Here is a 144,179-nt window from a genome sequence, read left to right as displayed (position 1 = left end):
CCAAGAATGAGTCATTAGCGCCTCAAATATTCCTGTGGGGTACCTGCCAACCTGCTTAAGCCTCTGTCCTGACTGCATTGAACTCTGTTTCCTTTCTTCCTCAGATACTTGTCGAACTCTTTCACTGGCCTCTCACTCTTGAAAAACAAAGCATAAAATGAAATGAAAACAAACCCCGCTCCATGTTATTCCACGTGCAGTTAAACCCTCTACACTGAGTTTAAGTTCAAACCTTCACACGTTTATGGTCTCTGGTCATTTGTTCAACAAATGTTATTGTGTGTCTGCCGGTGGCAGGGATGGAGCTCGATAAAAGCGATGAGGACACAATTTCAGCCAGTGTGACGTCTGTGGGTCAGCGGGGGAAACAAATAAATAAACAGGAAATCACAGCCCAGAGTGAAAATGCAAGCATAGGACTAAGCACTGGGTGGGGGTGGCGGGCAGAGGCTGGGGGTGGGGGGAGGGGCACCCAACCCAGCTGAAAAGATGGGAAGAAGGGAATCCCGGAAAGAAGCAGTCTCAGGTGAGAAGGCTAGAGGAGAGACAGGTGCCGACACACAGTGTAAGCAGGTGTGTGTCCCCAAGACCCCAGCGTCACCACCCCATTTGTCTCCCCACGACATGCGCGGCCTCTTCCTTACATATTGACAGCTCCCAGTTAGTTTTTCCAACTTTTCCCGCTTGAAACCTCAAAAGAACCAACAAGAGAAAACACAGCACCTCATCTTTTGAGCTTTAACTCCTTGGAAAGACCTGGGCTTTCAGGACATCCCACACCCTGTGTCATCCCCCTTCCCCTGACATTCTCCTCTTTCCCTAACACTAGGTCGAGTGGCAGTGAACATAATATGCATTATGCGAAAGCAACTTGAAGGCTCTAACACGTGATCAAAGTGCTGGGTATGAATCATCATGATTAATAATAGGATGTTTTGCACAGAGGAAAGAGCAGAGTCTGAGATCCCAGAAATCTTGGGTCTAGTTCCTTCCTCTGACTCCATGACCCTGAGTAAATTCTAAATGTCTATGCGGTGGATCTTGGTATTTTCCTCTATCTTGCACTCCATATTCTTAGACAAATGCTCATCCTGGAGCACACGCGCACGCACGCACACACACACACACACACACACAGATGTATATGCATGGATAGGTGATACAAATATACAAATATGGGGAGGGGATATGTTTAAAATTTTTTAATATAAATGTAGGTATCTGGGTGATCACTATACTATTCTTTTAATTTTTATGAATGTTTGAAACTTTCATAACAAAAATTTTAGGAAATAAAATTCCTACCTTCCAACCGTCTTCCATCTGTGACCTGTGACTTTCCCTCTATTCAGGGCACACTCTGGTTACTTTTTAAAAGAGCATTCATATGTTACTCTAATTGTGACATAAAGATTTTGGGTCTTTAAAAAAATGCTTATTTATTTATTTTTGAGAGAGAGAGAGGCAGAAAGGGAGACAGAGAAACCCAAGCAGGCTCCATGCTGTCAACACAGAGACTGATGTGGGGCTCAAACTCAAGAACCATGAGACCATGACCTGAGCTGAAATCAAGAGTCGGATGCTTAACCGACTGAGCCACCCAGGCGCCCCAAGATTTTGTGTCTTCTTTAAAGGATTTCAGCACAAGCAAGTAAGAGACAATTGGAGGGCCAGGGAGGCTGTCTTCTCAGAGCCCCATAAAGCATATCGTGGAGGCTCTGTCTGCCCGTCTATACCCATGCTTGCACGACACAGTGTCCCTCTTTAAGCCACATGTCTCAAGTGGGTTCTGTCTTAAACTGGCTGCTGTTCTGAGTCCCATTACCTCTCTAGACCACAGCCTGCTCATTCGTGAAATGAGGCCACCGCACCAGTAGGTGCTGGACTAGCTCCTCTGGGCTGCACACTAAGCATGTGGACTCCTGGGCTCCCCTCCCCGCGCCGGCAGACGTGGTTAACAACATGCAAAACACTGGACTGGATGCCCTCTAGGACCCTCCTGAGCAATAATCCACGGGAGTTTATAACACAGCATGGGTTGTGTCCTCACAAGACAGCCTCTCTCCCAGGCTTCCCCCACTTCCCCACTCACACCCCTCCATCATTCACAGCGCGAGCTGGACCCTATCACCCCAAAGAGAATGGCTCTCCTGACTCTGCCGGCCTGTGAGCCTAAAGCAAGACAATGCAAAATATAGTGGGGTCAAGGCAGATATTCCACAATCCAGAAGCACTTTCTTTCTGCTCGGCCTTTGAAATAAACCAAAATTGCTCATCTTTTCCCTGTTACATTAAACTATATTTTACAGGCCACACTGCCTTAACTATGGTTTCAGAGGTATTTTCTTGTTATTCAGAGCTCTCTTTTTTTAATGTATTTTTTTTTGAGAAAAGCTTTATAAAAGCATATTTCAGTCTAAAAATATAAATACTTTCCTTTAGGAAGTCACCGCTCCCTTCCCCTCACATATTTGAGGAAATACTGCAGATATAACTGTAATGATGTTAAAAAGGAAACCTGACCACAAAACAAATTCCCTTCCAGTGTTTTCATGGGAGGCCAATAACAGCTGATGCCCAAAGTGATGGGAGCTGGGTGGGGGCCCCTTTCCCCTCAATGTCATACACCACCTTCCGTTTTCTGTGGGCCGAATGTTAAATCAATCTAAGCGAGAGTCAACAAAGGTCCTTTTCATCCGGGGACATACAAAACTGCAGGGCCCGGTCCTGAAGGTTCAAGTCTCTGAGACCTTCCATCGGCTGAGTGAACTACAGGAATTCATTTAATAATCCTGTGGAATGATCCTTCTTCGTGGAAGATGGAAGCACAGAGCACCACCTGACCAGCTTCTGCGCTGACCCCTCATTCTTCCCCAGCTCTTCTCTTGCCCCGACTTGTCTGGATTATGTGATTATCACAAGACCAGCACACCGGGGGACCCTTGATGGAGCCCTGACTGTTTTCTCTTTTCTTCGGCACATTTCAAAGAACTGACAAAAGCAATTGAGGAAAGATTTCTTTCGGATTCAGTGTTGCTCAGGCCGCAGGTACACACACCTTGCTCCATCAACGGCATTAAGCAAGCGCAACAAAGAGCAACAGTGCCCGCTAAATGCACGCTATTAGCAGCTGAGCTGGCATGCAAAAATAAAAGTCATAATATCGCTCAGATTTATGTCCAGCTGGAGAGGATTATCAATAAATGCAACAATAAATTATAGGACAAAACAGTATGAACGCAATAAACGGCCACAATCTGTGATATCACCTGAAAGCACTGTGCAGTTTGAGTGCCTGGGGAAGGCTTCATGCAGAATAAACAGAACAGAGGAACAATTACTGCCATGGGTTTTGACTGCGAACTGCCCTGGTACCTATGAGCTATAGGACAAATGCTTGGAGCTGTAGGGCAAAATACTTAAGCTATTTCTGCCTTAGTTTCCTCATCTGTAAAATAGAGATAATACAAGCACTTTTATCAGAAGGTTGTAATAAGGAATACACACGTACAAACACACCCATAGGGATGTGTATATAGATACAGATATAGGTATATAGATATAGGTATATGCGTGTATTTATTTCTTAGTCTATTTTCACACTAGAATGTAAACTGCATAACAATGGGAAATATTGATTGTTTGCTGCTACGGTGACTGTCCTGTATCAACTTAGCTAAACTGAAACTACATTTCCAGCATTCTCTTCCCTGCATATTCTTGGCTTAGGGCTGGTCACAAGAGAAATTTGCACGATCACTTGGAAGTCAGAAGTGAAGCCTCTGCCATATTGTTATGCTCTGAAGGTCAGTGCAGGGCCCCGGCAGTGTGCTGGCTGGCACGCGTGGTCACGGATCTGCTGGCTCGCCCAGGCTGGTGCTCCTCTCCTTCCCACCACATCTCTTTCTTCGGCTTCTCTGAGTCCTGGGCCAGGCATGCGCACATCTCCATGGTGAAGACCACCAGCTCCTCCTACAGGTTCCCTGTGTTATCAGGGTTACAGGCAGTGACTGATAGACGGGTTCTGGTTTCTTCTCATGGGTCACGATCTGCTCTTGCTGATCCCGCTTCACATCTAGCTTTCCTTCCCCACGAGTCGGTCTAGGTAACTTATAAGGACTTCGGGACCATCACCAGACGGAGGGGCGACAGCCTTGCACAGAGTCCCCAAGCAGCTTCCACAACTGTGTAAGCTCTGATTCCTAAAATAATCCCATTATTCTGCATCACTTACAGCGATCTGGCTTTTCTGACTGAGCCTGGACTTGGCAACTGTTGTCAGAGGATGTTCTCTGAACCAGTTCTAGACTATCTGAAATTGGTTCTCTGACCTTATTCAACTGAAAGGCACTAATGACCAGGACCATTAGTAATAATTGGTAATGGTGGTCTGTGAGATGCACAGCAAAAGTTACTTTAATGGTTACTGGCAATCAAATGTCTCTAGCAAACAAAGCTTTGGGTGATGAAGTAGTTTGTTCCATAAAAAACTTCGTATATATAATGGGGTTGTTTAGTTGCATTCTGGAGAACTTGGGGGGGAAATGACACGCTCAGGGCTTTAAATTCCTAACTCAAGTTCTGACTAAGGGACAACAAATCTATGCTTTTTTTCCCCAAAGTCGAACCTTTTTCCTGTAGCTATGGGGCCAAGGTTTCTGAAAACCAAACCTAAAGTCCAATCCAATTGAATTTCCAACTTTACAAGATCTCTTTTGCTAAAGTTAAGGCAATAATTAGAAAGGAGGAGGAGCCTAAAAACTGGGAAGGGGAGATATAGGAAATCAACACAGCTAGGGACCTTGAGTCCCCAAGTTCTGCCGAGTCTTCTTTGCCAGTAGAAGAAATTCTTTCTCCTATGTCTGAGGAAGTTTTCATCCTTGTGCTTGAAGATCCTGACGCAGTCTCTTCTGAGGCCATACACAAGAGACTGGTGACCTTCCTCAGGGTGAACTTATTCATTCTAGACCAGATTCAAATTCCAGCAGGCCCCAACAGGTACAACATAGGACCTATGCCATACACACCAGAAGAACTGCAAGATTTTACCACTTTATATCAATAGGAACTTTGAGGGCATGCTTGTGAACCCAGTAAACATGTTGGAGCATAGTGGAAGGAATACAATGTTGAATTGGGTTTTCGAACTTGTTTATGGAAATATATAATAATGTATGTTAACATAATATAAATTGAAACAGAGATTCAGTGTGTTCTTGATTCAATGTGTTAGCCAAGTGGCAGGTAGTGGCTCTAACACTTTCCTTATTTGGTTGACTGAAACCTGGTAACTTGGTTACCTGGACCCACAGATATGACACTAATACTTTAATGAGATAGCACAGAAAGTGTCTGCTACTGGGTGAAAAGAAAATGGAAAATGGCAGTACCGACTTCAAATATATTCCGTCTTTAGGAATGAATGAAAAGGAAAGGGTTACTTTGTGATTCACGTCTAAGAGATTCAGCCCTTGTGAAGTTCATCTCTGTTTTTTACACTAATCCCAAGTGGGAACATCATGGGTCATTTTCTTCCCCAGCCTTGTGTACCATTGCGATCCGCAAATATTCTTGCCTGCTAAATAAAGTCTGGGCGATGTGGTTAATTTTAATGAGAGATTCTAATTAAACCATTTAGCCATGCAAGCACAAAAACCTTCCTCTCTTTCCAGCTGTTCCTTCTCCTGTGGAATCCGTCCCTTTGGTTGAATCTAGCGAGCTCTCTCTCCAGTTGAGGGGACTATTGAGTCCACCAGTTCTGTGACTTTTCAGTTACAACCCCAAATTTCCTATCTTGGCATGTTAGGGAAGTTGGAACGTCTTCATTTGTATTGTGGCTTTAATTAATATGGCTGGGGCCAGAATCCAACAGCCCACATGAGGCAGCACTAGATAAGGTGGAAAAGGGAGACGCCCGGATACAGTGCCAGCTCCGGGGTGCTCAGCATTCTCCCTGCTCCGGTCCCCAGAAACACCCCAGTCCTGGAAAGTTTCAGCAGAAAGCACCCTCATGAATCTAAGGAACAACATTAGCTGCCTGAATTTTTCTTCTTTTAAACAGATTCAATCCCCAAATGCTCTTTGTTTTTTGTTTTTTTTTATTTTATTTTTTTATTTTATTTATTTATTTTTTAATTTTTTTTTCAACATTTTATTTTATTTTTGGGACAGAGAGAGACAGAGCATGAACGGGGGAGGGGCAGAGAGAGAGGGAGACACAGAATCGGAAACAGGCTCCAGGCTCTGAGCCATCAGCCCAGAGCCCGACGCGGGGCTCGAACTCACGGACCGCGAGATCGCGACCTGGCTGAAGTCGGACGCTTAACCGACTGCGCCACCCAGGCGCCCCCCCCCACCAAATGCTCTTTGTACTCTTTGCTTCTTACTTTGAAAAAAAAAAATACACACTCTCTCTTTTTGAAAACTCTTTCTTATATAAAGACCTCAGCCCTTGAAAGGAATTTTTGCAAAAGAGAACAATTATGTAATGGCCTCTTAGGGATCTAATTCTCAAGATGTGACCTAAATGAATGATTTTTTAAAACTCCAGGTGTAAGTAGGAAGAGGAAAAGTGTTCTGAAAATCATCGCCCACTGTTGAGATCACGTATAACATCCATCACTTATGCTCTTTGAAATTATTCAAGGGGCAAGACTGGTCTCTTCCACTGAACTTATGTGGAACTTGCCAATTTAATTTAATTGTAGTATCTTTTAATGTGTAATTTTAATTTTTATTTAGAAAATGGTATCCTTTATCTCACCAATATCACTGGGAGAGTTGGGCTTTCACAGTATAAGGAATTAACTCAACACCTATTACTTATTCAAAATATGTAATCAAAAATCTAAGGTTTGGTTATATGCCATGCCATGTAACCCCAACATATTGGAATTTCAATTTATAAAATTATTAAATTCAGAAAAATGTATTGCAGTTTTATGTTTTCTCAGTTGTAAGATAAGAAAAATAATACTGGCTGCTGTTACCACTGGCCTAAGAGCCTGAATACGAGTATTGCAAGCACAACTTGCTAATAATTGCTACATAATCCAGCACCGATTTTTTAAGTTTATTTATTTTTGAGAGACAGAGAGGTAGAGCATGAGCCGGGGAGGGGCAGAGAGAGAGGCAGACACAGTATCCGAAGCAGGCTCCGGTCTCCAAGCTGTCAGCACAGAGCCCGTCATGGGGCATGAACCCACGGACCATGAGATCACGACCTGAGCTGAAGTCGGATGCTTAACTGGCTCGGCCACCCAGGTGCCCCAATCCAGCACTGATTTATACCGCTGTAGCAATTTTATGCTAGATTTTCCAGGATCAAAGCAGGGATGTAGTCATTCTGTAGAGATGACCATATGCGAGTGCCAACTTAAACAATTCTGCTTATCAGAATTTGCAACCCGAGACATCCCATTAAAACAAATACAAAACATCCAAAGAATGTGTATGTACCAGCGTGAGTGGGTGTGTGTATGATATAGATACATGTATCACATGTATACATATATATGTACATACACATATGTGTGTGCACGTGCGTGTGTATGATATATACATATATAACATGTATATACATATACATGTGTGTATGATATGTATACATGTAACAACTTCAGAGGTGCTGCCTTCATTTTCTTCCATAAGCATGACAATATTTACTTTATAGCAAATCTTACCGTGTAAGATAATAATTTTTCATCTACTTGAACAAGTCAAAAATTTTTAAGATCCACACTGATGAACTTCCCCCCAAATGTTTCTAATTTGATGGCAAGATTCATTAAATGTAAAGATCAGAAGGCTCTTATAAAATATCCAGCTCTTCTCACTTCTAAACATTTTCTATAATTTTTAGAAATTTTTTAATGTAGAATTTCAAGGCTATTTCTTTTCTTCCTGGATTTCTCCACAATGGCAGCTACATTTAGACTTTTTAAAAATAAGTATTATTAAATCAAGAAGTTCTTGGCCTTGGTTAATTGTTAAGCATTCCGATGCCCCAAAGTATGTAAGGGTCCCCATAAATCTTATTTCAATGACATCTCATGAACTATTTCTTCTTACTTTTGCTGTTGATTGGTGATTTCTGAGACATCTAATCAAATCCTAAGTAGGGTTGCCAGCTAAGATACAGGATATCCAGTTAAATGTGAATTTCAAATAAATAATGAAAATGTTTTTAGTATAAATATGTCCCAAATACTGCATAGCATATACTTATGCTAAATTTATTTTCATAGTTTATCTGAAATTCAAATTTAACTTACTTTATACTTTTTAAAACAGCTTTATTAAGATATTCATGTACCATGAAATGTCACCATTTTAATTATACAAGGCAATAGATTTTAGTATACCACAGAGTTGTGCAGCCATTATTACAACCTAATTTTAAAACATTTTATCACCCTAAAAAGAAACCCTGTAGCCATTATCAGTCACTCCCCATCCCCAGGGTCCCCTTATTCTGCAGCCCTAGATGACCACTAATTTACTTTCTGTCTTTGCAGATTTGACCATTCTGGACATTTGACCTATATGGACTCATGCAATATGTAGTCTTCTGTGACTGGCTTCTTCACTTAGCCTGATTTCAAGGTCCATTCACATTGTAGCATATGTCAGTGCATCTGTGTTTTTATTTCTACATCTGGCAACGCTAATCAAAAGGCAATATGAAATAGAACCATTTTGCCTAATATAAGGTTAAAAAAAAAAAAACTGTTCTTTACTACCAGACTCTGATCCAAACTGATCCCTGGAGCTATTCTATCAAATTCTCACATCTCCTTCGGATTCCTAGAATTTGCCACTCTGGATTTGGAGACCAGGGATCAGAACTATGCTTAAGGTGACAGGATAGGGGGTGGTGAAGCTGGCAGGGGTCAGAGGCACAGGATGGAGAAGGAGCTGGTGCTCCAGTTGGTGGTAAAAGGGTCTGAGCCAGTCATGCCCCAAGTACGAGGGCGGTCAGAGCTGAGTGTCTGCCTTCCACACCTTGGGGCCTTTGATGATGCTTTCTGTCCTTCTTTCCTTTTAGCTCTCCCCTCGATGTAGGCCATCACCAGATTTTCCCTCTGTGAGACGTCAAGAGGAAGGATAAATAACACAGGGGGTTAACCCTCACACTGAAATTTGGGTTAGCCCCACCGCCAGTGACAGCGGTCTTGGGGTGGAAGGAGGGAAATGATTTGAAAACAGTCCTACTGCACAAGTCTGAAGGGTCTGATTTCCTATCTGCCGACATTGCTCTCTCCCCACGTCCCAGATCCCAGCCCCAGCCCTGACTCCTACCACCGCTCCCTCTCCAGTTGTGATAGCTCCCCAAAAGGATGTGGCGGTTTAGCATACAAGGCCCTGCCTTTGACCCTGACAGTCCATTGTGCTCATGGCCTCGAGAACTCTGGTCTATGCACAGTAAACCACGGCTCCGGGAGTTTCCCATTTAGGACTATGGAGGAGGAAGCATTAAAACTTCACCAAACAATTTAGCCAAATGATTACTTTGTTCTTTCTTTGTGTAACATTGCTTTTTGCCTTCCTCAGAATTAGATAATTTCATTTTCCTAGTTTAGACAGATCTCAGAAGAAGTTGTGTGACTTTGCTCCTGAGGGTGAGTGAGGGGACCTTGTCTCCTCAGGGACTTGAGCAGTAAGCCCAACCCGCCCTCTGCCTTGCGTGACAGGATGCTCTGTGCATGCCTGACGGAATCCAGGACGGTGCCCCACGCCCTCCACTTGTAAAATATGTATTTCAAACTTGATGTATCTTTCAGCTTAAGCCTTCATCAAAGCTGTAGCCAGCATCAAGAACTCCCCCAGAGGGCCTCACTCGAACGCTTCTGTCTCCCACAGAGAAAGGAACCTGCTCTCACCCCAAAGTACATGCTCAGCTGGCAGAGTGAATTCTTATCACATTAAAAGAAAAAAAAAACCCACTAACCATCACTTTCCAGAAACTCTTGCAAAAAGGTCAACTTTAAGGCAATGTTTATCAAATGCATTTCAAGGAATCCAGGGTTTAGCTAACTTGTTCCCAAACTTTAGTTTCCTAAGGTGTTCTTTCTTTCTTTCTTTTTCTTTCTTTCTTTCTTTCTTTCTTTCTTTCTTTCTTTCTTTCTTTCTTTTTTCTTTTCTTTTCTTTTCTTTTCTTTTCTTTTCTTTTCTTTTCTTTTCTTTTCTTTTCTTTTCTTTTCTTTTAAGTTTGTAATGCACTTCAAATTCCAAATATTTATGGTTCCCTGAGAGCAGGCTGTCGTACTTTGCAGCCTGGCGGCCCTGAGGCAGCATTCTTGCCTGGCAGGATTCTAGAGGCAGAGAAAAGAATGATAAATAGAATCCACTGTGGGTGAGTTGGGTCGAAAGGGAGTGATGTTCCTTTTGCGCCGTGGGAGACAGATCTGTGAGCCAGGCTGTTCCTCGGAGCTGCACAACCAGAGATGCCCGTGGCCTTCAGAAAGGTGCTGCTATCCAGCTCTTGGCTCTACCCGGCCACTGCACCCCTCAGTTCCTTCTCCCCCCTGACCAACTCAGTGAAGAGAATACTAGCATTTCACAGGTTAGATTTCCTCATGCCCACTGACAATAGCTAAACACAGTGAGACTAAGTGCATACTGCATGTGCGGAAATGAAATCAAACTACCCTAAGAGTGAGAAACGTGTAAGAAACAAAACACAAAGCCACTGAATGATCCAGGAGACTTACTTTCTATCCCTGGGCCCAGTAACTTCCGAACATATTTCCCTCAAGAGACCTCTTGCAAGGCACAAATTATAGTTGTTTCATCAATGTATCCATCAGTCATTACACATTGAGCACGCCTACAGTATGTAAGGCATTGTGAAATCGTTACCTAAATTAAAAGTACTGAATACATTTCTCGCACTGCACGTGATCAGCTCATTAGCTCAAAATAAAAATTCTAATTTAAAAAAATTACTGAATTCTAAGATTTCAAGGACACTTGTGCCCTCATAAGTAAAGAATGAACTCTCATGGCAAAAATTCTCCAGGAAGATAATGGCTCACTAATATCTCCTATTTGGTATAATGCTATGTCTTGGGTGGCTCAATGAACCAAAGAGATAAGATCATTTCAGCTGTGTATCATTTGCTGGGCAGGTCTTTTGAGAGAGTAAATCTTTGACGTGGAATCATTGGGAGGACTCCCCTCATAGCATCCTAGTACTACACTATACTTCTATAGTATCTCTGTGTGTATATATGTATATATATATGCATACGCACCTACCCACCCCCATATAAATATGTATATACACATATACATATATCCTTTGTCCAGCTCTTAACTAAAATTAATCCATCTAATTTACCTCTAGAGTTCCTCTAGCTTGAATATTCCAGGATTCCGCATTGCATTAGTTATGTACCTCAACCCTGAGGAAACAGAACATAGGACAGGCCTATGCTTTTAGAAATGAGAAGGTCTGGAGCACTGGGTGTTGCCTATAGGAGCGAGTTCCAGTGGGGGACCTGCGGCAGAGAAAGGGCTATCAGACAGGCAGAGGAATCAGACAGGAGCTGCAAAGGCAGCAAAGTCAAACGTGGCCATGTTTTACCCAGAGCCAGGCCTATACCTGCAAAATTGGATTTAATGCAGAGTGTCTAAAAATACGCTCAATGAAAACAGTCTGCTGATTCTCTTCTCAGAAGAGACTACTGCAAGACACAATGGGGTCAGTATTTGAGCCTTCATTTTAATGCTTAGAAGAATCTGCATTTACGCAGTCAATTTTCTCCTACCCGGGAGTTAAACTTCTGACTTCTTTGTTGAATCCTCGCAGAAAGGGGCCAGAGGTTAATGGACTTGGGAATCCAAGGCCCAGTGATACAAGAACTGTGCATTCCATCATCACTTGAACCTCTACACATTATCAGACTGAATAAATACAGTAACACCTCACTCATCTACAACCCAACTATACAGCAAATGCATAAGGGGGAACCAGGAAAGCAGACAAGGGCTTGTGATGGAGTAGAGATTACAGGCATTGGAAAACAATGCTTGGGGTAGAGACAGAGGGACAATCAGTCAGACAAACAGACAGAGAACTGTGCAGCCATTCCTACTAAACCACAAAGCAGGCAGCCCACATTTTGTAGAGTATTTTGGAGGGAAGCAAAGTTTTCTAAAGAAATCCATTAATGAAACTTGTATGCTTCAAGACTGCTTTGAACAAGTGCACTGAGCCATGGTTAGTGATACAAGCATTAAAAAAAAGGGGAGGGGCAACAACACAGAAGAGAAGAGCCAGACACAAGGACAATGCAAAGAGGGCAGGTGCCCTAGATGGCTGGGACAGGGTCTCTGCCCTTAGCTGTGAGGACAAAATGTTAGCAGCTGACCCTAATTACAAGGAATAGGCAAGCAATATCAATACCTACAACTGTTTATATTCCTGTCTAAATGGGCTATAATATTGTCTCATTGATTTCAAGCTTTCTCAACAAGTTCCAAGTTAGTAAACCTTTAGATTCCTGGCTTATTTTTGGGAATGCTGCAAACAACACTTGCATTCAGTATAACCTATTCTGTTCAAGGGAAGCCCCTCAGCCTGTTATTGAGACTGCTTAAGGCTAAATTCTACAGTTACAGCAAACTTGGGAGTTCTGGCTTTCTAACTCACAGAAATTAGAAATGACAGAGGCTTTATTTACCCACACACAAACGCTAACATCAGCAAGAAGTGACAGGTAATAACAAATAAAGGGAAAGGAAAGAGATAAACTCTCTAGTGCCAACCCAACTACCAGAGAGCATAGCAGACTTCAAACCCCATCATAGACCTTGTGACACACATTTGATGGTCTAAATCTACCAAATAAAAAAAAAAGGCACAATTGCAATCAGTACATCTGATTTTAAAATGTGGAAAAGTAAGCAAGGGAGTTTGAAAATATTTTGTCCAAAGGGGATGAAGAAAAATAGAAACTTGCCTATCTACATAAAGTTGTCAAGAGATGTGGACAGTTGAGGTCTATCCTGGGTTGAATAGTGTCTCCCCAAAATTCTTGTCCACCCAGAATCTGTAAATATGACTTTATTTTGAAAGAGTGTATTTGCAGATGTAATCAAGCTAATATGAGGTCCCATTGGATTTGGGTAGGCCCTAATCCAACGACTGCTATCCTCAGAAAAAGAAAGAACTTGGAATAGACACACGAGGGAAGAGGGCCATGTGACAACAAAGGCTGAGATTGCAATAATGCCACGAGCCAAGGAGCACCAAGAAGTGCCAACAGACACCAGGAGCTGGAAGGGGCAAGAAAGGATCCTCCCCTAGAGCTCTCAGAAAGAGGATGGCTCTGCCAGCACCTGAATTGCTGAGTTCTAGTCTCCAGAGCTGTGAGACTTCTGTTGTTTAAAGCCACCCAGTTTGTGGTACTTAGTTTTGGCAGCCCTCGGTAACTCATTCAAGGTCCTGTTCTGCCTGGTTCATTCAGTCAATTTAGACAGTTGCTGTTGAAATCAATACATGCGGTTTGTTGAGAGATTACCATTTTGCAGACACCATGCTAAGCATTTTGCATGGGTCAACTCATCTAATCTTTACAATGACCCTCGGAGGTGGTTTGAATGTTGTGAAGAAAGCTAGTGAATGTTGCAATAAGAAGTTGGACGGGGTACCCGGGTGGCTCAGTTGGTAAAGCGTCCGACTTTGGCTCAGGTCATGATCTCACAGTCCCTGAGTTCAAGCCCTGCGTCGGGCTCTGTGCTGACAGCTCAGAGCCTGGAGCCTGCTTTGGATTCTGTGTCTCCCTCTCTCTCTGCTCCTCCCCTGCTTGCACTCTATACCTCTCTCTCTCTCTCTCTACAGTAAATAAACATTTTTTAAAAATTAAAAAAAAAGTTGGACTCAGGCGTATTGGTTCCAGAATCATGCTCTACTGCACATATGATGCACTTTGGAGCTTAAATCAACCAAATCTGTTGTTTTCACAGAGTAAATTATCCAGATAATTCACTCAGCTTCATTTTGGATGATTAGGATATTTTTACTGGACATGAAATTCTAAGTTGGCAATCTTTTTCTCCCTTAAACACTATAAAGATATTTTTCCATTGTCTTCTCCCTCCACTGTTCCTGATCATTGTTCTTCTAGATGTGAAGTGCCTTTTTTCTTTGGCTGCTTATCTTTTGGTTTTTAGCAGTTTGTTGATGATTTACCCAATGATAGTTTTCTTTGAATTTATCCTGCTTGGGATATGCTGAGCTTCTCGGGTCTATAGGTTGAAATACTTTTTAATCAAATTTGGAAGTTTGGGGCCATTATTGTTTTTCACATGACTGTTCTGCCATATTTTCTCTCTCTCCTCTTCTTCTAGGACCCCATGTTAGATATTGTCCCACGATCATTGAGGCTCTATGTTTTTTAAGTCTTTTTATTCTATTTGCTTCAGCTTGAATGATTTCTATCCATCTGTCTTTAAATTCACTGATTCTTTCTTCTGCTGTTAAGTGTATCAAATCAATGTTTTATATCAGGAGATCTGTTTGGCTCCTGGAGATCTATTTGGCTCTTTTTCAAAATATCCTTGCAGGCACTAGAATATAACCACCAGAAGGGTAGGGCATTTTAGTGCACTTAGTGCCCTGCTTTATCCCTGTTCCCTAGAACTGGAATGATATTTGTTCGTAGACAAATACACGCCTTCATCTCCCTGGCTGGAGCTAATGAGATAACGAATAAACAGCTGACTTAGTAAAGACTATTTGGGGAACAAATGAGAGCTGACAGGTTCTTCTTTTCCTTCTAATGTTTGATGATCTTAAAGTCTGCTGATTCTTCTTCTCATGAAAAGCTATATGTAGGACAGTTGTGGGGTGCCCTGGGTGACTCAGTTATGTGTCCAACTCTTGATTTTGCCTCAGGTCATCATCTCATGATTTGAAAGTTCAAGCCGCATGTTGGGCTCTGTGCTCACAGTGCAGAGCCTGCTTGAGATTCTCCATCTCCCTCTTTCTCTGCCCCATGTGCATGCCCTCTCTCTCTCTCTCTCTCTCTCTCTCTCAAAAATAAATAAATAAACTCAAAAAAAAAAAAAAAAAAGGACAGTTATTGATTGCCTTAGTTTGGATTCCAAAGAAGCAGACCCTGAGAATCCCGAGAAAAGTATTCAAGTGTGAGTTGTTTATTTTGGAAAGGATCCCAGGAACATCTGTGGGTAACTTGGAAACTGAGAAACAAAAAGAATGGCAGCCAATAAAAGGTGTATTACGAAGCACATCTCTTTGTGGACAACTGGAGGTTAAGGCCAGTGGAGAGTTCTGGGACTCAGTGGAGGGTTAGCCCACCTTAGGGGCAAGGGAACTTTGATCTTAGTACACCATTTCCATCAGTCACTGACTGAGGATTGGTGGGGTTGGGGTGAGGGGTTGATTATGTACTTTTAGTCTGCTATACTAACATTTCTGACGAGACAGGCTCTGTAGCCAAAGAAAGACCTCAGGCATCAGAAATCCCACAGGGTGATTACCATCATAAACTGTAAGGAGGCATGGGTGGGACACCTTCATCAGGAACTACACTGATAAAATTGTTTACTTTCAGAATATATATATCTAATAAGACAAATATTTAATACAATGCTAGGCTCACAGAAATATTACCCTGGAGTAGTAGATAAATCAGATTCTAGAGTCAACCCAACTTGGGCTCAATTATAATCTCTTCTATTTACCTGCTTTGTGACCCTGAAAAAAAATCACTTAACTTCCCTCATTTATAAAAGGGTCTAAAGCATAAGATTGATATGGAGAATAAATAAGATTGTATCTGACACACAGTCAGCACTAGAAAAGAAGAAATTTACATCTTTTTCCTCCTCCTGGATTTAAGCCAAAACAGTAAATTGTGAAATTTCAGGCATCAGTGAACCAGGAAGAATCTGAATGGAGAGGACGAGGAAAAGAGAAAACAACGTTCTGGTATTCCTGAGTTACAATATGGAGGAGACACCTCTTCCCTTCTTCCCAGTTTGGAGCTTGGGAGCCCACAAGAGTGCAATACAACTGATAGAAATGGAGAAGCTGGAGAGAGAAGTTGTTTCACTGTGAGGACGACTAAGGAAGCAATTCACTCAAGTGTTTGAACATTTAGTCCAGGAGAGGTCAGAGATTTGAATGTTATCCTGGATTTTGACAACCTACTAACTCAACCCTAGCATTTTTAGCAAATGTATGCACACTTCAATGTGGATCACTTGATTTTTTTTTACTTAAAACAATTTTTTTTAATGTTTATTTATTCTTGAGATAGAGACAGAGCGTGAACAAGGGAGGGGCAGAGAGAGAGGGAGACACAGAATCCGAAACAGGCTCCAGGCTCTGAGCTGTCAGCACAGAGCCCAATGCAGGGCTCGAACCTACAAACTGTTAGATCATGACCTGAGCCAAAATTGGACCCCCAACCGACTGAGCCACCCAGGCGTCCCCGGATCACTTGATTTTAAAAATTACTTCTTGGGGCACCTGGGTGGTTCAGTCAGTTGAGCGGCTGACTTTGGCTCAGGTCATGATCTCGTGGTCTGTGAGTTCGAGCCCCGCATAGGGCTCTGGGCTGACAGCTCAGAGCCTGGAGCCTGCTTTGGATTCTGTGTCTCCCTCTCTCTCTGCCCCTCTCTGGATTCTGTGTCTCCCTCTCTCTCTCTGCCCCTCTCCGGATTCTGTGTCTCCCTCTCTCTCTCTGCCCCTCTCCCTCACTCATGCTCGATCTCTGTCAAAAATAAACATTTAAAAAAAATTACTTCTTTATTTTGAGAGAGACAGAACTTGAGTGGGGGAGGGGTAGAGAAAGAGGGAGAGACAGAATCCCAAGCACTTGTGCAAGGTCAGCATGCAGAGCGCGATGCGGGGCTTGAACTCACGAAACCGTGAGATCATGACCTGAATCGAAATCAAGAGTTGGTCACCTAGGCAACTGAGCCACCCCGGCATCCCTTGATCACTCAACTTGAGTTAGAAAACACTGTCTGGAGTTTTCACTCCACGGGACACGGGACATAGAAACACAACTTGGTGAGAGGCAAAAGGATTGCTGCAAAGGGAAACAGGGTCAGTCGGCCTGTGTTGGCTGAATTACACAAATTTCACAGGCCCATCTGTCTATGGTGTCTGATAAGACTTTTCATTCTCATGTGTTGACAAAAACCATTGGCATCACTAATGCACATTACCCTATGTTCCAGTCAGTACCAAATTTCTATGGAGCTGGAAATGAAAATGAAGGGCACAGCTGGAATCATTTGGGTTCTGGTTTCTCCTCTTAAATGCTTCAAGACGTTGTTGTGTTGGGACTGGGAAGCTTCCAGGAATCACATGGTGTGGCTTGTGATTTCAGTTGTCATTCAGACGGGCCAATTTTTGAATGAATGACTAGAATGATAGCAGGCAAATGATAAAAGGGCAGGGGTCAGGGGGAGGGAGGTGTTCTCAAGTATAGGTATAAAAGTCAGAAAGAAGGAGAAGGAGGAGGAAGAGGAGAAGGGGAGGAAGAAAGGTCAAGAAAATAAAAAAGAACAGGAAAAAGAAATCTGAAGTACTGGGAGATAAACATTTCCAAAGAGTAAGTCTATAGTTTACCTATATATATGCAATAAATATTCACCAGTCCCTTCTAATGTGTCGAGGATGGTTCTAGGAGCTGGAGACAGAGCAGTGAATCAAACATGCCTTTCTGGCACTTACACGCTAGTGGTCCTGCTGGAAGGCCCATTTAGGAAGGTGTGGCAAGGCTGAAGCTACTACGTCCTGTTTAGTTAAAACTTTGAATGTCTTCAGGTCCCTTGGCATCATCCCTTAGGTCAGAAATCTGAATCCAGATCTGCCTCTGACAATCTAAAAGTCAAGATACAGCAGAGTGCCTGCTATGAGAATTCTCCCCGGCCACATAGGATTGGAAGTTGGGAAAGAGAACCGACTCAGTGAGTAGGTTGCCAAGCAACCAATCAGAGTCACCAAGTCCTCAGACGTCTTCTGGGTAAGAGAAAAGCATCATGGTTTTAATTACAGTGGTGGCTCATCTCCTTCTTCCTTGAGTAGCCATGGGACAGGAGCAGATGTTTATCATACACAGGGCAGAATCTCTCCACATGGAATCCACATGGGGCTTCCACTTGGCATACTGGTATCGCATTCCAAGGCATTCCTTTGAAAGGCAGAATTTGCCCCAGAAATTTTGTAACAATTATCTAGAAACCTGACACAATGTCAGTAGCTGGCAACGAGCAGACATCTGATATACTACCTTCTTGACCCAAAACATTTCTGAGGGAATAGGGCTGCGAATAGGCAGCTAGGTACACACGAATATGCATCGATAGTTCCAAGACAACTAACAATCACATGCAGAAACCTGCATCCCTACACGGCAATAAGACCAAGAGGATCTAGGGGAGGGGTAGTGAGTAAGCATGAGATTGTAATTTGGGGAAAATGGGTTCTCACCCGGCTCTGCCAACTAGCCATGTGATCTTGGGCAAGTCACTTCAATTCTAGCCAGAATCTGATCCCCTCTCGCCAGTTCCATTGCTACTACTCTCTCCAGCCACTGGGACCATTGCAACGTCTGCTTCTTAGTCTTATCTTCACATCCCAATGGTCTAGAATCAACACAGCAGCCAGAACAATCCTGCAGAAGCTCTCAGATCTTGTCACTCTTTTGCTCCATCTCCCCAGTGGTTCCTGTCTCGTTCAGAGGAAAAGCCAAGTCCGTGCAATGACCTGGAAGGTTCTACGAGATCAGACATCTCCTACTCCTAATCTCATCTCCTACTACTCAAGCCCTTGTTTGCCCTGCTCCCCACGCTATTTTGACTTTGTTTTTGAACCTTTAGTGTGCTCCTGCTGCAGAATATTGGAATTAGCTCTTCCCTCCCCTCCCCTCCCCTCCCCTCCCCTCCCCTCCCCTCCTCTCCTCTGTTCTCTTCTCTTCTCTGTGCCTGGAACACTGTCTCTCCAACTAGCTCACTTCCAACCTCCTCTTCTACCTCAAGTCTGCTTAAATGTTCCTTTCTCAGTGAGGCCCTCTATAACTTCCTATTTAAAACTGAAGCCCCACCCTAGCTCCTCAATCACTTACTCTGCTTTTTTCTTTTTCTAGAGCATTTATCATCTTCTAAAACACTTTATAATTTAGTTATCGATGACGTTTATAGTTTATTATCTGCACTCCTATTAAGACCCATGAGGGCAGAAATCTTGGTATATTTCATTCACTGATGTACCTGAACTGGCCTAAAGGAGCCCCTGACACATAGTTAGTGTTCAGTAAATATCTGTTGAATGGATGAATGAGCAACTCAGAGTACAATAAAAATATTCACAATCTCTAGTCACAGGCAGTTAGGACTGTAGGCTGAGATGATCAGAAATATCCAGCAGATCTCTTCTTTGTTGTCTTCCAAGGGATGGTAAGGAATATCTGAGTAGATACAGTACCATGTCAACTTCCAGGGAAGTTGCCCTTTAGGCAAAGAGCACTTGTTTCTTGTGATTCTCCTACCAGCTTGCTCCACCAAGTTCCTGCCTGTCCCCATGGGATTTGCACCGGACTGAGAGACAAATGAATGACAAGACTGCTGTTAATCGCACAGAACCGAAACAGAAAGGGAGATCCTCCCTCTTACACACAGTTCAGAGACATTCATCTCTGCCATGCCCCTTGGATTGAACGGAATCCAGCAACTGGTTGTGCAAAAGACAGGATCCGCTAGTAATTGGCCAAACAGCTTTTCTTAGCATTGGCTGAATCAAGAATGTGCCCTTAAACATTAAATTCTCTTAAGGTCCAGGATCTCTGCCAAATCTTGTTACAATAGAAAAAGGCAAGTCAAATCCTGACCAATTCATGGCATTAGGTTAAATTCCTTCTAGGTAGCACACTCCACAGTGTTTTGTTTTGTTTTGGTTTGGTTTTTGAGGTGGGGGAGAGGCAGAGGGAGAGGGAGAGAGAGAATCCCAAGCAGGCTCCATGCCCCATCAGAGCCTGATGCAGAGCTCTATCTCATGACAGTGAGGTCATGACCTGAGCTGAAATCAAGAGTGAGACACTTAACCGACTGAGCCACCCAGGTGCTCCTACAGTGTTGTGACCAGTGTTAGCCCACCATATTCACGCAGGGTAGAGCATAATGAGGGGGAATAAAACAATCTCTTCCAATGAGGCACTTTTTCCCCCAGAGACAACAGGTAGCAAAATGAAAAAATGGGGGAGCCTGGGTGGCTCCGTCGGTTAAGCATCTGACTTCGGCTCAGGTCATGATCTCATGGTTCATGGGTTTGAGCCCCGTGTTGGACTCTGTGCCGACAGCTCATAGCCTGGAGCCTGCTTCTCTCTGTGCCTCCCTCTCTCTCTGCCCCTCCCCTGCTCGTGCTCCGTCTCTCATTCACTCTCTCTCTGTCAAAAATGAATAAACGTTAAAAAATTAAAAAAAAAAAAGAAATCACTAAGAATCTAGCTGCCTTTTTATATTAAAAATATTTTAATAAAAAAATCAAATACACACTGAAGTGCCTAGGCGCCCAAGGTCCAACTTCAGTGATTGGTTCAAAGCCAATCTCATTTCACTTACCACTAACCAAGAACCTCAGATTATTTTGAAGCAAATGATTTTATTTTATCTACATATCATTTTATTTCATCCACAGTGTCATTGTCGTGTCTAAAATAGCTGACATCTCCTTTTACATTATCTAATTAGCCTTCAATGTTCATATTTTGCTAATTGCTTCAAAAATGCATTTTTATAGGTTCATACACTGCAGTTGAGGTTTCTCAAGTATCTTTCAGTGTATAAGTTCCTTCTTTCCCTACCACTTGCTCTGTTCTTTAAATTCCATTTGTTGGAGGAGCTGTTGTCCCCCCAAACCACCTATAGTGTGGATTTTGCTGCTTCGTTATAGTGTCACTTAATACTTCACCATATTTTCTGAAAATTGGTAGTTACATCTAGAAGCACTATCAGAATCAGAATCAAGTTTTGAGCAAAATTACTTCAGCGAACTGTGTATTTCTATCAGGAGGCATATAGTGTCAAGTTGTTTCTCTTTTTTGAGATGTCACAAGCTATTGATAATCATTACCAAGAGTCATTACTAGCTGGAATGCTCCCATAGGAAAAATTATTCTATCAACTATGTGGTTACCCTAAAGCACAATTCATTTAGGCATGGCAAAACAAACACTTACATTTTTTTTGGTCAGTTTTCAAAATAAGATGGTTCTCAGGGCACCTGGTGGCTCAGTCAGTTAAGCGTCTGCTCTTGGGTTTCAGCTCAGGTCATGATCTCACATTTTGCGGGATTGAGCCCCACGTTAGTGTTAACGTGGAGCCTGCTTGGGATTTTCTCTTTCTCTCTCTCTCTCTCTGCCCCTCCCCACCCTCTGTCTCAACAAATAAACTTTAAAGAACAAAAAACAAAATAAGGTGGTTCTTTAACATCTTCCAACATGGCCTATAAGTTTGTTTGTTTCTTTTATTTGAGTGCCATTGTGAATTTATAGATCCATTGGGAGCCTCTTCTGGTTGGCCCCCAGGTCATTTTGGCATGACTCTAGCAATATTTGGTTATTCCCTGATTTCTGGCATGACAAAATGTTCTGAACTCATCTTTACATACCTTGATTTCAGAAAAGGAATCAGCAATTTCTACAAAGATTAGCTCCCTTAATTGCATTCTTAGCAGGAAATATACATTAAAAAAATTCTGTCTGATCAGTAAATAAATCGTTGTTCAACTTCAAAAAGTAATAGGTGTGGACCTATCACTTTGTGGGATGAAGTTCCTGAAGGCAGCGAGCTAGACTTCCAGGGTGTGCTGGTGGAGAGAACTTTCTCCCTCCTGACCAAATCAATAAGGCAGCTGGCCTCAGTTTTGGATTCTCTCTCTTCTCTGTATCCAGTTCAGTAACTTGAGTAACAAGCAATTGGTTGTTAACTTTGGTACTTCATCTGCATATTTGTTCTTAGTAATGTACAAAGACAGCGCAGCTGACACACTTCTGGGCATCTAAGTCACCTCCTGGCCATTTATGGCTGCATCCAACTCCCTCTGGAGCCCCATACTAGGCACTGGAGAAGAAAGAGGTGAAAAACAAAGAGCTTCTGTCCAGTCGGGAGGCAGAATGCATCCTTTAAAAAGTCACAAGATGCACAATATGTATAGGAAATGCTAGAGGGCTCTGGAGGGCGATGGAAGGACCGTGAAGGCTGTGGAGGAGGGCGAGGTGCAGCTGAGCCTTGAAGGGTCCCTGTGGCAGAGACGATGCTCTATCACACCATTTCTACTTCCTGGGCACCCAGGGAGATGGCATTTCCTTACTTCCTCTGGCCACTGGAAGGTGTGAGTGAACATTCCAGGCTTAGCCTTGAAGAAGGAAATAACGACCCCTCAAAAATGTATCTTTTTGTCTTTACCTTGCTAGTCTCCCTCCCTTCATGCTCTTCCCCACGGGGCCCCTCTAGCCAGGCCTGTGCCTCTGGGCAGGATGCTTCTCAGGGGGGTGTCTGCAGTCACAGCTCACAAGCAGACATGTCTGTGCCTCCGAGTTGAGTAGAATGTTCCTCATCTCGGACACCTAACAATTCTTTCACCCAAAGGGAATTGCAGCGTTACATTTAGACGTGTAGAACCTTTCACCTTCTCCCAAAATCAAATGGCCAAAGATCCACCTACTACTCCTGGGAGACTTTCTCAAATAGGAAGAGAGAGCTGTGAGTGGGGATATAAACGGCTTAATCACATCCTCATCCTAGAATATTACTCAGCCTTCACACACCTTACCTCCAGGGTGACTGTCATGGGTCACATAGGAACAAGGTCACGCCAGGATCCGGCCACTGACTCTCTTCCCTCTGGTGGCTGTGATACTTTCCTTTTAAAAATAACATTTATCATTTATTCTCGTTAGAAAAAAACACATCTGCTGAAAACACAACAGAATGATAAAACAAAGACAATTAAAATCACCTATAATCCAGTAACTCCAAACTATAGTTTGATGTGTATACTTCCGGTCGTTTGGAACCCCCTGGGTATGTGTGGGCCGTGTCGGTTTTGTCCTCTCAGACAGGATCCTATCGCACGTGGTTTTGTAGCTTGCTTTCTTCCTCAACGATATCGAGTGACGGCTTTCCCGTGCTCTCGAGTATTTCTCTACGACCAGATCGATATATCCGGAAGACAGGTGGTTTCACCAGGGAGGAGGGCCCTTGTCACAAAGAAGGACTGTCCAGGCTCGGGCCGCGCTGGGGTGGGCGCCCAGATCTGCCAAACCCGACAGACAGGACAGGAAGGAGAAAGGAGGCCCCGGGGGGGGGGGGGGGGGGGGGGAGTAACACCGCCAGGCACCAGCCTCGCAGACGCTCTCCCTTCTGGAAGCGCAAATCCCAGAAGCACCTCCCTGCGTCTGCCAGGAGGCCTCGCAACCGGCTTGCGGCTCTCCCGCCCTTGCCTCCCTTTCAGATACTGGACGCTGTGCTCTCGCTTTTCTTCAGTTGGGCTTCTGAGACAGGTGGGGCGAGGGGGCGTGCGGTGAGGGGCGGGATTAACACCCGGGGTGGATTGTAGGGGTGGGGGGTGGTATAAATCAGACGTGTCCTCTCTCTTTCCGGCCCGTGCTGCTCCCGGAGAGGAAAGGTCGACTTAACACGGCTTCACCTCCTAGGTGGCCTTTGCAAAGTCTCCAGAAGGCATTTTGTGTTATGCTTCAGAAACGCAGCGGGGGCCTCTCCGGGAACTGCGGGCCGTGCAGCTTGTTGGCAGTGGCTGCGCCGTCTCTCAGAAAGAGGCAGGCGTGCACCGGCGGCGGGAACGCGAGCGTCTCGGCAGCCTGGGGCTGCGATGGCCACACCTGGTCCGCGCGTGCGCGGCGGGCATGGGCGCGTGCGCGGCGGGCATGGGCGCGTGCGCGGCGGGCATGGGCGCGTGCGCGGCGGGCATGGGCGCGTGCGCGGCGGGCATGGGCGCGTGCGCGGCGGGCATGGGCGCGCGCGCGGCGGGCATGGGCGCGTGCGCGGCGGGGACACGTGCACGTGCGCGTGCGCGGCGGGGCGGGGCGGGGCGGGGTGGGGGAGGGTCGCTGAACCCCGAGACCAGAGCGACTGCATGCGCCGCGCTGAGACGCCCTCCACCTGCAGCGATTCGGCTGCTCACGTCCGCTAAGCGCGTGGAAACCTCTATTGGCCACAGCCTGTCTGTTAGAACAGAAAGGTTCATTGTCCTGAAGTCACCCAGCCTGTCTGACCACTTTGGAAGTTTCTTTATGCTCCGCGGGAACTTGGAGGCAGTTGTCCCACCGGCCACTGGATTATTGACGCATGAGCTTTACCCAGCAAACCTCTCTCGGAAGGGGCGACCCTGGTTTAATTTTCCACGAGGCAGGGAAAGCAACGCTTGAGAAGAAAAGTTCTGCTCTCCCAGCGCGCTCGAACTTTAAGAACAGTAAACACTCCACTACTTGACCGGGTGGGGGGAGGGGTGGTGGTTATTGACCTGAAATTACAATTTTGTGGGAAGTGGTTGTAAGCAAGTGTGCATGGACAGGAGTGTCCTCGGACCACACTTTCTTCAGACTTCTGTATGCACCGACTTGGCCTGCCCTTGGGCTTCTCTCTGACTTTGGAGAATCCTGTTTGAGCAAGAATCCTGCTAAATCAGTTTAGGGGGATCCCCGATCCCCAGCCTTAGTATCTGATCCCCCTGGGCTGCCTTCAGCAAAAATTCTGTGGACGGGGCGTCTGGGTGGCTCAATCGGTTAAGGGTCCCACTCGGTTTCAACTCAAGTCATGATCTCACAGTAGGTGAGTTTGTGCCCCATGTGTGACAGTGCAGTCTGCTTAGGATTCTCTCTCCCTCTGTCTCTGTCTGCTCCTCCCCTGCTCATGCTCTCTCTCAAAATAAACTTAAAAAAAAAAATTCTGTGGAGTTGGTCTAGCAAGAATCCCCCAACCCCTTCTTGGTGATTTTCCATCCACTGACCCCCCACCCTATGCCTTGCCTGTACATCCCCATTTGTCCGTTTTACAATTGAGTCCAACCTCTCTTCCCTACAAAACCCCATTGTAGGAGCCCCTCTTGAATAAAGAAAGGCTGCCTGTCTCTAACATGTCCTGAATAATTTTTTTAGTAGGTTTCTAATGGTGTATGCATGCATGTGTGGGTGTGTGTGGTAAAAGATCCATCATGTAATGATTACATCTTTAAACAATTAGTATAAAATACATTCATTAAACAATTTCATTTTGCTTCCATGTCAAGCTCATGTGCTTTTCCAAGGTAATAATTTAGAACATCATATAATACTGATTTTAAGTGCATAGTTGAAAAAGGTTCACAGGAGTGAAAGTCTGGTATCAGTATCAGTTTGAAGAAGTGATCTCATTGCTTTTATCCGTACAGCTGAAGATTCCTTGCAAGCTTTATTTTTTAAAGCAGAAGCATTGCACGGGTGAACATAGGCACAAATATCCCTCTTGAGTTGATGAAGCCAGATGGAGGGTGCTGGGTCTCTTTTAAAGAAGGTGAAAGCTGCTACCAAAAATGTCATAAAGCCATCACACCAGCCTGACATTCTGGTCCTCCAGGTCCTCCAGCTTTTCATTTACATGATTACTTCATAAGAATAGGGCCAAAAGGAGGAGGGCAAACCAAAACAAAAACCAAAGCTCTTGCATAACATTAGAGATTTCGTGAAGGCACCAACTTACCACTCTGAATATTATAAAGAGAGAATTAAGTTTTTAAAAATTCTCTCTTACGTTTTAGGGTAATTAAAAAGACTTAGTCGATGTGGGGAAAAAATACAGAATAATCTCAGCCAGCAGGAATAAAGTGTAGGATAGCATTTAAAATTTTCTTTCTGCAACTTCTGGTTCAGATAATTGCCATTAATGGATGTTTCGCTGACAGCGTGTACTAAAAGTTTGAGGCTGTCATCCTCTAAGCCCACTGATCAATCTCAGCGTCACCAAAAGTGAGGCAACCAGACATGGTGGCAATAGGATGTGCAGCATATCATCTGAGATATTCTTACAAAAAAAAGGGAGGGGGGTGGGAAACAAGGCAGGAAGGGACTCAGGCAAGCTTTGGACTCTAACCCTCAGACCACAGGAAATACAGGAGATAGAGCAACAGGTTAAATGACACCCTGGGGAAGCAATCAGCCAACACCAAAAGGTGAAATATTTTCTAAGCCAACCGACCCCATTTCTTCCACACCTCCCTTTGACGTAAGGGATAAAAAGGGGGTGCTGTTCTATGTTATATGACACTGAACAAAAACAAAACAAAACAAAACAAAAAAACAAGACTTAAGAAACGTAATATAATGGAAGACCTTGTTAGGATACTGGTGAAACTATAGAAAGACTACTCGGTCAATCCTTGTTAGGATCCAAACCAGCTATAAAAAGACTACTTGGTTAATCAGGGAAAACTGAATACACATTGTGTATTAGACAATCTCAGGGAATTATTGGTAATTTTTTAGAGTAATGATGCATTGTGGTTTTATTTTTAAAAGGCCTTTTATGGGTGAAATTAAGAGGCTGAGACTAAATAGTACATGGCAAAGTACTGATAGCTGCTGAAGATGAGCACAAGCATGGAAGGGTGTTACAGCGTCTACTTTCGTGTATGTTTGGAAATTCTTATGATTAAAAAAAAAAAAGGAAATACAGGGATAGCCATCAGAAGTGGAGAAAATAGTGTCCACGCGATCTGAGTACCTGCTGGTCATCAACACCTCTGAGAAATGAGCTATCACAGAGCTCCTCCTGTCTTGTCTTTAAATAATTCCATATTTCATCTTGAATATAGAGCTGTTTATTTCTTCCAGTTAAATTTGCCATTTCAGATTCAGTCCTTTGAGGAGAAAACGGTTGTTGATGATCATCCAAGAGCAAACATTTCTCAAACTACAGGTCTTCAATCTGATGAGCGTGACAAAGCCAAAAAAGACCAGCGTCATCCCCAAATCCTTGAATTTCAACAGAAAAAGCCCCGCTCTCCAGTAGCAGTGGTGGTGACGGTGACAAAGCTTCATTCTTTCAGTTTTAAGTGAGTTTCATGGCCCTTCTTTCTCTTATCACTGAATATGAACCCCCTGGATAGGAAAACAGCACTAGCTTACCTGATGGCCAACAAGTCTATGCTAAAAGCACCTGGCACGCCATCATGCTGGCAGGAATGGGTGCCAGCCAGCACATCCTTCATCCCCTGGAAGGCTCTCTATGGATTTGTCGATTTTACAAACTTTTATATGTCCTTCCAAACCCACTCACACGTTATCTGTACAAGGGTAATGGAAATGCATTCCCATACAAGAAAGACATAATGATTTTCTTGCAAATATGAAAACAAAGCTGATGTTGCTCCTGGAGGAAGCCCTTGCCTCACCGAAGCTCCCTCATTCCTGCCCTGTGCTCACCTCCACTGTGGCTCCCTTCTACCTTGTATTTTTATTCTTTCCTTAATCGTGGATATTTTCAGACACATCCCAAAATAGAGTGAGATGAACCCCCAGGCACCCTTTGGCCCACCGTTAACAATTATCAGAACTTTTCAAAATCTTATCTTATCCATTCCTTTCAGACCAGTTTCTTTTAATTTTCTTACACCCCCCCCCCCCCCGCGCCCCCCGGAGCATTTTAAAACAAATCACAGCCATCCCAGTAGTTTCCCAGTCTCCTCCCCACTGCTGCATTTTTTACCTCGTAGTGGAATTTGTGTGCATGACATTTTCCCCTGTTGCTCTTCAGGAGGAGGGGGTCCTTTATGGCTTTGGCAGCGGCATGGAAACTGGCCCACGGTAGGTGCTCAGGAAACACTTGGAATTGAACGTGCGATTAAGGGCAGCAGCTTTATTGCCGGAGACTTAAGAATTCAGAACACAGGTCTTCGCTCACAGAATGCACGACGCCTCGGTCATCAAAAACATCCTCAGCCAAACACTCAGTATTTAGGACTCGGCACCGGCAGCCTCAGGACGGTGGGTGCGTGGGGCGCCTGGACTTGAATCCCTGCCCTTGGCTGCTTGCGGTGGATGTCACTGGGAACGACAGAAGGTGGGTTCCAAAGATGGCTGCAGAATCTCCTGTCCCCCACGTTTCCCCCTCCAGAGGTGGAGTTTATGTTCCCTCCTCTTGAACCCGGGTGGGCCGGTGGCCACAGTGGAAGTGATGTCGTGTGGTATCCAAGGTGAGGTCACAAAAGGCGATGCGGTTTCCTCTAGGGCACACGCGCTGGAGCTCCGCGCGGTCCTGCAAACCGTCCGTGGCTGGCAGACGGCTGGGAAGGCGGAGACTCAATGAGCACAGATTCCCGGCCGGCCCGGGCCGGGCCACTTCAGAATCCAGATCCATTCGCTGCCGTTCTAACTCCAGTTACTGTGGGACCACGACGGCCTTACAGTGGGAACTGCACAGCCCGCCCCTCCTGAATTCCTCACCCCCCGTAACCATGAAAGATAATCACTGTTGTTTAAAACCACTAGAAGCGCCCGGGTGGCTCGACTGGTTGAGTGTCCCACTTCGGCTCAGGTAATGATCTCACAGTTGATGAGTTCGAGCCCCGAGTCGGGCTCTGTACTGACAGCTCGGAGCCTGAAGCCTGCTTCAGATTCTGTGTTTCCCTCTGTCTCTGCCCCTCCCCTGCTCGTGGGTTCACTCTCCTCTCTCTCTCAAAACTAAACAAAAAAATAACAAAAATTAGGCTTTAAAAACACAAAAACAAAAAAAACCCTTAACTATTGCAGTGGCCTGTTTTGAAGAGAAAACCAGACCACCGGTCTCTATGCCTCAGTTTCCACTTCTCCAAAATGTTTCCTACACAGTAAGCTATTAGGAGTATTAACTGTAAGAACATCACTGGCACATTATAGCACTCAAGAAATGTTGGCGATCATCATTTGGGAAACATACATCATTTAGAAATCTTGACCAACCTAATAAAGATAGTATTCGCAAGTTTCTATTTGCCACGCCTGCTGATACCTTTGCTATAAGACTTTGAATAAGACTTGTTACTACATAAATGAAAAATCAACTTCAAGGTTGCTAGGAGTTCTTTCGGCAATTGAAGAGAAAACAGAATTTTTTAAAAAGATGCTTTGACTGTGCTTCTACTTCCCTGTGTGGGAAAACATGCTTGAGAAAGCAGAAACAGTAAGCTGAGTGGAAGAAAGTTTCTCACAAATACGATCTTTGAAGAAAACCTAAAAACACGGGATTTTGTACTCATGTAGCGAATTTTATGGAGCTCTTTAGTACGTGTGTCTGAGAATGGCAGTGTCTGCTAAAGTAAAAGGGAGATATTTTTTGGAGCTCACCAAAGGACAGCATGAGTATCACTTGTTAAAAATATTTCCAGGGGCGCCTGGGTGGCGCAGTCGGTTAAGCGTCCGACTTCAGCCAGGTCACGATCTCGCGGTCTGTGAGTTCGAGCCCCGCGTCGGGCTCTGGGCTGATGGCTCAGAGCCTGGAGCCTGTTTCTGATTCTGTGTCTCCCTCTCTCTCTGCCCCTCCCCCGTTCATGCTCTGTCTCTCTCTGTCCCAAAAATAAATAAACGTTGAAAAAAAAAAATAAAAAAAAAATATTTCCAAACAAATCCGTATGTGTAAAAAAAAAAAAAAAAGAGGTATTTGAAATGCTAGGATAATAAAATAAAATGTAAGCTTGTTTTCTTATATATCTTCATGCACAGGATCGATGATTTTTTTTACTTAGCATCCATTCATAACACTTTAGTTGGAGAGGACTTACGGCAAGAAAAAAAGAGAGGGGAACAGGAGAGAGTACACATCTCCATCTGGTGTCACGAAGTCATTTAACAACCTCTAATCACTAATGTTGCACATACCTGCTTCTTGAAGATTATAGTCACTACTATTTATTCACTGTACCATTAAGTAATACAACTCCTAAGTAGTTTCTACTCTAGGAGTTGGGACACTTTAGGTGCCTTTTCTGGGGTTTTAGCTCAAGAGGGGGAGCTTCAGAAAGGTATTACCTGGGACCGCATAGCCCACACCATTGAAAGGGTGAGCCTGACTTTTCCACTTACAAGGGGCCCTTCTCTCATTACAGTGCCAATGTAGAAATCACAACTCAGAATTCTTAACAGCTATTATTAGGGGCAGTATCTCGACTGGAAGACAAGATATTTTTGGGATGGAGATATAACCTGGGCCATGAAAGACATGACTGAATTAAAACTAAAGAATCCCTCCTTCGAGTAACATGAAAAACATTTTTAAAAATCTACTCTAAGAGTCAAGCTCCATAAAATCATTTAAAGAATTTGAGGATAAGGAACCTAAGATTTTCTGAGGAAAACTGAGTTTAAATTGCAAACTGAACTTTTAGGATCATAAAATACGGGTTTAGGCAACCTGAGAATTGAAAGGGGCGCCTGGGTGACTCAGTTGGTTAAGCATCCAACTTAGGCTCAGGTCATGATCTCATGGTTTGTGAGTTCAGGCCCCACATCTGGTTCTGTGCTGACAGCTCAGAGCCTGGAGCCTGCTACGGATTCTGTGTCTCCCTCTTTCTCTGCCCCTCCCCTGCTTGTGCTCTGTCTCTCTCTCAAAAATAAATAAAAACATTAAAACAAATTTTTTTAATTAAAAAAATTTGAATTTTTCCTCCCCAAGACATTATCATCTCATCTTCCTCGTGACATTTGACATTGATCATCTCATCTCTAGTAGTGCTCGCCATCATGACATAGGAGTCAATGGGGCACCTGGGTGGCTGAGTCGGTTGAGCGTCCAACTTCAGCTCAGGTCATGATCTCGCGGTCCGTGAGTTCGAGCCCCGCGTCAGGCTCTGTGCTGACAGCTCAGAGTCTGGAGCCTGCTCCGGATTCTGTGTCTCCCTCTTTCTCTCTCCCCTCCCCCGTTCATGCTCTGTCTCTCTCTGTCTCAAAAATAAACATTAAAAAAAATTAAAAAAAAAAAAAAGAGTCAAAGTTCCATGGATACCTCCCCCAAAATATAATTCTTTAATTAAAAATGTATACCCCTGAATTGGTGGAGAGCAATACTGAGAACCAAACAGTACCCAGTAAAAAACAGAAAGTAAGAGATTTCCACGCACACAGATGATTGTGGCTGATGGCACGGAGGCAGGAAGGGAAAGACCGTGAGGTCCCCTTTGACCCTTGTAACCTAAGTTAATCAGCAGCTCTGGAAATACTGCGGCAGTTTTGATTCTGGGGCCTGGGGAAGCTGCTGATCTCATGTATTTTTGAGTAGAAAATAAGAAAACAGGAGCACTCCTGGTCTGGGAGAACTCCTGGCTGGGGAAGGGTTACTCTATTGCCAGCTCCAAGGAAGATGAGGGGAGGCGCGGGGCTGTGCGTCTGGTGCGTTTGCAGGAGCACAGAGTTGCACACATCACGCTCACAATAACGTTAACCGTTTTTACGGGAGTGCCGGTGATTCATTTGTTCTAACACCTACTTCGTGTTTGACGACAGCAGTGTTAACACGTGAGATCTTTATTACATAAGCTCTGCATCAGACCGTCTTCAAATTCAAAGGAAACTGTGAATGGTTCAAGCTGAATGGTTCAAGCTGCAGGTTATGTCCCATTAGTGGGTCATGAAGTACAGGATATATAGTACAAGAGTATATAGAATATATTGTTCCATGGCGTTTTTGCTCACGGTTTTAGACACTTACATATGTTATATATATGTACACACATATATGCTCATGTATGTAGAACTGAACTACATAAACATCAACAAATTCTGATAACATGAGCCCTCCAGGAGGTGCATGAATATCATCTACAGTCTTCTAATAATAATAATAATAATAACAACAATGATAATAATATGATAGATGCCACTGGTTGAGCACTCCTGTGCGTCAGCTACTGTTTCCAAGCTCTTCTCATGCAGTAATTGTTACTCTCCTCCTAAGCTTAGGAGATCGGTAGTACCACCGCCTACATCTTACAGATAAGAACACCAAAACACACAGAGGGTAAGTAACTTGGAACAGACCTCACAAGCAAGCAGCAGAACCAGGATCTGACCCCGGACAACCTGACTGTCGAGACGAGCTCCCTGTGGCCTCTATCTGAAAAGCCAAGACCGCAGGGAACTCATGTCCTCCTAAGACCACCAATCCCAATGTCCGGTCTCCTGGAAGGTTAGCAGAGTCAGTTCGGGAATGCAGAGCTCCTAATTTCCAATCCTACGCTCTCCCTAGACCTCAGGCAGCAGTATTCTTAGTAAAAGATGCTTTGTGAAGTTGAAATCAAACAGGCTCAAAATAAATAAAAGATACAGACGAGCATACTTGAAAGAGAAGAGAACATATTTATTTACATCACTACTTCCTTTTTACAACTCCTACACTTTTAAATAATAAAATTTTCCAGGAAATCTGGTATGTTTTAAATTAAGATATTTTAACAGAAGAAAATTTCCACAATATGATTTTTATTTACATGAATTTCCAAGAGTTTTAAATTGTTCCTTTTGAAACGGCCCAATATAACTAAAGCTCTCATTTAGACCTTGTATCTTTTTCAAAAACAGTTTGCTTAAGAAATTCAGCTTATAGTCACATCCTTATAGTTTAGATCCTGACAGACAAAAATCTTGTTAACACACTTAGAAACACAAACCTGTTTCATAACTGATCCACATTTGGGCTACAAGCTCAACCTATTTCACATGTTTTGGTGCCAAGCAAAGATTTTTTTTTTTTTTTAGACAGCTTTTAAATTGCTTTGATTAAAACTTTCTGGAAGTTTTCTGGATCAGTCATACAGCTGCTTATGAGTTTAAATGTATGTATTCTCAGCACATAGCCAGTCGGTGAGGATGGGCTTATCTCCAGTTCAGTCAACTCTCAAAGTGACTCACGGGGATTCAGAACTTTGCTGGGACAGATACTAGGTAGGGCATTTTCCTCTCCTTGGCCACTCGTATTTGGGATGCTTACGTTTCCTCCAATATTGCACATGCAAATCACGTACTTTTAAGAGAACTTACTATTCATAAAATGGCTTCTTACAATAACAATGGTCTGACATCCTTCCATGTCGCACTGAGAGATTTCAAATATTTATTAGTGAAACTAGAAGAGAGGATAGATTTTCCTAATATTTTAAGCATGAGTTCCTCCGAACAGTTGGTATAACATCCATCAAAAAATAGAAAAGATTAACTTTACCATGATCAAAGATATAGTTCACAACGAAAAACATACAGTTCTGGACACCTTCTCTGTAAGAACGGCCGACGGCCAGTCTTGAGCATCATGCCGCAGCAATAGAGGCATCATCCATGAGTCGACCCTGTGGCTTGAAAGTGGGAAAACAAAACAGGTTTACAACACAGTAACAACAAAAGCTCTATGAATTGAAAAGATTCTGAAATTCTTGGAACTGTGTCCCAAAAACAGAATAAAGTGTACAAGTATCAGAATCACATTGTTTTTCTCCTTCTCCCACCCCAGTCTCTCTGCACTTGAACCTGGGGATGGCCGACTGCAAGCCTAGGTGCTCCCCCCTCGTTCCCTCCGACACCACAGACGTCACCCGCTGGCCACACACGTCCGCCTGCCAAATCCGCCGCAGGCACTGTTTCTCTTCACCTTGTTTTCCAGCAGCTACTCTATCACCGGGAGTGGGTGAGAGGGAACCTAGTTACCATTCCCGCTTAAGTGATAGCTTTATTCTCTCTCGCTCAGGGCCCTCCTGCACCTCAAGCTTTACGCAGGCGACAAACCTGAGCTGATAGACAAGTTCTTGGGGATTCAAGGTCTCCCAGTCTCCTGTCTGAGAAAGAGCAATCCGCGATGAACTACGGTGTCTAACAATGAATAGTGCAAGGATAGAAGCAGTAGATGAAAACAAAAATTTCCCCTTCCCCAAGGTCACTGGAAAAACTTAAACCATCACATGAGCAGAGTAAAGGCTAAGCAGGAAGAAAAGGTACTGTAACTGTACTTAGGGTATCAAACTTCTGACAGGTAAGCAACACCTCAGGGTGTCATCAAGTAACTGACAAAATGAAACTTTTTTTTAAAATTTTTTATTATTATTTTTTTTTTCTTTCTTCTTTTTTTTTTTTTTTTAATTTTTTTTTTCAACGTTTTTTATTTATTTTTGGGACAGAGAGAGACAGAGCATGAACGGGGGAGGGGCAGAGAGAGAGGGAGACACAGAATCCGAAACAGGCTCCAGGCTCCGAGCCATCAGCCCAGAGCCCGACGCGGGGCTCGAACTCACGGACCGCGAGATCATGACCTGGCTGAAGTCGGACGCTCAACCGACTGCGCCACCCAGGCGCCCCCAAAATGAAACTTTTTTAAAAAAAATGCTTATTTGTTTTGAGAGAGAGAGAGAGAGAATGAGCAGACTCCACACTGTCAGCACAGAGCTTAATTTGGGGCTTGAACTCACAAACTGTGAGATCGTGACCTGAGCCGAAATCAAGAGTCAGACGCTTAACCGACTGAGCCACCCAGGTGCCCCCAAAATGAAATTCTTGCAAATAATTTGATCAAGCAGATGTATGTCAGCAGACCTTTGTGGTAATGCACGACAGAGATGGCATTCAAGACGTGAAACAGAACAGTGTGACAACATCATCACCAAAAGCCATTTACTATGCTTTATGCAGAATGATCCCCAGGGGACTCCCTGAGGTAAGGAAGGGAGCACTCCTGCCTTCAGTTTTGTTGCTGTGCGTCTTATGCACGTATGTGTGTGTGTACGTGTGCATGTGTGTGCGTATATGTACGTGTGTGCTTGTATAAGTCAGGCCTCTGACATCTGAGGCAGGAACGGAAGGAATGAAAGCATAGGTGCTGGTCTTTTATACGTCATGTCATCTTTAGTACTGACAGAGGATGTTCAGTTTTAGAAAAAGAATAATGGCTCAACGTGGCTAAATCCTTATGAAACACAGCTTTACAAACAGAAACAGAAGACAAGAACGTCATGCAGTGAGAAGACTGGAATGTACTTTTCAAAGGAAGAAAAATATTCATCCAGCTTCGAAGGAGGGAAGCGCCGTCCAACGGAACTTTCTGTGATGATGGAAATGCTCTGTGTCAGTGCTGTCCAACGTGGTAGCCACCAGAACGCTGACTTCCTGAGCACTTCAAGGGGGGCTGGTGCAACTACTTTTTAAAGTAAATTAAATTATAATTAATTTTAATTTAAATCTTGACAGGGCACACGTGGCCAGTGGCTGTCATACTGGAACAGCACGGCGCTCAAGTTTAGCAAAGATGTGAAGGGATGTACAGCGCGAGTAAGACTGTTCGCTAAGTGGGAAAAGGGAAACCCTTAGTCACTGTCCTTAGTGTGACAAGTAAAACAACTGTAGTTCTGACTCTCCCCGATAAAGGAGCTGGCTCTGAGGATCCCAGCCAACTTTTTTGGCAGTAGTCAAGCTACTAGAAGGTAGTACGTGGATTTAGAAAAAAGAGCATGGCAGTTCAAAAGGGCACGTTAGTTACCTTCAACCTTGCAAATGTTTATTGTTCTGGAACCTTTCCTTAGACTAAAGCACTACCCAGAGGAGGTTTACTGTGGAAGAAAATGAGAAGACTGAACCAGCAGGAGCTGGGACTGGGTGGGGTGTAGGGAGCCCCACAGGGAAAGGAATGGAGGAGATTAACTGATGGACCTGAAATCCTGATTCCTCAAATCAATCCACTCTCACACCTCAAACAGGCTGTGTTTGTGCACCTCTGTCTCACACTAATTAAGCTGCACTTCTGAGTTTGGGAACAGCAGACCTCAGGAGGTCAACGGCGAAAAGGACATCAGAGGCCATCACTTCCCCAGTGCTCCCCACCCGTCATGAGATTTTTTTCCCCGCGAGGTGACCTCAGACATGACAGGGAGGAAGAGCAACAGACATAGCTTCAGAATGTGAATGGGCAGAGATGTTAAAAAAGCCACTGCTATTGGGGGGGTGGGGAGGGCAGGGGGTGAACAGGAAACCTCTGTACTTTCCACTCAATTTTACTCTGAACTTAAAACTGCTCAAAAAAAAAATAATAATAAAGTCTCTTAAAAAGCTACTTTTTTTAAACACAGGAGATCTAGAATTATGAGATTTTTCTTTTATAGTTTAAAAGTATGGTGCTTAGGGCACGCCCGGATGGCTCAGTCGGTTAAGCGTCCAATTTCAGCTCAGGTCATGATCTCGCGGTTCATGGGTTTGAGCCCCGCATCGGGCTCTGTGCTGACAACTCAGAGCCTGGAGCCTGCTTTAGATTCTCTGTATGTCTCTCTCTCTCCAAAATAAATAAGCATTAAAAAAAAGGTTTTTTTTTTAAAATCAAAGTATGGTGCTTGGAAACATTAATAAGTTCTTTTTTTGCAAATGTAAATAAGAAGTAGTGTAAGTCTGGAAAGATAAAAGCTAGGAAGATTATGAAGGCTACATTAAAACAGAGTAATGTAAAATGTACCCAATCCCAGATTATATAAAGAAGGAACAGTTCCTCCAAACTTTTATATCTGAGTGACTGAGGAAACCACAACCACCTGGAGGGAAGCCTTAATTTTAGGCATCGAGAACGGCTTCACTGGAGGTGAGCACTGTGCTAAACAAACCACCTGTGTGGCCCGATTCACTCCTTCCCACACTGACCACGACCATCCTACACGTTCCTTTACTGCAGGAACCTGGAAATGGTACTAGTGTAAAAAAAATCAAAACATTAAACCAGACTACAGTTTCCAACACAGGACCATTTTCAGAAAAGACCCCAATCCAGTATTACATAGAGAGTCAGGAAAGCTCAAGGGTCATATTTAGAAAGTTAATCCATTTTGATTAAAAATTAGTTATAAACTAACCACAACTTAAAAATATGCTTTACTTATAAGCCAAAGGAAAAAACCTGTCTAAGGATACTGTAAAGGTAAATCATTTTTACCTGAGGGAATAAAAACCTTGGAAATTAGATTCTGTAAAATAATAGCAACTTTACAGAAATGAAAAGCAATACTGCCAAATTCATATGATACACGTCAAAACTATCAGTTAGTCATGGGGCGCCTGGGTGGCTCAGTCGGTTAAGCGCCCGACTTCGGCTCAGGTCATGATCTCGTGGTCTGTGAGTTCGAGCCCCGCGTCAGGCTCTGTGCTGTCAGCTCAGAGCCTGGAGCCTGTTTCAGATTCTGTGTCTCCCTCTCTCTCTGACCCTCCCCCGTTCATGCTCTGTCTCTCTCTGTCTCAAAAATAAATACACGTTAAAAAACAAAACAAAACAAAACAAAACTATCAGTCTCAAAATATCGTTGAGAAGCTTACATGAAAAGCCACCTTTGGTTTGTGTTCCAGACAGGAGATTTAAAAGTCCTAAGACCTACCTTTACAAAAATACTGGTAGGTATAAAACGCCTGAGCAGCTGATTTGTGAAGTGAGGAAATCTAAGCAGGTTGACGTGGAGAGATGGCAGTTGTTGGTATCCGGCCATTAGAGGATAGAAATTATATAACATTTCCTGTTCGGTGCCGGGGAGGATACGCAGTCGAATCTACATCATAACAAATGGTAGAGAAAGATAATCAGCATATACACTTACAGCATCTTCATGGTATCACCCCTTAGTTATTTAGAAATCACTGGACACCCACATCTTTCTGGTGAAATGTGTTGTCTCTCCTATTCCACTTTCCAGACAGATGCTACTAATAGGGCTGAATTAGGATGAGACTAGGACCACACACACAATAAATATGCAAAAAATACGTGCGTGATCATCTCAGCTTCTACAGTTTCTACCAAGATCTAAATGGCAATTTGGGGGCGCCTGGGTGGCGCAGTCGGTTAAGCGTCCGACTTCAGCCAGGTCACGATCTCGCGGTCCGTGAGTTCGAGCCCCGCGTCGGGCTCTGGGCCAATGGCTCAGAGCCTGGAGCCTGTTTCCGACTCTGTGTCTCCCTCTCTCTCTGCCCCTCCCCCGTTCATGCTCTGTCTCTCTCTGTCCCAAAAATAAATAAACGTTGAAAAAAAAAAATTTTTTAAAAAAATAAATAAATAAATGGCAATTTGTACCAGCTTAAAAAGGGGAACGCTAGATGGACTGACATTTTCTATGTCTCGGCCATGTAGATTTTATAGTCACTTATGCCATGAGATAATTTGTAGGAAAGTATCTTTGTAAATACTATGTCAACAGAAGGCAAGCTAGTTGTTTCTGATGTTTTCGGGATTTTATCTTTGTAGTGAGGTAAATACTATCGGGAAAAAAAGATGTTTGGAAAATTTTAGTGATACTTTAGAAAAGATCACAAAGGTAAGATTTTGGTATCATGCATTATTTATTTGTAAGTCAGTATGTGAAAAGGATCAGGACACTCAAGAAAAGCTTACGCATTTGCAAATGAGTACATACGTTATATACGTGTCAAAGATAACGTGTGTGTACCCAACACAGAACAGCTAATACGACATGTACTGTATGTTATAAACTTAAATTAGTGTATGGACTTACAGTCTACTTCGTATAGAATTCTATTTTTTTTTAATGTTTTTATTTCTTTTTGAGAGACAGAGCACGAGCGGGGTAGGGGCAGAGAGAGGGAGACACAGAATCTGAAGCAGGCTCCAGGCTCTGAGCCTTCAGTACAGAGCCCAAGGCCGGGCTCGAACTCAAGGATCTGAGCCAAAGTCAGACGCTTAACCGACTGAGCCACCCAGGCACCCCAAGAATTCTATTTTACATTTCACAACAAACCTAGCACCCAGAATATGCACAGCAAAAATGACTAGTCAAGGTAGACACTTCTAAGTATTATGACGTGTTTGTTCCTCTAATTATGCCCTTGTTAACAAAAAGTATTTACTGACTCTTGAGGGGCGTCTATTATCAACTTTGACAGAAAACAGTATTCTCATGGAAACTGGCTTTGCCTGAAAGTGTATGTTCCACTCAAAAAATGTGGAATCCACCTCTGGTTTGAATGGGTGAATCAAAACACCTGAATAATTTATTTTTATGTGTAAATATAAAATTATGTCTAAATGCACCAAAGATAAGTAAATTCTATGCAAGGTTAAAAATCTCTAAAAAATTTCACTGATAGTTCAGAAGAGAATCGGGCTTTTTTTTTTAATTTTTTTTTAAATTTTAATTTTAATAGGACCCATGCCCAGTGTGGGCTTGAACTCATGACCCCAAGATTAAGTATCACATGCTTTACAAACTGAGCCTGCCAGGCGCCCCAGAGAATCAGGTTTTTAATATGGGTAGTCAGGTTTCTAGGCCTCAAGTTAAAAGACAAACACAGACACACAGACACACACACAGTGGTAATAAAAGGGAAATCTAAAATTTTCAGAAAGTCTATTATACTCTGAGGATTTGTGCATTCTCGTTTTACAGAAAGAAAGAACTTATATGTATGATCTCTGTGTGAAAAGGGTTGTCCACTTAATCCGCTGCTACACAAATTGTACTTAATATTTAAAGGTGATGAAAAATTTCCTATTATCAAAATAACAGGGACCATAATCAGCCTTATCAGTTCATTTGTAAAAACTAAGTACATAGCTCTCCATTTCCTGGCCACACCTCTGTGTCTACACAAGCAGCCCAATGCGATAGGCCCTATACCTGTTTAAGTCCAGAGAACATGAAGGCATCACTGGGCTCCACAGAAATCTCCACGTCTTGAACTAAGTTAGTCTTGTTCTGTAGGTGATACTTGACAGGTAAGGATTCTCTGACACGCCCAAACGATGGCAGATCTGCAGAGAAAGACAACACATTTCTCTTGGTTAAAGAAAACAGTGTACCATTTATGAGTTCTTCTTGTAAATGAATCTCATTCTGTAGACATGAGGTTATTTAAATTAGTGCTAATACTGCACTCTTGCTAAAGAAGCACATTCTTGGACTGGACAACAGCCATGGGACTGTGATAAAACAGGCTAAACAGAATCAAGTCTCCTTCTAAAGCTGAATGACTTAGAAAGGGTCTTGGCTGTCAGGAACTGAATTATACTTTAGGAATAATTTTTTGAATCTATAAAACATGTCCCTAACTATCCATCATGGTTCAAGAAGAATAACAGGCATCATGTGCCTCTTGATGAGAGCACATACCATTAACTATGAAGTATTCTTGCCAAAAACTTGAACCTGAATCTGATCAAGACAACAGATGTAACCACCAACTTACAGGGACACTTAAAAATGATACAATGCAATCAGCAAAACCCAGACTGTGGGACGCTCTACAGGACAACTAACTCCATTTCTTCAATAAATAGCAAGGAAGAGGTGGGGGGTGGGGTGAAGGAGGTGAGGGAGTGGGGAGGGAGTCTGCCCGCCCAGAGATTTCAAAAGTATGAGACATCCACCAGCTGCAGTGATGAGACCTTAAAACAATAAAGAACATTCAAAGTCAACTAGGGAAACTGCGACACTGGAATTTGGCAATTAATATTAAGGAATTATTGCTAATTTTTAAGGTGATGACAATAGAATTGTGATGATGTTTAGAAAAATAGCCACTAATACAGAAATACTGATAGATGAAATAATATCTGGGATTTGCTTTAAAATAAGGCAGGAGGAAGAGCTTGAGGTAGATGAAACAAGGCTGATCATAATCTACTTCTGTAAACGTTGGGCATTTTTTGTAATAAAAGTAGTTTTAAATCTTAGAAGCTAAAATAAGTATTCTCGGGGCGCCTGGGTGGCGCAGTCGGTTAAGCGTCCGACTTCAGCCAGGTCACGATCTCGCGGTCCGGGAGTTCGAGCCCCGCGTCGGGCTCTGGGCTAATGGCTCAGAGCCTGGAGCCTGTTTCCGATTCTGTGTCTCCCTCTCTCTCTGCCCCTCCCCCATTCATGCTCTGTCTCTCTCTGTCCCAAAAATAAATAAAAACGTTGAAAAAAAATTAAAAAAAAATAAAAATAAAAAAATAAGTATTCTCACTGGATTCTTTTTACCAAGTACAAGTTAGTGCCGTTACCTGCATTCACATGGAGGGGAATGTTTTCTACGATCACGTGTGGCAGAGTGATGGCAGTACTGATGACAGGGACGTTTCCCACGGCGGAGGTCCTGTGACAGAAAAGGGAATCTTTCAAATCCACATTTTACGTGAAACGTGGAATCAAAAACAGGCCACGTGTATACTCACCAACTTGTTTCAAAGGAAACAGAAAGGGCTTAAACATCTCCTAAAACTTTATTCCTGGAAGTGGTTTAGTGAAGAAAAGGCTTTTAGAATCCCGTTTGGGTTCTGAATGTTTCCAATGAATCGATGGTATAACCCAGGGCTGCTGTTTGGTCCAGGGGCCAGAATGTGAATCAGCCATACCATGAAACCCACCATTTAACACAGGGCGTGGTAGCAGAGCGCTCAGCGTGGGTGGGAGCGTGCGGACTGACCTTATGACACAGACCTTCTCCCCCTGTGGCCAGTTCGAGGCCAAGCACCAGACCACTTCCAAGTGCACCGTCCTAGCTACACCCAAAGTACAGAATAGAAACCAAAGAACAAAAAGTATTTTACTACCAATAAAAAAGCAGCATTCTGACATCATGGAGATAAAGTAAGTAGCATTATGAAACTGTCAAATATCTTCCCCTGTGTCACAGTTAGGACGGGAACCACAGGGCGGCTGGCTGACTCCCGAGAACTGGCCTTAGGGAGAGTCTGGATCAAGATGTGGAACAGCTGACACTGGGTGCAAATTATTACACCACAAAAGCCCCAGGCGAACACATCTAACCCCTCTTCATTAGTAGGTCTTTATGGTATTACAGTAACGTGATGGGATGAGTAAGCAGTGCCTTCAAATTCCTATTTTAATTCCTGTAAACATAAATTAAACTAAACTTCGATGTGGTAAATTCAGAAGTGGGAGAAAGAAAGATCTTAGCTTTTTAAAAAAAATAAGTCCATGATTTTTCCTTTCTCGTTTTTCATGTCTCATTCGCAGTTTTTAAATTTATGAAAAAATTGAGCCAAGAAATTCACACATGAAATATCACATATCTACCTCCCAGCCTAAGAAAACATCACAATATAGTTGAACCTCCCCACGTGCCCCTTCCTGCTTGCACCTGTGCCCTAGAAGTACTAACTTGGGAGTCATCATTGCTACGTATTTCTTTATACTTTTCGAAATTATGAAGGTAGCCCTAAGAAATGTGCAGTGTTTTACATGTTTCCCAATATTACATACATGCAATTTGTTCATATTTTCAACATTTGCAGTTGCTTTGTTCCCTTAATACTAATGGTTAACAGGAGCAGCTCTGGTTCATCGATTTTCACTGATACATAGCATTCCGTTCTATGACCATGCCATAGTTTGTCCATTTTCCTGTTGATGGATATTTAGTTCGTAACTTTTTACTACTATAATCAGAGGTGCTATGAACATTCTTACATATATCTTTGTGTACTTGTTTGAGACCTTTTCTATGAGGGATATAGATATCTTCAGTTTCACCTAGCCCTGCTGAATGGATTTCCAAAGTAACTGTTCTATTTTATACTCTACCTTTTTTGACAAACTTTGCATTGTTAACCCCTTTTATTTTTCCAAATTAGTGGCAGCACATTTTCTCCCTATGTTTCCTGGCCATCTGGCCTCTTCTGTTTCTCTTAACACCGCATACTCAAGATTTTGCTCAACTTTCTGTTAGGAGACTTGGTTTTCTTATGATTCGTGTAAGTTCTGATATGAATTCTAATGCTTTCTCAGTTTTCCATGTTGTAAATAGCTTTTCCCAATTTGTATTTTTATAGGTATTTTTTAATGAACTAAGAAGCTTAATTTTAACAAATCAAATTCATCAAGTTTAGAGGCTTACACTTTTTATGTCTTATTTAAAGAAACTCTTCCCTATTCCAAAGTCATAAAACAATTCTCTTATTTTCTGCTAAAAGTAGTAACGTTTTGCTTTTCACAATTAGAATTTTAATATGCCTGGAATTAATTTTTATACACAGTGTAGAGATATAAGGATACCCAATTGTTTACCACCAATTACCAGATCTCCACTGATTTGCAATGCTACCTCCCTAAAACATAATTTTCATATGTGTGGATCTATTTCTAGACTCTCTCTTCTGTTCCACTGGCCTATTTACATATTCCCATTCCAATACCACAGCAATGACTGGTGTAGCTTTACCTTAAGTCTGGGAATTTAGAAGAGCCAAGTATCCTTGCTTATTAGTTTTTCTTCTGAAGTATCTTGACTATTTCTGAGTTTTTGCCTTTCCATATAAGCTTTAAAATCAACAGTATCAAGCACCACAAAAACAAACTAAAACAAGCTATTGAGATCCTGAAGCAAACTGCAGTGACTTACAGAACAAACAATATCAGATCTTATCCAAATCCTACCCAAGACAATTTTGTGTATGTCCCATGTAGGGACTTCCTTTAATGTTTTAAAGTTTTATAATTTTCTCCGTAATGGCAATACCCATTTTCTATTTGATATATTCTTACTTACAATTGTTGTTATCATCTAAATGATACCTGTTTTACAAGTATATTGCCTGGAGGTTTATTACTGATATATAGAAAGCCAACTGATTTTTGTATATTGATGTTATATCCAGCAACCTTGCTGGAACTCCTATAATGGAAATAATTTGTTGATTCCCTTGGGTTTTCTATGTAGACAATCCTATTGAATGCAAATAAGAACAGTTTCTCTTAATGTTTTTAATGGTCCTGTCATGAGAATTCGCTTGGTTAAAATTTCATCAGTATACAGGTCACAAATTGTGACAAATACAAATAAAAGTTTAATTATCCTTTTTAATCTTTGTGTTCTTGACAAACATTTAGTGATAGCATGTGACTTCTAGTCTTCTCTCCAGGACTGACAGAAGCTTTCAAGTATTAAATGACAATGACAAATAATAAAGGCAGTAGACTAGGACAGAGAAGGAATAAGAGATAGGGCTGATTCACCTCTTCCAGGAGATAATATAATGACCAGTTGCTACTCCACCTTCAACATTTCCAACAGATGGGCACCGAAGACAAAAGCATTCACTAGCACTCTCTCCAGTCTGTAAGACAACTATAAGGAATAATCTTTATAATCCTATGCAACGATTTCCTCTATGAAAGGAGAGTTTTACCTTTAAGTAATATAACAAAAAAAGAATATCAGTTATACATTACTTGTAGAGACTTAAAAACTAAGGCTCAGAGATGTTAAATGACTTTTTCAAGGTCACAAAGTCCCTATCCAGTGTTTTTTCTAATACATCAATATTCCATTATAATAAAACTCAGCAAAGCAGCTGTAGGTCTGTGACAAGATCCTATAGGAACTAATGACAGGGCAAAGTCTGGAGTTGGAATAATACCATTTGGTGATTATTTTTCTTTCTACAAATTATTTCATGTCTCTAAAGGAAACATTTCACAGTAGGGAAAAAGAAATTTTTACTTAACTTTTTAGGTACTCAAAATGTCATTCCAGGCAACTCTGGCTTTCTCTGACAAACACATATTAGCTATACCATCAAATGGAAATACATTACATGTTGCCTCATTATTGCCTAATGTGGTGACTTACCTCTCATACAAGGCTGCTTTCCTCTTGCCAACTGTAGCCTAAACTCCTGATGCCAAGATAAAGGTTCGTCTGAACCAAGCCCTCCCTGCCATCAGCACCTCCCAGCCTGCAGTGCCTTCGATGCAAGCTGGCAACAGTGCCCATCTGAGGCTGACCTGGGCAAATCTGTGGGTGAAACTTTCAAACAGTAATAACAAGGTCTCTAAACATTAACTAATTGTTTTCATGGTTCTCTAATGAAGAAGGTTGTGATAAATTACTAGTTACGATTGTGAGCAGATACCAGAAGTCAAAGGGGAAAATGCTGGGCCAATCTCTAACCACTTTTAAGTAATTTTTAAGGACTAGGAAATGATACTGTAGCCCAGTTAGTAAAACATACATCAATTTAAACCTCTTAAGATACCTTTTTTTTTTTTTTTTAATTCAGGATCCTTGCCCCATTTTCTTTTCATTTTTTTAAAGTTTATTTGAGAGAGAGAGAGATACAGAGAGAACGGGGGAAAGGCAGAGAAAGAAAGAAGAGAGAATCCTAAGCAGTCTCCACGCTGTCAACACAGAGCCCAACATGGGGCTTGATCCTGCGAACCGAGAGATCAAGACCTAAGCCAAAGCCAAGAGTCAGATGCTTAACTGACTGAGCCACTCAAGCGCCCCAAGATACCTTTTTTAAAAACCCAGGACATTCATATTGCTTCTCCCCAGCTCAAGCCTTCCTTCCTTTCTAAGAAGTTAACAAAAATGATCACAACGTTTATTAACAATTAACATTGGGGTCAACTTTATGACCTAGGAAAGTTGTTATCTTTAATGTGTCAAATACAAAGTTTGTAATGCATTAGTGCTGGTGTCCTTGGAGGTGGCAGAAAGAATAAAGCCATGCCACCCCCTCCCCAAAGATATCCACATCATAATTCCCAGAACTGTGAATGTGGTACCTTACACGGCAGAAATGATTTTACAGATGTGATTAAGATAAGGATCTTAAAATAGGAAGATTATGCTGGATTCTCCAATTGGGTCCAATGTAACCACAAGGGTTCTGAGGGAAAGTGGTAGGTAGGAGGAAATCTGAGGAAAAACATGTGACAATGGAAGCAGAGGTCAGAAGAAGAAACATCTGAAGATGCTACACTGCTGGTTTGGAAGGCGGAGGAAGGAACCATGAGCCAAGGAATCCAGATGGCCTCTGAACGCTGAAAAGGGCAGGAAAAGGGTGTTCCCCAGAGCTAGAAGGGATACATCACCAACACTTTGATTTTAGGACTTCTGACCTCTAGAACGTTAGGGTCATAAATCTGTGTTGTTTTAAGCACTAACTTTGTGATAATATGTTACAGCAACAATAGGAAACGAGTAATGGGAAATTCAAGGTAGGTATTTGTTCATTCATTTAACAAACATTTATTAAGCAACTACTATGCGGCTGAGGCTGCCAATACAAAAAGGGGTAAGTCATGGCTCCTGCTCTAAAGGAGCACGTAGTGTGGTAGGGGAGCCATAAGAGTAAGTAAACTATTACAATATAAGTGGATAAGTGTCATAACAGATGTAAAGAAACTCTGGGAGCAAAGAAAGAAGATTATCTAGTCCCGCTTAGGAAGATCAAAAAGTCAAAGCTTACATGAGACCGAAAGAGCAAACAAGAGTTGATCAGGTGGAAAGAAAAAGGAAAGGGTTTTGGACAGACGTACTAACATGTTCAAAACCAGATGGAGGTAGTGTTTGCTGAATGTACAAATCCGGGCTTGGTCAAAGTCTGGGAAAGACGAAGGGGAAGTAGGGAGCCTGGTACAGAAGAAGCTAGAAAGGGAAGCTTCCCAGGGAAAGGTCTGGTAGGTCGTGAGGTTTTCTAAGAAGGAAAAACAAGTTCAAAATTGCTTTTTGAGAAATCAATCTCTGGCAGCAATATGAAAGGCAGACTAGGGGAGAGAATGGCAAAGAGGAAAGCGGTTAAGAAGGTGTTTCTGAAGGCCAGATGAGAGACGGTGAGGATGGAGAGAAGCTGGATTCGAGAGACGTGCAGAAGGGAGAACGTGGCGCCAGGATGGATGCGCACGTAAGAGGGAGTCTGGTCTGTTTCTGTGGTTTCCACCTGGGGCCAAGTATACACTGACTCCTCTCTCTGGACTGGGGACTGCGGGGAGCCTGGGGCTGCACGGCAGGTGAAGACTTGTAGAAAAAGTAAAACGAGCCAAAGTCAGGATCTTGGAAGCGACCCACATTTAAGGAGAAAGAAAAGGAATCAGCAAAGAATGGGCAGATAGCCAGCTTGTGTTGAGCTGTGAGGAGACAAACACCGGGCTGAGATACTTCATACAGACTACCTCATACACGCTACTTCACGTATGTTATCTTCTTTAACTCTGACAAGTGATGAAACGAAGTGAACCGTCCAACGTAACCTAAGAGCAGGCAGAAGGTCAGAGAATGGAATCTAGTTCAGCGTGACTCCACAGCTCGTGATCATTCCACGTTAGCCAGGGAGGAGAAAAGGAAGAAGTGCGGACAGAGAAACAAAGCAGAACCACAGACAGTGATTTCCAAAACCATGAGAGAGAAAACCAAGTTTCAAAAGATAAAAACAAAACTTATAAAGGCATTCTGAAAGCAAAATTGTTTTCTAGTATTATTACTTTACAGGACGTAGGACCTATTTGTAGCATTTAAATAAAGAGGTTTTTTAATCTATTTTATCTTTCCTCCTTTATGATGACTTTCCTAAAATGCACAGAAGTGACTATGAAGACTATGTCTCTTGTAGAGACAAACTCTTCTTGGCGTTTTCTTGAGAACCTAGCATGGGGCCAGATAGTGGACTTGATAAATACCTGTTGATTATTTATTGATAGATACTGAAACTTATTCACAGGCCGGATACAAAAAATATACTGGAATTCTGAAACTACTCATCTAATTTTAATCTGTATTGCAAATCAACTATATAACTTACGACACTGAACTCAGTAGATAGATAAACAGATACAGCAAATAAATGACTCATTTATATTTGATTTTAATCGTGGGGGTGGGGGGCGCCTGGGTGGCTCAGTCAGTCAAGCATCCAACTCTTGGTTTCAGCTCAGGTCTTGATCTCACAGTTTGTAAGATTGAGCCCCACACTGGCTCTATGCTGACAGCACAGAGTCTGCTTGGGTTTCTCTCTCTCTCCCTCTCCCTCTGCCCCTCCTGCAAGCATGTGCTCTCTCTCTCAAAATAAATAAATAAACTTAAAAAAAAATACATCGTGATTTTTTTCATACAATCTTTATCCTTATCATAGAGCTGAGCACAATTTTGCTTGGGTTAACATTCAACCTAATTTTTTTTATTTTTCTCTAACAGCTCAAGAAGCATATAAGCCCAAGGTATAATGCACCATAAAAGTAATATCCTGGGTTTAAATCTCTTCTCTAAACTATTTTAGTTGATTTAGAAAACTTACTGTCTATGTTTCTATATTTTCCCCACTTTCTTTAATAACCATCTTTCACCATTTCAAATTATAAGATATGGTAAACATTAATTAAAAATCAATAAGAAAAAACAATCTATAAAAAATCCAAATATGAAAAAATACGATTTTATTTTCAAGTACATTTTTCTGAGTAACTTCCTTATAGTAGCAAAAATCTTATCTTTTAAAATAAGGTATACTCAAACAAGTGGTAACTGATACTAATTCTACTTTAATTCTAAATGTATTTACTTTTCTATCAGTCTCAAGTGCCCTCCATTAGCAAAAAGCTAACTCTTACCCTGCTAGCCTACACACACACACACACACACACACAACCCCGGTCTTCTAATTAAGTGGGATGGTCCACATTCTCACCTTTGTCCACTTGGGACTCTAGCTGATCCACTGGGGTCATAGAAGGAGCAAGTTGTAGCTCACTGGATACAATAGTGAGGGCCCAAGGTGAGGCACTTAAGAGGTCCGTCATCAATAGAAAGGGGATGTCCGCATAGACCCTTTCCAGGTGCTCAAACTGTCACAAATTAAGACAAAAGATCTGTCTGGAACTACAATAATTCATTTTGCTTTTTCTGTTAATTTCTATAATTGAAATGATTTCCAAAATGCTTCATAGGAACATACCTTTGTAGAGACAAATTTAACCGCGACATCAAATGGAAAGACAGTTTCTATAGTTACAGTTTCATCCTGTAAGAATTTAAAGGGCACATTCAATGGCTTTTCTAAACTTAAAAATAGTTTTAAAAATAGCAGACATGCAAAACACAATCTGTAACTGATCAAGAAATAATCCCAATTTATATATTAAGAAGCTAGAAGCTTTCCCTCAGATAATATTTATAAAAACCTATAGAGAGAAACCAGACTACAATTTCTAATAAATTATCTTATGGCTTTAAAACAGCTCACACTGCAAAGTGCTTTCTAACACGTTATTTATCTCAGGATCTAGTAAAAGTGGGCAGGACAGGCAATGTCACTATTTTAGAGAGGACGAAGCAGAAGTTAAGGAAGTTTCAATGCTTGGCCTTGGGCCACAAAGCTAGTGGTGCCAAGCCTAGAATCTGGGTTTTCTTTTTGTCTAAGTTCTTTACTTCACCTCAAGTCAAGATGACGAATAATAATGATAACGACAATAATAATATAACAGCGCTATAATCGCTATATATGTGATGCATTATATAATGTTTGTAATAACTCAAGGAAACAGATGCCATTATACTCGCTATTTTAAGATGAAGTAGTCCCGCATAGCTAGTAAGTGACAAAGGCAGAAACAGACCCGGATCTGACCGTAGGGGTCGGTACTCTTAACCTACACGCTACATCCCTCCCTCAGTCTATTCAAGAAGCAATGGGCTTACTATGTCTTTGGAAACAAACCACCCACCCTGTTAGTGAGAACCCTTTTTTAAAAATCACGTTGATTTAAAAACTCAGGCTGTGATAATGCCAGGTGGATGTGGGTTTTAATCCTGGAGGACACATTCCTATTAGCTATGCAGACCTTGGGGTTAGTGAGGTAACCTTGAGGAAGAACCATGGTTTCTGAGTCTCAGTTTCATAATCCTCGTGGGGCTGTTGACAATGAAGTGAGATAACATATATAAAGCACTAGTGAAATGCCTAAACCATGTTCATTATTATCACATACTTCAAATGACTTCCTCTCAATACCATCAAGCTAACTTTTTAAGAAAGTGTAATAAGCAGGATATTAGTGGTAGAAAACGCCTGCATTGGGTCTGTGAATCTAAAGCAGGGCCTCAGTATTTCCCCACAGAAAAGATCTAAGGAAATGAAGAAACAACTCAATGACTAGATCAGATGTGGCCTACTTTAAATTTCCACACATGCAGGTAAAAATGAGATTCAATCCAGTGAAGGGAAAATAATTTACATTTAAATTTCCAAAAATGTCTTACAAGTAACACTGGGACGTGTAAGATAGATATTCCATGAGAAAAGTGCTTCTGTGTACAATAATCTTGAAAGATAATCACCACAGCCTTTTGTGAAATTCTCAACACACATTAGCAAATTCAATGCTGTGCTAAGTCTTAAAGTCAAAATATCCATTTAATACCTCTTAACCCATATTTTCCAAACATATTTGACCAACTCATTCTTTTTTTGTGTAACATCTATTTCTATCCCTCAGAATTAGTATCCCTCCCTAAAATAACTAAAAGACAACCTACTAAACAGGAGAAAATGTTGCAAATGTTTGCAAATAAAGGGTTAGTATCCAAGATATATAAAGAGCTTATACAACCCAACACCAAAAAAACCAAATAACCCAATTTAAAAATGGGCAAAAGAGGGGCGCCTGGGTGGCGCAGTCGGTTAAGCATCCGACTTCAGCCAGGTCACGATCTCACGGTCCGTGGGTTCGAGCCCCGCGTCGGGCTCTGGGCTGATGGCTCAGAGCCTGGAGCCTGTTTCCGATTCTGTGTCTCCCTCTCTCTCTGCCCCTCCCCCGTTCATGCTCTGTCTCACTCTGTCCCAAAAATAAATAAAAAACATTGAAAAAAAAATTTTTTAAATAAATTTAAAAAAAAAATAAATAAATAAAAATGGGCAAAAGACATGGACAGAAATTCTCCAAAGAAGACAGACATACAGATGGTCAAAAGACACAGAAATGATGCCCAACATCACTCATCATCAGGGAAATGCAAATCAAAACCACAATGAGATATCTTCTCACATCTGTCAGAATGGCTAAAATAAAAACTCAAGAAACAAGTACTGGCAAGGATGTAGAGAAAACGAAACCCTTGTAGACTGTGGGTGGGAATACAAACTGGCATTGCCCCTGTGGAAAACAGTCTGCAGGTTCCTCAAGAAATTAAAAATGGAATTACCATATGACATAGTAATTCCATTACTGAATATTCATTTACCCAAAGAATATGAAAACACTAATTCAAAAGGATATATGCATCCCTGTGTTCACTGCAGCATTATTTACAATAGCTAAATTGTAGCAGCCCAAATGTCCATCAACAGATAAATGGATAAAAAAGACGGGGTATATATATACTGTGAAATATTATTCAGCTATAAAAAAGAATGAAAACTTGCCATTTGCAATCACATGGATGGAGCTAGGCATCACAATGCTAAGTGAAATAAGTCAGAGAAAGACAAATACCATATGACTTCACTCACATGTGGGATTTAAGCAACAAAACAAAGGAACAAAGGGAAAAAAGACAAACAAAAAAATAGGCTCTTAACTGCAGAGAACAAACTGGTGGCTACCGGAGGGGAGGTGCGTGGGGGGGATGGGTGAAGTAGATGGAAGGGATCAAAAAAAAAGTGGCATGCACCTCAAAAATATCATGTCTTGAGGCAAAGAGAGCATTACACACTGTTGTAGCTTGATTCCAGGATAGTTACTACATAGCAAACAATCATTTTAAAAAGATATGTTCCAAGTCTACTAGAAGCTTCATTATCAGAAGTCCTTTCCAAGGCATAGGACTCCAAAGCTGTATAGAACTTGAATGTTCTTATTTTGTAGATAAGGAAACTCAGGCCAAACGGTTACATGGCTAGGCTGAGTGGACACGTTAGGAGGCCATGCTGAGACTGGCACCCTCCCCTCCTAGTTCACCAGCCATGATCCACTGTAGTGCGTCAGGCTACGTGAAATCTCTGATATATTGTATGCCTTCCTCCCTTCCACTTGGGAAATATTCCTCTCTTGTAGGATGAGTGTTGCCTCCTACTGACTCATACGATGGCGGACGGCCCAGACTCTGGGCAATGACCAAACTACAAATCCCCAGACTGATTGGCCTTCTCCTCTGCTGGCTGAGGAATCAATCAATTCCTGAGAACGGGCTGAAACAATACAGATAAGACTACGAGGACAGTAGGTATCATAATGTTCCATTACTAAAAGTGGGTACAAGCAATTATATATAATATGGTTAAATCTAAATAAAAACACAGTGCCCCCAAATCACTATAAATAGAAAACCAACAGAAAACACTCCAAAAAGCTGACAGCAGTTGCCTCCAAGGCACTGACTATGACCATACTATTCTCATCCTCTTCTATCTGCATTTAACTAGACACAATTTTCATGAGAATCTTTTTTAATAGAAAAAATATCTCATAAAGGGAGACCTTCCATCCTCTCAAATCTTCAGCATATAATCAACTTACAGATTTTACCTAATGTGCGATTTTATAAAGAAACACATAGGTTTGGAATCTCAAAACTTTTTTGCATGAGATCCTAAACCTGCTGATTATACAAAAAGCCACGGAGGCCAGTTTTCTAATGTTTGAGCAGTGAATGCCATAGTACATCATTTATGATAAATCTAAGTGATTAAAAAAAAACAACCCAAGATGTTTAATTAAAATCTGTAATAGACTACAAGCACCTAAGCTGCTTATTTTACAGGTAAAAAAAAACATAAAATAGGGAACGCCCCACGTATGATGCTTCCCGAAGTAGCCATGAGAAGTAATACCTTGTGACACTTGCAAACAATTTCTTTGTCTTCAATAGTTGTATTGATCAGGTAAGAAACATACACGAGAAACATTCTTGAACCTACTGTTCCACAGCGAACATATAACATTTTTTCCAGCTGTAACAAAATAAGAGTATTTTAATTTAATAATTTAGAGATTTCTTCCTGGTTATATACTCTAGGATAATGTTCCCACCTTTTGGAGTTTACTGTACCAGCTGACTAAATTCTTGAACCCTGTTTACAGGCTGTTCTTGCCACAGTATATGTGGGACCAACCAATACTATCCCACCTTTTTTATTATCATTCCCAACTGCCCAAGAACTGTGTTTCGTTTGGAAATAAAAGTTGCTTGAAAGGCTATTTCACAAAGTTACAAACTTAATGTTATTCAGTTATTTTATCAGGCAACTAATTCTCCACATCAGGGCCATTTGTTCTAAAACCCCTTGTATAAAACTGCTTACAACATCTTATGCATCTAAATATGTGTAAACGTCTTACACATTTAAGTGTTAAAAACATGCATTAGTTAAATCCCATTTGTAGTCTCAGAATATGCTGTTACAATGTTCTCTAAAACTCGCTACATATTTAAAACCTCAATCTAGTTGATTTCCTCCCCAGTCATAGGTGACCAAGTTCACCTGTTCCCCTGGATGTAAGTCTCCGATAGGAATGTCAGTGAGTAAAGCCGGATAGGACTCGTCACATAGTTCTGTTCCATGAAGAGACACATGAGTTTTCTGAGTTAAATTGGCATCCTGTCCTGAAAGTGTTAATATCAGCGTTTTAAAATACGGAGCATTCGGACATTATCCTAACAATTACTAGGGCATAGACAGCACTCTTTCATGACCGTATTTTAAACAAACTTCCTGTGGTTGACACCACTGATACTTATTTTCTGTTGAATGAACACTGATCAAATGTGGAAAAGGCATGTTTACCAGGTTTTAAACCAGCGGTGAGCTTCACGTCTCTGATTTGGGTCTTTTCATGGGACTGAACAGTCACAACCAAACAATACATTTCATTCGTCAGGGCAGGAGGGTCATGCCGCAGATGCACGGAAATGTTTGGAACTCTGGAAATAATCCTTCGGTGGGGGAGAAAAACCCAAAAGCTTAGCTAAGCAACCGATTAAAAAAAAAAAAACAAGTTCTTCAAAGTATTTAAAAGAAGTAAGATGACCTTCCTCAATCTGCCTAGCAAGGTCGACTTACATCGTGCTGGCCTGAATGACTATGCTGTCCCAGTGAAGCTCATTGTCAGGGAGCTTGGGTCGTCTTTTGAAAGAACGCGAGGCCTGCAAGGCTTCTTGGGAGGAGGCAGCGTCCCCTCCTCCTCCCTGCCAATTTAAAACCACACATCTTCCCGACTCGTGGCCCAGAACTAGATCGACCGAAGTAATCTGAAAGACGGAGGGTTGTCAGACATGCCACCTCATACTTGTCACCATCCCCTCTCGACGAGTTACACAGCAATTGTTGGTGTGTGGAGTTCATCTAGAGACCCCCCCAGGGTGAAGTCAGAACACCTGCTGTACAGCTGTCCCCGACATCTGTTAGCTGTGACACTGACTAGGTTCCACCCGCTTCACCTTTAAACAGACATAATAACCTGACATAACAAATGCTCAATTAGTGGTTGCTGAGTGAGATACATGAATATTTTCATGACCATTAGCACACTCATAACCGAATTCCTAATTCCACACATATTTTTTTCCCCAAAGACACGTATAATACTATTAACTGAATAAATATTCCTTTCAACAAAATCCATTAACAAATGTACTCGAAACAGTATTACTAATTATGATTTCCATCTGGTAGGCTTCCTTAGTATCTTATAAAAAATATGTAATTAGGGATTTAGTCAAAATCATAAAAAAAACTTTAAGTGAATAAGCAAAATCTCTGGATATTGGTTAATAATAAAATCAACAGATTCACAGATACTGTTATGGGAATATTGGTAGTACAGTCTTATGTTTCTATCTTAGAAATGGCCCAAAGTTTAGATGAACCAACTATCGCCACTTAAGCCATGGAAAACAAGCTTACCATATACTAATCACTATTCCAAGCAATTTACGTTAACTAACTGATTTAATCCTCACAAAACACTAAGAGGTAGGGACCATCATTATCCCCACTTTACAAGATGAGTAAACTGAGACACAAAGAGGTTAAGTAATTGCCCAGAGCCCCACACTAGTAGGCTGGAGAGTTGGAATTTAAACCCATGAAGTTTGGCTCCAGAATTTACGCTCAATAAAATTATTACTTCTATCATATATTTCTAAAGTCATTTTAATTATGTACATTAAAGGAATCCTTTAAATATATACATTTTTTTTAAAAAAAGGCATTCAGAAATGTTTAGACATCAAAATGATATATATCTCTAGTGTGAATTATGTCATTATATAAAATATAATTGGTATAGTGTATAATATAGTATTTTGTTTGAAATTCCTTAACTGATTACATAGCCATTAAAACTGAGGTTGGTCTTATGTACTAACCGGAAAGGATGCCTCATATATACTAGTAAGTAAAAAGAGCTAACTATAGAATATTATGTACAGTATAGTCTCAAAAAAAGAAAACCTACCAAACCATGATGAACGATTTCCCTTAGGAAGTCCAGGTGTAATATTTTCATTTTTTACTTAATAAACTTGTGTATTACTGACATTTTTTTCTGACGTACACATATTACTTTTGTCATTTAAAGCATGTTTTAAACAAATTTCATCACTAACCTCAATTTTCTTCCCCACATCTTCAGTTTTTGCAACAAATTTAAATAAAAACTTCCTCGTTTTACCAGGAACTAAGCACATCTTTCCCTGGGTCAAATTTTCTAAAACTTCACTTGCTTTAGTTGCTTCTTCGATTACGCAGAACTGGTTATATTCCTGTAAAAGAGGTCAGCAAGGGTCACTGTTTATACATAGCAAGTGTCACATGTTTCGCTCACACTAAACAAAAATGATTCGGAGGTTGGTAAATTTACCTGCAGTATAACTAAAGCATTATGAAGGGTGATTAATGGGAGGTATTTTATGCCAAACGGAAACACTTATCCACTCACTGCTGCCACAAGGTAGAGACAATTCACCACATACAAGCTGATTTCTGAAAACATTTACAAATCCCAGAGAAGCAAAGATTTATTCTTTGTTTCACTGGACACTACTATCTACTATCTTTTTTAACAAGAGCTTTCTTTTTACGTGGCTTCTGTGACGTCCTTCTTGACTACTTCCTGTTTTTCCCTCAAAGGTCTTTTCTTCTTCTTGTCCCCTTAATTCAGAGGCTCCACAGGCTCAGTCTTCGGCTTTCAGTTCTACTCTCTTTATGTTCATTTCATTGCAGAGTTTATCCATTTTTACATGTTCCGTACCTCTATGCTAATATTTCCCACATTAAAAACTAACTCTGTCCTATTTCTTTAACCAAAAGTTCATATCCACAAATGTCAAGAGGTTAATTCCACTACCACTCAAATTTAGCATGTCCCAAACTCAATGTACATCTACCTTCCTAGAAGAGCACACTCCTTCTGTGATAAATAGAGGTGAGAATAAAGGGAGAGGACTGAAGGGAGACCTCTTTCTTGTGCACGTCTATGGAATCAACATTCTCATCCATTCAGTAAACAGTAAGAACTTCCCAAGAGCTGTCTTCTATCCCAGCAGATGAGTTATCTTACAGAAAATTCTTATTAGTTAAGTTTAATACTTGCCTTCGAGTTTTCATTTCTATTCCATGCTTCTGAAACCTAAGGACTACTTTTTTTTTCTTCTGATTCAGATCTTGAATTTCAAATAACACATATTCAGAATATAATCTAACTTTAAAAATGAACTGCTTTACATTTTAACATTTTAAATTAGTTTTTAATTAGTCTGTTTGTTGTTTAAGAAAAGGGGGGAAAGAAATGGAATAGTAGGATATTAACAGCAGAAGTACAATAAGAATCTCTCTATTCATCCTCTAATTCCAGATTTAGAATATCTCCCCCAAACTGTCACCATCGAGCAAAAAAAAAAAAGTATCTGACCTGGGAGAGCTTACATGCTAACAAGGAAAACAAATGACTTACCAACGAATCACACAGACAAAAATGAAACCACAGGTGTGGTAAGTACTAAAGAGGGCTACGGCCAGGAAAATCAGCTAGGCAGGGGGGGTGTCCCTGAGAAGTAAGGCTTTTAAGGGGATAAAACATGAAAAGGAATTAAGAAGAAGTAACATCACATACTCCTGTCCTACCGGTGTGATCTCAATCACATGTGGAATCTGTAACTCATAGAAACAGGGTAAAATGGTGGATACGAAGGGTTGGGGTATAAACTTCCAGTTACAAGACAATAGGTTCTGGGATCTAAGGGGCAGCATGGCGACTATAATTAATAATGCTGTATTACATACTTGAAAGTTGCTGAGACGGTAGAGCCTAAATGTTCCCACCACAAAACAAAGGTAATTATGTAAGGTGATGGATGTTAAGTAACTGTGGTCATATTCTGCAGTATATGCGTTTCAAATCATCTTGTAGGTACACTTTAGCTATAAAATACACACACAAATGAATCGCTTTTTGGTGGGGGTGGGGGCAGGGGCTGTCCTTTATTCTTTACCCTGTACACACACCCAGCAATCCAGACTTCTCTATTCATAGACGCCTCCCGTAGCCCTTTCTTCCTTCCCATCCCCACCAACAGTGTCTTCCTCCAAGTCCTCACACGTTAGTACTGGGAAGCACACTAAAGAGGCTCCGGTTGGTCTCCAGAAGATCCTTTCTTTCTATTTTGTCACTGGAATAAAGTGTCTTAAATTCTAAGTTTCATGCTCTTGCTTTAAAATCCTCGAACTAGGGGCACCTGGTTGCTCAGTCGGTTAAACATCTCACGGTCTGTGGGTTCGAGCCCCGTGTCGGGCTCTGTGCTGACAGCTCAGGGCCTGGAGCCTGCTTCGGACTCTGTGTCTCCCTCTCTCTCTGTTCCTCCCCTGCTCATGCTCTCTCACAAACACAAACATTAAAAAAATGTTTTTCATATACAAATAAATGAAATTCTCCAACTACTCAGAAGGAATCTTTGGGTAATCGTTCAAAACTGAATGAAGCACACCGGTCTGCGGGTGACCCAGGTTCAGCCAACCGGTTCCCTTACGGGGTTACTGCTCAGTTGTGAAGACAGAAAAATCTAGTAAAGCAGGTGAAGCTCTTTCTTTACCACTGTCCAATAAATAGAACATGAATAAGTGAATGAATAAAGAAACCTTTAAATGAGCTGAGCTCGAGTTCCTGTAAGCCACGGAGCCCTGCCTCCCACGGGCCCTTCGCTGCCCACACGCCCGGAACGGGAACGCCTGCCTCCACCCGGCGTTTGCAAGTGCCAAGCCTGCTCCCCCTCTCATCTCTTTATAGCTCCCTTCATCTCATCTTCATTCTTGAAACTTCCTCCTTCTTCTCTGGCACGCCTACTCTAACTGTATTTCTGGCTTACGCCACGTAATTTAGTCCTCGTTACCTACCTACTAGGGCAATCTGTGAGTCAGTCCTGGCCCCTGCCCCCAGAACGCTTCCATTTTAACAGAGCTGACATATGCTAAACGTTCGCAGGCTCACCTCGATGCTAAGAACACTGTAACTCTCATTAAACACTTGCTGGTTAAAGGCTCCATGTGCTTTCTGGGGGACCAGAAGATAATTATCTATTATGTGAGCTTCTAATCGGAATATTTGGAATGTAATCAAGTAGCTGACCACACTGTAACACACTACAAATTGTGCAAGTGTATATGTGTATATAATCCCGGCCCTGCAGAAAGAAAAAGCTGCTTATATGTGCACACACAGAAAACGTCTAGACTGTTCAAGAAGTTACTAGCAATGACTTCTGGGCAATGGAGTTGGACAGAGCATGCTTACTTTTCATTTTATATCCATCCAGTCCACTTTAACACCAACCGTTTAGTAGTTTTATAATTAAAAAACCAATACCGTTGTTAGAATACAAAACAAATGATTTAAAAATTAAATTACTTTCATCCTGAATAGATCTCATTTGAAATTCAAGTTACGTATCACAAAAGATAAAGTTCTTACAGTTCGTAAGGATGGAATAATAACAAAACTTAAAGAAAAGTGTAAGAGTAAGTAAAACTTGAATGGCTGATACAGAAGTGAGAACTATAAATATATTTATTTTCAGATAGAGTTTACCAAAGCCCATTTGTTACTATGAAACCATTATGACCTAAAATTCACTAAGCTCATTTCATCTAATTTAAAATAAGCTACATTAAGATATACACATGCTAGGGGTGCCTGGGCGGCTCAGTAGGCTCACCGTCCGACTTCAGCTCATCTCACAGCCATGGGTTCGAGCCCCACGTCGGGCTCTGTGCTGACAGCTCAGAGTCTGGAGCCTGCTTCGGATTCTGTGTCTCCCTCTCTCTCTGCCCCTCCCCCGCTCATGCTCTCTTTCTCTCTCGAAAATAAACAAACATTAAAAAAAATTTTTTTTTAAAGATACAGGGTAAAAATACATTAAAAGCGACCGTTACCTGATTATTGAAGCTGACACAGAGCTTGGAAAACCTAATGGGATGTGGACAATCAGCCTTCAGATAGACATCAAACCGCACAGGAACATCAACATGAAAACTTGGGGCGTGAAACTTGGCTTTGCATTGAACTAGAAATAAAACAGAGAGAGCAGAGTCACACAGTACAAGACCGTCTAGACACACAAATTATTCTGATCCGCACTTACTCTTCAGAAAGGAAACACCTACATGGGATATCCTTCTCTTTTTTTTCTTAAGTGTTGTTTTGTTTGTTTTTTTTTTTTTTTTTGAGAGAGAGAGAAAGCATAAGTGAGGAAGGGGCAGAGAGAGACAGAGTCACAAGTGGGTTTTGTACTGACAGTGCAGACACAGGGCTCAAACTCACAAACCGTGAGATCATAACCTGAGCCAAAGTCGGATGCTTAACTGACTGAGCCACCCAGGTGCCTCTTTAATTTTTAAATTTTTTTCCCTCTTTTTATTTATTTGAGAGAGAAGGAGAATGAGTGGGGAAGAGGGGAAGAGGGAGAGGGAGAGGGAGAGGGAGAGGGAGAGGGAGAGGGCGAGGGAGAGGGCGAGGGAGAGGGCGAGGGAGAGAGAGAGAGAGAAAGAGAGACAGAGAGAGAGAGGGAGAGAGAGAGAGAGGGAGAATCCCAAGCAGGCTCCATACTCAGTGCAGAGCCTGATGCAGGGCTTGATCCTACTATCCTGGGATCATGACCTGAGCTGAAATCAAGGGTCGGACACTCAAGTAACTGGGCCACCCAGGCACCCCTACACTGGACATTCTTACTGAATTCTGCACTTGAAGCATTTCAACACATAAATGTAGTTCACTTAAAACAAAACAAAACAAAGTTAAATAAAATACAACTCCAAAACTACCTTTAATTCTAAAAACATAGTTGCTCCTGAAATGTAACGAACATAGAATTTTAAAGGGAAAAAACCATTTTGTTCTTTTTAACTTATTTCAAAATACCTGCCCAGGCATTACAGAATAAACTCTTTAAATAACTGTCTTTTCAAATGCATTTCAAATCACACCTAAAGTACAAACAGGCAAGGTAGATTTTAATACGTAAACTAACTATTTAAAATTCTGAACATCTTTTTAAGTCAATGGTGAGGGAAAAAAAAAAATCGCAATTTTTATCTATAGAACGACGTATGTTGAGCATTCTTTCTTTGACTTTCTTATTTATTATTCTCCATCTATTCATTTTGTAGCAAAAAGTGTACCTCTCTGAGGTAACACTGTAGATGTCAGCTACCCACCAAATGGCACAAAGTCCTGCACTCCTATTGTGAAAACATTGCTGCCGGCCAGAGAAACTCGGTCCGCCCACAGCTTCTGAGCCGTTTTCACTGCTAAGATATCACAGTCAGGTTCAGGATCAGGACTTTCATTCTGCACCAACACAGAGCACAATTCATTCAGCCAGTTACTGAAAATACACAGATACAGATCTAGGTATACATATCCCCAGGACAGATTTTATACAAAGAACTCCAACCTACCATCAAAACATTTATGAGGTTCTTTTCTATCCGAGATTTCTGGTCCTCTTTCAGAGTGGAAGCTAACATGAAAGAAGGAAAAAAAGCTACAACTGTAAGATGAGCAAGCCCCACTGAAGGGATCAAAATACCGTAGAAAAAATATGTCTTCTAAGACGGCTAAGCACCATTCCAGACAACGTACAACAGCACGGCTTTCTATGTTAGCCCCAATGCTCTATATACTTGCACTTGAACTCCATATGAAGAATCGTTGCATGCCATGTTTAAAAAAAAAAAAATAGAAAGAAGAATTTTGTTCTTCTCAACTATCATGAGACCTCGACTACAGTAAGTTCCATGAAAGTAAGAGTCCTTTCGCTTGGCAAACTGATCTGCACGTGGTAAAAGTACTATCAAAGATTTGAGAATTATTCTTTCAGTTTGAAGAAGCTTAAAGATGCCGCATAATTTTAAAGCATCAGAATTTTACTGTGAGAGCACCAAGTTACCTCTTCCAAGGAGTTCTAGGGAATAAGTAATGTAATCTTTTAACTGGGCCATGAGGTAGGAACACTTCAGAGCTGTAGTCAATATGGACGTGAGCAGGGTCCACCACCCTTCACTCCGATAATCACACATCACGTAATCCAGCAACCTGTCAGAAGGCAAAATGTCAGACATGCTGAAATGGAGTCACAAGAAAGGGCCTAAAGACTCCGTGGAGAAAATAACGTGCCTTACCCATGTTATATCCATGTCAGAAAACTTACTGAAATAGTTTAACAGGTATTTTCACATTTAGCTAAACGTGAGGTTTCCTAAGACTTTGAGAATGATTGTACCAACAGATAGTACTTGAAAAAAATACCACAGAAATGGAGTTTAATAGAAATAGAAACATGGAAATAATCAATCCTTCAAAACAAATTTCTCTTCTAATTTTGCTGTAAGGTAATCGAATTACTTAGAAAAATAAATAGGGAACAGGACTCACTTCAAAGCTTTGGTATAATCCTTTGCATAATAATATTCCTCTCCCATTTGAACCACTGTAAAGGAAATAAGATTTGTATGTGCATAATTTTAAGTTATTCAAAGCTGCATGAAACTGTGGCATATTATGGATACATACTTAGATGACTTTTCATTCTTGGACATTTATATTTCTTAAATTGTGCAACAGCATTGCTCAGAAGAGTTATTATTATTTCCTGTCAGAAGAGAGAAAAGTGTGAAACATTCCAATAAAAAGAATCTCATGTTTTCCTCGACTATTCCAAAACATAGTTTAGATTGGGAAACAAAAAACTTACAGAGTGAACAACACTTCTCTCCTTCAGCTGAATGGCAAGAATTCCCACCTTCTCTTTTTCAGGATCAGAAAGATCAAAACCTGTGTAAGATAAGACGCAACCCATTCTGGATAGCTCATTTAACGTAAATCCTTCATAGGCACATTGGATGTGTACACTCCTTGAATCCTTTACTTTAAAATAACGTATTTAAGATTCTTAGACATTCTAGCATTTTAAAGATCCTAAGAGACAGCTTTATGAGCATGGGAACTTCTCTGTGATCTCTGTTCTGAAGAGAACATTACTGAATTCAGCATTCTCTTGCCTAGCGATATCAACCACCTGATGAATAATATCAATTATCATTCTCAATACAGAATATACTTTCTGGAGGTTAAGGTATATAATTGCTTAACAGTTAAAGTGTGACTGCCACAAAAATTGCTAAATTAAGTATCTATCAAACGCAAAAAAGATACAGAGAAATTTTTCAGGAGATACAAGTTAATACTGTTTTAAAATATCAAATCTAATAAATCATTAAAGTTAACTGGAATTAAAATATTTAAATAGCCTAAAGTGGCTTATTAATTGTGACTTTAAGAGATGTCCGAATGTTTTAATCATACTCACATCTTTAATTAGAAGTTATTCTAAGATGTAGTGATATAAATAAAACATTCTAAAAACTAAAGAACTGAAAATCTTTAAGAAGATGCTTTAAAAAACACATTTTTACCTCAGCATAATGTGTTATGGCCTATATAGCCAATGGAAAAACTGTGATAGCAATCTGTGCCTTTTGAGGTTGAAAGAAAAGAAAGGAGGGAAAAATTATTTACTTAGTACTCCTTGTCGCCATGATCTTTGTCCATAAAAGTCAAGAACACCTGTTTGTGTTTCTAACGGATCAGGATTGGGATACATCACAGAAGCCTGTAAAGTAAAACACAACCCTAATTAAGAGTTTACGAAAAAAAAAAAAAAAAAGAGTTTACGTAGCCTCTCGCAAACCAACTCTCTTCAGTCTTTGACAGAATAAAAACATTTCCAAAAACACAAATACCAAATACATGTTCAGATATCATAGTTGTGAATACTTCAACATACACTGAATTTTCACAAAAATTGAAATAAATGTTTCACTTAATATTTAGGCAGTATCATAAAAATTAAATTGAATAAATCAGTCTGATTGTGACAAATGATTTCATAGTAGCTAACTCTTCTACATTTCCTTTTCATCTTTGCTAAAATAAACCAATAAAAATGTGTTACAAATTATGCCTGATGTTTATTCCACACATATAAGTGCTTTTTGTGCAAATGAAAATACAGTAATGTGACAAGGAGTTTTAAAAAGAAGACACTATTTTCCTTCCTTATCACTTGTGTATTCAATGCTGGTATTGTCTGGGGAGGGATATTTTTGGCACCAGAATTTACAAATTTATACTTTTTTCTTTTTTATAATTTTTTCCCTCTGAAACGGCACAGACATATAATGCAAGTACATTGTTGAAAAATACAGAAAACATCCGAAAGGAAATGAATAAAAATTTAAATTACTTATAAACCTATTACCACTGTTGACAACGTATACATTAGTCTTCCAGATTTTGTACACAAACGTTTATTTGTTATTAACTGGAATAATTTTTCAACCTGCTTTTTTCCTTTAAATACATTCTGTAAATTTCACATCATTAACTATTCTTCTAAAACATTATTTTTCATGGCTGCCTGCTGTTACATTTTAACAAATTCCCTATCGTTCATTTTGTTATTTATATTTTACATTATAATTAATAAGTCCGTCTGAAGAACTTTATAATTAAATCTTAGTATTTATCTCTTAGGATCCCTTATCTGCCTTAGACTTCCTGAAAATGAAAATCATATGCAAATAACATGGTAGAAAATAGTCTGGTTATATCATGGTTTAAGGGAAAAAAAAAATCCAACCTTTTAAGTGCTAATATGCAAACTGTTTTTGGACTAGTTTTTTAAGTAGTACTGTTGATAATATTCATCTGTCTTCAGAGAAGAAAACTGCAGATTTTAAAGGACAAAAACTGATACAACTATACAAATGTAGATGTATTTATACATGTACGCGCCACGTTATTTTAAAAGTGCTTCTGGGGAAACTGGTATCTAACTCTAATCACCCACGAGAAAGGCAAAATGAAATGTTAAGAAACTGCAATTAAAATTCTGCCACAGATTCTTAAGAGTTTTCCACAGAGAAAAACCCCAGGAAGAGAAAGAAGTCCAACGTTATCCTCTCGGGTGGGTCAAAATAAAGCACATTCCTCCAAAGTCCTTCAAACTCCTACAGCCGTGATCAGTGGAAACAACAAGATGGAGTTATGTTACGGCACAGACTAAACTGTGACTTTTTTTTTTTTTAAACTGTGACTTTTATTTGAAAGTAATCTGCTCTTGTCTAAATCACTAACTTATTGTCAATCATAAACTGGTTCTTCACCAGAAAAACTTCTGCTTAATCCACAGGTGAAAATTATTTTCAGGCTAAAACTGAAAATAATCATAATCCCTAAAACTATTAAAGATAAAAACTGATGATATTCAAAGGCTTGGAAAAAAATGATCAACATTAATCAGTCTTCTCTTCCTTTAAGAGAAGGTTAATCCACTTCCTAAATGCCACGTAAGCCAGGAGTTGGTAACTTACCTCATGGTTACAGAGGGTTTTTGCAAGTTGCTTCCGCTCCTGGGCATAGTATGCTGCCTGCTGGTAATAGAAACCAGGATTCTGAGTTTGAATAGCTGTCAACCCTAACTTAATAGCTTCATCAAATAAATCTCCAAAGGCCTGGAATCTTAAAGAAAAAAAAAAAAATCGAGGAAAAAAAAGATGAAAAAGAAAAAGGAAAGAAAAAGAAGCTTACTTCTAATAATTATTCATTCTCAAACCATAACCTCAGCAGACTGTGTTAAAATAATGCTAATGAGGAACTGCAAATTTTGGGGGTTTCTTTGTAAATACGAACACACACTAATTATAGGCTATAGATAAATTCTGCGTTTAAGTCAACTCTTCTGTACTGGCAAACCTTGATAAATATACCATCAAAGTGTTATGTCAACATAGTTCCCACCAGTCAGAAACATCCATGTTTCTGGGAACAATTTCATTTGGGGATTGTTAAACATCATTCTCAAATAGCAAGGTCCAGGCCAGGAGGGCTTTTGTTTTATTCCCTGCCATAGGCTCAGTACCTAGACATGTGGCAGAAACTCCGTAAATACACGTTGAATGAGAGAGATGGTACCATGAATTAAGTGATTTCCACTAAGGAATTCTATGAATCAATATCTACCATTACTGGAAACATACTTATGCTAGATCTCTAAAAGCCCACTTACTGACAAAAAGCTTAGCTCCATGTAGAACTTAGAGTCCATGCTAATTCCATTCCTTCAAATCCCAAGTATTGAAAGAAAAAAAAAATTCCAAAAGTACAATTTAAAACATACTGTTTAGACATCCATGCGGCGTGCTCAAAAGACAACTCTGCGCTTCCGATTTTTTTCTTACACAAGTCTATGTGCTTTCGGAACTGAGCGATTGCGTCCAGTGGGGTGTTGTGCTGAAAACACAGCCTGCAGATCTGCAAAATGTGGAATCAGCCCCAAAATAAAGAAGAAAATAAGGTCAAAAGGTGTATTCATTTAAAAATATGTAAAAGGTGAGACACACTTTAAGAAGACTATGAAATTTCCTCTCAGGTTCTTGGCAACGGAATTGATTTTCTCTATTAGAATCGTTATGCTAAAACCAGAGGTTATATCTCCTTGATAAATGAAATAAAATTATTCCATATTTGCACCGTATACCTTAGAAAACCTTCTTAAAAGTATAGAATAGGGGCGCCTGGGTGGCTCAGTCAGTTAAGCATCCGACTTGACTCAGGTCATGATCTCACAGTTTGTGGGTTCGAGACCCGTGTCGGGCTCTGTGCTGACAGCTCAGAGCCTGGAGCCTGCTTCCGATTCTGTGTCTCCCTCTCTCTCTGCTCCTCCCTGCTCATGCCCTATCTCTCTCTCTCTCAAAATAAATAAACATTAAAAACAAAAGAAGTGTAGAATACACAAAAATTATACTCAATGAAGAACACAAAGATTGGTGAAAATTAAATACTACCTCCCCAAGCACAGACTATAACTGTCAGAAAGCTATAAAGATTTTTCTGTACCACAATTACAGCACAATGGCCTCCATATCAAATAAGGATTACAGAAATTCTTGAAAGCTTTTTATTTGGAATGCTATTTCAAAACAGTAATAGTCTACATCGACATAAGGTAAAAGGAAAAACAGAAGAAACACGGCATAAATTTATTTCCATATGCTTATCATCAGTTTTATTTGTAAAGTACGAGGAACACATGTAAAGTTAAGTCTCTCATCCATCCCTGCCCCTCAGCCATCCAATTTCCTGTTCCAGAGGCAGCCAGCTCCCAGTATGTTTCAGAATATAGTCTCTGCACAGATAAGTGTGTGGTCATTTATATATAACTTATCATTTTTAATAAATAGTTTCACAATAAATATGTTTAGTGACTCACTTTTTTTTTTTTTTTACCTAATATTCCATATCAATAAGTGGAGCTGTCTCATTCTTAATAGTTGTAGAATATTCCCTTGTCTGGACTTATAAGTTATATTAACCAGTCACTTATTGCTGGGTTGCTCCCAATCTCCTCCTATCACAAGGTGCAATAAATATCCTCACATGCGTGACTTACAAGTCTTATTATTAGCACATACATCAGATAAATTTCCTGACATGGAATTGCTGGGTTAAAGGAAACACCCCCTTTCAATGTATGTAGTTATTGCAAAAACGTTCTCTATAGATGTTGTACCAGTTTACATTTACACAAGGAATCAAAGTGTCTATCCACCCTCACATCACCATCCCAGTGTTAGCTGTCTTTAAAACATGAATGTGGAAAGATTAAAAGCAAAACAAAAACCCTTCGCTTGCCTTCTGCAGGCATCTATTTCTACCACATACGATCTGAAAATGTTCAAATCACAGGTATAAAAGTTTCCTCCAAGGTGAACAGATACGCCTTTTCTATGGCTGTGCCATTAAACCAAGGGAGGCTTACAAAGTTTGAATGTGTTGCATCTTTAAAAATTCACGAATATAGGCAGCTTTCTTCTCTCTCTCTCTCCCTCCTATTCCCACTGAAAAACAGAAGCCCCTCGGGGCCCCTGGGTGGCTCAGTCAGTTAAGCATCTGACTTCCGTTTCAGCTCAGGTCATGATCTCATGGTTTGTGAGTTTGAGCCCCAAATCGGGCTCTGTGCTGACAGCGTGGAGCCTGCTTAGGATTCTTTCTCTCTCCCCTCTCTCTCTGTCCCTCCCCCATTTGCGCTCTGTCTCTCTCAGAACAAATAAATAAACTTAAAAACAAAAACAAAAACAAAAACCCCTCCTAAAGGAGTCTTACAAAAAGAAAACTGCCCTAAGGGAGAACTCTGGGACCCATAAACTCGAAAGCAAGCATTACAGCCGGTTCTGCTACCGAACAATCGCAAGAGGAGAGCCTAATTAATCAAATACTCACTTTCAGAGCAAGTAACTAATACGGATTTTCAAATTTCAAAAAGATAATCTAATATTTAAAGACATGTTTTCTTCATTTGGAAATAGAACCATTACCTTGTAGTTTATAAATCCTGCCATTGTCTTAATTTCCAGAATATTAGTTTCATGGGCTCTCAATTCATGCACAAGATTATAGGCGGTCCTATAATTCCTAATGCAAACATGGGGAACATGGTTAATTATGATATAAGTAAATCTCAAGAAAAGATTCCCAAGAACAAATTATTAGAAAAAGGAAACAATAGTTACTCAACATTTCTTAGCACTGAACAGTTTAGGAATAACTTATACATATCCATCTTTAAAATGATGTTGATTAATAGTATGTGGGAGGAATCAATGACTTTTCACTAAGAACAGAACCATTGCAAGTGCATTGTTCTGTCATTAACGTCTGTCAATAACTGATAGAAAGTAAGTTGAAAACGAAACTGGACAACTGTCCAGAATTACGTTAAAAAGTCAGCATTCTGTTAAAAAGAAATAAGCTTTTTTTTAAAAGCACCATTATGAGCTTCTCCAATGAACAGAAATTGTAATAGCACAGAAGGTGCTAATCGAGACAGGGCACAGGTCAACAGCTTTTAAACCCAAGTATGTCTACAAGTTCAGTGGCCACTGCCGATCTTGGGCACCGGCTGGAGAAGGGGGAGTGGGCTGAGACAGGAGAGCCTGCTAGAAGAATGCCTCCCCTGAGGATGGAAGGGGATGAGAAAATCTCCAGGCTTCTCCAAAGACAACTCTTTGCTCCTAACTTCCCCTGGTAAAATTTGTCTTTCCAGAATTACCTTTGAGAAGACCTAGAAGTGGTACCATGGGTACAAAGTGAACTACGTTAAAGCCAGTTACCATCCCATGGAGTTGCTGACATTTACACAACACAATCTGGTGTTCCCCACCTCAACAATAACAAAAAAAATGTTTCTGCAATATTCCTCTGAATAGTAGATTGACTTTTGTTTCTCTTATTCTTCTGCTCTGTACACTTAGCCTCTCTTCAGTTTTTATTCCTATGTTACACTGCCACACTCAACCTTTAAAAACTGAGTTAAAGTTAGAAAAAAATGTTTTACTAAATTGTGCTTAGTAAAAGCAAAGGAATAAAATGTGTAACCACTAACAACACATACACAACTACTCTTCAAAGCTCTAAGCAGAGCCTTCGAATGAAAAATGATGCTGAGATGTATAAACTTTAACAAAAATTTAATTAAAAACAAAATCATAGGGGCCCCTGGGTGGCTCAGTCGGTTAAGCGTCTGACTCTTGGTTTCAGCTCAAGTCACGATCTCATAGTTTGGGCAGCTCAGGTCACGGTCTCAGTCTGTGGGTTCAAGTCCCAGATCAGGCTCATTGCTGACAGCATGGAACCTGCTTGGGATTCTCTCTCTCCCTTTCTCTTTGCCCCTCCCCTGCTTTCTTTCTCTCTCAAAATAAATACATAAACCAAAAAAAAATTTTTTTAAATAAGTAAAATCATAGATTAACTAACTAAATGCACTATCCATCTTCAGAAATTCATCGTATTAGATAAGGAATGTTTAACATATATTTAACGGTGGAAGTCAGTCAACACAAAGATTTTACCGATTATACAAATAAGTAGTCAACAGGATGGGAAGAATTTTAATGTTTCTTTAGATCACAAAACTTAATCAAATTAGATCAGAAAGCTTTATGAGAGTATGAAATTTACTTCTGATAATAAAACGGAAATTCTTTTAAAATCTCAAAATATTATATTCCATTCATCTCTAAACGAATCAAATACTACATACACGAATCTAACCAACATAAACATTTTAAAATTAATTAAACTTTTGTTGAGATTCGGACACTGCCATTAATATGTTACTGTTAACATAAAGATAAGAAAAATTTAGTTTGACAACCATTAAAAACTTACTTCAGGGCATTTTGTGTATCTTGTTTCAATTCACTGAAGAAAGCTATTTTGAACTGATGTCTAACAAATAAAAGCTGAAAAAAAAGAATAGAAAAAATATCATTACACATACTCTCTTCTAATGTAAAAATTACGATAATGTTTTTTAAGAGGAAACACGAAAGTATTCAAAATTAAAGATCAAGAATTACTCCAACAAACAAGTGTAGTTAAGGAAGCTATAAAAATCTCTAAGAACTTTAAGGGCAAAAAGTATAGAAAGAGAAATTAGTTTTTAAAAGCTTTTAAAAAAATTTAAAAGCATAGAAGCTATTTAAAAACATCAAAGTATTACAGACATTTAAAAAACTCCTCTAAAATAATCAATGATGAATGCTTCTATTATTTCCTTCTTTAGGAAAAATAATGTACCTGGTGTGTTGTCTTATTCAAAAATTCTTTATGAGATTTCACTCTTCTGATCTCAGTGTAGTAATAAGTCTGTGCATGTTCATAAAAGGCATTTTCTAATCTGTTTAAAAAAAAATCAACATTCAAACACTAAAGTTATTTTAAACCAAACTATTCTCAAGAGTCATATTTGTAAGACCTAAAAGTAAAATCATGACAGAGATAATGTCTATAGCTTACTTCATGATAAAGATAAAAAGCAAAATATCCTTAATTTCTAAATAAAAAATGTAAAGACCCCCAAAACCATTTAGTTATTTATAATTCACTCTTTTATTTTATAATTTTATAAGAAGTGTGAAAGAAACAGATATACAATATTCATTCGACTATTTTTTCTGATTTTAATATTTAAGGTTAAAGGATAAGAAAACTGATGGAAAAAGGACCAAAAATGAGAACTGGCAATTGACAGAAGAGTAGCATTTACAGGATTCAAATCCCACTTTGTTCCCTAACTTTGGGATAACATAAGAACAAAGGAGATTTGACCACAGACAGATAAACAACTCAAAGCTCCTTTTGTGAAAATAAGTATGTATCAGAAGTATCTGCCTACGGCATGAAAGAAAGCTAAGTTCACAGTCGGATAAAGGCTGGACTTCAAGGCTTTTCCTCCTCGGAATAAAACACAATTTTGAAGCTGTATTCAAAGAGTTTAGGTACATGTGAGGAAAATATGCTAAGAAAAAAAATGGCGAAGCCTAAACTTTAAAAATTTGCTATTTTAAGGCAAGATTTTCTATTTTTAAAACTACACTTTTTAAAATGTTAAAATATGAAAATAACTAAAATTAGGTTCTAACTTTGAAAGAACATATGAACCTAAGCTGAACTATAAAGTCTTATAAATGGGTAACCTTTGTTTTGAAAGACAAAATATGATTTAAAAAAAAAATCTGCTGGTTAGCATGACACGGATAGTCTATTGTCCTAAGACGAAGGCCTTTGGACTTAGAACACATTTTTATAAAAGAAAAATGCTTAACTCATGAGAAGCTTGACAATTCTTTTAAGTATTTTCACTTGAAATGATCAGTGAACCTCTGAAGCACAAGAGTCTCCTGATCACTCAACACATCACAGGAGTTTTATACACATTCTGTTTCTTTGACATTAAAAAAAACACATTAACCAGGGGGGCCTGGGTGGCTCAGTCGGTTGAGCATCCGACATCAGGTCAGGTCACGATCTCAGAGTTCAACGGTTCAAGCCCCACGTCGGGCTCTGTGCTGACAGCTCGGAGCCTGGATCCTGCTTCAGATTCTGTGTCTCCCTCTCTCTCTGCCCTTGCCCTGCTCATACTATCTGTCTGTCTGTCTCTCTCTCTCTCTAAAAAATAAACATTTTTAAAAAATAAGTAAATAAATGAATATTAAAAAAACTTAACTGAATCACTTAATCTTGTAGTCTATATACTTAATATGTACATCAAAATGTTCTGAAAGCACACAAATGAGTGAGGATGCCACCAGGAACTCTGCTAACTCCCTCCCGGATCAGACACTGAATATGAAGATTTACCAATATTCAGCATTACCCTCTCTCTTAAGATGAACTATCAATATGAGGAAAGGTGTAATAATGTCTTCCCTCACGTCCAGTGGACGGTCTTACCCCTGGTGCTCGCCTCTCTATTTTGGAGGTCCTGGATCCAGAGCACTTGCTCTTTATATCAGTAATTTCGATACAGCCCTCCTTACTCAAATGTGGCATTATCCCCAGTAAGACCACAGCGGTTAAGGGCAGAAGCCACAGTTTCTGTTTCTCTTTCACCCACGATAGCACTCAATTCGAAAGCTGACGAGGGCGTTAAGGCGGGGTTTCTCAACCTCAACACCACTGGTGTTCTGGACCAGGTAATTCTTTGTTGTGGGCTTTCCGGTGCACGGAAGGGTGGAGAGCAGCACCCCTGAACTCTACCCACTAGAGGCCAGTATTAGGAAGCCTCAGTAGGGGCCCTGATACATGTCTCCAGGCATTCCCAAATGTTCCCTGGAGGCCAAAATCCCCACAGTGAGGAATCAGTGGATGAAGGTGCAGGATGGATGGAGGACAATGGCTTTCTAAAGGAGGCTGCATGCGAACTGAGCCACAGAAGTGGAGTGAGAGAGCCCAGAAAGGGGAGCTGGAAGGCAGGAGTGCCACGAAAGCACGGCGACAGGAAACAGCGCTGTGAACGGCGAAATACTGCACTGTACGGGCAGGAACTGTCAAAAGCCTGGAGAGGAAGTCCGAGGCCAGCTGGGGGGCTGGGATGGGCCTTGGTGGAGGAAAAGCAGTACGGGTGTGCTACCAGTTTCCTAGGTATCCGCCCCCCTCTGCTCCCCAGAGGTCAATGTTCACAGTTGAAAACACAAAACGCACCGCCCTCTCCTGCGTTCTGGGCAATCATGGCAATTTCAGCCTCAGCACCGCTGATCTGAGTATCCACGCTACCTACTGTTTATCACTTTCTGTGCGGAGGTTCTACCTGCTGACTGCATCTAAGTTTTCTCGCAGTTCATCCCTTCGTTTGTTGCCTTTTCAAGCTCTCTACTGTGGAATTTATACTTCTCTTTCCTAAAGTCGTGTCATTTACATACCAACGGGAATGACCTATTACTTCCTATAGGACATCACTTCCAGAAGTTTGCTTCTGAGACACAGGAACAAACGGAAGGGAAGTAATAATTAAAGATCAACTACACTGTTCCTGAGTTTAAGAGGGACACTTACACAGAATGAAAAGGAAAACCATCTTATGGTCAAAATCAGTGAAAAGGTTCAAGTCTAAAATACAACCTGGCCAAAAATGTAATATTATAAAACTTCTCTGCAACACTGAAAGCTAGAAAACAACAGATAATGGTCACATATTTTGTGAGATATTGCTGTGTCCCCAAGTCATATGCGTTTTAGATACAAGGGATTTATAAAGAATATTTAAGAGCGGCGCCTGGGTGGCTCAGTCGGCTAAGCGTCTGACTTTGGCTCAGGTCACGATCTCGCGGTCTGTGAGTTCAAGCCCCACGTCGGGCTCTGTGCTGACAGCTCAGAGTCTGGATCCTGCTTCAGATTCAGTGCCTCCCCCTCTCTCTCTGCCCCTCCCCTGCTCACACACTCTCTCTCTCTCAAGAATAAATAAAACATTTAAAAAAATTAAAAAACTGCAGTTGACCCAGATGTATATATGGTGTCAATGAGGTAACGTTAAGTGGCAGTTCAGCATGTGTTGTACGATTACATCTATTTTCATGTTAAAAGCCATGTTTGGACACAAACTTAAGAAGCTGTTGTAGTGGTTATATTAAGGAACTGGAAAACGTTAATAATGGGGACTTTTCACCTTATAGCTTGTGCACCGTTTATATTTTTTCCCATGAACACGTGTTTTTGTTAATTAAATGAATCTACACAACCAATTTTTCAATGCTTCATGAACAATCTAAAGAAGAAACATTTTAAGATCTTGATTTACCTTATAATATAACCCACCAGGTGGTCAGTGTGGGGCAGCACAAACAGAGATTTTCCTGAGAGTTCACACGCATTACATAAAGCCGCAGCCCTTTCTGACGCCGTGACATCTTCTCCTGTTAACAAATCCCACAAAGATAGAGAAATAAAATGACTGGTGCGTTTTCTCTAAATGAATGGCTCCCCAAATCTAAACAACAGAATTAGGAAGAAAAACTCAAACCCCTTTCACCATGCCATGTGGTCTCCTGGGATCCTTGAGGGCTCTCTGGGGTCCTCAGAAGTTACACAGTACATATCTGTTAGGAAAACCCTGTGGAATTTTCTACGGAGCCAAGACAGACAGGCCAAGTTATGCCAACAGAGATGCCACATAACTATTTCAAAAACCGTAACTAAAAATGGAAGCAATAATCCAGGAAAGTGGTTTCCAAAATGCCACAAGTTTCAAAAGAGAAACAAAAAACATTCTGGCCTCTCAAAGTCTTAGAAGGTAGAAGAAATAAGCATTTGAAACTAAGACATTTTCTTGTAAGAAATTAGAAATCCTATGGCATTTTTCTTTGTCCCATTGCATGTTAAGAAAAAAAATTACATAAAGAATATAACTTCAAACAGACCTCAGATAACATTCTTTTTTAAAAGATCAAGTGAGGGGCGCCTGGGTGGCGCAGTCGGTTAAGCGTCCGACTTCAGCCAGGTCACGATCTCGCGGTCTGTGAGTTCGAGCCCCGCGTCAGGCTCTGGGCTGATGGCTCAGAGCCTGGAGCCTGCTTCCGATTCTGTGTCTCCCTCTCTCTCTGCCCCTCCCCCGTTCATGCTCTGTCTCTCTCTGTCCCAAAAATAAATAAACGTTAAAAAAAAAAAAATTTTTTAAAGATCAAGTGAATAACTGTTTCATCAGTTGATAGATATATGCCTACATAGTGAGGTAAGTGAACTGGGGCTGGGGGAGAATATTTTAATATTTAACATTTTAACATCAATTTTTAAAAACATTTTAATATATTTTAATTCTTTTTACAATAAGCATTTATTCATGCATTATTTGTACCTTTTAAAGTGAACACACCATCTTTCCCGTAACTGAACGCATAAAAGATTTTAACATCAAAAACTACACCTCCTGATAACATGGATGGGAAACATAAAGCAATTAATTCGTTATTAATTACTCTTTTGTTACCTGGGGGCAATGGAGTTTTCTTCTGAATCAGAACCACTGCAACTTTTGTGTTTCTCCCTTGTAAACTTTGCCTGCAATAGAAAAATAATAAAGTTAACTAAACATAACTTTTAACTTTTAAACAACGTATTCAAGACTTTACATAAAGTACAAGCTTGATGATTCAGGTGAAGGAAGATAAATTTCAACTAAAAACACCCAAGATTAGAGGAAATCTTTTCCTGCACACAAAGAAACCTCTATGCTACAATGATTGAGGTTTTAAAAGTATACTCTTGTATCGAGCTTCTAATCCTAACAAAAAGCTGCTTCAAAAGCAAAGTTGAGGGGCGCCTGGGTGGCTCAGTCGGTTAAGCGTCCGACTTCGGCCAGGTCACGATCTCGCGGTCCGTGAGTTCGAGCCCCGCGTCGGGCTCTGGGCTGATGGCTCGGAGCCTGGAGCCTGTTTCCGATTCTGTGTCTCCCTCTCTCTCTGCCCCTCCCCCGTTCATGCTCTGTCTCTCTCTGTCCCAAAAATAAAATAAAAACGTTGGAAAAAAAAAAATTAAAAAAAAAAGCAAAGTTGAATAAACTTTCGTGTAAAAGTCATAACACAACTTCTCTCTTTATAGCGATACATCACAGACTGGTCATCCAAAAGAAGTATTTTAAAACAGCAGTGGTGATAAAACAAGTGTCTTGTGAGACTAAATAGCAAATTAGGTTTTCTCTCCCCAAAATATTATACGTGCAAGAGGAAAGCATTTGGAAATTTGGACTAATGTGTCTTCTAAATTTCTTCACACAGCTTAGCCTTGTACAAGTTAATGTGAAGCTGCCCGTTAGGAACCGGACAAGTTTCACTGGAGGGCAGCACAGCCTGAACAGCTCTCGCTCGGCTGCCTTCGGTAAGTGCTGGTAAATAACAGACGTGTGCAGCTAACGTGGTCAGTCTGGAAAACGGGGAAACCCATACCTGACAATTTCCACTCTGGTGGCGCACTCGGACTGCTTTTCTTTCCACTGAGGCTCGTCCCAGTCCAGTTCATAGAACACGACCACCAGGGCCGGCACCAGATTCAGATGTTTGTTCATCCAGCCCGTCTTTAAGATCCCCTTAGGAATGTACCATTCGTAGGAAGTCCTCTGCGAACAGGGGCAAAAGCTGAAGAGACTTCTTTGATAAAGTAGCAGCAGAAGCCCCTATTATTGAGTGACGGGCACTTTACGTGCCTTCATCTCATTCAACATACACACGACACATTTTTAAGATGAGGAAGCTCAGGTTTACAGAGATAAAATAAGAGCTAACAAGCAGCGGAGGTAGAATCTCAACCCTGGATCTGCTTGTTTCAAAGACATATTACCAGGATGGCATTTCGCCTTACTGTGCACGACGAAAGAAATGCAGGACAACTCTTAAATACAGAAATGTCATAGCAGTCACTCGGGGGTCAGCGCTAAGTGCCACATCACGGGAAAGAGGTGGTAGATGTGAACATTAGCCCTGAAGAAACTCGTGGAAACCTCTAATGACTTCCAAAGCACCCACGCCGACTCAGACTGCTCTACTCGGGCTGATCCAACATCCACTTCAAGTGAGGAAAGATGAGGACAGTAAGGAAACCCAACACAAAAAGCTTAGGGACTCAGGAAGGAACAAGGAATGGGCAAATGAAAAGCTCCCTGCCCTGGAGAATGGATCCAGGACAAACGGGGGACAGCTGTGCTGGGCACTGGCCCTCCTGGACACAAACACCAACTGAGAACAAACATGTGAGCGCCGGGGTGCTGTGACTGGCACAAGTCCAGAGAGAGCTCACGGCTTCTACAGCCCGGAACGTAAAACAGTCTCTCCACTCTTCTCCTACACATAAGCAAAAGAATCGACTGGCGACCAGATCCACAGTTTCACCAAGGAGGTCTTACATTCGTGTTTTAGTCAACACCCCCAAGTGATGATGATATATTTGGTCCACAGACCAGTCTGTCAGAAACACTGCTCCAGGGCAAACACACACACACACATACACACACACACACACACACACACACACACGCAGAACAGGTGGTTTATTCTGATGTCTTGTTAACTGACTTTCAGACCAGACCAACTCATAAGATTATAATAACAGGTGAATATATATGATTTTCTTTAAAAAGTAAATTGACACTGTAAGCACTTTTATTAGCTGCTATTATTCACATCATCCCATTATTTTTCTAGGTCAATCAGAGTCTCCACTACGATGTTCAACCTAAAAGTCAGTTTTGAACTTAATGCCTTTTCTCACTCCATACTATATAAATTGTTTTATTTTATGTAGAAGTCTCCAGGGACAGAAAGTATGTCTTTATGTCTTATTTAAATTTCTGTCACCAGAAATGGAGACTAGGGGTGATTTTAAGCAAGTAAAAACAAAAACAAAACAAAACAAAACAAAATGAGGATAGAAAGCTTAATAACGATAACGTAATTATTCCCCTGGGGTTAAAAAAAAATCATTAAATATACCTATAATGTAATACATACAAAAAGCCTTGGGTTTTCTTAACGCATCACTATAACCATCACTTTTCCAGCACAGACATCAGGAACAAAAAAAAGATACATACACACACACACACACACACACACACACACAGAGGAAGAGAGGGAGAGAAGGAAAGCCCTCACTCAATCATAACGTCATTACCTTAGGTCTACATTTGGGATACTCATGGTCACCAGGGAGCACCTTGAAAGAAATCGGTACCCGATCAGCCCTCCGGTTGGCACAGAAAGCGTCCCAGACAGCTCGATGCACAGCATTATAAACCACATCCAGGCCCGTAAGAGTAACGAAAGCCATAGGCCGACAACATAATTCCACAGGGAAGTCCCACTGCGTGGGGCTCATGTTCAGGGTGTCACAAAAAATCTGAAATACAAATGTGAATACACTCAAAATGTTTTAAAAGTCCACACCCATATCTAATATAGGAGGTTCCACCATTTAAAAAATGTTACAAAAAGGCCAAAGACTTTGAGTCTTTTCAAGTGTCTGCAAACTGTCAAGCAAATACCAAATAGGAGAACAAAAGGGAACACTTCAATTCCTGAATAACGAGTGGTACCATATTTTTTAGAAAATCTTTCCTATTACAAAGGTTGTAGTCAACTTCATGACAAATCGCTGTTTTCAGTAACATCTCAAAATGCACACAGAACTTTGGGATGAGCAGACAAAGAAAGCAGGAAGGTGATCAAATTAAAATCAGTTTCATGAGCGATTTTTGACATGAAGAAAAATACCTGCTGACTTACATATACGATAAATACAACTCTAATTTCTCTGTAACTGCTAACATCTAATTTCTGAATTCCTGGGAAATTATTAAAATAATATGCCAGTTATATAAATAGCTATGCTTTCACACTTTTCCACAATTAACATAAAATGTATTATTTAAAGGAATATCTAGAAGGGAAAAACAATGAGTGAAAACCTCTAGGAGGGCACGTTTCTACTGCATCTTTCAGCTGAGAATCAGTCTATGAATCCTACCATGCACTAACTTTAGAAAAGCAATTATATAGGGGCGCCTGGGTGGCTCAGTCGGTTCAACACCTGACTCTTGATTTCAGCTCAGGTCATGATCCCAGAGTTGTGGGATTGAGCCGCACATCGGGCCCTGCACTGAGCACGGATCCTGCTTAAGATTCCCTGTCTCTCTCTGTCTCTTTCCCTCTGTCCCTCTTCCCTGCTCGTGCATGCTCTCTCTAAAATGAAAAATTTAGGGGCACCTGGGTGGATCAGTAGGTTAAGCAACCAACTTCAGCTCAGGTCATGGTTCATGAGTTCAAGCCCGGTATCGAGCTCCAAGCTGACAGCTCAGCTTCAGATTCTGTGTCTCCCTCTCTCTCTGTCCCTTCCCCCGCTCACACTCTGCCTCTCTCTCTCTCTCTCAAAAATAAATAAAACATTTAAAAATTTTTTTAAAAATAAAAGAAAAAATTTTAAATCTAGAGAAAAAAAAAGAAAACCAATTATATAAAAACACATTTACTCCAAACAAAATTGCCATTATATTTTAAAGATAATTTCTCATTTCCAAAATCACATATCAAAAGTTTCTTTTAAGGGGTAATCTTCACCTGTATATCATACAGAACTCAAACACAATTTCTGTGGAAAGTGAGAAGCCGTCACCACCTGATAACCAAATAATTTTAACTGAAAAGTTAATAAAAAAATCATGAAGCTTCTCACATTTAGGTACTGAAGGAAGAAGGGGTATTGAATAGATGATTTGGAAAGGTTACCAAAAATGATAAATGTCTACAAGAGATAGAAGTTTTAGAACTATTTAAACAGACATTTTCCAGATAGGATTTAAGTGATGAGGGCCAAGTTCAGAGAAAGAAAAACTAGTTCTAGGGAATTTGGAGGTGAAAAATAAAAGAGACGGCCAAAACACACTATCTGGAGACATGGAGGCCTTTGCTTTGCACCAAACAATCTAGATTAGAACCCTAAAAGGGCCATTCCTTTAACATCGCCGGAGGCTCCAGAGAATTGGCTGTGGTCTTTGAATATGGAGAATTAAGGGGAACTAGAAATGAGTTAGAAAGCTCTAAATCACAGTGTGGGTCCAAGAGAAATAGAACATGAACCACATAAAGAATTTTAAGTTTTCTACTCATATTAAAAAACGAAAAGAAACAGGTGGAATTAATTTTAATAATATTCTATTTAACCAATATGTCCAAAATATTATCACCTCGACATTAATGTAAATTGTTAATGAGGTATTTCACATTTTTGAACTAAGTCTTCATTATCTGAAATGTACTGTACACTCACAGCACATCTCCGTTCAGGCTAGCCTATTTCAAATGCTCAGAAGCCACATATGGCTACTGGCTATCATAATGGACAGCCCAACTTATGTTGTTGTAATTCTGTCCCCAAAAAACTACCGTATGGAAACCGTGCCAGAAATTCTTGCCACCTGCTACCTTAAAAGCCTTTGGCACTTGAGACGGTACTGCTTATTCTACAGCAAAGGGATGGGACTGTTAACAACACTGGCAAAGGACAGGTGCAGAGGTTGTCTGGATCTCAGTGACAGCTTGTAGAAATGTCCAGATCTCCTGGAAGAAGCCAATGAAGCAACTAATAAACTGTGACATGGAAGGAGGTGCAAAAGTCATAATGTGAACACTCTGGATGGGAGACCATGTAATGCAAGGGGAAATAATCTGGAAGCTGGCGTGGAAAATAATAAGGAAGAGCCTTGAAAAGGATGATATACTGCAAAGAAAGGCGACCTCAGCAAAGTGGCAGGTAAAACAAAACAAAACAAAAATATCCCAAGGTGGTCACTATTTTTTAATTTACGGAGGTTCGGGGTGTAGTGCATAAGGTTAGTAAGGATGAGATTCGGAGAAGTCCAATTACGAAACGATCCCAAAAGGAATAACAATTGGGGGCCAGGATGGGGCGGGGGCAGATGTTGAAAACGTGAAGCAACAACCCGACTAAGAAGCTCCCATCCCCAAGGCTCTCAGTATTCTGCCCCAGCAGATCCAGAGGATAGGCGGAGAAATAACGCTGCAGCCCTCACGGCAGAGGCTGTCTTCCCCGTCTCCTCCCCCTCCCCTTTAAACCTGGAGGCCCCAGGAACAGGTGCGTCTGGTCTTCAGGGGCTAGAAGGGACATGCCAGGATTGCACCCGCAGACGCCGAAGGAAAACGCAGGCCCCCCACAACTAGCACTGTGAAGAGCTAGCTCTCTCCCTCGACGGTCTCGCCTGGCCCCGCAGGTCTCCGGGGCCGGACTCACCCAGGCCGCACGCCCCGGGCCCGCCGCAGCTGTGGCCGGTCGCCGCCGGCCGGGGGTGGACGAGGGGAAGCAGGCCGGGTGTCACGGAACGCCGGGGCCCGTCCCTACCGCCACCGCCCCAGAGCCTGTCCCCGCGAGCGAGACTTCCCGGTACTGCCTTCGCAGGCACAGGAAGCACTTTCCGGACCTGAGCGACAGCGCCGTACACCAACGGCGGTCCGGAAACTTCACGCTGCTCCACGGAACGTAGGAAGACGCTCCCTTTCCTACGGGAGCAGGAAATAGGGGCGGGGAGAGAAGGAGCCAATAGGAGAAGCGAGGAGGGGGAGGAGGCGGGGCTTCTGACGCTACCGCCCTGCAGCGGCTCCCCAGTCTCCCCGGCGCCCCACCCTCGGCGGCTTCGGGCTCCCCGCCCACAGACCCCCCCCCCCCCCAGGCTGCTTCACGCTGCCCGAAGGCCGGGGGCGCGCGTGACTCTCGTCCGCAGTGCGAGGGGTGTGCCTCCCGCAGCCCAGGGCGCGGAAGCGGGAGGACGCCCGGGGCTGGGAGCCGCTGCTCTCGCTTTCTGGTCGTCGCGCACGTCCTCCCGGGAGGCGTCCCGTGACCGGCGCGATGAGCGCCAACGAGGACCAGGAGGTGAGTCCCCCTGGCCGGGTTCCCCTTTCCCCCGCGCTGGCGCGGTGCCTCGGCTCGGAGGGAGGGCGACTGACCTCGCGAGGCCCGGCTGCGACCCGGTTCCGGGACGAGCGCCCCCGCACGTGCCTTCGCCCCTCTGCAGCGCACAGAGCCTGGCTGGGGTGCCCCGAGCTGACCGGTGTCCTGGTGGGGGGGTTGGGGGGGTGCAGGCGCGCGGGAAGGGGAAGGGTTAGCTTCTGCCTCCGCTCCCCCCACCCCATCTCAGTTTTGCAGGCTCGGGGGGGTGGCCCCACGCCTCCTTAATAACAAGGATGAGTGTCCTTGGTTGGCGAGCCAGCGCTCTCGGCTCACCTTCAGTCCTCGAGGTTCTTGTTGTAGCGCTTGTGTACTGAGTTACATTGTTTGGAATCTGATCACTTTTAAACTTTCAAATCTATTGGCCGGTAGGGAGAGGCTTCCCTGAGTTAGTTAAATTTCTGGTGGAGGAAGATAATGACACTGGTTTCTGGCCTTATTGTTTGGTGGCATCATTTATCCACCTGGTGGTTGTCCAGTGGAAACGAAGTCTATTTTGAGCACACACGTGCCACCTGAATCGTAGGGTTTGTGCTCAGATATTCTCTCGTGAAATGCCACGTTGACGTTGAATCATATGATCAGGGAGTAACACAGGTCATCTCTAGGGGAACCTTCTCTAGCGGTGTCGTGTGTACAGATGGAAAAGAGTTGGCGGGGGCAAAGTGAACGCCCCAGGGCTGCGCAGTGAGCTTGTGGGTAGACTCAGGACTGGAATCCGAGTCTCCCAGGTACGCAATTCACTCTTCATTTAGAATATATTTCTTGAAAGGTGGCACTTTCCATGATAGATGCGGTAGTCTCTCTGGACTGGAAGTTACCTGTAAAGGACCCCAGTGTCCAACAAGCTAATTGATCTGTGAATCCCTTCGAAACCGTTCTTGCCTGGTGAGTTTCTAAGCGGAGGCATGAACAAGTTGGTACTGTGAACCATGGAGCATAAAATGTAACGTTTCTCCAAGTCTGGCCCAGGGAGCAAGGCTTAGAACCTTTGGGGTGGTTGTTAGACAATCAGAAGCCTGTACTTTGCCTGGAATTTACCGACCTGGAATTCCTGGGGGGCCCAGAGATCTCTATTTTAATAATAGAATTCCATGCTGCTTCTGCGTGACTGACTTTCACATCTTCGAAGACAGTTTTCTGCCCAGTTTTTCCGATGTCCTGTTCTCATACGCAGTGGTTCCTTTTAGCTTTTCTCCATATGTCCATTCTTTTTGTTCTTTCACTCTCCTGGAATCGTGTCTGTGCACAGATTACGTTTATTTGTGTCCTGTTTTCTACGGGTAGTTCCTGTCAACTACAGCCCTTTAAGCGCCGTGTACAAGGCAATTAGTCTTTCATCCGCTGTCCGTTTGTTTAGGTATCTGAGACAAATTCTTCCTCCCACCCTGTAAAATTTCATGTGGTTAGATGGTTTTGCAAGGGTGTTCTGAATTCTTCTGCTACCAGCGCGATTCACTATCCCATCAAATTGTCATCCATACACTTGCTAAGCCTGCCTTCAATTTTTGTTCCCGTTCTACTCCTTAGTTAAAATATGTGAAAGGATTAAGGGCAGGAGGAGGAGTACTAGATCTGAAATAAGGTTGTTGTTTCTGATCTAATCTCAGTTGCTCTTGAATCCAGTTTGAACTCCTGTATTTGTTTTCCTGTGAAGGTAGCAAGAGGTGCCTTGCCGAAACTCATGTGGGCCTTTCCCTGATGTGCCAGCCAAGTCACCCTCTCTAGGAAAGGGTGCTTCCATTTATCTTGCTGTTCGTCCGCTTGCCAATGCTCAGGGACTTCTACTCTTTATTCCCCTGGGACCCCACGAACCGTTTCTTTAATAATCTGTTCTCAAATTTTGTCTATCTTAGTCTGTAGAATTCATGACACGCATCTTTTTGAAAAGTAAGATACATACCCAAGTGATGTCTTTCCTTGCTTCTCTTCTCGGGCGGTCATCAGTCATCACAAGTGTGATGGAGTCCTCATCCGTCAGCCCACAGTGCTCTCAGAAATATTTCCAGGCAAGGATTATTAGTGACATTTTCTCTTGCAGTCCCTTTTGCGTCTTGGGTAGATCCTTGTCAACCTGTTTCTAACCATCTTTTTTTTTTTTTTTTTTAAGTTCTTTCTGTTGTCCATTAATGTTTTTTCAAGTTTGGTATTCTGGGGGAAGGATTAAAGTAACTATTAGTATTAATATTGTGTTACTATGTTGCACATGGACTATATACCTTGTATACAAATGTTATAAACAGGGAAGGCGGCAAAAGGTAGCTAAGTTGTACACAGTGGAGTGGTCTTGAATGGAAACTAATCCATTTATACCACTAAGCAAAACTCACTTCATTCATTTTTTTTCAGATGGAACTGGAAGCATTACGTTCTATTTATGAAGGAGACGAAAGCTTCCGGGAATTGAGTCCAGTTTCATTCCAGTACAGGGTAAGACGCGGCACAGACTGGAGCCCTTGCGACTGTTCCAGAAAAGGATGAAGAAGCTAAGGGCACCTGGGTGTCTCAGTCAGTTAAGCTTCCCACTTCAGCTCAGGTCATGATCTTGCAGTTCGTGAGTTCCAGCCCCGCGTCGGGCTCTCTGCTGGCAGCTCGGAGCCCGGAGCCTGTTTCGGATTCTGTGTCTCCCTCTGTCTCTTTGTCTCTCAAAAATAAATAAACATTAAAAAAACAAAATTTTTTTATAAAAGATTGAAGCTTGCTAAAAATGCTGTGTTTTTTTTTTTTTAATGATTTTGTATTTTGAATTTAGTGGTTTAAATTTATTACATCTTTGGGTTTTCCAAAGCATTTGAATGAAAGCTTCACACCGTGACATCAGTTATTTCTAACTTTTGAAAACAATTCAGAAACTTTTTCTGAATTTTTAAAATTTTTTTATTTTTTCAAGTTTATTTATTTTGAGAGAGAGAGAGAGAGAATGAGTGGGAGAGGGCAGAGAGAGAGAGAGAGAGAGAGAGAGAGGGAATCCCAAGCAAGCTCCATGCTGTCAGTGCAGAGCCCCACAAGGGGCTCGAACCCACGAATCTGAGGTCATGACCTGAGCCTAGAGTTGGAGGCTTAACCAACTGTGCGAACCAGGCGCCCCCAATTCAGAAACTTTTAAAAATCAAGATAAATTTGTTTTTATTGTGACAGAATCATCAAATGTTAGAAATGGAAGAAACCTTGGAAATTATATAATTTTGCCTTCTAATCTTAAAGATAATTTTTCTCAGTCATAGCTTCCTAAGCTTTCCAAGCTGATCCTGATAAATACTAGATTTAAAATCCAGGTCTCTAATCCAAATCTAGAATTATTTTTACTACCTTATGATATAGTCAAGAAAAGTTGATGTTTTCCTAATTCCATATAATCAATATGTGTGAATATTTTTTACATTATGTGTTATGTCAATTTTTCTCTAAAAGGGAGTTTGCTTATAACTATTTTCAACATGAAACAGTAACATTATTTTTTGTAAATAAATAATGTAAAAACCACTTATCCAGATGATTATAAGTGGTAGTAATATGAGAAAGTTTTTTTTGTAAAAGATTTACAGTTATTTATGTCATCATCTAAAGTAAGTTAGACGATACATACATAATTAGAGACACCACAGGAAATAGATTATCTATAATTACTTTCTTTAGATATTCTCCCCTCTGCTCCACTCCTCTTGATTCCCTTTCAAGCTCAGTAATTCTTAGGCCACTCCATGGATAGGAAGACGAAAGACTTTGAATAGCCAAGGTTAACATTGGAGTTAAGTCCTAGACCTTCAATTTGAATCCGCCTGCCTGCCCAGACTTCCCCAATAACTGCCACTCTCCCCTTAGCAAACGGGAGACTGAGAATTGCCCCATCCTTTCCTAAATATCCGTATTAACAACAGCAGCTACTCGTTGAGCACAGTGTACGGAATGTAGTAGAACATGCGTGTGTCCTACAGGATGGATTTAAAGGGAATAAAAAGTGAGGTTTAGAAACCTTGTCTGTTGTGACAGTCGGAGGACGAGGGCACAGTCCTGGCCGGGTTATAGTCAGACCCCTCACTCAGTTCCTGTGCCGACTGGTTTAGTAGCCTGCTGAGCAGTTCCTCCCTTCTGGTTCTGTCCTCAGCTTCCCTCAGCACCTCCCCACTAGTCCCTTCTCAGACTACGAGTCAGCTCTCTGAGACATGTAATTAGTTGCCCCAGCCCTTCTTTTAAAAAGGTTTCTCCTGCCTATAGAATAAGGATTAAATGCCTTAGCTTGACACTCAAGTCCCTTCTGTTTGCCCCACACTGCCTCTCCAGATTTTCCCAGCCACCACTGTCCATTAGCCATAGTAGCCTGTGGAACATTTCTCTGCGTTAAAAAAAATTTTTTTTAATGTTTATCTATTCTTGAGAAAGAGAGAGAGAAACAGAGTGCGAGCGAGGGAGGGGCAGAGAGAGAGACACACACAGAATCCGAAGCAAGCTCCAGGCTCTGAGCTGTCAGCACACAGGCCAACGCGGGACTCGAACTCATGACCCATGAGATCGTGACCTGAGCTGAAGTCAGACGCTTAACCGACTGAGCCACCCAGGTGCTCCTCCTGCATTTTTAATACCGTGCCCATGGACACATCATTTGCTCTTCGCCTCACCTCACATCCCTCATCCAGCCTTCTTCTCCCTTAATCCCTATCTCGGGCTCCTCTGTGATGTATTTGGGCCATGTCTCCTAGCCATTGACTTTAAAGCCGAACTGGCCATCCCCCGTGTCTTCATACTTTGTTCCATCCCCTTAAACGTTTAATCATGATGCAGTTTGGTGAATTACCTAAACATCTGCCCCCCCTTGAAGACAGACGTGGTCTTGTCTCTATCTTTGCATCTTCCATACCTAGCGCTGCAGGAGGCATGTGGCACATTGTTTACATGCACCTTGAAAAAGGACTCAGTGCATAAAGCAAGTAATTTTCGTCACTTTTTTTTATCATCTCTGCATTTGAAACACAAGCATAAACCAAGTATGTAATCAACTTACATAGGTGAATATCAACAGAGCCCTAAGTTTGACATAATTTCTAAGCCTCACCTTATATTGCTGTGTCTTGTGATTGAGGATGAGGGGAATAAAAATGTAGTGGTCAGAGAGAGTAAAGGTAAATCAAATAACAATTTGGGATGAAATTTTTTTTAATCTGTTGCTATTGTCTAAAAATAAATATTAAAAAACCCCCAACGTATATACTAAAAGTATTACAGTGGAAATTAGCGTAGCTTTGCGCAAAGGAGATGCTGATTTGTGAGTTATTCCATAGTTGTATTAGAAAATCACCATTTTGGGGCACCTAGGTGGCTTAGTTGGTTGAGTGTCCAACTCTTGATTTCAGCTCAAGTCATGATCCCAGGGTCCTGGGATCGAGCCGTGTGTGGGGCTCTGTGCTGAACATGGAGCCTGCTTGGGATTCTCTCTGTCTCTCCCTCTGCCCCTCCCCCCCACTTGTGCACATGTGCGCTCGCTCGCTCTCTTTCTTTCTCAAATAAATAAGTTAATTAATTTTTAAAAATCACCATTTTGCTGCTGCCAGCACAATGATGGTTTCAGGCAAGGATCATTAATGGATGCTAAAACCTTTGGGTGAGAAGATGTTGCGAGACAATATATTCACATGGTTTTGTAGTGTCACCCCACAGATTACTTCTTAATTACAAAACGGAAAAGATACCTTTACATTGAAGAGATTTGGAGAATATCACCTTAACCAAGTGATCAAGCTTAGTATCACCAGTGACGATTCCAGAAGATCTTATGTGCCTCCTTATGTGATGCTATGGGAATATACCACAGCACCTGCACAGTATCCTTACCAAAATATTTAATCGGACTTGGAATAGAAGAAACAATCAGTCCTGATCTGGGAACATTATACAAGAAAACTGCCCTCGGTTATTTTTGTCATGAAACATATTTAAAAGGCAGACAGGGTGGCTGGGTACTGTTCTAAATTAAAGCAGGATTTGAAATTTGGCAGCCAAATGTAATCCATGATCCTTAATGGATTACAGATTTACGGGTTGAGGAGGTGGTTCATTAAAGACACTTTAGATATGATTGGGGAACTTTTTAGATGGATTACGAATTAGATGATATTTCTGTATCAATGTTGAATTTCTTGGGTGTGATAATGGCAGTGTGGTTATAAAGGAAAACGTCCTTGTTTTTAGGGTACTCTACCCAATAAATATTTCAGGACGTTTTACCATGTCTTACTTTCAAAGAGTTCAACAAAAAACAAAGGAAAACAAGCCACCCGCCTGGGGCCAGGGGTTGGTTCTGTAGTGGAAAGGAAGAAAGGGAAATGGATGGAAGCAGAGGTATTTGGTGAATAAGGTACATGTCAAGGAGTGCTCGTCGTCTTATTCTAGTTTCTCTGCGAGATTAACATTTTTCCAAGTGAAAAGTAGGGGCGAGCAAAAGAAATAGAAAAGACAGCTTTATTCAGGTGAAGGGGGTCAAAAGTTACAGACTTCCAGTTAGAAAAAAGTAAGTAAGGGAAATGTAACGTTCAGCATGGTGACTCTAGTTCATAGTATCGTATTATATATTTGAAGGTTGGTAAGAGAGTAGATCTTGAAAGTTCTCATCCAGCCTAAGGCATTCCTAAACCTTATCTCTTTGCCTTTTTTCTCTGAATTTTACATTTCATTTTCTGGTCTCTTGGAATTGGGCTAATGTGTATCAATTCACTTGTTCTTGATGCCTCTTATGATTTGGCAATTAGAAAACTTCAGGCGAAGATGAAGGGTTTCAGCTTGGTTTATTATTTTTGTCCATTCCCTTCCTGTCCCCCACAGTTGATGTCTGCCTTCAAAAAATTTTGATGAGACAAAAATAATGTGAGACAGTCTCGGTATGGGAAAAGCTGAAGGGCTGTCTGGAGAGACAGGCCGTGAACATCAAAAGTCAGACTATTCATACGGCCCTCAACTCCTCCGAGTCTTAGCCCGTACTCCTGAACTTTTCAAAATACTACATTTCTGACCTGATCGTGAGCACTGGCAATAATTCATCATTTAAAAAGTCATAGTAAATATTCTGTCTTTGTATCACTTTTTACAAGCCTAAGATTTCCCTTTTCTTCAGATAGGTGAAAATGGCGATCCCAAAGCCTTCTTAATAGAGATTTCCTGGACAGAAACATATCCCCAAACACCTCCAATTATATCTATGAACGCTTTTTTTAACAACACCATGTGAGTAGTGTTTTGTTCTCATTGTTTTTTTGTAACACTCCCCCTTACTTTTTTCTCAGCAATGTATTTCTTGTGCGTTGTAGATCATCAGCTGTAAAGCAGAGCATATTAGCCAAGTTACAGGAAGCAGTGGAAATTCATCTCGGGACCGCCATGACCTACACATTGTTTGAATATGCCAAGGACAATAAAGAGCAGTTCATGGAGAATCACCACCCCATTAATTCGACGGTGAGCTTGTGATTAGTTTGGGTCAGGTTATGTTGTTGTTGTTTTGGTTTCACTCTGCTACTAATTAATTAATCTTTACTGGTTACTGTTTTTTTTAATTGGAAGGAAATTTTGTGTTAGATTTTTTTTAACGTTTTATCTATTTTTGAGACAGAGACACAGTGCGAGAGCTGGGGAGGGGCAGAGAGAGAGAGAGGGAGACACAGAACCCAAAGCAGGCTCCAGGCTCTGAGCTATCGGCACGGGGCCCGACGCGGGACTCGAACTCACAAACGGCAAGATCATGACCTGTGCCAAAGTCAGCCGCTTAACCGACTGAGCTACCCAGGCACCCCGATTTTGTGTTAGATTTAAAATGAGTTACATCTGAGTTAAATAAGAATAATGAATTTTAGATTTCTTGGTATTTATTTAACTTCAAAAATGAAATTGTATCCCCTAGATCTTACCCTACATATAAGACTAGAATACCTCATGTGCCTGCCCAGATACTGTTGGGGCACCCGGGTGGCTCAGTCGGTTAAGCGTCTGACTCTTGACTTTGGCGCAGGTCATGGTCTTGCGGTTTGTGAGTTCGAGCCCCACATCAGTCTCTGCCCTGAGAGTATAGAGTCTGCTTGAGATTATGTCTCCTTCTCCCCCTGCCCCTCCTGCATCCTCTCTCTCTTGCTCTGTCTCTCGCAAAACTAAATAAACTTAAAAAAAAAAAAAAAAGGAATGTTATAAAAAAAAGAGAGACATTGTTGAACCATGTATTTTTTTTATTTATTTAATGTTTTCATAAAGCTTATAAAGGATTCTTATGTAGCACTAAGATACATGTGAAATTACTTTCTTCATGAGGCAAATTTAGTTGTAGATAGTCTTGCCACAGTTCACTTTGAAGTTGGTGCAAGCTTAAAGAGACTTCATTGAGAGCATTTTAGGAAATAATCATCTTTCATGATCTTAGGCATCTACATATTAGACCCCTTTGCACCAAGTCATGTGCTTAAAGAATTTCAGCGGTCGGGGTCCGTCGAGTTTGGTGAACCAAACCGTAAGCTGTTTGACAGCAAAGGCTGCGGGTCTTCTACTTGAGCAATCCTGGCTTCCACATTCCTAACAGAACACGGAAGAACACGGAGGGCAGCTAGAGAGGCCATCGGGCAGGGCAGCAAAGCTCATGGCCTGCGGGCCAGACCATGTGGCCCAGAAAACCCTCCCTGCACCGCTTGCTACGTGATGTGACTTCTCTCGGTGGGAGGAAGGAGGCAGATGTGTTAACCTCACTAGGCTCGATTTATTCATTTGTAAAAGTGGGGATTATAACGGCATCCTACCTCGTAAGATTGCAGTAAGGATCAGATGAGTACTATACGTACATCATTTACAGCAATGCTTGGCAACTAGGAAGCATTTTAAATTGTGTGGATCACACTGCATGAATCCAAATTGAAATCTTTTTCTTCATTTCTTCAGAGAATCAGGATTTTCTAGGTAGGCACATGCGATTTTCCTAAAGATCTATTTAAATTTCCAAATAAAGCAAATCAATTGAATTGTGAAATTACCTTAGTATTTTAGAGCTTCAATGTGATATTGGTGTCAGATCTTCTTTCTCGGGACCTGGTTATAAAAATTGAGCTAATATTATGTAAGCCCTTCTATGTGAACTTTTGGAAGAGTGACATCAATGTGCTAATGACACCTGCCCTAATAAATGAATATTATAATACAGGGTTCTTTTACTTCATAAATCTAAAAATTGTCAACTCGTGGATGTGGCCATATTTAGTGTAATTCAGTAAGTTTTAAGGCATTGGTATAGGAATTATTTTTTTTTTTTCTAGATACCCATAAGCAGTATCATCTCCGTTGAAACTCCTAATACAGCCCCATCAAGTAAGAAAAAAGACAAAAAAGAACAACTTTCAAAAGCTCAGAAACGTAAGCTGGCAGATAAAACAGGTTTGTGTTTGTTTTTGTTTTTTTAATAGCACAGATAAATAGGTTGCTTTTTAATATGATATGAGTGTTTAATCAGTATATTTAGGTTTAGAAGAGAAGGTCTCGTCTCTTCATTCTTGGAGCATTTGGATCAGACACTGTCTTGGGTCACGGATATATATTGAAAATATTTACCACTAATTCACCTCCAGACATCACCACGTGAGGAGAAGGTAACTGAGCGGCAAAATAACCACAAATGAGTCTTGAGACTGAGAAACAGCAGAATAGCATAGCAAAGTGGGTCCAACTCGTACCCTTCTCCACATGTTGGGATTTTCCTATTTGCTTATCTCTATGGGAGACACGTGTAGTACTCCAATTATTTTGAACTCTAGCTTTCGTTTGAAATGAAGTTTGGTATACCATTCAGTCTTTGCACAAATAAATGGTTTAATGCTTTTGTCTGTACTCAATTCATTTTTTACAGCTACAGTAAGATTTAAGAACAGAATTCCTGTGTCTACTAAGGCAGAGTCATTTTGTATGCACCTTTAGAAGAGAGTTCTAAATTCTAGCTCATACCATCAATAATGTTTGATCTCTTTATTTAACCTGAAAGTTTGCAAATTGGTATCAGTCCGTAAACTTTTTTCTGGTCAAGAACAATGAGGACATTACCGTGGATGCATATAAACATTTGAATACAGGGGGCGCCTGGGTGGCACAGTCGGTTAAGCGTCCGACTTCAGCCGGGTCACGATCTCGCGGCCCGTGAGTTCGAGCCCCGCGTCGGGCTCTGGGCTGATGGCTCAGAGCCTGGAGCCTGTTTCCGATTCTGTGTCTCCCTCTCTCTCTGCCCCTCCCCCGTTCATGCTCTGTCTCTCTCTGTCCCAAAAATAAATAAATGTTGAAAAAAAAAAAATTTTGAATACATATATATGTGTGTCCATGTGTACATATGTCTGTACGTGTGTGTGTGTGTGTGTGTGTTATTGATATAAGGTTACAAGTCGCCCTTCACTGAGAGGAACTGACCCTTGTACTTTGGTGAGGAAGTTTAAAATAATGCCCTTTCTTTTACAAAGTGATGGCAGTTTTTTGGTTGTTGATGCTCTGTTTAACATCCTGCGTGACAGAATGAAAAGATCACGACCCTGTGCTGGCCCTCAAGATACATTTTTGAAGTTGGAATGGTTTGTGAAATAAAAAATCAGGGAATCCATTATACCTAATGTCAGAACAGACTTAAAGCATGAACAACCGAAGCAGTAGATTGTTAGCTGTTGTAATCTGTTCTCTAGACTTTTAATCTCTTTTTTATTTAAGCTGTAGCGTTTCTGTTGGTTCATCACCTGTTGTTTTCATACATAATGACCTATGATCATTCCCTTTCATTAATAGTTCCCTATCTCCATCTTTTTGGTGACGTCCACCTAAAAGGGAGTATCTTTCTATAGTTATGGTATAGGAGTTTGGGACCTGGATTCTAAATAAAACTTGAATAGGACAGTCATGGCGCTACGGGTAAGTTTTAGTTACCCACATTGGTGCCCTGCCCCCATGCCCCGTATAACCAGTAAACAGTGGGATAAGATTCTTACTGACATGAAGGAGGAAAGAAGTATTAGCATCTAAAGTTGAGCTCCACTAATATTGCCTCTGTCCTATAAGAATCATGAGGCTAGTGTCTACTTCCCTGTGTAAAATTAATGTACTGGTTTTGAATGCAGATTTTGAAGGTTCCATAAAATGAGATGTATATAGATATATCGAGCATACAGGAAATCAAGCCATGTTAAATTAAAACACTTTTATATTGTATTTATTAAACGATTCTTCAAGTTTAAATATTCTGTCACCAGAACGAAATCACTTTGTAAACTATAAATTCTTACATAAAGTTTGAGCTTGTTTTCAAGTGCTCCCAATGGATTAAAGGCCTGTCAGATTAAACAATGTTAGATGAAATAAGTCATTATTTTCTCAGACCACAAAAGTTAATAAAGAAGTTGCCCGGGCCTCCTCTTAGTCTTGGGGCTGGACGTTTGTTTACAAGGTCTCTTGTCTTGAGCCTAGCTCCCTAGTGTGAAACACGCCCGAAGCAGCAAAGTAACACAACTCCTTACTTTAAATAAGCAGTGACCTTATAGAAAGCAAATAAAATTGTACAAGTGCATGAAACTAATAAATTGATTCGCTCCTCTTTCTGGCTTTTCCAACTCACCTCCATATTTTTTCCCCCTTAGTATCAGGTTTTGTCTTGAATGAAATTGCGTAAATGTGAAAAGGGGGTACATCGAATTGCTTTGCCAGTATCCCCGGCAGAGCCATGCTTCCAATTCCTGGTGATGATACACTAGCTTTCTCACTTCATAATATGTGATTTAAATTTTAATTTGTTGCATGGGATAGTATGCAAAAGCTGATTTATTCAAATGGTAATTAATTTAAAAATTACTGCTTGGTCTTGGAAGTAAAGTCCCTATTTTCTCTTCTAGATCACAAAGGACAGCTTCCCCGAGGATGGAACTGGGTTGACGTGGTGAAGGTACGTAACGCGTATAATCTAAGCCTCAGACAGTTGTTACGATTATGCCGTCAAATAATGAAACTCATATCTTCCATTCTTTCCCCCCTCCACCTTTGAATTTTACTGGGATGGCTGTTTCCTTTTTTACTTCAGCATGTAAGTATTTTTGAAATATCCTTCGCATTCTTTTCTTTCCTACACCTTCAGTTTTAGATTTTCTTTTTTTAAATAACGGAAAATGTGAAGAACTAAGTTATGAGTACGCTAAAGTAAGACTTTACGTAACTACCTCTGAATAATGAATGTGCCTCACTGTGACTCTGAACTAGCAGGAGCGTGTATGGAAGCTGAAGAAACAAGTCATAGAAAGGAATGCTTTGATTTCTTAATAGAAATGAGTTTTTTGGGTTTTGGAGGGTTTGTCTGTTGTTTGTTTGTTTGTTTGTTTGTTTGTTTAGAGCAAACCCTAGATGGGGCTTCTCATCATTGTCAACAAGAATTTTCTGTTTTTCTTGTTTAAAATCATTCACTTTTCACCTTGAAGTTTTTTGCCAACTTCTCTCCATTGTTTTTCTTGAGTTATTCATAGTTTCAAATAAAGTGATACTTAGCACAGTAAGTTAATTCTCTCTGTAGGACTTCGTGAAATGAGTTTCGCGTGACCATTAGTGCCACTGCTGCTGTGAGAAGTAATTGCTATGATTCAAGAGTGGTTAAAGGTTAGGATTTTAGTGACCACCTACAAATACACGTAATGTATAAGCAGTATACTCTTAAAGTTTATGTGAAAGTCAGTCCTCTGGGCCGTGGGATACCTTTTCTATAGAAACTGTTGAAAAGAAGCTTTGTGCTTCTAGAATCTAGTACAAAAATAGTCCCTGGGAGTAGGGAACCATGAGCTGCCATTGTAACAAAGAAGCGGTATGTCTTGTCCCCTTCCGGGGCAAGAGACTGACCGTACACAAGACACCTGTATGGGAGCAGCTTCTCCAGCATCCTCTCACTTGCCCAGGCCCCTCCACCGATGCCTGCTGGGTACTGCGTGTTGTCCCAGGTGTGCTTGTAGGTACCTCACCAGCTCGGTCGTTTCCCTCTGCAGAAGGCTTCATGCCTGAGAACGAGCTGTCTCCTAACTCAGAACAGAAGTGCCTCTTTTCAGGCAGCAGATCTCCCTGGAAACTGGGAAGACAAAATTGTCCGATTAATCCAAAATTGTCCCAGAGTGGGGGATAGTACCCCTCCTTGCCTAGCTCCGGAAATTTCGTTTTTTGTTTGTTTTTCAGAGAGTCCTCATTAATATAAATTAGAATTTCAAGAAACATAAAAGAAATGAAGATTTAAATAATCCAGTCATCTTAAGAGGGAGGTTCCCGCCGAGGCATGGTTTGGACTCAGAAGCCATTAGCCCAAGTGTTGGAGAATAGTTGTTTCTCAGTGTGGTCTTTGGACCCCTGGAGGTCATAGAGGCTCTCTGGGGGTCTGCAAGGTCAAAACTATTTATATCATAACATTAAAGTGTTGTTCGTCCTTTTTCCACATTCTCTCACAAGTGGACGGTGGTATTTACCGGAGGCTGCAGGGAGTGTGATGGTGCCATCACTAATACTCTTCTGTTAGAGCACTAATAGAATGTGCGATTTTAGAGTCTTGTGTTTTCCAGAATTTTCTAAGGTAGTGAGTAGGTGTAGAATCTAAGTGTGTGTGTGCGCATTTTTACATGAAGTCAGTTTGTCCTTAATACTTGTACTGTGTTCTTGTTAGCCGTTTTCCATGATACCTGCCATACAGTAGAAGCAGATTTGCAAAAACCCAGCTGTCTTCTGTTGAGCTCAATGATAAAGAAGTTTACAAAAATGTAACACAACACTGTTCTTCACATTAAGTTTTATTAGTTTTTTTAGAAAATGCAGTTTTTCGTTTAAGAAATGTTATTCAGTTATCATGCAGTGTGTTGATTGTTATTTTTTATATGAATTAAATTTATCCGTTTTAATTTCAAATGCAGTAGGTATAACCTACATTAAAAACAAGCTTTTTAAGATCCTCAAAGTGGAAAGAGGAGCTGGGGCCAGAATGTTTGAGAACTGCTACTCTTAGCAGTTTCTGCCTTTCACAGCCTCTCACATTCTCTGGGGGCCTCGGGCTTTGAGTTCAGTGGGGATTTCTTGGTGGCTGGGTCTTTATTCTGGTCAGAGTTGTGTGTGTGTCAGTCTTTGGGGACATCCCCCCTCCCCCCACACCTCGCGGCTTGCTAACTTCCTTGGATTGTTACAGAAAAGACTTGCAATTTAAGATTTGTATCACTTTTTTAAAACTGTACTTAATTTATGTGGGTTGTTTTTTTTTTGCCACAGTTTTAAAAATTTTTAAAGTTTATTATTTGTGATAGAAAACAAAAAGAGGAGAATATCATTCATTTTATAAATGGCACCTGTTTTGGTTCCAATTTATTTCTTGGAAAACTTTGAGGGATTCCCTCCCCCCCCCCCCCGCCCTTGATCTATTGAGGTTGTATTTTTAATGAATCCTGTTTAAAGTAGCTGAGCCTTAAGATGAAAACTAGTTAAATATGGTGAAAGCTGTAGATGGTGTCAGTTACGTGAATCTTGTTGCGTGTTGTTCTATCAACTATAAATATTTATTTCTGATGTTGAGTGGAAGTAATGAACTATCAGATAACATGATAGCTTCACCTTGTTGACTATGTCCTTTATCTTTTTTTATAGTTAAGCAAAACTGGCTCTAAAGATGATGAATAGTGCTTGGAATTGGAGACCAAGGAAGAGCGTCCTTTAAAAAGTCAACTGGGTTCGGGTTCAAAATCCTTCGTTACTCTTTTCTGGTATTGAGGTGGCTTTTTATAAAAACAGAATTTTTTTTTTTTTGTATGTTTCTTACGTGAAGAAATGTTTTAACCTGAAAGTTCGTGAAGAGATCTGGTTGTATGAAATTATTTTCACAAACTTGCCTTAATAAAAGGTGAAATGTTACCGTTTCGTATACCTTATAAAGATGGTTGAGCTTCGTAAATGGACAAAATGGGAAATAAGTAATCAAGGTGAATTTATATGATCTTATTCTAGTGGCTATGATGTTTTTTAGAGGAGGCGGCAGCCCCTTGGAAACTCTCAGCCCGGTGGGGCAGAATGCCGAGTCCACGGTGTTTCTGCAGCATGGTCCTTACCAGTAGACTTCTCGTCTTCACAGTGTCTTTATCTCTTCTTTCTCTTAGTTACTGAAGCACAAATGGCTTCAGGGAAATCGAAATACTAGCATTTGAACGTTACACATAATATTCTTGGTAGTTTCTTCTTATTTCTCAAGGGTGCACTGCTTCCTTTTAGTAAATGAGCCTCTGTTTTACGCTTTTCTCTCAGTTTGGGTCCTGATGTTTGACCGTGAGAGTTCTCAGTGGTGTGTGGAATAGGAGAATATACAAATAAATCTGCCAAATACACTCGAAAGCATTTGACTAGAAGTGCTGGTTCCCATTTGAAACGTCTCTCTTTGCTGCATATGCCAGGACGGAAGTAAAAATGCCTTACTAGTTAATTTTTGTATTGTCGGAGACGATGGTTTTAATAAATTCCTATTTATCTGCGACTGTGTGTTTCTAGTTGTCTGGTAACTGAGGTCTTCGAAGTGGTCTTAAAGCCACATTTCAAGTCTTGTTTCCCTTCAAGTATCTACATGGAATTCTCGGCCTGAGCATCTTTATCATAAGAGACATAGAAGTCTTTCAAATGCTGTATCATAGTTCATGCTTGATTGTTTTCAAAACCCCGAATAGGGAAACTATTAGTATAGCATAAGCAGGAAGTTACTGATGTGTGTGTGTGTGTATGTGTGTGTGTGTGTGTGTGTGTGTGTGTGTGCGCGCGCGCGTGTGTGTGTGTGTGTGTGTGTGTGTGTGTGTGTGTGTGTGTGTGATTTCCAGTGACTGCATTTGCTCCCCGGCTTTAAAACCCTGAGAACTGCTGCTGTATTGTCTGGAACGGTAGACTGTCGGTTCCTCAAGTTATACCCGTGCAGCTTGGGTCTGAGTTTTTAACGAATAATTAACTTTTAAAGATATGTCTTCAGCATAAGAGCAGTTTGAGTTGTATCCCCGGCTTTCCCCGGGTTAATATTAGGCTCTGTTCAATCGTTTGAATTACAAAGTAAATACTGTGCAATCGTGGTGAAGGAGTGTAATCTGATTTTCAAAAGCCGAATCACATTTCATATCTTGAAGTCATGTAATGGAAACAGTAAAATTCGAGACCACTGGCAAGACCACTGGAACATGCCATCTTTTGGGGGGGCTTGCGTGCGTGGTTTTGGTTGTGTTGATTTGTTGGCTTCTTTTTAAAGAAACTGAAACAGCTGTATCCGCCAGTGGGACGAACTGTGTTTTGCGCTGAAGACCGTGACATCGTTCAGGCTCACATGGTGGCTCCTAGATGACAAAGAATAATGCTAGTTAAATGCCAATGAACTGTTTTTACTCTTTTTATATGAACTGTACAAATTTGGGGGGTGATGGTGGCAGTGGTGCCTCTAACTACCTTCTGTGAAACACTTGAACTTTCTCATCTGTATTGCCATCATCTGTTTGACACCCCAGTATATTTTCTCAAAGTCTGTTCACCTGAAACTGTATGGAATGACATAACTGATAAGCAATAAAACCTGAACTACACGCTCATTTTCCTGTGTGTTTTATTTCAAATCAATGGCGAGAGAATTGTTGATTTTACAGATTTGCACAGACTTAGGGTGTAAGATGTGCCTTCCTACCAGATACTGTTTAAAATGCTGGGTTAAGAAGACATCTTGTAATGAGCTGACAAGAAGGTAGGGAGTACCCAGAGTCCAATAAATGAAGATTGGAAGCTTGAGGTTAAGAACAGCTTTGGTTTTTACAGAGTCGGGGGGCCCAGAAGACACATGAAGTCTGGGGTCAACTCCGGGTAAAAGGGGTCACACGCACACGCACGTATGCACAGCATGCCTGAGGTGGGGACCCTGAGGGAAAGTTCCTGTCTTGAAATTTGGTTCTTTCTAGGTGGAAGGGTGAAATGTAAACATGTGCCCTCCTAATGACTTACACACGTCACCTCACACCTGGATTTCAGCCCAACTTCTTCCCCGTGTGAGCAATCTAAAAAAAATCCCTCAACCCAGGATTTTGAAGTGGTACCAACTGGGGTGCCTAGCTGGCTTAGTCAGTAGACCATGTGACTCTTGATCTCGAGGTTGTGAGTTTGAGCCCCATGTTGGGTGAAGCGATTGCTTAAAAAAATAAAATCTTAAAGCAGAATTAGTGGTGCCTGGGTGCCTCGGTTAGGCGTCCGACTTTGGTTCAGGTCATGATCTTGGGGTTTGTGGGTTCAAGCCCCACGTCGGGCTCTGTGCTGACAGCTGGGAGCCTGGGGCCTGCTTCGGATTCTGTGTTTCCCTGTCTCTCTGCCCCTCCCCCGCTCGCTCTCTCTCTCTCTTTCAAAAATAAATAAACATTAGAAATAAAAGGAGAAAGTGTTACCAATGGGGTAGAGCCTCTGGGCAACTGGTAGAAATGACCACAGATCGGCCCTGAAAGAACCCACCGTCCAGAGACCTCTAAAGAAGCTGCACACCTAGAGCGCTTGAAATGTACAGGCATAGTCAAAAGCCACAGTACCCGGAAACAGGATGCTGTGACAGCAGGGAATTTGAGGGAATGAGGACTTCGAGGATGTATTGATCAGACAGAGACTCTTACATGTTAAGAGGAATTAAATCAGGATTGAGAAACTATTAAGGCTCGTCAAACAGATTTGAAAAAGAGCCAAATAGAGCTTCTCGAAAAGTGAAAACAGAATTAAAGTTACAGATGAAGACTAGTACTGCTTGCAAAGTGCGCTTCGGCAAATGTGAAGTATAAATATCCTTTGGAATGAAAGCGGTACTGAGTTGCATTGTTGGGTTTTGTCTCGTTTTGATCGTAACATTAGAATCTGTCTCCACATCATTTCTTCACAGCCCCTCCCCTGCCCCATTTTAGGTTAGCTGGGTGATTTGAGCTTTCCAGAAGCTTGACACCGCGCATGTGCCTCCCTGGATCTTGTTTCAGAAGACCTTGTCCTTATGACAAGGAATTGGTCAGTGGGTATCCAGAGGGCTATTAGCGATAGCTTTAAAAATAATAAATTTAGGGGTGCCTGGGTGGCTCAGTCGGTTAAGCATCTGACTCTTGATGTCCACTCAGGTCTTGATCTTGGGGTCATGAGTTCGAGCCCCACGTTAAACTCTGGGCGGGCAGGGAGCCTGCTTAAAAATTAACAACAACGACAACAACAATAATAATAAATTTAAAAATCAAGCTGTGTAAAAACAGGTTTGTTTTGTCATCAGATATTCCACAGAGTAAAAACAGAAAAGAGGCATTATCTGGTAGGGATTACTTGGTAATCCATAACTCTAAATTTCAGTGTTTCCAATTAGGTGACAAAATAGTAAGGAATTTTGTGACCTAAGGTGTTTTTTCAAACTGCAGTTTGCAATCCATTTACTGAAGAAACTGATTGAGGGTCTTTACCCGCCATTTTCCTAATGGAATAGAAGAGAAGAGAATGCAACAGAAAATACCAGTGTGTTTGTGTGTGTGTGTGTGTGTGTGTGTGTGTGTGTGTGTGTACATATATGTATATATACACACACACAAGGGTATTTGAGTGCCTGTGACAGTTGTTTGGGCTTGGGGTATATATGTGTGAGTACCAGGTAAAATGTATTTCTTAAAGTGAGTCATGGCAAAAAAAAGTATGAAAGTCACTGATCAGCGCATACAAGATATGGGACAGATGTTATATGAAGATTTATAATTAAGTAAGCAGGTAATAAAGTAAGATGCTAACCATACGGCAACCTGGGGGAGAAGTATGCAGGACTTGCCTATAATGTCAGCAAATTTTTTAAAAACCTAAAATCAGTTTCAGATTCAAAAATACATTTACTATAGTGCACACCAGTCCCTCCAGCCCTGAGACCATTCCAGGAGCTGCCCTGTCGGGAGTTCTAGGGCCCGGTCTTTTATAGGCTTAATGCTTCCATCTTTTTCTTTCTTTCTTTCTTTCTTTCTTTCTTTCTTTCTTTCTTTCTTTCTTTCTTTCTTTCTTTCTTTCTTTCTTTCTTTCTTTCCTTTCTTTCTTTCTCTTTCTTTCTTTCTCTTTCTTTCTCTTTCTCTCCTTTCTTTTTCTTTCTTTCTTTCTTTCTTTCTTTCTTTCTTTCTTTCTTTCTCATTCAGAAATCTTGTTGAAAACTTTTCAATACTTGTTTTTTAAACTCGAGTCTAGCTGACACGCAATGTGGTGTTATTTCCAGATGTACCGCCTAGTGATTCCACACTGTCCGCGAAGCTGGCTCAGCGCGATGGTGACATGACAACTTTTGAGCTGAAGAACTTGCATGAGGAGCTGAAGAGCACCTGTAAGAGCGAGTGCCTGAATCGGAGGTAAATAACGGCTTTCATTTCTCACTGATAAGAACCAAACATAAGGAAATTAGTTCTAAGTTTCCCACCATTTCTAGAGGAATAATCATTTTCTTCCTGGGTTTCCCGTCTAAATCTAGTCTCTAAAACAAACTGTTGTTGGGGCGCCTGGGTGGCTCAGCCGGTTGAGTGTCCAACTCTTAGTTTTGGCTCAGGTCATGATCTCATGGTTTGTGAGTTCGAGCCCCACATCCGGTTCCGTGCTGACAGTGCAGAGCCTGCTTGGGATTCTCTGTCTCCCTCTCTCTCTGCCTCTCTCTCTCTCTTTTTTTTTTCTTTTTAAAAATTTTTTTGTTTTAACGTTTAGTCATTTTTTGAGAGACAGAGACAGAGCGTGAGTAGGGGAGGGGCAGAGAGAGAGGGAGACACAGAATCCGATGCAGGCTTCAGGCTCCGAGCTGTCTGCACAGAGCCCGACGTGGGGCTCAAACTCACGGACCATGAGATCTTGACCTGAGCCGAAGTCGGATACTTAACTGACTGAGCCACCCAGGCGCCCCATCTCTCTCTTTCTGTCTCAAAAATAAATAAACATTTAAAAAATTTTTAAAAATAAAATAAATTCTTGTAATAGGCTGATGGTGGTGGTAACACAGACAGGAAGCATCCCCTTCCCCGCCACCCCCAGCGCCCATTTTCCCCTGTTGTTGCTGCTGGCACTTGAGAAGTTCTAAGTAACCTTGTGTACCTCTCTGCGGCCTTCTGGAGCTATCATTTTCTGTGGCTTCCACAAAGATTTGGCCTGTTGGGACACTATTCTTGGTATTTTAAGCAACAAGCAATCTCTGTATCTAGTTTTGTCCTTTTGCTAATTAAGGAGAATGCAATTTATAAAAAGAAACTTCTGGGGTGCCTGGGGGCCTCAGTCAGTTAAGCGTCTGACTCTTGGTTTCCGCTCAGGTCATGAAGTCACAGTTGGTGAGTTCAAGTCCCGCGTCCGGCTCTGTTCTGACAGCACAGAGCCTGCCTGGGATTCTCTCTCTGCCCCTCCCCCACTCCCTTCCTGTCTCTCAAAATAAATAAGTAAAGTTGAAAATATATACATATAGGGGCACCTGGGTGGCTCAGTCAGTTAAGCGTCTAACTTCAGCTCAGGTCATGATCCCACAGTTCGTGGGTTCAAGCCCCGTGCCATGATCTAGAACCTGCTTCAGATTCTGCCTCTCTTTCTCGGTCCCTCCCCAACTTGTGTGCTCGCTCGCTCTCTCTCTCTCAAAAATAAATAAAACATTAAAAATATTTTAATTAAAAAATACATATATGTATATATAACGGAAACTTCACAAGGAAAAAAACACAAATGAAAACATTTTTTTTTTCTTATTAAGTGGCTAGAAATTAACCTTGAAAATTCTCATATGATGACAGTTTTTGGAGTACAGAAAGGTGAGATTTAATGTGTGCAATTGCAGGAAGAGTCTGACCACGCACTCCCGTGAGCTCCCGCACTGCATGTCTCCTGCCCGGGGTGCGAGGTGAGACTCCGGGCTTTTCCACAGGGCAATGGGCGTCCTGAGTCACTTACTACCCACCTTGTTTGTGAAGGAACACACTAAGTTTGGACCCCGGACCCTGGGAAATGTCAGTCCCTCAGGTGTCACTTTATCAGCTCCTACGTTCTTTTCACCATCTGTTTTGTATCCTTAAAAATCATACCTGGGATTTTTGGGACGCCAGGGTGGCTCAGTCAGTTAAGTGTCTGACTTCGGCTCAGGTCACGATCTCGCGGTCCATGAGTTCGAGCCCCGCGTCGGGCTCTGTGCTGACGGCTCAGAGCCTGGATCCTCTTCAGATTCTGTGTCTTTCTGTCTCTCTGTCTCTGCCCCTCCCCCACTCACACTCTGCCTCTGTCTCTCAAAAATAAACGTTAAAAACATTTTTAAGAAATCACACCTGTTTCAAACTCTACCCAAGAATATGATTTTTTTAACACGAAAGTGAAAGAAATTAAAAACGGTTGAAACCTTTCTCTCCTTTGTTTCTGTATCTCTGAAGATCACAAAATCTAGAGAATTTGTCGGTTTGACATGTCACTTGCTAAGTGCTGAATACACTAAGTAAATATTCCTTACCTTGCAGGGGCTGCTCAAAGAGAAAAATTTAAATCGATGGGTGTTATTTAAAATCATGATGACTGAGAAATTGTGGAGTTTGGCTACAAGAATGTCCATCCATCTGCTAACAGACAAGCTCAACTCCCACCACGTGCTGGCAAATGCCATCTGTTACGATTTTCCCTTCGTTTCTATATTTTTCTGTTGTATGTCAGTGTTTTAAAATCCTTTATTAATTTTTTTTTTATTTTTATCAATGTCACACGTATATTTTGAGAAGTCAAATTGTTCCACAAGGCGTTTAATGTAAAAGTTAACTTTCCCTGCCGCACCCCTGCAACCCCAGTTCCCACCCCACGTAAGTAACTGCTTTCAATAATTTGCGACTTAAACTGGCCCACAAGATCCTGGTCCGTGGCCTGCTGCTGTTGTAACCTCAGCTCCAAGACTCTCCACCACGTTCCTGCCTTAGGGCCTTTGCTCCGGCTCTTGGCTGTGCCTGGGACTCTTTCCCTCAAATAATCACGTGGTGAACTCATTCACCTGCAGATCTGTGCTCCAAGTCTGGTTTTGTTTTGGGTTTTTTGTTTGTTTGTTTGTTTTTTGCTTTGAGTGAGGCAAAAAGCTTCCAGAGGGGTCTTCTCCACCCCCCCCCCCCCGCTTTATTGAGATATAATTGACATGTAACATTGCAGAAGTTTTAAGTGTACAGCATGATGATTTAATACACTTAACCTGGTGCAAAATGATAACCACAGTACGACCAGTCAACACCCCCACCAACACACATAATTATCTTTGTGTGTGGGGTGAGAACATTCAGGATCTACGCTCTCAGCAACTTTCAAGTATTTAATACGGTATTGTTAACCATAGTCACCATGCTGGACATCAGGTCCCCGGAACCTGCTCATCTTCTAGCTGGAAGTTTGTACCCTCTGACCAGCACCCCCACATCCCCACCCCCACCCCCGTGACCACCAGTCTACATTCTGTTTCTGTGAGGTCGGCTCTTTTAGGTTCCACCTCCAAGCGAGATCACACACTCCTTGCTTTTCTCTGTCTGACTTCTCCCACTTCATGGAACGTCCTCCGTCCGGGTCAATCCATGTTGTCACAAATGACAGGATTTCCTTTTTCGTGGGTAAGTAGTATTCCACTGCTGCACAGAGAGTTTTGAACAGAGGAGTGGGGCGATCTGACTTAGGTTGAAAAGAGATGGAAGGAAGGCAGGGAGACCGGTTCGGAAACTATGGCAGAAGTGTGGGTGGAAAATGGTGACAGCACAAACTGGCGGGAAGTGTGTGAGCAGTGGTCAGTTCCTGGATATATATTGAAGGAACCACTGCCAAGATTTGCTGTTGGATGGGATGAAGGCTGTGGGAGAGACAGACGTGCATCAAAAATGACCCCTCTAAGTTTTTGAGCTGAGCAATTGCAATCAACCCATCAATCAATAAAATTGATGGAGATATTAACTCTTTTAAAATTATTCTATAACTTTCAGGTGATCTCAGTGCTATTGCAACTGGACTCTTTTAAAGAAAGAAACAAACTTATCTTGAGGTCCTTACGGAAAACCAAGCGTACAAGAACGGCCAGAAGATACGTTGAAAAAGAAGGGAAATAAAGTGAGATTAGTTCTACCAGTTAAGCATCTTTCAAGCAACAGGAAATAAATCAGTAAGGAGGCGGCATCTGCTCCTGTCAGTGACATGAAGCAGACTCCAGAAATAGACCTACACACATAGAAGAACTGAATGTATGATAGGTCTGTAGAAAATATAATTTCTCCAATAGATGGCATTAGGACAACTAGACAGCCACCTACGGGGAAGAAAGGGAAAAGCATTTCTTCTTCTTTTTTTACATGTGTATTTATTTTTGAAAGAGAGAGAGAGAGAGAGACAGAGCATGAGCAGGGGAGAGGCAGAGAGAGAGGGAGACACAGAATCTGAAGCAGGCTCCAGTCTCTGAGCTGTTGGCACACAGCCCGATGGGAGGCTCGAACCCACGAACCGTGAGATCATGACCTGAGCTGAAGTCGGACACTTAACTGACTGAGCCACCCAGGCACCCCATGGGAAAAGCATTTAAAAAAAATTTTTTTTAATGTTTATTTATTTTTGATAGAGCACAAGCGGGGGAGGGACAGAGAGAGAGGGAGACACAGAATCTGAAGCAGGCTCTAGGCTCTGAGCTGTCAGCACAAAGCCTGATGTGGGGCTCGAACTCATGAGCTGTGAGATCATGACCTGAGCCAAAGTTGGACACCCAACCGGTTGAGCCACCCAGATGCCCTGGGAAAAGCATTTCTATCTCACATTTCACATCTTAGTAACTTCTAGATACATCAAGAAAAAAGAACATGTTGAAGATTCTTAAATGCGTCATTTCAGGATGAGATGGCCTTTTGTAAATAAGACACAAAAATCTAAAGCCATAAGAAAATGCTAAGTAAAAGTGAAAACATTCTACATAGAAAAATTCCCATAAGGAAGATAACTGACTTTATCTTCCTTTTGAAAGAAACATTTATTTTTGAAAGAAAAATTGCTTTCAATATGCATGTATGTATCTAAATTTCTTAGAAGTTAGCAAGAAGAAAACAGAAAAAGAAGCAAAGAATGTGACAGGTTTTTCTTGTTGTTGTTGTTGTTGTTTTTAGAGAGAGTGCAAGTGGGGGAGGGCAGAGAGAGAGGGAGACACAGAATCCAAAGCAGGCTCCAGGTTCCGAGCTGTCAGCAGAGAGCCCAACGCAGGGCTCGAACTCACAAACTGGGAGATCCTGACCTGAGCCGAAGTCAGACGCTCAACCCAGGCGGCCCTGTGACAGGTTTTTTAATGTTTATTTTCATTTTTGAGAGTGAGAGAGAAAGTACAAGTGGGAGAGGGGCAGGGACAGAGGGAGACAGAGGATCTGAAATCGAGCTCTGTGCTGAAACAACAGTGAGCCCTATGTGGGGCTTGAACTCGTGAACCATGAAGTCATGACCTGAACCCAAGTCAGATGCTCAACGGACTGAGCCACCCAGGTGCCCCAGAAAGTGACAGTTTGAGGAAAGGAGATATCAACGACTGGGGAAATGATGTGAACTCTTAGAACAAGAGGTATCAAAACTTCGGTGAGATTCTCTTTTTCTTCTATGAGGTTGGCAAAGACTGAAAAGTCTGGTAACGCCATTTTCAAAGGTGTGAGGGACAGGTTCTCTCTTCCAAAGCTTTCTGAGCAAATCAACACAACCTTCATGAGAGACCATCCGGCAACATCTGTCACAATCACCAAAGCCTTTGGCCCAGAAATTCCACTTCGAGAAATCGTTCCCACTTCCACACCTGTCTGTGTGCACGACGATCCATGTGCACGGATAGCGGCCTGTACTCTTACTTGCCCCTGGCCAGTATCGGTATCTTCGGGGGCACCCCGACTGAAAGGCACCAGGGGGGATCCGGGCTCAGTCAGAGGCTGTGACAAGAGCACCCGTCCCGGAATCAGCCTTCCGCACCATGCGTGTGAATGTAAAGAAATGACCTCTCCCGGCCTCTACTTCAGCGATAAGGAGACCCGGGCTCTTCCCTGGACAAAAATAATAGTACCTTGAATTACCAGGTTGTTGGGAGAATGAGAGAAAGTGTTCGCCAAGAGCCTGATGGTGCAGTGGGTACAGAGCAGGAAGTAAGTGGTAGCTACTGGATCGTTGGTTTTTTTTTTTTAATTTTTTTAACCTTTATTTATTTTTTAATTTTTTTTTCAACGTTTATTTATTTTTGGGACAGAGAGAGACAGAGCATGAACGGGGAAGGGGCAGAGAGAGAGGGAGACACAGAATCGGAAACAGGCTCCAGGCTCCGAGCCATCCGCCCAGAGCCTGACACGGGGCTCGAACTCACGGACCTCGAGATCGTGACCTGGCTGAAGTCGGACGCTTAACCGACTGCGCCACCCAGGCGCCCCAACCTTTATTTATTTTTAAGAGAGAGAGAGGAGCAGAGAGAGGGGCGCAGAGGATCTGAAGCGGGCTTTGCACTGGCAGCAGCGAGCCCAATGTGGGGCTCGAACTCTCCAACTGCGGAGTTGGTGACCCGAGCCGAAGTCAGACACTCAACTGACTGAGCCACCCAGGTGCCCCACTGTTTTGTTAAATAAATATCCTTGTCCCCTCTGTTCTTTAAATCAGATGTCCCTGAATGTCAACATCAGGTGCTTTTTAGCTTTTTTTAGTTTATAGTCTTAGCTTTCTATCATTCCACTCTAAGTAACTAAAATAGAGAAAAATGCATTTCCTAAACCTGTGTTGTTCATACTGGTGCATAACCTGTTAGCGGATATAAATTCAATTTAGTGGGCCTTTAGCAGCATTTTTTAAAAGTGAACAGAGTAGAATAAAAAAAGATCCGAATACAATATAAATTCTAGAGTAGACGCCATTCTGTGAAACATTTTCAGCTTGTTTGTTAGAACCAGTGTGTTTATGTACTTGGTCGAGGTATAAAAGGTACTGTGTGTTCTATTTCTGAGACAACTGAAAACTCCTTTTCTAAATTCTAAATTGCCACTTGCCTCGAACATTTGTGAGGGTTTCAGTAGAATCACATCAAACGATCTTGGATTTAACCAGAACAGTCGTGAGATGGGACCAAAGATGGCGGGAAGTCAGAGGGGGTGAATTCTAAAAGTCAGCCAGCCAGAGAGCGTCAAGGACGCTTTATCCCTGACCCCAAGCCATCTCACAGAGCCCTCCAGAGTTCAATCTGAGAGACCGCAAGAACCGAATTCTACAGATTTTATTGGCAGCACGTGGATTTTTGCTTTAACATTTTAGTTCTCTTCTAATTTAGAGCAGAATCATGCATTTTCTTCAAACCTCCTATTTTTTTTTTTTTTAATGTAAGCTGCAGAACCCGTTTGTTTTGGTACCTGAGCTGTCCCTGTGAGTCACCCTAACACACCAGGCTGTATGGCAGGAATTCGACTTACTACTGTGTTGAGTCAGTCCTTAAAAACAAAAAATACTCCAATTTGACCCCCACCTTGTGATTCTTCACGCAGAAGGAGGACGTCCTTCTGGAGCGACTGACGATCAGTTTCAAATTTCTTCCTCCATCTTCCTACACTTAACCCTTACACAATGTTCCCCTTTTCCATATTCAGTTATTTTATTGAGTATTGAAAGAAATGCTGAGTGACAGGGTTTTCGTAGGAAAGACCTGTCAGGCATCTCCACGTAGACAATGGGCCGAGGGCTGCAAAGTGAGCACTTTGTGTGAGAACCTGTGTCCGCATCTGGCCCCACGGACTCCCGCCCCTCTTCCTTAGGCCAACGGGCCAAGGCAGCTTCCCGAACAGCTTCTTTACTTTGCTCTCTGGTGCGTACTCTACTTTTTTTTTTTTTTTTCTTTTTAAAAGATTACTAGAGCTTTAAAATTTTTTTACTGAGATATCATTGACCTAGCGCGTAGGTTTTAAAGTGTTGATTTGAGGGGCGCCTGGGTGGCTCAGTCGGTTGAGCGTCGGACTTCGGCTCAGGTCATGGTCTCACGTTTCGTGGGTTCGAGCCCCACGTGGGACGCTGACAGCTCAGAGCCTGGAATCTGCTTTCAGATTCTGTGTCTCCCCCGCTCCCCCACCTCTGCACCTCCCCTGCTTGTGCACACTCTCTCTCTTTTGCTCTCAAAAAGAAATAAACATTAAAATGTTTTTAAAAAATAAAGTGTTGATTTGATATTTTTATATTGGAATATGATTACCCCCCTAGTGTTTGCTAACACCTCCATCATGCCATACAATGATCGTTTCTTTTTTGTAGTGAGAACCAGTAAGATCTAGTCTCTTAGCAGTTGAAGTATGTAATACAGTACTGTTGACTGAGTCACTGTACTGGGTGTTAGATTTCTAGGGGCGCCTGGGTGGCTCAGTCGGTTGAGCGTCCGACTTTGGCTCAGGTCACGATCTCACAGTCCGTGAGTTTGAGCCCCGCATCAGGCTCTGTGCCGGCAGCTCAGAGCCTGGAGCTTGCTTCGAATTCTGTGTCTCCCTCTCTCTCTGCTCCTCCCTGGCTCATGCTCTGTCTCTCTCTCCTTCAAAAATAAATAAAAACATTTAAAAAAAAAAAAGATTTCTAAAACTTCATCATTTTCTAGTTGCAAGGTTGTGTGTATCTCCCCGCGTCCCCACGCTGCCCCTGGTAAGTACTGTTCTATTCTCCGTGTCTACAAGCTTGTCTTTTTTTAGACTCCACATGTAAATAATATCATACAGTATTTGTTTTTCTCTGTCTGGCTTATCTCACTAGGTATAATGTCCTCAATAGCCATCCATGTTGTCGCAAATGGCAGGACCTCCCTCCTTCCCACGGCTGAATAATGACACCATTTTCCTTATCTGCTCAGCCACTGACAGACGCTTATATGGTTTGCAGAGCTTGGCTATTGTGAAGATGGCTACAGTCGACATGGGAGGGCAGGGATCCTATTTTTGATATCTGGTTTTAATTTCCTTTGGATGGATACCCGCAGGTGGGATTGCTGGATCCCATGGTAATTGTAATTTTTCATGTTTCATTGTACGGTTTTCCAGAGCGGCTCCACCAATTTCCATTCTCACCAACAGCGCCCAAGGTCGGTCTGGGCCCTCTTCTCCGCGTCCCTGATGACTCTTATCTCTCGTCTTCTTGCTAATAACCATGCTAACATAGGGGAGGTGCTATCTCCTCGTGGCTTTAACTTGCATTTCCCTGATAATTAGTGACGCTGAGCACCTTTTGGCGTACCTGTGGGCCATCTGGATGTCTTCTTTGGAGCACGACGCTTTTTTTTTTTTTACAGCCCAAGTAAGACTACAGAAGACTAAGAACCCGCTCTCTTCCGGTGTTCCGCTTTCCCTTTCTCCGCTCTCCCATTCCACAGACACTGAGTCCACATGCTGTCGTGAAACCCTGAAGCTGCCACTTCCTGGTAGCTCTTACCAGTGGCCCCTCAGTCATATCCCAAGTTCCACGTCCCCTCTCTGCCGTGAAAACTCATATTAATGCCTCTGCTTAAATGCCTCTCTTCAGGTTGGAGGAATACTACTTGCGCTGAAGGAGAGAGGTGGTTAGAGCCATTGGGGCTCAGAGCCCAAGGGGAGAGGTGGGCCTGGGTGCGAAGAGGGTACTCAGTGCGTCCAGCAAAAGCAGTGACATGAGTGCGTCTGCAGCCAGGGTGCTAGCTGCACTGATGGGAGGAGGAGTTGTTTTAAGCCCCGATGGCTCTAACCACCTCTCCCCTTGGGCTCTAAACCCCATTGGCTCTGCCCACCTCTCCCCTTGAGCTCCGAGCCCCATTGCCTCCCCTGGTCTCAAGGACTCTGACATTACCCCTTGCTCTCTTGCATCATCAGTTGCTATCTACTAGATCATTCCCTTCAGCTTCCCAACATGCCCCAGTGTCTCCTGTCAAACGGGAGGAAAAACCTCCCACCCACTCCACTTACTGCCCATTTTGTCTCCTTACCTGCACACCACAGCTTCTCCTCAATAACCGAGCTTTGTTGAGTGCTGGGTAAGTGCCAGCCCAGTCCCTCTCCACGGAGGGTAGAAACCCCTAGCCTCCCCCTCTGCAGTGGTTCTATTTGCTCCAAGTTGCCTCTCACTTGCCCAGGCCGGGGTGTCTGCCGGGCATTACAAACTGGTGGCACTGGGTCCCTCTGAACACCTACTGTCTCACTTCACTGGGTGCTCGCTGCACGGGGCTGACAAGCAGGTGGCTTCTTTGCTGCAGAAGAGACACATCCACATACACAGTAGGGCCTGTACTGACTAGACAGCTCTCCTCTGCTGGGAACGTTGGAATGCCGTGGAGGAACCCTGCCCTCCCTGGCTTCTGGAAGTTCACTGAAGGCCAAGGGGTGTCAAAGCCCCTACAGCCCCTACCTGTCAAAGTCAGATCTTCCTTCTCTGCAATAAGTTCCTTTTTTTTTTTTTTTGGCTTTACATTCCTTGGGAGATCCCCACAACTTGGCATTCAGCCTCCAGGACAGATGGCCTTCCTTCCAGCAAGCGTTTCTGGCTGACGGCGTATAAAAGATTCACATCACAAATAGCATCAGCTTCTATAGAAAGGGGGAGAAAGACCTAGCCAGGAGAGTCCTAAGGAGTGCGGGCGGCTCTTTCTTCCTCCCCCTGTGTGCTGTTTGTTCTCCCTCCTCCAGCCCCCTCAATCTGCAGCATCTATCCAGCTGCTGGGGTTCCTCCACCTTCCCCAAAGTACATGCCTTCCCACAAGCCTTACCCTCCCCCCAATCTAAACGCAACAGAAATCCATTGTCTTTCCTGCAACCCACCATAACCACACGGGCATGGAAAGTGCGAGCTTGCAAATAGATGCAAAGCCCAGAAACGCAGCATTCACGTGCTGCGAGGTGTGGCCCGCCCTTCTAAGAGACAGTCGTGGGCAGGGAGCTTCGGCAAGACTCGGAGAGCTGCTCTGGCCTTTCTGCTTACAGCCAACAGGCTGCTGGGTTTCGCGTGGTGCGGTGTCAAAGGAGAGTCAGACCTTGTGATCAAAGGAGAGTCAGACCATAGCGGGGACTGAATGCTTAAAAGCCTCCGGGCGCGAGGCGATCACAAAAAGCCAGCAGAGTAAAGCGGGTTGGGTTTAGGAAAAACAACACAGGGCATGAAGGAAGGACAAGTTTCTCCTCAGCCTCCGAGTCCAGGATAATTGGGGTGACCGGGAGCGCGAGGTCTGCAGAGCGCAAAGTTAGCACCGCCGCCCGACTGCCTCCTGTCGTTGCCATGGAGGAAGGAAGGCGGAATGTTAGCTTTAAAGAAAAGCCAGAGGTCCGTACCTTTATGCAGGCTTCCCTGAATTTAAAACACTGGCAATTAAACAATACTGTTACTTATTTTTTATTTATTTCTTTCAAACGTCTATGTTAATTTTGAGAGAGAGGGCGGGCGCGTGTGCGCCCGGAGGGGCAGAGAGAGGGGCGCAGAGGATCCAAAGCAGGCTCCACGCTGACAGCAGAGAGCCGGAGACAGGGCTCGAACTCACGACCTGCAAGGTGGTGATCTGAGCCTAAGTCGGACACCTCATCGACTGAGCCACCCAGGCGCCCCAAAAATAGTCTTTAAATGAGCCCAATAAACCTAACCATGGAGTAGGCCCCTGGGTCATGAGTTTGTGCCTTGCATAAGGGCCTCAGGTGTAGACTACAAGCCGTGTCACCCGCTAGTTGCCAAGCTACATGCCCAAGTTTGAGACAACCTCAGCGAGAAGAAGGAAATCCGTTTCCTGCTTAGTCTGTCGAAAGGAAGGGCGCCTGTTTCCTAATTTGCACCAAGCGCCTGTATGTACCAGCAGAGCTTCTGAGCCACGGGACTTTCAGTGATCAAACCAGAAGATTGACGTGTCGGTCGCCCTCTATGGGACTGAGCCCGGCCTCGGTCCGGGGTGTTCTGAGCATAGTTCTGTTTACATCTGTGCGGCTCTTCTGTTGAGAGTTACGTGAAAGTGCTTTCACAACTTACAGTAAATCTCATGAAGGGAAAAACAGGGTTTTATGAGATCGACAGAGGGGCGACCCGCCCTTGTTTGGTGAGAAGCAATGGGGAAACTGCATTCTGGGAAGAGAGAACAGGTGCATTGAGGCAGCCCACCCATCCTTGCTCTCGGAAGACAGCCTCCTCTGTAGGCTAGCCTGGGGCTAGTAAATACATCTGCTTTTTCAATTTTCATTGGTAGCTACCAATGGTTGGCCCGCACATCACATGTCTCTACTTAGCCTCTCGCCTGACGGATAGATGGTTTTAAGTAATCATTCTCTATTTCCCCAACCAGCAACAAGGGGTAAACATTTCAGACCACCCATTCTACCACCATGACATCTGTCGCCATGTTTGTGACTCTCTAGCGATTTTTTTCTAGCCTGACCCACTTCTTCTCCAACATTATACTCATGAAAACATCATCAATGACTCTAATTGGCTTGAATGATTTATATAAAAATTTCAGGGGAAATACCGTTTATGTTGCGAAAATTAAAATTCTCTCTTATTGTATATTTCCATATGCATATATATGTAAACATCTAAAAATATATATATTTTTTGTATATATTTTGTTGTATATATATTTTTATACAAAAAATATATATTTTTGTATATATTTTATTGTATATTTCCATATGCATATATATGTAAAAATATATATATTTTTAGATGTTTACATATATATGCATATGGAAATACACAATATTTGTTATGTAAATATTATGTAAATATATGTAAAATATATGTTTACATATATATGCATATATATTTCTATATGCATATAATGTATTTCTGTATTAATCCCCTTTCAGATTTTATCATTTTTCTCAAATGTCCTTTCTAGCAACAAAACAAAACAAAAAAAATTTTTTTTTTTCTCTTCCAGGATCCGGCCTAGAATCACACTTGCACTTTGTTATCATGTCTCTTTGCTCTTTGATCTAGAACACTTGTGTAGTCTTTTTTTGTCTCACAAGACCTTGACATTTTTTTAACAGTATGGGCCAGATAGTTGTACAACGTCCCGCAATTTGAGGTTGTCCAGTGTTTCCTTATGATTTAGATTCAGGTCAGGTTTTTTAAAAAGTTTTTAAAAATTTCATTTGTTTATTCTTTTTTTTAATGTTTATTTATTTATTCTTGCATGGGGGGGGGCAGTGTGTGTGGGGGAGGGGCAAAGAGAGAGGGAGAGGGGGAGGATCCCAAGCAAGCTCTGCACGGTCAGCGCGATGCCTGACATGGGGCTTGAACTCCAAAACTGTGAGATCGTGACCTGAGCTGAGATCAAGAGTCAGATACTTAACTGACTGAGCCACCCAGGTGCCCCCGGGGCATGTATTTTTTGGCAAGAGTATCTCAGAAGTAATAATATTGTGTCTTCAGTGTGGGCAGTCAGGAGGCACATGATAGCCACTCTTCCCATGCCTGGTGACATCAACTTTGAACACTTGACGAAGGTAGGGTCTGCCAGGTGCCTCCACTGTGAAGTTACTAGTTTTTACCTTTATAATCAACAAGTATTTTGTAAGGAGATACTTTCCTATTATGAAAGTGTTTTGTTCCATATCCAGCCTTTACCCATAGTTTCTATTGCTGATTCTTGCTCGAAACAACTATGACTCTAGAGAGGGCCAAGGGGTGATGTTCTAGTTCCATCAGGCCTTCTGCATTTATTTGTTGGCATTCTATGGTCCGGCATTCTCCTCCACACATGAACTTATATCAGCATGGACACATTTCCATGCTGGATTTATTCTGTAATCCATTTTATCGTTATTTACTGTGCTGCTCAATTACTCTCAGATTTGGCCAGCAAACACCCCACCAAATTGGCACCCATATCCTTTTGACAGATCCCCATTATACTCCAGCAAGTCTTTATTTTCTGGCCCAGCAATATTCACGAGGTTATTTCTTAATGAGCTCTTGGACAAAACCCCAAAATGTGGCTCAATGAAAGCAGTTCTATAGACAGCCAAGATGCTGTGATCCAAAAACACTGTAGCTGGTCTTGCTTGATTCAAGGCTAAAACTCAAAGAAACCATAGGAATGGGCAGTCTTCCACCAATCTCCAATAAACACTGCGTCTTCTAAACCAGCTTTTGATAAGATTTGGACATCAGACAATCCCACATTTTGTTTCCTGGCAAAGGTCAATAGCATTGTCCAATATAACTTTCTGCAACGATGGACATGTTCTATATGCGCATTATCCAATAAGGCAGCCGCTAGCCATGTGTGGCTGTGGAGCGTTTGAAGTGTGGCTAGGGTGACGGAGAACCTAATTCCTCATTTAAATCAGTTCGTTGTAATTTTAATTTGTATAACCACACATGGCTGGTGGCTACCCTATTGGACACACAGGTCTAAAGAATAGATTTAAATATACTAGAGGAGAAGTGATCAAACACAGCCCTAAGTGAGTCAACAATTAAAGAATTTTGTGGAGGTATTGAACTCAGACCATAAGAATAGCTGTATTTAGGCATTATTTACATAGCAGCTTATAAAATCCCTATGCTCCACCCAGGCGACTTCTAATTTGTGACACATCATCAAAGCATCAGCTTATGGGACATCTATATTTATCCCTGTTTTCTTTTGTTCAGGGACCATGTACACACATCATCAAAAAGTTATTTCCAATCAGTAATATCTGGGGGCAGTGACGAAAGGAGGGAGGCAACAAAAAAAATCTTATTTTCTGTTACTTCAACAATCTAAATTTTACTTCAGTGTATTTTATTTGTGACTTGTTTATATACTTTGTGGAAAGACAAACAGGAGGGTCTGACCCTGAAGACTGAGGTTGCCCGGCAACACTCTGAGTGAGAACAGAGCCTCCCTCTCCCAGCAGGAGGGGCTGTGCCCAAATAGGACTCCCTGCCAGGCCAACAGGTGCTGGCGACAGGCGCTCCAGGCATCTAACTCCCTCAACAGCTGCCACCTAAACCTCAGACTGCCCGATGCCCAAGCAGACACTATGTCCCGGTTGGCAAGGCCACTCTCATGCTTACTCTCTAAAATGGGAAAGCAACTGAGTGGGGGGTGGGGGACTTGAGTCCCCTTGGAGTCTAGATCCACATGAGTCCCAGCCACCCCGGCCCGAGCGCTCGTCCACAGAGTGCTGAGATCAGACACCGTGCACCTGTTCAACCTCTGCTCTTGAGTTCCAGCCTGTTACCGAAAGACTCTCACCATTGTGTGCTCGAGCCCTTCGAGGGACACAGTTTTAATCAAAACAATCCATATTTACTCCCAAGTAGCTGACATCAAGGAAAACCATCAACGGGAACTCAATATATTGCCCTAAAGAAAAGAATGCCCTTTGAGATCTGTGGATTAAGTGGTAAGAAAGAATTTCATTGTTAATGTCCTGATTTTGATGGTGCTCGTTTGGCTTAGGGAGGAGAGTGTCCTTGTTTTTAAGAATTACAAACTAAAACATTCAGGGATGACGGAGCATTATATCAGCAACTTATTCTCAAATGGTTCAGGAAAGTTTCTTCTACTATTCTTGAAAGTTTTCCATACGTTCAGAATTATTTTAAGATCAACAACAAAAGAAGTATGTCAAATAAGAGGGAAATGTACCCCCTTCCCCAGAGATAACACTCTCCCTGGGGACACACTTAATATTTTCTTTCCGCAGGAGACACGTTTGTGCACCCCCTCGCCTCGTGTTTGTGTCCCTCTCTTCCTTCCCAACAGAACCCTGGGGGTGTTTAGAGTGGAGACCCGTATTGTAGCCCAGACTCGTTTGCAGAGGGGGGCTCGGTTCTGGGCAAAAAGATAGAAGCTGAGGACTTGTGGAAAGCTTTTGCTTGCTTGCCTGCCTTTTTTTTTTTTTTTTAATGTTTATTTTGAGAAAGAGAGAGAGAGAGAGCACAATCAGGGCACGGGCAGAGAGAGGGAGAGAGAGAGAACCCCAAGCAGGCTCTGCACTGTCAGCATGGAGCCCGATGCGCGGCTCGATCCCACAACCCACAAGATCATGGCCTGAGCCAAAGTCGGACGCTTACTCAACTGAGCCACCCAGGCGCCCCTTTAATGTTTTATTTAACAATATGTCTTAAGGATGTTTCCATGTCAGTTCTGGTAAGCACAGTATTTCAGAGCATGAAGAAACCACAATCTATCCACTCCCCTACTGACTGTTTCTAGTCATCAGACATTGCAAGTGATGCTGCCTGGTATATTCTCATAGTACATCTTCCCACGCGTGTCAACATTTCTGTAGGAGAATCCTGGAAGAAGAGTTGCTGTACCAGAGGCCACGGGTGATGGGACATTTTGCTAGATGCTGATAAACCATACCTTCAAAGTCTTCCTTCCGACAGAATTCAGAGCCCGTTCACCCATGCGCTCACATAAGCAGAATAGTGTCAGCTTTTAGATGAGTAAAGTATGCTGTGCTGTTGTCATTCTCATCTGCATTTACCAGACCCCCCCCTAGCGACTTTGAGCACCTCTTCATGTACTTGAAGACCATTTGTATTTCTTTTGGCTATTAGTATCCTTTGCATATATTTCTGCTCGATTTTTATCCTCTTCCTGGTGATGTGCAGGAGGCTTATATGTGTTAAGTGACAAAGAGGAGGCGGGACAGTCTGCCAATAGTCTTTCTACCCTGCAAGCAGTCTTTAGGCTAATGTCCGCCTTTGCTACAGTGTATCCTAAACTTGGAGTTTTTCTGGGGCTCCCTCTGGAGAATGGCTTCTTTGCTAAGGACCTCTCACCCCTCTGTGTTGAGTGGAGCCTGCCTCTGCCTTCTTCATAAATCTGATGCTGTTTGCTTTCAATATTCCAGAATCCCCCCTAAAAATTCTGATTCATGGGTAACACCCTTTCTTCTTTTCCAGCTCAGTTATGGATTTGTTCTTTTAAGAAACATATTGTGTATCATTTTTTTATGTTTAGTTCTTTTTGAGAGACAGAGACAGAGACAGAGAGAGACGGAGCGGGAGCGGGGGAGGGGCAGAGAGCGAGGGAGGCACAGAATCAGAAGCAGGCTCTTCGCTGTGCTGACAGCTCAGAGCCTAACACGGGGCTTGAACCCATGAGCCCTGAGATCATGACCTGAGCTGAAGTTGGACGCTTAACCGACTGAGCCACCCAAGTGCGCCTATATTATGTATCATTTTAATCGAATTTTAGGACACAGGGAGGGGAGATCAAGACCGATAGTGACTATGTCGTCTGAGGAAGAAGCTCCTTCTGCATTTCCCACTGGTCTCTGGGGTCATTGTCAAGGATAAGCTTTCCAGTAGAGTAGTAAAATAATTGAATGTTGCCCCTGCCCCCATTCCCCAAAGGAAAGTAGTTCAAATACCAAGAAGAGCTAATGAAAATTTGTGGATTTTTCAGAAAAGAGTGAAGATAAAAGTCATTTAATTCCTAAAGGCTAGAGTCCCCATATGTTCAAGTGACTAATAATAGACTAATAAGTTATTTAAAAAAATGTCTTCCCCAGTCGTTTTTAATTAAATGTGAACATCCCTGGGCTGCTGATAGAGGATTCAATGCTTAAATTTGCAAATGATGTTGAATTTGACATCGGGATTAGAAAGTCAAAAATTAAAACTAAGGCACATGACTGAAAGTCTGTTCAGGAGTTCAGGAAATAACTCGATGAGGAGAATTTACACTATGGAGCCTTTATATCTGTGTCTTAGAGAATTTATTTGAACATAAAAATGTAGTCATTTTTCCAATAATAAGAGCTTTATGATACCTCTGAAAGTAATTAGACACAATGGTTTCCCTTAGAAATGTGTCCCAAAGCCCTGGAAGAGGAGACGGGAACCCTGCAGGAGCCGTGACATCAATGTCCCTTACAGCCCCATGTAAGTCAGCACAGCTTGATGGTGTTGGGGACAAGGGAGGCGGGCCCAGGCATGGAGCGTGTCAGAGCAGGGGACAGAGAGACACGAGAGAGAACAGCAGCACATGTGAGAATGATCTGTCCAGCCCGCAGGACCAGCCCGCAGGCTGCACACATATGGGACGGCAGGGGAAACAAAAGCAGCCACAAGAAACGGGGTTGGGTAGCTGTCACGTCGCAGCCGGAAGATCACGTGCAAGTGCCTGCGGTAGGACACCGAGGCCGCCCAGTGCTCACTGCGTCCGTCAGGCTCTCCAGAGACACAGAACCAATGGGATGTGCATGGAGATATATACAAAGAGATTTGTTTCAAGAAATTGATCCACCCAATTGTGGGAGGCTGGCAAGTCCAAAGCCTGCAGGGTAGGCTGGCAGTCTGGAGACCCAGAGTAGAGTTGATGTTGCAGTTCAAGTCCAGAGGTAGCCGGCTGGCAGAATTCCTTCTTCTTCACGGGACCTCAGTCTGTTTACTCTTAAAGCCTTCAACTGATTGGATGAGGCCCACCACATCATGGAGATTAATGTACTTTACTCAAAATCTACCGAATTAAATGTTGATACGATCTAAAACTACCTGCACAGCACCATCTAGAGTGGTGTTTAAATGAATATCTAGATACCGTGGCCTAGCCAAGGTGACATATAAAATTAACCCTCATACACATCTTTCTCCTCGGTTCTCCCTCAACTGGTCAGGAGGTCTGGGATGATGGGGAGGGCTGGATCTCCGGCGGTTTCAAAGGCAGCGAAGAAATGCCGTTTGGTTTCTGTCACTGTCGCCTGGGTCTGAGGAAAACCTGCATTAGAACGAACACTGGGGTGGGGGGGGGGCGCCTGGGTGGCTCAGTTGGTTAGGCGACTGGCTTCGGCTCAGTTCATGATCTCATGGTTCATGAGCTCGAGCCCCACGTCGGGCTCTTTGCTGACAGCTCGGAGCCTGGAACCTACTTCAGATTCTGTGTCTTCCCTTCTGTCTACCCCTCCCCTGCCCACGCTCTGTGTCTCTCTGTCTCTCAATAATAAATAAACATTAAAAAAAATTTAGAAGAAAAAAAGAACGAACACCGGGAAGGGATGATGTTGTGAAAAATTTGACATTATTACCCGATGCCATACACCATGAATGTGCCCAGTCTACACGCAAATGCTGTTCGGATTCCTGACAGATCCCTCCTGTCATGACTGAAGCCCGTCACCCTCAAGCCTTGGTTCTCAAACTTCCAGAGGAGGAAGGGCCATTCTTTATTTTGTTGTTGTTCTTATCACAAGGAGAAAAGAAAATATCAAAGCTATTTTTCCATTTTCCCAGGAGAGAGCACAGGTTGCTCTCTCCAAAACCTCTGAGTTTTACATCTCTTTCGCATGAAAATCGACGCCTCTGGGGAAGGAAAAATTCATTTGTGAGCTCAGATGTTTGCAATAGAGAGCGTCCCGGCAGAAAAGTAATTATGGGTCCTGGAGAGGCTGGTTGAAGGGAAGGTGTGAGGTTTGTCCCAGTGCTGTCCTAGCGTTAAGGGGGAATACCCGAAATGGGCCATTACAATAAGTACAGAAACCCCTAGATCAGGAATCACGTGCACCCGGATTCTAATTCTGATGCTGCCACTAACTGATCATGTGACCTCAGGCAAATCGCTTCAGTGTTCTCTCCCTCAGTTTTCCAGATCTTTAAGATGGAGATAATAATGCACGCCTCCCTCCCAGAGTTACTGTGCTTCTTAATTTTGATAATATACATAAATGTGCCAAGGGCCACGTAAACGTGAATAACTATCATTTCTTTGGACAGAGACAGCTGTTTCTAGCAACAAGATAATACTGAAATTGGAGAACTAAGGTCACCTACCTGATCATTTTAATCTTTAACTCACAGGCAGTGGGGACTCTAACACTTGCTGACGCCCTGTACAGAGACGGCATTGGCAGATCCCCGGCGGTCGATTTTATGAACTCTGGAAGTGTTGATTTCAATGTTTATTTTTGTTTCGGATGTGGAGCCAGAAAGAACAGCAGTGGTGCTGAGTTGCTGCAGGAACACAGCAGATGGACCCCCTGTTGGGACCTTTCCTTCCGTTCTGAGCGCCTGGACTGCACTGGCGTGAGAGGCTATCAGTCACATGGACCCCTTTTCTCCAGTGCAGGCAAGTGAGTGGCCCGGGCTGGCCAATCAGAACACCCACCTCCCTTGCCCCAGTGACTGGTCCAGGAGAGGTCATGTGACCTAAACTGACTCCGGACCTTCTCTGTGGCCCTGATGTCAGCCCTGAGGAAGAGAGGTCTTCTCTTCTTTGTGACTGTGAGCATTTGGTCTTTGGTTTCTTAGCAAATGTGTGTGTTGTGAGTTGAAGAGCGTCCCCCGCCCCCCAGCTTCAGGTGCACCCACAACCTCAGCATGCAACCTTAATTGGAAATAGGGTCTTTGCAGGTAACATTGGTTAAAAATCTTGAGATGCAATCCTCCTGGATTTAGGGTGGGCCCTACATCCAGTGACCGGTGTCCGAAAAGGAAGAGGAGAGGACACAGAGACACAGAGAAGAGGCAGACCTTGGAGGGACGCACGGACACAGGAGGAAACACCAAGGATCGCCTACCAGCAGCCACCAGGAGCGAGGAGACGCAGGGATGGTTTCTCCCTCAGAGCCCGCAGAAGGCACGAACCTGACACCTGATTTTCCACTTCTGGATGGCAGAACTGCCAGAGAATAGATTTGCATCGTTCGAAGCCCCCGTTGGGTGGTCATTCATCACGGCAGTCCTAGGAAACCAACAGAGAGTCCTGCAGAATTCAACAAGTTGAATGGACACAGTGGGCCCGAGGAAAGGGGGGAACTAGGGTAGCCCCAGGGACCTGGCGGCCGGCGTGTGGACCTTTGGTATGACGCTCCTCTGTGTCCTGCAGCTCCTCTGTGCCAGACCGTGTCTCTCAATTGAAATAAGGCGGGAGAAAAAAAAAATCTGGCCCAGTTTATGCCAGATGACTTCCCTTGACCAAATCACGGTGGCATGGGAGAAAGTCGGGCCCTGTCAGGCCCCACCCCTTGTGGATAGCAGGAAAGTTCTCAGAAAAGGGATGGGGGGGGCACGGGTCTCAGGGAGCCTGGATATTTCCAAACCTCATCTACTGCACTTATATCAAGTAACAGGTCACTGAGATAGACCACTGGCTTCTAATTCTGTCTGATAAGCGTAATCCCAAGGAAACTTACACAATTGTAGTTTGCGGGATCCTACCCCAAATCTGCCTAACGGGAATTTCAACAAGTATGGCCTGAGACGTTTGTTCCCTCCAAAAGTCTTTGGGTGATTATGATGATAAGCCAGTAGGAATAGTGGGGTAGTGCTAACTAAAGTTTTTGGACAAGATGCATCACAGGTGTGACTTAAAGTGGGTCCTGGGGGGAGCATAAGACTCTTTTGGCCGAAGGAGTGAATTCCAAGCAGATTTTTAAAGATTCTATCAGTCCTCGGGGCACCTGGGTGGCTCAGTCGGTTGAATGTCCAGCTCTTAGTTTCGGCTCAGGTTTTGTGAGTTCTCATGGTTTTGTGGGTTCGAGCCCCACATGGGGCTCTGTGCTGACAGTGCAGAGCCTGATTGAGATTCTCTCTCTCTCTCTCTCTGCCCCTACCCCACTTGTGCTCTCTCTCTCTCTCTCTCTCTCTCAAAATATATAAATAAACTTAAAAAAAAAAAAAGATTCTATGAGCCTTCTTAGATACACCCAAAAATAGCTGCAAAGGAAAAATACTTGGGTGTATGAGTTGGATTTGCAAACCGACTTTTCCTATATGGATTTGTCTGTGAATTTATTACATGCTCTCATTTCATGATCCGTGTAGTGAATCAACCAATTTCATCCCTGTTTCAATGAAAATTGTGGAATGCCCTGAGAGGAATCAGGGCACATGCACCCTTGAATTCAAAGGTTATAGGGCAACACAGTGAACTCTACCCTATAGTATCTGGATTTGAATTAACATATTATAATGGAAATAACTGACATTCTGCCATAATTTTAATTTTTTTTAACAGTTACTTATTATTGCAAGACAGAGCATGAGTGGGAAAGGGGCCGAGAGAGAGGAAGACACAGTATCCAAAGCAGGCTTCAGGCTCCGAGCTGTGAGCACAGAGTCCGACACAGGGCTCAAACTCACAAACGGTGAGATCATGACCTGAGCTGAAGTCAGACGCCTACCCGACTGAGCCACCCAGGTGCCTCAATAATTTAAAAAAATATCTTAACCAAAAAATTACTCCTCAACTTCTGATTTGGAGTGATTTTTTTGTCTTCATTCTTATCAAGGGCAGCGGTTTGAAACTTATCCAATAGTTATAACTCAAAGCCTAAATGTTCTTTTTCTAAATATTTGCACTCCAGGGAGTAGAGTTCTCGAAATGTCACTCATGCACTTGTATACACACACACACACACACACACACACACACACAGCCAACACTCCCCAAGGTCCCCATTTAGAATAAAAGACACATCTAACAAAACTCACCGCCGTCTAACACTTATTAAAACTATGTACTGTGAATAATACAGATTTGATGTTTTTACAAAAGAGGTAGCCTTGAATGCTGTTTGAAATTTAATCTGCAGATAACAGAAGAGTTACCATCGGGTGAGCCTGGGAGTGAATAGTGGTTAAATACTTTCAGATTGCTTACTGGGCACCAGCCACCGTTCTAAGTGCTTTTGTTAATTCATTTAAACCTCACAACGAACCTATTAGGTAGGTTCTTTTATTATTATCACCATTGAACAGACAAAGAAACAGAAGTACATGGAGATTACTTAATGCATCCAAATCACACGGCTCACAAATGACCCTGCCTGGGTTCAATCCAGGCAGTCTGGCCCTATAGATGTGGTGTAATAGGAAATATATTTGGCCTTTGTCCCTGGTTCCTGGCACAGAGCTCCTGAAACCCTTGGAATTTCCTGAGTGACAGGGATGTCTTTTTTGACTCGTGATGGGCCCCTTTTGACCACATCTGAGCTTATGCTACTGAGGGGACTTAGGGTAGAGCCCCTACACAGGCTCAGGTAGCGCTGATCACCAGAAGGACCACCAGAAGGTGGAACTTTTGGCCCCACCTGCCAGCCTCTGGGAGGGGAAGGGAGGCTAGGGATGAAGCTTTAGAAAAACTCCTAAATAACAAGATTTGCTACACTTCCTAGTTGGTGCTGGGAGGGTGGTGCATCCAAGGCGGCCCAGAAACTCTGGGTTCCCCGCCCCATGCCTTGCCTTCTGCATGCCTTTCATCTGCTGTTCTGAGTTGTACCCCTTATAATACACCAGTAAACCTAAGTAAAGTGGGGTTTTTTTTGAGTTCTGTGAACTATTCTAACAAATTATTGGACCAGAAGAGAGGGTCATAGGAACCCCTGCTTTACAGTGGTTGGTCAGACCATGGGTGGCCAGGAACTGTGACCAGCAACTGAAGGGAGAGCAGTCTTGTAGGACCGAAACCTTACATCTGTGGAATCTGATACTAACTCCAGGTAGTTCATGTCCAAATTGAATTGAATTGTTGGACACCCCATTGGTGTCTAGAGGATGGGTTGGTGGTGTTTTAAGCTTCCATTACCCCTTTCCTGATGGTAATGGTTAATCCTGTGAACATGGATGGCATGTCCCAAGGAAGCAATAGAGAAAGAAGAAGAGAAGTTAGTTGGGTACAGAACTTTGAAGCTGGGCACAGATCTTTGTACTTGGAAGTCAACAAAGAGCAAGAGAGACAGGGAAAAGGCCAAAAGATTTGCACTCCAGGGAGTGCCAAAAAGATTGGAGAACTTTGAAACACAGGGTCAGAAAAGCAAGAACAATACACATCAAGGGCCAAATGCCTCCAAGACTTCAAGAAGGAGAAGCTCCATGGGAACTTTGTACTGAACGTTGGGGATATTAGTGACTCAGAAATACAAGTCCTGAAGAGAACCAGAGTCAGGATCCACAGGGCAGAGAATTCGGGCGTGACCAACAGTGAGGAAACAGAGGCGGCATTGATGGGAAGGCTTGTCTTTCAAACAGTTTGCTGGTGAAAAGAATGAGAAAGGGGTAGAGTGTTTTAAGGTAGAAGGGAGATAGCAGTAAAGTATTGCCCAAACTGAAAAGGCACTTTGAGACCAAAAAAATGAAGCAGGTGACTTCATACAGTTTACACAGTTTTATTCAGGGTAACTTACTGATGGTGAGTGGGGCAGGGATCAGGTGTGCGACAATCCAGAACTGCACAGCCTTTGTCTGCAAAGTCTGGACCTTAGTCCGCAGATTTTATAGAGCGAGGGGATGAGCAGAGGTCACTGCGGGAGGACAAAGGGTCTAATACTTAACAGACCTCATGGCGCCATCTATGCACCAGAGGGAGTGGGAAGAAACTGTTATCTCTACTCTAGAGTTATCTCTACTAGTTATTTCTACTCTCAAGTGATCTGACGTTATTATCTAAACAACTTTAGGGAAGTTCGGAACAAGCCTTCCCACATCCTCAAATTCCCGAATTCCCGTCAGGGCACGCATTAACAGGACCTGGAACATGTAATAGCCCTGAGGGACATCATCTCACAGACATGAACAAGATGGTGGGCCAAAGATGGAGTCAGTATTGTTAGCACTCCTACTGTATGGAAACAACAAGATATTAACAAAGTATAAAACCTTTGTTTCTCTGTTTGCTTAGAGGGAGAGCAAACCCATGGTAGGTGCTCGGTTACTTCGTGTACAAACGAAACTAATGGCTCGCATCTATTTTGTGTTTTCTTTTTTTAAATTTTTTTTTTTTTAACGTTTACTTTTGAGACAGAGACAGAGCATGAACGGGGGAGGGTCAGAGAGAGAGGGAGACACAGAATCTGAAACAGGCTCCAGGCTCTGAGCAGTCAGCACAGAGCCCGACGCGGGGCTCGAACTCACATACCGTGAGATCATGACCTGAGCCAAAGTCGGACGCTTAACCGACTGAGCCACCCAGGCGCCCCTATTTTGTGTTTTCTATATGTCAGGCACTATCCTAAGCACTTCACATGTATGAACTCACTTATTATTTCCAACAGTCCTATTTGAAGTAGTGATATTCTTATCATCATCGCAATGATACTGTGGGGAAACTGAGGCACATAAGGTTTAAGTCCTCTGCCCAAACCCGTGCTTTTAAGCTGCTCTCACTACTGACCATAATGATGGGTTTGAAGATCACATGGAGACAAGACTTTTAGAGGGCCTTATTTTTAAAACTAAACCCAGAGCAAATGACATTAATATTCATTAATGATTTTCTATATTAGGCAGGGAATGGGTATGACTGTGGGAGGTATTAAGAACAAAGACTTGAAGATTTATAAGATAAAAGGCCATTATAAAAACAACTCTCTTCCTCACTGCTGTATCCTCAGCAGCCAGCACCACATGCATGATGGGAATTCCAGTAATATTTGTTGAAGAATAAATAACCCCAAGCCATGAATTACGATGATCACATTGGCCATATTGATTGCTGCTCACATGATGTTTGGTTATGATGAGAACGAAGAAATAGTGGAAGAAAAAAGCAGCTATTTTTAAAAAGCACATCTCATACTTGTTGTTTAGTCTTTCACATGAAGATTGCTTCTTTTTAAAATCTAAATCTAAGGGATATTCCTTACCATTCCTTCGCTGTCCAGATGGCTATAAAAAAAAAAAATACCATAGGCTGAGGGGCTTATAGACAACAGATATTTACTTCTCATAGTTCTGGAGTCTGGAAGTCCAAGATCATGGTCCTGGCAGACTGGGTGTCTGGTGACAGAGAAAGCCTCTATGTCTTCACATGGTGGAAAGGGTGAAGGGTCTCTCTTGGGCCTTTTTTATAAAGGCGCTAATCCCATCGTGAGGACACAGTTCACCTGCCAGCATGACCTGCTCACTCCACATATCATCACCTTGGGGGTTAGGATCTAAACATCTGAATGTGAGGGGAAGGCACACTCAGACCATAGCAATCCCCAAATCATTTTCTGTCCCTCTCCTCTTCCTAAGAGTTCTTAGGTTTTACGTGTGTGTGTGTGTGTGTGTGGTATGATTTTTTTGTTGTTGTGGGTTTCTTTGGTTGTTGTTTTGTTGTTGTTGTTGTTGTTGTTGTTTTGGGTTTTTTTTTTTTTTAAATGATCTATGTTGCTGGAACAGCAGAGGGAGCTCAAATGAATGAACAGAGGTCGCTGCTATTGTCTGATGCTTCCAAGGCACAACATATTTGAAAACCAGTCCTGTTCGTTTTCCCTCCCATTAGAAACAGGGAACAGGGGACAGTCACACTAGTTAAAACAAGGTGCTGGATGGGGCACCTGGGCGCTCAGTCAGTCAAGCATCTGACTTGATTTCGGCTCAGGTTATGATCTCACGGTTTGTGAGTTCGAGCCCCACGTGGGACGTCTCGCTGACAGTGTGGAGTCTGCTTGGGATTCTCTCTCTCTCCCTCTCCCTCTGCTCCTCCCTCACGCACCCTTGCTTCTTTCTCTCTCTCAAAAAAAAAAAAGGTGCTGGAACTGAAGCATTGCTTTCATGTGTTGAGAAAGCCTATCTCATCCAGCAGCACATTCCAGAAGGGACTTGCAGGAGCAAGATTCATACTGAATCTCACCCCTATGGGAGAGAAGTGGGGCTGGAGGCTTCTCTAGCATGAATAGATGCTCCTCCAACAGATGGAGGCCTCCTTGGACGTGGTCAAGTTAGGAAGGGAGTTCTGGGCCACTGTGGAGCTCCTTTCACTACAATACATAGTCCATATATGGGTAATGTAATTACCGATGTATTTGGGTTTAAAGCTACTTTTCTATTCGTTCCATCTGTTTCATATGTTTTTGTGATGGTTAATTTTATGTGTCAACTGGACTGGGCCATGGGGTGCCCAGATATTTGGTCAAACATTATTCTGGGTGTTTCTGGAACACCCAACATTCCAGAACATCGTTCTGTTACTGTCATTAGAGAGTAACATTAGAGTAAAGCAGATTGCCCTCCACAATGTGGGTGGGCCTCATCCAATCAGTTGAAGCCCCAGACAGAACAAAAAGATCAGCCCTCTTCCTTCCAGGTAAGAGAGAATTATCCAGCAAACCGCCTTCAGACTTTATCTGCACCATAAGGCTTCCCGGGATTTCCTTACAAATTGATACAATCGACATTTCAGAGCTTAAAGAAATAAACTTGAGATACTTGGAAAATTGTGTGTACCGTCTCATTCCCTGATTACTATGCCTAATGCACAAGCTGTTACTATTATCAGACTCGAGTGCACTTATTAATTCAAACCCTCTCTCATTCCAAAAGGAACGTAGCCAGAGTCACACAGGAAGTCTCTGGGGAAGGAGAGGGCACTGCTTCAATTTTTTGATTGTCCATTTACAGATCCAGATACTAAACAAATTGAAGACAGTGCATGAGCCTTTTTTCCCTGCTGTATCTGAGAGTTCTCAGCGTTTATCAGTGTCATACCTGCTAATACAGAAGGGGCCGGTGCATGGCTCTTATTAATATGCTGAAAATATTTGCTCCTGACATCTGTCATTTTGCATAACTATGCATATAAACCACAGACACCATCTGGGATGTCAGAGCAAAGGGGATTGTGCCTGTTTGAAATTCTCTTCCGATTTAATTTCACAGTTTTTAGAAGTCTTGTTTTTCTTCCATGATAATCATAGGGAAAATAATTAACAATTACCCTCTGAGTGATAAAATTACTACAAATTAAGAAGCAGTTATGACTATAATTTACAAATAATTATGCGACAGGAAGGAGCATGAAGAGTGCAGAACTAATGAAACAAAATTAATTAAAGCTACTAAGAGATCATTTTGGCTTTTTAACTATTTGTTTCAGTCCCTTAAAGACAGACTGTCCCAGGGGCGCCTGGGTGGCTCAGTCGGTTAAGCGTCCAACTCTTTTTTTTTTTTTTTTAATGTTTATTTATTGTGAGAGAGAGACAGAGACGGAGCATGAGTGGGGGAGGGGCAGGGAGAGAGGGAGACAAAGAATCTGAAGTAGGCTCTGCATTGACAGCAGTGAATCCAATGCAGGGCTTGAACTCACAAGCAGTGAGGTCATGACCTAAGCCAAAGTCAGAAGCTCAACGACTGAGCTACCCAGGCGCCCCGCCCCTCTTTTTTTAAAGAGACTTTATTTTTTAGGCAGTTTCAGACTCACAGGATATATACAGCCTTTCAGATCAGCCTCTTCCACTTTGTAAATATGCATGTAAGTTTCCTCTACGTCTTTTCATGGCTTAATGGCTCATTTATTTTCAGTGCTGAATAACATCCCATTGTCTGACATAATTTTACATAGTACGCTAACTCTTGACTTAACGTAAGATTTTTCTCGCTTCCTTTTCTGTATATCCACTGATTAGACCAGCAGAAGTTATACTTATAGCAATTTCATTTTCAATCGATATAATCAAAAGCAGTATCAGCCCCTCTTGGCAAATGCAAGATCACAAACAATTTTGAGAAGGTTGAACTACTTCTGGAGTTCCTTTAAGAGCATTTATGGCGTGTGACAATGTTGGGATCAATTTCTGCTAAATTATTTTGAAATATAAAGTTTAGCACATCTAGAGGTGATTCTCACAGAGTATTTTTTTCTAAAAAAGACTTAACTCTTCCTACAAATCAATCTCGTACAAATCTGAATTCTATTTTAAATATTAAATATTAAATTTACACACTGGCATTTAAAGGTTTTTCTCTGGCACGTCCTCTAACTCGTGGAGGTGTTTGAAATTGGCTTCATGATTTTTACACAACTTAAAACACTTATTTATGCATTCTATAATTGTATCTTCAATTACAAGGAAAATTTAATTTAAAAATTTTCTTCCTCATTAATAATTGGTTCATTTGAAGCTTCTTATGAAAGCAGTGTTCTTTTCGGTTGAGAGCAATGACCTTTAAATTTAATTTCCAAGCCCATGGATATTTGCTTTGCTTTGCAGTGTTTCAGCAGTCTAAAAAACTGGAGATCGGAAACTCTCTGTGAATTCTAATAACTTCCTGATATGCTTTATGGCAATTCCCATGTTTATGCTTTTCTTTTGCAGTAGTTTACCGACATACTTTACTGCCTGGGCACCTGAGGTTCCTGTTCTGGTGCTCAGGCTGGAGAGTTAATATTTGTGCAGACATTGAAGGGACGGGCTCTGGAGACGGAGGGTCCGGCTGCCTCCCACCCGGGTCCTGGCACGCACCCCCTCCCCACCACGGAGCCACTTTTCTCCTGTGACTGCAGCTGTCATCACCACCGATTGGGGCCCAGGGCCTGGCCTGGCCCCCCCCGGAGACCCTCATGGTGCCCCAACTGTCCTCAAGGCATTCCTACACACACGTGTGCCTGGCCATCAAGCCAATAGTCAGCGGCTGGCCCTGGCATATTTCTGCTGCTCGCATGCATACTCCGTTGTTCCATAGGACTTCACTTACAAAACGTAAATTCACAGACAAAATTATTATTATTTATTATTATTATTAAGCTTATTTATTGGGGGGGGGGAGCATGCATGCGAGCCCGGGAGGGCAGAGAGTGAGGAGAAGAGAATCCCAAGCAGACTCCATGCTCAGAGCAGAGCCGGACACAGGGCTCCATCCCATGAAACGTGAGATCGTGGCCTGAGCTAAAATCAAAAGTCAGATGCTCAGCCGACTGAGCCACGCAGCCACGCCCACAGATTAAATTAGTAAGAATTTTAAGATAATTACACAGGAAAAAAAAAAGAATTTTAAGATACAGACAGAAGAAAATTAACCCACTCACTCTACATGACAGAAGCCAGTCATGAAAGACCGCTTGTCATGTGGTTTCATTCATATGAAACCAACTCACAAGCTCAGGAATCTAGTCCCGGCTTTCACTTGCCTGTTTCCCAGTGTGGTGCCAACTGCCATCAATAGCGCCTGACGGGGGCGCTGGGTGGCTCGGTTGAGAGTCTGACTTCAGCTCAGGTCATGATCTCGCGGTCTGTGAGTTCGAGCCCTGTGTGGGGCTCTGTGCTGACCGCTCAGAGCCTGGAGCCTGCTTCGGATTCTGTGTCCCCCTCTCTCTTTGCCCCTCCCCAGCTCACTCTCTCTCTCTCTCTCTCTCTCTCAAAAATAAATAAACATTAAAAAAAAACAGGACCTGAGGGCCACAGGGGATGGTACAGGCATCCATCACCCAGTGTGCCTCCCCACCCTCCTCACCCAGGTTGTCGCTCAGGGCAGCCATCCCATCTTCTCCATAGGCTTCTGCCTGATACATGTCACAAGTCCTCCCTCTAGAAGTGGCTGTGCCTATCTTCGCCATGGGCTTTCAGAGCCATTACTCCACAATGCCAATGGGCCCTTCCAATGCAATGGACCCTTCTGTTCAATGTCCTCTCCTGTTTCCAATCAATATGTGGCCCGTTTTGCCAGGTAAAGGACTGACATTCCTTATACAAATTGGACGTCTCTTCTCTTCCTACCCATGCCCCTCCAGCATCCCTGCTGGTGGCAGCGTCTGGAAGGGAGGGGTACAGACCACAGAGATCCCATTTTAACAATGTAGGGATTAGAGTCTGAAGAACAAAGAGAAGACATACTTGGATGATGTGTGATGAAGTCATAACAGTCCAAATAGAAGAGCTTACCTGACCAGAGAACAAATTATTGTTCCCATTTTCTTGCATATTCCACGTAAGGCTTGCCTTTGTGGTCACTGCCCGTAAAGCACAGTAACATTGAGTCATCAGAAGCCAGCGTTCACAGGCAACCCAGCAAATGATACAGCATCATGAATAAGGATGCCACTGGTGTGAAATAAACAGTGTGGGGAACTGCAGAGACGAGAAGATCTCTGTTGTTTCAATACATACAAGTTCTGAAGAGCCACGAATGATATTGCAAGTGTTAATAGTGCGAGTACGTCTTGTGACGGGAGATGTAAATGTAATCAAGAGTGGGGCGTCTGGCAATAGAGAACACAGAAAGATGATTCCCGGACATGAACAAAAGAGGTGGTGCTTGAACACCAAGAAGAATCTTTACAGGGGCGCCTGGGTGGCTCAGTCGGTTGAGCGTCAGATTTCGGCTCAGGTGATAATCTCACGGTTTATGAGTTCGAGCCCTGTGTTGAGCTCCGTGCTAACAGCTCAGAGCCTGGAGCCTCCTTCGGATTCTGTGTCTCCCTCTCTCTCTGACCCTCCCCCACTCACACTCTCTCTCAAAAAGAAATAAATGTTAAAAAAAATTTTTTTTTAAAAAGAAGAATCTTTACATGCTCTGATCACACAATAAACCAATACTTTAATACCTCTTCTCTATTATTCTAAATTGTAAATCACTATATCTCAGATGGGTCCATACATTTTGTAGTACATTCTTTCAATCAGATTGTTTATACAGACGAGGGACTTGCAAGAAATATTTGCCCAGAGCTCATGCATAGTAGGGGTAACCCTGACTCCATGAGACCAGAAGCTTCTTGAGAACAGGAGTTGTGTCCTGCACGGTTTACTCTGTATCCTTAGGGTGCCACTGAGTTGAACGGGCTGTTCCATACATAGCAACATCGAGTGACATTCACGGGTCTCTCTAAACGATGATGTTGTACAGACCTTGTTCTGTTGAAAACCACTGCAATCATCAGGACTTAGGACTCATTTCTATAAAACAGAGAAGCTGTATCAGCATTCAGCATAAGCCACATTGGACTCATGTAGCTCTTGTCAGATGCAGTTAATGGTTTATAGAACGCTGCCAGATTGCAGGCACTTTTACATACGTTATTTCAGTTCACCATTCTGACGATCATGACACCATCTGCATTTACAGGGGAGTAAACAGACGTGACAGCTTGGTGTCACCGTGTCATTAGTGGAGCAAGCATAAAAACGGAACACTTGAGTTTCCAGGGCATTCGTTGCTTGTGTCTGAGCAGCGCTGTGCAGCCCCCCACCCTCGCCTCCATATCCCAGGCTATTATATTTTATTTGTAAGTCCTTCCAATTAGTCCAATCAGCCTCTAACTGCTTCGAGGGCGCCATTTCTTTCATGCAGTGGTTGCTAACGTTCACCTGGCGGTTATAATGGTGACGATTCATCTGCTCTCGTTGCTGCTATAGCCAGCGTTGTAAGTACTCATCTTCAGGCAATGAGAGAGCATCACTTTTGAAAATGATCATTGGCAGGTAAGCTACACGGCTCTGCACAAATTGGCAAATGGCCGGACTCCAGAGAATGGGTTTAGTTTTGGATCGTCCGGAAGTTCCTGGCAATTTAGGACATCCAGGTTGAAACCTCACCAGGCAAAAACCGCACAGACTTGGCTGAAGCATCACTAACAGGCTTGTCAAGACCATGGCAGTGCTCTTTAGAACATGCTCCTCCGCTATAGTAAAGTAGGACCAGAGATTGTTGGGAGTGTGGTGTCCAAACGTCAGAGGAAAGGCTCTCCTAATCCAGAAAGGTCTGAATAAAATGCTACGCATTCTATAATTCATTCTCTGTGTCAATAACTCAGAGCCAGCCTTCCCGGGAAATTACACTTCAACTAGAATTTAGAAATTCTTGCAGAACATGTGTACCAGATATCTGAGATAAATTCCCGTGGGTATATCCGAGCCCCTGTTTTTTTCTTCAACATTTATTTATTTTTGGGACAGAGAGAGACAGAGCATGAACGGGGGAGGAGCAGAGAGAGAGGGAGACACAGAATCGGAAACAGGCTCCAGGCTCTGAGCCATCAGCCCAGAGCCTGACGCGGGGCTCGAACTCACGGGCCACGAGATCGTGACCTAGCTGAAGTCGGACGCTTAACCGACTGCGCCACTCAGGCGCCCCTGTTTTTTTCTTATATAAGCTCTTTGTATTGAGCGTTCACCAGACGATGAATGGATAAATCTGATGTGTATATTCACGCAATGGAATGCCATTCATTTGGCAGTAAAAATAAAAGAAATACGGTTATTCATGCTGCAAGGTGGATGAACCTTGAAATCATGATGTTCAGTGACAGAAGTCAGTCACAGTAGATCACATATTGTATGATTCCATTTCTATGAAATGTACAGATGGGCAAATGTATATAGACAGAAAGTACATTTATGGTTGCTGGGGGCTTGAGTTGGTGGGGGGGTGGGAGTGGGGCTGGGGAGTAGGGAAGTAACATCTAATGAGAACAATCTTCGTTTTAGAAAGGACAAAAACATTCTAAAATCAGAGTATGATGATGGTTGGGCAACCCAGTGAACGTACGAAAAAAACCATTGAATCATAGGCTTTAAATGAATGGATTGTATGATGTCTGAATCCTGTCAAAAAAGATATAAAAAGTTTTCGTATTTGGGTTTTAAAGTATTGGGGCGCCTGGGTGGCTCAGTCGGTTAAGTGGCCGACTTCGGCCAGGTCACGATCTTGCGGTCCGTGAGTTCGAGCCCCGTGTCAGGCTCTGGGCTGATGGCTCAGAGCCTGGAGCCTGTTTCGGATTCTGTGTCTCCCTCTCTCTGACCCTCCCCTGTTCATGCTTTGTCTCTCTGTCTCAAAAATAAATAAACGTTAAAAAAAAACTTAAAAAAAAATAAAGCATTAATGGCTTCTTATACATTATAATGTAACTCTAAAAATTAGAACAGGCTCACTTCAGAACTGGGCCATTTAGACCAATAACTTTAGGTTAAGACCATGCTCCTGATACCGAACGTGACAATTAAGAAGGGCAAGGTTATAAATAGCCCGGTTCTCATGCTTTTCCTGCTCTGTAACTTTACTACGGCTCTTCCCTGATGTGTCGTCAGATTCTGAAGCAAGGGTCTAAAGAGGGCTGTTCCAGCACTGGGGAAAGGTGAAGCCTGGGGGTGGGGGGGTTGGGTGGGGGTGGGGGGGGGCGTGTGCCTGGAAACAGGCTTAGAAATCCAGCTGAAAGCTGGCAGATCCCCAAGATTTATGGCACATGTGAAAATACGCTAACTCGACTGTAAATTGATACACCACCAAATTGAGCGCCATCTTCTTACATAACACTGTTTAAACTGTCAGGCACAATCTTTTAGCAGAATTGATTGCAGCGTGTTAAATTTAAATGGAGTCTCCAGTGACTTGACCGAGGCCTTCGAGAGGCTGGACAACATGGTCTCCTGCCTGCTTGCGGGAAAGATGGAAGAGGTTCTCTAACACATGCCTTCGGCCAAAACAAGGAAAGGGATTTGAACAAATTAGTTCATGGCATCTGTAAAAAGGTGGTGGGAATTTGGGGGCGGAATTTGACTTCATTTAAGCCTTTAGGACCTGTACAAAGGCATTATATGCCTTTACTCATGAAAGCACAATGGGGCTTTTAAATCTTTTGAGCATAATCTTAAAAGGTCACAAATTAAGAATACTGTTAGTGAGTGCAGGGGGGGGGGGGGGTGGGTCCAGGCTTCCCGAGATGGAATGAATCAGGCACGGGGATGAAAGTTATGACAGGGAACATAGCCGATGCTGCTGTAATAACACTGTAAACAAAAAAATGAATACTGCCAGTGAATGTCCGTCTTGATCACTCCTGTTTTTTCTCGTGTTTCTCTAATGGAAATTGCAGCATCTGAAACTGCTTCTTGAAATAACCGGAGCTTCAACCATCTTTCAGGAATCTCCATTTTCTGAGCAATGTTTGCCTCTGGATCCTGGGTCAACGGGACGTGAGCCTTCCAGGTGATGAGCCATTCAAGACCAGTTAAAAGCCAACATTGTCTGGTCTTTTTGTTTGTTTATGTTCACTTTTTTTTTTTTTTAATGTTTATTTTTGAGAGAGAGAGAGACAGAGCACGAGTGGGGGAGGGGCAGAGAGAGAAGGAGACAGAACCCGAAGCAGGCTCCAGGCTCCGAGCTGTCAGCACAGAGTCCGACGCGGGGCTAGAACCCACAAACCGTGAGATCATGGCCTGAGCCGAAGTCCGATGCTTAGACAGCTGAGCCACCCAGGTGCCCCACGTATTTGGTTCTCTTTTGGGAGGACTCCTGTTCTCTCTCTAGAGTGACTTTGTATCTCATTCTGCTGCCCTGCCTTCTCTCATGACACTTGAGAGTCAAAGGAACACTAGCTCAGCCTAAATCAGAAAGGGCCTGTGCAGAACCTTCTACCTATCTTTCCCTCTGAATCTCCTGGTGTTTTGAATAATAACCTGAGATCTGTTTTCGTCCATGCAATCCCTCTGCATTTTGAATCCGTCTTAGGTCTTAGTATTTGACGTTCCATATTTCGAATTCTCACTTTCTGTAGTTTAAAATGCTTATGGTCGTATGGTCGTATGTTATCAATCACTAGATCGTGTCATGTAGGGGGACAGTCTCCTGTCTTTATATGCTAACTCTGACTAAAAATTCAAGAGAGGTGTTTTTCACAGATTTATCTTCCTTCCACCCTGACTTGATTATATTTTAAGGGGTGTTCTCGGGCCCGAGGAACACTGTGTCTCCAAGATTCAAAACGGACACTAGGCTTTTCTGGGTCTCTCTGGCCGCTCCTGTCCCCAGCTCACCTTCTCGTCTTCTCTTTAAAAAAAAAAATAAATAAAACTGGTCATAAAATGAAAAATATAACTCATTTTTCTATGCCCTAAGAGATTTTATGTTCTCCATTCTTTTTTTTTTTTAGTGTTTATTTATGTATTTATTTTGAGTGGGGGGGGGCATATGCATACCTGCACATAAACAGGGGAGGGTCAGAGACAGAGGGAGAGAGAATCCCAGACAGGTTCCATGCTCAGCACTGAGCCCGACTCGGGGCCCGATGAATCTGAGGACCATGAGACCATGACCCGAGATGAAATCAAGGGTTGGGTGACGCTTAACCAACTGAACCACCCAGGTGCCCCTATGTTCTCTATTCTTAATTCAGGAGATGGGTTGATCTAACATCATTTATTCTAAATCTTTATTCATTAAACAGCCTTCTCGTCTGATTTGATCTTTTTGGTGGCTCTATTCATACCTGGTATTCATCTTTCATTGTTAGTTAATAACGGGGCACTCCCATCAATTTAATTAAAATTTAGGAAATGGAAAAGACGATAGGAAAGACAATACCAAGATTAAAAGACCAGACAAGTGAAAACTCAATTCTAACTTTGGCGTTCTCTGATTCCCTAAGATTCTATAAGGGAGGTGGGTGGAATGTTTCATGTCTTTAAAGCAGCCCTTATTCAAAAAGCTGGTTGTTAATTGTTTTTTATTTTCATTTTTTAATGTATGGATTTTAAATTTATTTATTTATTTTTAAGAGGGCTAGAGAGCACGAGTGGAGGAAGGGCAGAGAGAGGGAGGGAGACACAGAATCCGAAGCAGGCTTCAGGCTCTCAGCTGTCACTGCAGAGCCTGACGCGGGGCTCAAACCCACGAACCGTGAGTTCATGACAAAGTCATGAACTGAAGTCAGAGGCTTAACCGACTGAGCCACCAGGCGCCTTATTATTTGTTTTTTATAATAATAAAAATATGTTGCAAAGCTGTGTAATTCACCCATTTAAAGTGTACGATTCAGTGGTTTTTCACACATGCACAGAGTTGTGCAACCATCACTAAATAGTTTTGGAACATTTCATCCCCAAAGGAACCCGATATACATTAGCCATCATTCCCTATCCCCCATCCACTAGCACCCACCCCCCCACATACACGCACATAGCTCTAGGCACCAATCTACTTTGTGTCTCAATGGATTTGACTATTCTGGATGTTTCACTTAAATAGAATCATATGATATGTGATCCTTTGTGACTGACTTCTTTTACTGAGCATAATGTTTTCAAGGTTCACTCATGTCATAGCCTGTGTCAGTACTTTATTTCTTTTTATTCCTGAATAACATTCCCTTGTACCACATTTTATTAACCCATTCACCAATCGATAGACATTGGGTTGTTAAAACTTTTTGGCTATGGGGTGTCTTGGTGGCTCAGTCAGTTAAGCATCTGACTTTAGCTCAGGTCATGATCTCACGGTTTGTGAGTTTGAGCCCCGCGTCAGGCTCTCTGTTGTCAGCACAGAGCCTGCTTTGGACTCTCTGTCCCCACTCCTGTTCACACATGCACACACACTCACACACACACACACTCTCTCTCTCTCTCTCTCTCTCTCAAAAATAAATACACTTAAGAAAAGAAAAACGTTTTGGCCATTGTTATAATGCCATTTTGAACATTTGTGTACAAGATTTTGTGCGAACACACACTTTCAGTTCTCTTGGGTGTATACAGTCATCCCCCCCTTACCCACCTGAGATTCGTTCCAAGACCCCCAGTGGACACCTGAAACCACGGATAATACCAAACGCTATCTATACTATCTTTTTTCCTATATACACATACCTATGATAAAGTTTAATTTATAAATTTGGCACAGAGATTAATAACTAATAATAACTTAGAACAATTATAGCAATATACCGTAATAAAAGTTATGTCTCTTGCACCTCAAACTATCTTATTATTCTGTACTCACCCTTCTTTTTCTTGTGATGATGTGAGGGGATAAAATGCTTACGTGACAAGATGACGTGAGGTGAGTGACGTAGGCGTGACCTGGCATTAGGATAGTATTCACCTCCTGGCACTTGGTCAGAAAGAGGATCATGTGCTTCCAGACCACTCTTGACCTTGGGTAACTGAAACCTTGGGTCATATGGTAACTTTGTGTTCACCTTTTGAGCAACCACCAGTCTATTTTCCACAGTGGCTGTGCCATTTTGCATTCCCACCAGCAGCTATATGAGGGCCCCAGTTTCTCCATATCTTGGCCAGCACTCCTTACTATTTCTTTTTCATTCCTGCCATCCCAATAGGTATGAGATGATATCTGATTGTGACTATTTTGAATGAGTTGCTGAAAGTAAGTGGACCATCACAGGTCAAAAAGAAGACTTTACCTATTATGGACGCCTTTGGCATCTGCTACAGTGTATGTTCCCCGTGCTGATTCCATTGTCTCTTAGACTAGCGTTTCTCAATCTTTTCTTTCCTAACCTATGCTCCACTTGGAAAAATATTGAAAGCTCATGATCCCCTGAAGCTCTCATATACCTGCTAGGTTGAGAATCATCTTAACCTGTTATCTGAGGCTTTTCGATTTTACAGATCAGGAGAATAAAGTTGCAGAGTTTGTCTTTGGCCAGTTATCACTGGCAGTAAACCTAATTTCATCAAATAAAGAACATTTAGCCCTCAAAACTATTTCAAGCTAAAGGATAGTATTTCCTGATTTTACCTGTACACACACAGGTGTGACACGTATGTACTACCCTATTGTTCTTATTTAAAATCATATAAAACCTGTGGTGAGGCCTTACACTGGAATAACTTCGTTATACCCTCACAGGCAAGTGGCCTTCTCTGACGAGCATACATCCCTCCAGGCAGAATGAACATCCCTCCAGGCAGAATGAACGGAGCCATGGAGAAAAGGATATTGCCTATGCCTGAGCCAAGGATGTTTCGATAGCCATCTTTATAACTTCTTGAGGCTGCCCTGTGTCAAAAATACCGGCCCCACTCATCCTCATAGTCTGAGCATAAAATGGTCTCTCTTCGATGAAGACCAAAACCATTAGATGAAATGTTGGCGGGAAACTTCATAATGGAGGCGTCGGTCCGACACACGAGGTAGGTACCGATCAATCTGGCCTTTGTGACAGTGGGACAATGAACCATTATGTACCACACGATGCGATGCCAAAAGAAAGACACAGCACCTCATACGAAGGATTCTTGACCTTAACATTGAACCTGAGCCTGTCATTCAGATCTCTAGGTCTAACTCTCAAATTACAAGAAATACAGGGGTTGACAGACGTGGAATGATACCACGAGGAAACAATCAGCAGTAGGTTGTGGGAGAGTCTATAGACAAATGGCTCATTTTCTTCTTGAATGGTAGAGAAGGGACTGTGGTAGGATAAAGGGCATTTCAGAGACATGGCAACCCAATGCAATTCGTGATACTTGTTTGGATCCCGATTCACGCAAGTACCCTGCATAAAAGGCATTTTCAGATCAAGCGCAGCATTTCAAATATTCTCCGGATATTAGGTTATATTAAGGAATGAGTTTATTTTCGTTTTTATGTTTTTAAATGTTTGTTTATTTTTGAGAGAGAGAAAGACAGCAGGAAGGGGAGGGGCAGAGAAAAGTGGGAGACAGAGGATCCAAAGGGGGCTGTGTGCTGACAGCAGTGAGCCCAGTGCAGGACTTGAACTCATGAACTGTGAGATCATGGCCTGAGTCGAAGTCAGATGCTTAACCGACTGAGCCACCCAGGTGCTCCGGGAATGAGCTTGGTTTTTTTTGTTTTTTTTTTTTTAATTGAAGCGTAGTTGACATAAAACATTATGTTAGTTTCAGGTGTACAACATATTAATTCAGTACTTGCATATATTGTGAGGTGGTTACCAAGTCTAGTTAACATCGGTCACCACAAATAAGTACACATTTTTTTTTCCCCTAAGGAACGGTTATTAATCTTCTCAAGTGGTAAATGTCAGAGTGGTTATGTCTTTCAAAAGCCCTTCTTATCACTTAGACATGCACACTGAAGTGTTTATAAGAGACGTGTTATCTGAGATTTGCTTCAAAATGCTCAAGAACAAAGAAGGAAATATATTGGGGAAACAAATGACATAGGATTGGGATTATTTTGACAATTGTTGAAACTTCATGACAGACACATGTGGACTCATCATACTATTCCCCTTTCTGTTGTGTATGTTTGAAAGATTCCATAATAAATAAGTTAAATAATAGAATAAACTTTCCTCCTTGGGAATCGATGTCGATTGGAATTTAAAAGTACATGGTTTGGAGTGCCTGGGTGACTCAAGCCGTTAAGCATCTGACTCTAGATTTTAGCTCAGGTCATGATCTTGCAGTTCATGAGATCAAGCCCCGAGTGGGGCTCTGCGCTGATAGCATGGGTCCTGCTTGGGATTTCCTCTCTCTCTCCCTCTCTCTCTCTCTCTCTCTCTGCCCCTCCCCCACGCTCTGCACAAGCTTGCTCACTCTCTCTCTCTAACAAATAAACATTAAAAAAATAAAAGTCATGGTTTATTAAAGAAAAATGAATTGTGAAAGGAATAAACATAAATTTCCCTATATTGTATTCTTCTGCATTGCTTTGGGAGTAATTTGATGTTAACAAACTGCTTTAAATGTGGTAGGGACTCATGACTCTACAGGTCACTAAAAGACTAAAGTAAAACAAAATTCCCTCTGACTAAAATGGAAGGCGAAGTATAGAGGAACTCCCAGTGACCAAGCCATGAAAAATATGCCATCACTGAGAGCCCAGGCAATACCAACTGCGTAGCCGAATGGGGACAAGGGAAATATAATTTTAACCCTGAATCACAAAGTTAAAATGTTTTTAGTTGATTTTTTTTTTCCTGTTGACCCCCTCATCCTGCTACTTCTGACAAGAACATTTTCTGCTCGAGGCTGGAGTTATCATTTCAGTTGGGTAGTCTATGGCCTTGACCTCCTGCCTGGACGGGCCCTGGGATTGAATTCTGTTCCCCTGGTAGAAGGCAGATAACTTTTCAGCATGTCCAGTAACCTCTCTGCAGCCGGCTCCCATGTCAGGGAAGGCTGTAATCAGAAGCCAGCCCTACTAATCCCTGCTAACACCCAATTGCTTGCTTGGACGCTGTTTAAGGGAGGTGGTTAAGCCACAGAGAAGGGCTCACACAAGTGCGGATGAGATCAAGTGTGCTAACTGAAGTAACTGGGCACGGAATTAGTCCCAAGAGACTCTAAACCAGCCTCTAGCTCAGCGCTAATAGATATGTGGAAGCCACAAACGTAATTTTAAATTTCCTAGTAGCCATGTTTGAAAAAGAAAAAAAGAAATAGGCGAAATTAATTTTAATACTACTTTGTATATAATCCAATAGATCCAAACTATTATCACCACTACATGTAATCAATATAGAAAACCTAAGACTGGGGCGCATAGGTGGCTCAGCCGGTTAAGTGTCCAACTCTTGATTTTGACTCAGGTCATGATCTCACGGTTCATGGGATCGAGCCCTGCATCAGCTCTGGTGCTGACAGCGCAGACCCTGCTAGGGATTCTCTCTCTGTCCCTCTCTCTCTCTCTCTCTCTGCCCCTCCCCCACTCACATGTACACACGTATGCACTCTCTTTCTCGTATCAACCAGAAAACCTTCAGCAATACACAAGTACAAATTAAATATTTTTATTAGGAGGGGAAAATATCCAATATTAAATTCTTTTTTTTTTTTAATTTTTTTTTTAACGTTTTTATTTATTTTTGGGACAGAGAGAGACAGAGCATGAACGGGGGAGGGGCAGAGAGAGAGGGAGACACAGAATCGGAAACAGGCTCCAGGCTCCGAGCCATCAGCCCAGAGCCTGACGCGGGGCTCGAACTCACGGACGGCGAGATCGTGACCTGGCTGAAGTTGGACACTTAACCGACTGCGCCACCCAGGCGCCCCCCAATATTAAATTCTTACATATTCACTCACGTCTCGTGGGCAGATGAGCTGGCTGCCTCGAGTCAGCACTAGAAGTATGCTCAGCCTCCTTCTCTTAGTCTGAGGACTATGCATGGGGTATAAATAAATAACCGCAGGAATGATGAAACTTGTTCATACAGGCTTGGAAATGTGAGTCATGGTAAATATATAATGTGTAAGAGGAAAAAGAACTAGTAATAGTTAAAGTATAAATAAACTTTAAAAAAAAGGATATATTTTCAAACCACTACGACATTTATTGGATACACTCCTCTTGCCCCCGCTCCTACCCTCTCCCCTGACTCCCTCATGCCCACCTTCTATTGCTGAGTTCTGTAGCATCCTGGATCTTGGCCTGTTGTTTTTTTGGCTTTTGGTTTTTTTTGATAGATGAGATGAGAAAATATGTGCACGTATTCCACATAGTTAGGAAAAGTTTCATGAAGGCTTTATTTCAATTCATTCTTCACTTGCTTAAATATTTATCGAAGACCTACAACGTGCCAGGCACCATTTTGGACATTTGCGATAAATAAAGTGAGCAAAAGAAAGATCCTGTTCTCTAGGAGTTTATGGTCTAGTGGAAAGATTCAGATCATAAAAATAAACATAATAGGGTGCCTGGGCGGCTTAGTCGGTTGAGCATCCCACTTCAGCTCAGGTCATGATCTCATGGTTCGTGGGTTCGAGCCCCGCGTCGGGCTCTGTGCTGACAGCTCAGAGCCTGGAGCTTGCTTCGGATTCTGTGTCTTCCTCTCTTCTTTGTGCTCTGTCTCTCTCTCAAAAATAAATAAGCCTTAAAAAACAAAACAAAACAAAAAAAAAAACCACTGCCACTTGACCACAGTGTGGCCAAACACAATGGAAAGGAAGAAGGCAGCGAAGAGAAAGAGGAACATCTTTTTTTCCCCTCAGTCTTGGCACCAGAGTTCGTAACTGTTCGGTAAGGAATGAGGATGGGCCATCTTTCAAATCAGCCCTGGGCTGGGGTGAAGCACCTTCTCAAACCAGGAGATTTTTCACCCTTTTCACCCTGCTAAACCATGCCTTTCAGTTCAAAGCATATCCCCACCTTTATCAAACTTGCCAGTAAGGTCATAAATGCAATAGGCTATGATGTAGGTTGAATAAATCCTGTTGTGTTGAGGAAGCATGGGTAGGTTCCAAATCTTGAGGAGGTGGGAAGGGAATCTATTGAAATAAATGCTTCATTCCGTTTCAAAAGCATTGAAATAAAGATTTCACAAACTGGAAGGATCCCAGGCTGTCATTCCTCCTCGGTATCTTGGTAGGCTTGATCCCAGCTCTGGGAGGAGGGAATCCAACCAAGGCCTTGTCCACAGCTGAGGCCCACAGCGGGAGCCACCAGGCACAGTGTGTTCAACGCTGTAGAGACTAAGTGAAAGGATTTCATGGCTGTCATCCCAACTCTGGCCCCAACAGAGGGCTTTCCGGGAAATGGAGGTACCCCAATGGTCCAAGATAGAAAGGACAGAAAGAGGAAGTCCTGTAGGACCCACGGGAGGGCAGCCAGCAGGGGTATTTGACCAACACCCTCAAGGCAGAGGGAACCTCAAAATGTGGCTGCTGTTCAGCGGAAAGTTTGTGCAGAGGAACAGGGTAAGGCTTCTTCACAAATGTGGAGTTTGACCTTGAACTGTATCTTTTTCTAACAGGCATACCGCTAACCATTGTAGAGGCTGTTGTCATGGTTACTTGTGGTTGGGCATTCGTTGTGGTAATGAAGAGCTTTTGGGTGCCCAGGCTGCACTGCTGGGAGGGAGAGGTTTTCACGTTACAACCACTCCCACTCACTTGATGACCTCTCTCGGAGAGAGCACTTTAAGATATGAAAAGACTATTTAAATGCATGTATTACTTGCGTATTGTGACCGCATTGCTTGCTGCGATCCCTTTGATAATACATATTTCCTCATCAGAGGACATGCTTTGCTTAGGTTTTCATTGAGTATTTACCTTTCCCTTAGCTTTAAATTAAGGTTACATAAAATACAATTTTGCCTTCATGCTTTGTTGATTGGTGCAGTCGCTTTTGAAAAATGTGCTCCGTGTACAATTCTAAGCCTATTTTAATCTTTTACAGCCCGCATCTCTCGCCACTACATAATTAATTATTGTCAATTGCACAATGAATTTTTTTTTAATGTCACCCTTATTCAGAATACAATTTAAGTAAAACGTAACCAATGAAATAATACAAGAATCGGGGATTACAGTATTAGAAATACAGTAAAACCTTGGATTGTGAGTAACTTGTTCCGCGAGTATTCTGCAAAACAAGCAAACGTTTCCAATAAATTTTAACTTGATAGATGAGCGATGTCTTGCATTACGGGTAGTCTGTGACACCAAATGTTACATGATCACAACTGAACCAGTGGCTCTTGAAATTCACTTTGAGATACAAGTGCTTTGCATTGAAAGCATGTTTCCAGAACGCATTATGCTCACGAACCAAGGTTTTACTGTATTCATTTTGCTTATAATGTACAGCCATTAGGCAATTACTTTACTGTTACCCCCTGGCTCACTATTAAATGCTATGGAAACCCATGGCCACTGGTACCCGTACTAGTTAAATATGAGGGTAGCAGGATAGTTTCAAGAGAAAGGGGACCTCAGAAAACCTG

The 144,179-nt window shown here is 42.2% G+C and overlaps 2 protein-coding genes across 4 annotated transcripts; one reads left to right on the top strand and one right to left on the bottom strand.

The window, feature by feature from the left end:
* Positions 1-32,340: 32,340 nt before the first annotated feature.
* TRAPPC11 (trafficking protein particle complex subunit 11) lies at positions 32,341-80,660 on the bottom strand. Its single transcript, XM_043558242.1, has 30 exons — positions 80,420-80,660; positions 77,288-77,512; positions 75,568-75,737; positions 74,613-74,683; positions 73,428-73,542; positions 69,929-70,028; positions 69,518-69,591; positions 67,666-67,762; positions 65,469-65,602; positions 64,663-64,810; positions 62,807-62,900; positions 61,983-62,062; positions 61,802-61,880; positions 61,664-61,718; positions 61,179-61,324; positions 60,688-60,749; positions 60,445-60,577; positions 59,164-59,294; positions 55,347-55,502; positions 53,800-53,987; positions 53,524-53,672; positions 53,221-53,342; positions 52,570-52,689; positions 48,697-48,762; positions 48,430-48,586; positions 43,979-44,090; positions 41,005-41,096; positions 39,641-39,774; positions 37,391-37,558; positions 32,341-33,352 (listed from the first exon to the last, which is right to left on the bottom strand). The coding sequence occupies exons 2-30, from the start codon at positions 77,489-77,491 to the stop codon at positions 33,308-33,310; spliced, it is 3,402 nt and encodes a 1,133-aa protein (XP_043414177.1). The 5' UTR covers positions 77,492-77,512; positions 80,420-80,660; the 3' UTR covers positions 32,341-33,307.
* Positions 80,661-80,755: 95 nt separating this feature from the next.
* Positions 80,756-97,722, top strand: RWDD4 (RWD domain containing 4). 3 transcript variants are annotated; one of them, XM_043558260.1, is made up of 8 exons: positions 80,756-81,055; positions 83,480-83,560; positions 88,233-88,342; positions 88,426-88,573; positions 90,406-90,523; positions 93,004-93,053; positions 93,189-93,191; positions 95,762-96,638. In XM_043558260.1, exons 1-8 carry the CDS (start codon positions 81,032-81,034, stop codon positions 95,792-95,794), a joined length of 567 nt encoding a protein of 188 aa, XP_043414195.1. In that variant the 5' UTR covers positions 80,756-81,031; the 3' UTR covers positions 95,795-96,638. The 3 variants fall into 3 exon arrangements, with proteins under 3 accessions (XP_043414195.1, XP_043414187.1, XP_043414203.1); XM_043558252.1 differs by lacking the exons at positions 93,189-93,191; positions 95,762-96,638 and adding an exon at positions 97,389-97,722; XM_043558268.1 differs by lacking the exon at positions 93,189-93,191 and having other exon boundaries at positions 95,762-97,722.
* Positions 97,723-144,179: the final 46,457 nt, after the last annotated feature.

This window comes from Prionailurus bengalensis, chromosome B1 (assembly GCF_016509475.1).
Source record: "Prionailurus bengalensis isolate Pbe53 chromosome B1, Fcat_Pben_1.1_paternal_pri, whole genome shotgun sequence".
NCBI classification, from domain to species: domain Eukaryota; kingdom Metazoa; phylum Chordata; class Mammalia; order Carnivora; family Felidae; genus Prionailurus; species Prionailurus bengalensis.
This window is presented reverse-complemented; position numbering and strand designations above follow the sequence as displayed.

Bases quoted from the DNA above. Each gene is read 5' to 3' on its own strand.
- TRAPPC11 (XM_043558242.1), bottom strand. From the start codon at position 77,491: ATGAGCCCCACGCAGTGGGACTTCCCTGTGGAATTATGTTGTCGGCCT. The intron at 53,673-53,799 runs GTAAGTCGACCT...CCCCCACCGAAG, and splicing joins GTCATTCAGGCCAGCACGAT to GATTATTTCCAGAGTTCCAA. The intron at 48,587-48,696 runs GTATGTTCCTAT...AATTTGTGACAG, and splicing joins TTAAATTTGTCTCTACAAAG to TTTGAGCACCTGGAAAGGGT.
- RWDD4 (XM_043558252.1), top strand. From the start codon at position 81,032: ATGAGCGCCAACGAGGACCAGGAG. The intron at 83,561-88,232 runs GTAAGACGCGGC...CCTTTTCTTCAG, and splicing joins CAGTTTCATTCCAGTACAGG to ATAGGTGAAAATGGCGATCC. The intron at 88,343-88,425 runs GTGAGTAGTGTT...TGTGCGTTGTAG, and splicing joins GCTTTTTTTAACAACACCAT to ATCATCAGCTGTAAAGCAGA.